Source organism: Eretmochelys imbricata, chromosome 14, assembly GCF_965152235.1.
Source record: "Eretmochelys imbricata isolate rEreImb1 chromosome 14, rEreImb1.hap1, whole genome shotgun sequence".
Classification (NCBI taxonomy): domain Eukaryota; kingdom Metazoa; phylum Chordata; order Testudines; family Cheloniidae; genus Eretmochelys; species Eretmochelys imbricata.
The window spans coordinates 1,801,280-1,932,500 of NC_135585.1; the positions used below are offsets into that span (position 1 = coordinate 1,801,280).

Genomic DNA, 131,221 nt, shown 5'->3' on the forward strand with positions numbered 1-131,221 from the left:
AATAGGGTGACCAGACAGCAAGTGTGAAAAATCGGGACAGGGTGGGGGGTAATAGGAGCCTACATAAGAAAAAGCCCCAAATTTCGGGAGTGTCCCTATAAAATCGGGACCCTAGTCATGGATCTCCTACCAGTAAGCTCATGGAAACTTTAGCGGTTCTGTTTCCAAATGGCAAAGGTGTTGTATCCAAGTGGCAAATAGCAAATTAAGGAAAAAATCCAAGGAGAAAATAAAAAGAAGCACACCTTGCTCAGGAACATTCCTGCTCACTCTTGTGCTGAAGGGGCTAGCGAGCCAGCAAACCTATTCCTTTCCTCCTGCCAGCTTGGTTTCAAGACTGGTTGTGGCTAGCAGCCTGCTAGCAGTTCCCCTGAGCAGGGAGTGGTGGTGGTGTTACATGTACCTAGCAGAGTAGCCTGCCAAGTGGCTTTATACCACAGCTGTAAGTAAAGTAAATACAGAAGTGCCCTTCTGCCCACAATGGCCACAGCTAGAGTGCTGCAAGGAAAACCCAGGCTGAAAGGCAGCTCTTGCTAACAGGGTCTCAGCATCCACATGGGTATTTTGGGGACAGGAGTAATGACTGAAGAGGAGTTTTTAAACCTACATCTTTAAACTTATTTGCTAATTCTCCCTCCTGACACCACACAGATGGTTCCGCATTGAGGGGAGGGGTCGGGAGGTATGCAACAAGGCAAAGAGGATCAATAGCTACAGGAAAAGAATAGGAACTAGCAGACTCCTGGCTTTGGCGGTGACTCCTTCTTTTGGTTTTGTTTTTTTATGATGGATAAAGAACGGATGGAAAAAAAGGCGGGGGGGGAGGGGAGGGGAGGGGAGGCCCTTCCCTCCCTTCTGATTGTTTTATGCATTAGAAATTTAGGTCCTGTCCAGCCTGGAAAACACTATGCTGCCTAGAGAGCTACTGAAATGGTGACATGCCAGGAGTCTAAAGCATGAGAGTTGAGTGTGGAAAGATTCATAGTCAGACAATTTAAAACTTTGTTTTTATTAAACCAAATTTAACTCCAGTGACCAATAAACGTCTCAGAGAAGGAAAATCTTTGTTACAGATTCAACCTCAGCCCCTTCAACTAGAGTGCAAGTGCCAAGAATACACCCCCCCCACACACACAAAAATCATCCTGCAAAGCCAATGGACACCACTTATGATACGCCTGCTATTTCAAAGGTACGAAACAAGGGGAAGAGGGAAGTGTAAAGGCTGGTAGCACTGGCCTGCCACATTACACCGTACTAGCATGTGGAGATCCAGTGGGAAAAGGCTCTGCTGACTCACTGAGGCAGATGGCTCATTACCCCACCCAGAGATAAGGGAGAGAGGCATTCCCTGGAGAAGCAAGGAACTAGAGTGTGGGCTGAGCAGTCCCCAGGGTGAAGAATCCAGAGCCAGCCAAGCCACAAAAGGAGGTCGGAGCCGATTAATATTCCCAAAACTCCAGGAAGGGGATGAGCTGGGTCACTGTGGACTGTGAATGAGTGTGGGAGGGCATAACAGCTCAGACTCTCTTAAAAGAAACAAAACACCCACACACCCTTCATGTTCTCTTTTATCCATCTCAAAGAAGCTCATGCCATTTTAAAAAAAATCCCCTGCAGGTCACCTTTAGCTGAGACACTGTCTCACCCTGAAACCTTAGGGAAGTCCCTAAGTTGCTAATACTTAGTTACCCCAGCTGAAAAAAGGGGTACCAACAAATCCAACCCCACAAGACCTCACTGAGACATGGACAAGACATCGGAGTGGGGCCTATGCTAGTATCTGGGAAAATTAAAGCATACGGAGAGGCATGCAGTGTGTACTTTTACGAGACAGGCTTCCCAACAGCAGCTATACCCCTTGAGTACATTGAAAAGAGTTGGGAATTGTAGCCAAGTAGAGATTCTTGCAAAATGTTCTGTTTCTGGTTCATAACCATATGTTCTTCCCTGAACTAGTGGAAAAACCAGGCTCTTCCTGAAGGTGAATGGACTTATTTGTGCCTTTTCACCAGCCTGTCTCCTCTCCACATCCTGGAGTTTTCTGTGGGTCAGAAGGGGTGGAGGCAAGGACACAGACCACAGCCATCTCCAGAAACGTTAGCAGGAAGGACAACGAGGCCTTGGCTGGAGTTCCTCCAGCTACAAGCTACGGGGAGAGTTGACCTCTATTGTTCTTCACACACACCCCACCTTTGTATGGTGCTTTGTGATACTCAGATGAAAGGTGCACAGTACAAAGTATCATCAACATAGTCATCTCCCAAACACCTAACATTACACTAGGATACTCATGGGCCCTCGAATCTCTACAGCCCCAAGCTCCTTTCGCCTACACTGTGCGTATGTCTCACCGCACCACCACTTTAGACAATAGGTGGGCATCTCCCTTTGTGTGACAACTTCAGACCTTGTCCATCATTTTCTTACTTGCTTTCCATGGTTATCTAAAGAGAAATTATTTGCTGTAAACTCACCTCATGACATGCTAAATAAAAAAACAAAACTAAAGAACTTCCTTCATGTTTTGTATTATCTCAAATAACCTTCAAAGGCATTTATCTGCCATCAGCTGACGCATCTGAGAAACTGTGATGACAAACTAATTTAGTAAATGCAAGCAAGTAAATGAATGAGTGAATATACCCCATACTGAATGAGGTACATCATGGTAAACGTCTTCAATGAGGACACTTATCCGTATGCTGCCAGATGCAGCAATCCAGCCCTGACCCCAAAATCCTCTCTGTGCAGGAGGACCCTGACACCCAAACGGAGTCCCATGGGTGGTGTGTCTGTGCAAATCCAATCAGGGGTTTAGTTCTCATGCGCCCATGCAACCACTAAGCTAGCAAACACCCTGGGCACCCACACCTAGCACACAATGGCAAACACATTAAACTGCTCCATCCAGAAACTTCATCTAACGAGGAAGACAAGAGACCTAATCGACAGGATGCGGAAGAAAAGCTATTACGAGACATATTGGAGGGAGAAAGCATAAATAAAAGAGGTGGTCATGATGGCAGCCTAGAGAGGATGTTTCAGAGAAGGAGCCAACGCTGTGTTTGTTCTGCCTGAATATCCTAAGAGCCTGTGATATAAATGTGATACTTGGGGCTCAGGTATCATGGTGAGGCTTGATCTACACTAGAAACTTATGTCGGTGCAATTACGTTGCTCAGAGGCATGGACAATCCACACTCCTGAGCGATGCCATTATACCGATCTAACCATTGGTATAAATAGCGGTACGTCAGCGAGATGACTTCTCCCATCAACACAGCTATTGCCTCTCAGGAAAGTGGAGTACGTACGCTGAAGGGAGAAGCCCTCCCATCGGTGTAGGCAGCATCTTCACTGCAGCCTTTTAAGTGCTGACAAGCCCTGTGAAGTACATGCAAAAGAGAGTGAGTTTTTTAAAAGGAAAAAGGGGGGGGGGGGGGAGTGGAGAACTGTGCCTAGTCGAAGAGCTAAGATGCAGACAGGCAGCATGTTTACAGAGCCAAGCTCCTTGTGAAGGAATAGGTCAAAGAGAGATCGAAGGAAACTGGGTTTCCAAGAGTGGGGACTTCATGGAAAACGCTTTCCCCTGCCCACCAGCCCTATTTCTAGAACTCACTTGCCAAATCCAGGACTCTGTCAGTTTCCTTCTTGTCTTTACGGTGGGGGGGGAACACAGCCTTGCAGCAGACCCCCAGGAAAGGTAGTCCCCATGAAGGGACAGGAGACCTTTTGTTTCAGCTACAATTGCTTTGCTCCAGTCTAACGGGGGAGGGGGGGATTTTCACCTCCAGCATGCGCCTATTATCTCCTCAAATCCCAACATTTTAGAAGGGAAGTTTTTGTTCCCTATCCTGCGGATCCTTAAATTAATACATACAAGCTGCAGCTCTGAGCCCCCCCCCCAGCCCAGGGTCATGGAAGGCTGTCCTGCCACTATCAGCCAACTTCTGAATGAGTTACTATCAGACTTTACCCACCTGCAGACTCATGAAACCTATTTCTGATGCTTTGAGATTAATGGCACTGCTGTTGGCCCACTGTGACCCCATCCCACAGCAAACCCCTGCAACCATCTATCCCTCGCCCTGCAAGGACCTGCTGGAACCCTGCAGCCAAGTCTTCCTGTGCCTTTTTCTACCAAGGTTTTCTGCTTCTACTTCTCAGAGAGGAGAGTTTATTTTAAACAAACTATGAATCATTTTATGCAGGGGAAAAATCAGCTCTGTATTTTCTCTGAATCGTATAAAAACAAAGCCCCTCTGATGCCCCATGCTCCTGGGAATGGGCTCCCAGCAATCAGCAGAACCTTCAGGCCTGCCAGCCAGCCCCACATGCTTTGCAAACAACTCCTAACCCTACAAAAATCATGAACCTCAGGCATTATCTGTATTTCTATTCTACACAACAATAGCCTCCATTTTTTGCTTTGTGTGGTTTAATCATGTCTCAACCATTTCATCCGAAAACCAGGAAGCTCTTTGGGGAAGGGACTGTCTTAATCGGTGTTTGAACAGCAGGCCTCCTGAGACCTCAGGACTGACTGGGACCTCTGGGAACAATTGTAATACAAATGATAATACACCTTCAATGTGATGTAAAATAAATCGCAAGCCCCGGGGCATCTGAGGAAATGCCATCCCGAATATACAGAGCGCAAAGAGAAAGAACAGGACATTCCTTAAGTGTTAGGAGCTTCCCAAAATATGTAGCCACCTACAAGTACTCGCTGGCTCTTCTGACCCCCACCCCGAGAGCCTTTTATCCCGCATTCCCCAGCCAGAGACCACAACCATATCAATGAGGGGGAGACAAAACGAAGCAGCAGGAAATCACTCCTGCCCAAGGCCAGGTTTTCACAGAGGCAGTAAGTGCGTTCCAAACCTTTATCAAAAGCAACTCAAAACAGTCAATGTCAGTAATGTCATGCTTACTGGAGCGAGAAGCAGAGAAATCCCTGCCCCCACCCCACACACACTAATGAAGTCTCTTCTGCTCTTCCCAAGGCAGGAGTTGTGCTACGCTAGCAAACCCTGGGTGCCCCAACATGGTAGGGGCTGGAGTGAGGGGCACTTCACCCCTTTCCCTTCCACTGGAACAGCTGCATTATTTTACGCACCCTCAGCTCCCAGCTGCCTCATGGTTTGGCAAGCATCTTCCATCATCAGCACAGAGCACCACAGGGAACAGGAGGGGTTCTCTTCTTTCTAATGCACTTCACCACTTAAAGCACATTTCTTCACATCAAATGCCTACATTAAAAGCTTTGGATGAAACATTCTCTATTTTGGTACTGTAAATATCGACCCACAGTCATACAAGCGGTTAAATACGTGCACCATATTTTTACATCTGCAGCATATATCAAGCAGGTGAATAAAAAGGCACTCTCTTTTTCCCAAAAGCAATGTTTCAGATTAACGCTGCAGCATGCCAAGCCTTGCTTAGAACGAAATTCCGACAGACAGGAGCATGCTTCCAGCAAAAAAGAAAAACCAAGGAAGCTGCACAAGCTTGGATTTATTTGCACCCCCATGCAAACTGTAGAAACTGTACATTTCTATTCCAAACCGTAGTATTCTGCCTTACCCGCTTCACCCAGTTATCAGAGGTACGCAGGTCAGAAGGGGGTCGGGGTTCTCAGGTACCCTCCCCACCCACTTTTCCCTCCTCTTTAATCAGTCTGCACTTCATGCAACTTTTTCTTTATAATTTACATTGACCTGGAGGGTCTGATTTTAATTAATGTAATATTCCTGTTAACAACAGTGCCTAATTAAGACATCCATTAAGAATCCATAATGTAAACTTAATGAGGAGTTCTTCTGGGATTTTTTTGTGAACAAATAAAATGCTGCATCTTTGAACTTTAAAAAACAATTATTAATAGGTATATTAAATGAATTAATTGACAGGGACTTAGGAAAAAGCCCACCTAGTATCATCACTCCCTGCCCCTGGTAGAACTTCTCAACAGCAACTCCACTGCTTGAAGAAATAATTGGGAATTATCCTCAAGAGTGCTATAGATTTTTATGAGATTTATTTGTGACATCGTCTACTTCTGGCGCCAACCCAAAGCTCCTCTCTCATGAGCTGCTAGACTACAGTTCATGGTAGGTTTAACTAGCACGCACTCTTCTGGTTCAGCTACCCAGGGCTTCTCCAACTAGGAGATTTTTAAACCATCTTCTTCAACCCGTTCTCCTCCATCCCACCCATGCAGAGATATTACATCTTACAAACCAGGAAGACAGCAAACACTACATATCAAATCTGGGAAGGAAAGAAAGAAAGAAAAAGACAAGATACAAATTCACACAGTACAGTAATCTTCCACCACAGCTAGTCTTTGGCTCTGCAGCTGGGCTTGCTAAAGTTATCACCTATTTCCCCTGAAGCTACTTTGCTCCAGACTGCCTTTAGGATGATTTCCAAGGGAAACACTCATTGTGTGCTTCCTGCAGAGGTGCAATAAAGTGTGTGATAACCGTGGGGGTCTGGTGCTAGAGGCACAACCCGGCTCCGAAGCAGTACACCCTGGGATAGTATTTCAGGGCCACCGCGGGAGCGTTGCTCTCTATTGTTATTCTGCACAGCAACCCAACTTCTCTGTGAAGGCTGCAGAAGAAACAATAAAAAGGGCTTTGCACTGCACTCCCCTATTACAGCCTGTAACCTCCCAATGTCAACGAAAAAAGAGGGGAAGGGAGGAGGGGATCCATTGAACACAGTAACTTCCATCCTACAAAAAGCTTCCTTAGTGAGCCTTTAGGAACAGAAAGTTCAGCCACTCATCAGCTTAGGAAGCAGAATCCCCTATGCCCCACTGCAGCTACTCTGACCCAGTCCCACCTGAACTCCACTGCCCAGGGTAGGCCTGACAGTTTCCTGGAGCAGGATTTTTAACAGGTATTTCACCTGAACACATTTCAGAAACTCGTGGACAGGACACCACTGGTACCTTAACTCCACATGCATCCCCAGCACTTTCAGAGCAATTCACACCTGGCACCTCTCTCCCCACCCCTGTGATTTACAACTGCATGCCAGGCATCACCCCTGGGAAGAGACTTCATGCTCTCCACTTGCCCAAGGCATCCATCATTCACCTCTGGAGCTGGACAGGCTGACCCTTCTTCTCCTGCCCCCTAGCTAACAAGCAGGCAGGGTACCCAGACGCAAACAGAGGTACAGTAACAAGGCAGAGGAAGCAAAACTTGCACCCTATATCCCACCTCAGCATCCCGGTCACCACCCACCTATGTACACTATTATTAGGGGGCACAGCAGAGTGGGGGGAGAGCCTGAGTATCTCTGTGCCTCCCCCCGCAGTGTCTCCAGTGAACCATTTCCAGCGCCTGTCTTCACAGTCTGCTCCCACTCATCTGAGGGTGACTGGCATCCCCCCCATCCCCATGCCCTGCCCAGCATCCCCTCCAATGACCCCCGCTGCCACTCCCTCCCACCCTGTCTAGCACCATCCCGGCATCCCCTCCTGCTCCCATACCCTGTCCCCCACCCACCACCCCCTCTCACCCCCATGTCCAGCACCCTCATACCCTGCCCCCATCCGGGCACCCCCTCCTACTCCCATACCCTGTCCCCCACCCAGCATCCCCTCTCACCCCCACGTCCGGCACCCCCATACCCTGCCCCATCCGGGCACCCCCTCCTACTCCCATACCCTGTCCCCCACCCGCCACCCCCTCTCACCCCCACGTCCGGCACCCCCATACCCTGCCCCCATCCCGGCACCCCCTCCTACTCCCATACCCTGTCCCCCACCCGCCACCCCCTCTCACCCCCATGTCTGGCACCCCCATCCCGGCACCCCCTCCTGCTCCCATACCCTGTCCCCCACCCGCCACTCCCTCTCACCCCCACACCCTGCCCCCATCCCGGCACCCCCTCCTGCTCCCATACCCTGTCCCCCACCCACCACTCCCTCTCACCCCCACACCCTGCCCCCATCCCGGCACCCCCTCCTGCTCCCATACCCTGTCCCCCACCCACCACTCCCTCTCACCCCCACGTCCGGCACCCCCATACCCTGCCCCCATCCCGGCACCCCCTCCTATCCCTATGCCCGGCTCCCAGGCCCCCCAATGCCCTATCCCCATCCCGGCACCCCCTCCCCACGCCCTGCCCCCCAGGCCCCGCTGCTCCCTGCCCCGAGCGCGGCGGCGGCGGCGCCCCAAGAGCCCCCGGCCCGGGTCACTCACCTGCTCACGGGTCCCTGCGGCGGGGGCCGGAGCGCAGCCGAGCCCCGGGTGCCGAGCGGCATCTCCCGGGCAGCACCGGGCGGCGGCGGCGGGTCGGTGCCTGGCGAGGGAGGCGGCGGCGGCTCCGCGCTGCTCTGCGCCCACCCGGCTGCGCTGGGTCCCGGCGCACGCGGCTGCGCCCGAGCCGCCCGCCCCCGGCCGCCGGGGAGGGGAGCGCAGCGCAGCGCAGGGGGCGGCGCAGGCCACACGTGCCGCGGCACCTGCTCCCGCCCCCGGCCCCGGCGCGGGCAGGGAGCGGAGCCGGCGGCGCCCGGAGCCTCGGACCCCGCCTGGGCCGGGGGAGGGGGGGAGAGAGAGAGACCCCCCCGGCGCCTCGCCGCGCCCCCCCTGCCCCGGGCCCCCCCCCGGCGCCTCGCCGCGCCCCCCTGCCCCGGGCCCCCCCCCCGGCGCCGCGCCGCGCCCCCCTGCCCCGGGCCCCCCCCGCGGCGCCGCTCCCCGCTTACCGCGCACCCCTCTTTCCCCGGTCCCCCGCTTACCGCGCACCCCGCCGGCCCCGCTCCCCGCCCACGGGCTCCTTCCCGGCAGGGCTCCGGGCTGAGCTGGGGGGCAGGCGGCTCGGGCTCTGACACGCCCTGAACTTCGGGGCTGCCGGGGGCTTCCTCCCCCCAGCGCCCCAGCCGCGGGCAGCCGGCCGGGGAGCGCGGGCGCTTGCAGCCCAGAGCCTTGGGCCTCCTTTCTCCTGGGCAGGGGTCGCCCTGGCCTGTGGCTGCACGTGTGGGCCATCCCCCCCCCCGAAGAAGGAAGCAGGAAAAGACCATTTCCTATCGTGCTGACTAAGATGTACTCCTTGTAGTCCCGCCTGTCACCATCTGTCTCTTGTCTTCTGCTCCGATTGTAACCTGTGTGGGGCAGGGACTGGCTGTGCTCTGCAGCACCTGGTATAATGGGTCCCTGCCCATGCCAAGGGCTCCTAGGCACTCTGGCACTACAAGAATAGTAAGAAAAGGACTTTCCCAGAACCAAGGCAATGATTTGAATGTTTCTGACAGACAGGACAGCAGTCTCTGCCTTCTCCGCCTATCCCATTTCATTCCTCACACTGCTCCAATCTGAGATCTTGCTGTTGCTCTTCGTGGACTGATTTCCTCAGAGATCCCATCCATAACCCAGGGGGAGAGTTATGCTTGTCAGAGATGCCATGCTGTGCTATGCTCATCAAGCTCCAGGTATAGGAACTAGAGGCTAAGGTGTTCTCAACTGGATGTCCCTAAGCTATAGGACACCAGACCACAATAACCAGCTTGAGCCCAAAGACCATACAACAAGAGAGGGGACACAGTACCTCAGTTTTCTTGAGAAGAAGATTCTAGGCACAAACACACAATCCCAGCACTGATTTTTAATTGAGAGCCAGATTTGTTCCTCGTGTTTCTTCATTGAAGGTGATGGGGTTACATCTAACACACAGTGCTACTAAACACACTCCTGTGGACTATAATACACACCTTACACCTCCCCAATGCACATTTTACACAAGCAACATGTATATTTAATGTACATCCTGGAGTCAGTGCTGGGTGATAGCAACATTTCCCTCCTGAGTGAAGAAAGGAAGCAGAAGATTTGTTCATTCTTATGACACTTCTCACAAATGCAGCTAAATGATGGAAGAGCTCAGCCAACATGAATTCTTGGTCTGTCCCACATGGCTTGTTCTCCCTCTGCTCCCTCGGACTGAAGCTGCTTTAGGCAGCAGGCGTGGAGAACTGAGAAAGCTGGGAGCCTGGGGAAGGGTCTGAAAATGGCTCAGCTTGTAGTAGCCTGCGGGGTGGGTCCCCACTGAAATCTATGCATGTGATTGCAAAATAATATCCACCCCGCAGAAGAAACCTTACCAATCAGACGGTGCATGTGCAGGAGCTGAAGAAGCTAGCAGCTGCTGCAGCGATATGGTGTGGGATTGCTAGGCAACCCCTGCTTAAATGTGGGAAAGAGGCCTGTGCTGAGCTGGTGCCATGGAACCGGGGCTTGTGTCCTGCAGGACATGCACATCTGGGCTTCAGAGAAGGAGAATTACAGATGCAGAGGAAATTTTTAAAAATATCTGTGGATTTCAAGGAGCACAAGCCAGGGGAACTAGAAGTGGGAGAGAAAAGAGAGGAAGAGATTAGCAGAGAGCGAGACAGCTGGATAAGGGGAAGCAGCTAGAAAAACATGAACTAACTAAAACATGCTTTATGCAACATTAAAATTGTGATACAGACCAGCATCTGGAAAAACATTTGTTTTTCTTAGTTTGTGTCACAGCCTGTCTGTCACTTTAGAGGGTCCCCCCTCCAATCCCAGGAGGGGTTTTTATAGGTTTTACATTATTTAAAACAAACATAAAAGAGTGATATGCTTACTTTGGAAAGGAATTCCTCTTAGCAAGTGGGGGGTGCAGAAATCAAAGGGTAATAAACAACCATGGCTCCAAAATCCATCAAGGGCTCTTCCCCCTGTGCAGATGCTGTAGTAAATTGCCTCATCTTCCCTAGCTGTGCATGTGTTCACCCATTTAGCTACTGTGAGTGGGAGCACTGCACATACAGGGAAGACTAACTCCCCCATTGAGCAAGGTGCTCTGCACAGGCAGACCCCTGCACCTTCAGAGCTCATGCAGAATCAGGACCCAAGTTTGTGCATTAGATTTATCCTCATCTAGACCCCTGTGAACAGAGCTGCAGGATACAGTTTCTGGGACTATTTGTTCCTATTTTTAAATTAATTCATCCATCATATGCTGCTTGTTGATTTAGTTGCATCCAATGAAGTGAGCTGTAGCTCACGAAAGCTTATGCTCAAATAAATTTGTTAGTCTCTAAGGTGCCACAAGTCCTCCTTTTCTTTTTGCGAATACAGACTAACACGGCTGTTACTCTGAAACCTGATTTAGGACTGTGAACTGTACTTGGAAAGCACCTTGCACATTGTGGGAACTACTGGAATATAAATGAATAATCATCATAGAGATGTTTCCTCCTGGAGTTCCTGCTGGGGCATGGCAGCCAGATATGCATTGTACGCAACACAGGACAGTGCCTTACAACACAGTCCAGTCCTGAATCTTTACCGTGGGAGGTAACTATCCACAGTGTACAGATGGGAAAACCAAGGCACAGAGAGGTGAAGTGACCTGCCAAAAGCAAAAGTGTCCACAGTTGGACTAGACCTCCGAAGTTCCTGGGGCTTATAGTTCTACATTCAGGGACCAACTCACCCCTCTCCCTGTCTTAGCCCGATCTTTCAGACAGAGAAAGTTTCCTATGTCAGGAGGTAGCGTGCCAAATGATATGCAAAGAAAGGGTCCTTTTGGCTGAAAAGTGAATGTATACCAACATTAGAAGCCAAATTTAGCTCTGACATAAGTTGATGCAACTTCCCTTTGACTTCAACAAGAGCTGCACCCAGTCATATCTGCACTAGATGTTAGTCCGGTCCATTTCATAAGTGTTTCAGACAGTGCGGGGCCTCTTCTCTGTACCAGCACTAGAAGCATCTCACCATAATAATATCCAAAGGAACACTCCCTGTGCCCTCAGAGTCCTCTGCCAACATGGACAACGTGGCATGATGTGTCAGGGGCAAGGATCCTTGGACGGGGTGGGAGAGGTCCTAGACACATTCAGCTTTGGGTTTGTAGGAACACCATCAAACAAGCCATCCCTTGTCTTGAGTAAGTCCAGCCTGCAAAGCACTGGAGAGGCAAAAGCAGAGTCATACTAATGTGCTTTGAAATAATGCTTTTTAAAGTATAATTTATGATGGATTATGTCGTTAAGTTATGCAACATAATGAGCAAATCTAAAATGTAATTGTCGCTGCACATTAACAACAAAATCCTGAACCTCTATTATACTAACAAACTTATTAAATCAGTGAACACTGCATTGCATCAGTCAATTACTAAAACAATGCCAAGATCACTAGCACAATCTGATACCCATTAGAGGGAAAGAGAGAGAGACCAAGCTACCAGAGCTGCCCACAATGGCTGCTACACGTATTAAAACATTAAATGCATTTGCATTTTTGATACAATGCAAAATTTGGTGGATATTTTGCTGCTGTTCAGCATGCTTCAGTCCAAGTGAAGGAACGTCAAGTGCACAAAGTGTGTGTTCTCAAAACTTCTGGGATGGAGGGGGCAAAATAATCACATATGGGCATGGGCAACCTTAATTCTGGCATTTCTGTATTAAATGCACTCAAACGTTAGGAAAACATTCTTTTAATATAGAAAATTATATTAAAAATACTATTTTTTTAAAAAAAGAAAATGGAAAAAAAAATTCCATCACATGGAACCATATTGATCTGCTACATAGGTCACCAGCAGGGTTGGGACCTTTAGGTCCACACCACAGACCTCTAGCACTCTAACTAATGGAGTAACTGATAGCTGTATGTGGACCAGCCACTGGAGGGGAAGAGACAGACACTTTGCCAGTGGGTTTAATAGCTTTTTGCTGACAGCAAAGGAACGTTGTGTCTGAAGAATCCTGAGTTCAATTGCAGATTCCAGAGACACGTGCTCAAGTGGTTATAAACCTTTCTGCCTCTGTCCCCCACATCCCGTCTCATAGATTCATACATTTTAAGGGCTAGAAGGGACCATTGGGCTCATCTAGTCTGACCTCCTGTCTAGCACAGGCCCTAGAACTTCCCCAGAATAATCCCTAGAAAAGACCTTTTAGGAAACATACAATCTTGATTTAAAAATTGTCGATGGAGAATCCACCCTAACCAGCTGCCATGGTACAGCCGTGCTGGAGGAGCTGTGGGCGTAGGGCCACCCAGCGGACCCACGTTCTGCTCCTTTCGCCGCTCCAGTTCTGAAGTCTCCGGTGCAGCAGGAGGAGGACAGAGCCCTCTCCTCCCCAGGTAAGGGGGGTGAATCATGGGGAGGGGACAGGGAGAGTGTGGGGGCTGGGGGCAAGTCGGGGAGGAGTCACGTGGAGGGGTACATGAGGAGGTCACGTGCCCCGCCGTACCAGTAAAAAATGAATTCCACTTGCACCACTGATTGTGGGCTGTATTTTCAGCTCTCTCTGTGTTATGTGGGCCATATCCACCCTATATACGTACCACCTGTATGGCCCTGAGGATGCCACATGAACCGCAGCCTTGTGCTGATTGGGCCGCAAGCAGCCCATGGGATGCGGGTTGAGAACCACTGGTATAAGGCATGTTTTCTAATCCTTTCATCATTCTCGTGGTTCTTCTCTGAACTCCCTGCAATTTAGCCACATCCTTCTTGAATTGTGGGCACCAGAACTGGACACAGTATCAGCAGCAGTCACACCAGTGCCCAATACAGAGGTAAAGTGTCTTCTCTACTCCTACTCGAGATTCTGCTGCATTAGCTCTTTTGGCCACAGTGTCACATGGAGGGCTCATGTTTAGCTGATTATCCATCAGGACCCCCACATTTTTTCAGTTACACTTCCCAAGATAGAGTCCCCCCATCATGTACTTATGGTGTACATTCATTGTCCCCCCAGTCCCATCCCTCCAAATCCAGGTTCCTGTCTGCCTCTTGCCTCCTTTCACCTGCCACAGCCCTCAACTCGGACTGTTTCTCCTTTCTCCACACTGCCTGGTGCCTGCTCTCATCTCAGATGCCTGGTGCCCCCAAGGAGGAACAACCTTTTGTAGTGATAATCAAGGTGGGCTATTTCCAGCAGTTGACAAGAACGTGTGAGGAACAGTGTGGGAGGGGGGAATAAACATGGGAACACAAATCAGACGCCAAGAATTATAACATTCAAAAACCAGTTGGAGAACACTTCAATCTCTCTGGTCACTTGATTACAGACCTAAAAGTCGCAATTCTTCACACAAAAAAAAAAACCCACACACTTCAAAAAACAGACTCCAAAGAGAGACTGCTGAATTGGAATTAATTTGCAAACTGGACGCCATTAAATTAGGCTTGAATAGAGACTGGGAGTTGATGGGTCATTACACAAAGTAAAACTATTTCCCCATGTTTATCCCCTCCCCCTCCCCCCCCACTGTTCCTCACACGTTCTTGTCAACTGCTGGAAATAGCCATCTTGATTATCACTACAAAAGGTGTTTTTTGTTTTTTTCCCCCTCTCTCTCTCTCCTGCTGGTAATAGCTCACCTTACCTGATCACTCTCCTTACAGTGTGTACAGTAACACCCGTTGTTTCATGTTCTCTGTGTATAAAAAAAATCTCCCTCCTGTATCTCCCCACTGTATTTTCCACTGCATGCATCCGATGAAGTGAGCTGTAGCTCACGAAACCTTATGCTCAAATAAATTTGTTAGTCTCTAAGGTGCCACAAGTCCTCCTTTTCTTTCTGCAGATACAGACTAACACGGCTGCTACTCTGAAACCTGCCAAATTTCAGGTACCTGTCCCAAAACAAGGAGACACGAAAGCTTCTCAAGGAAACAGTTCTAAGAAAAAAAAATACATTTTTCATTAGCCTTGTTCTTGGAAATGGCAGAACCATTTTAGTTGCAACTTTCCAAAAATAGCCAGCCTGAGGCAGACACCCAGCATGGAAAATTTCAGTCTGAATAATTAACCAAAGTTTACCAAAGTTTTAAGCAACTGAAAACAGGGTCTTATAATAGAAAGTGTTAGTCATCCTTAACTATAGACATCACCATCAGCAATGTTCTCAGATGAAGCCCTCTGAGAGCATGTTAAAGGCAAAAGATTTACCCTTGATTGTCCACTACTCATGAACTTTCCCAAACAAGTCCTAAAGTGTGGGCAAGGAGACATCCAGATTTACCATGCAGGGGACCCTGATTTGATGTTTTCACACTGGGAAGAGTCTGAAGGGTGGTCTAAGGGCCCAGAAATCAGTGCTCTCCACTGCCTTGCAGGAGACCTAGATTTGAAGCCCAAGCCTTAGTGTGCTTTTTGTTATTGTATGGTTGCTCATGAATACTGAATGACTGGCACTGACTTTAAGTGAAAAAAGTATTTGTTTTGATAACAAAACTGCACCCATCTACAGAACAACATGGATTTTACTGCTATCAGACTCTAAACCTCTCAACCTTGACAAAGTCCCTTCAAATCTCCCATTCGGACACAGCTGAATGCAGGCACCATTAATGCGACATTCTTGCAGAATTATTAAAAACCAGTAAACAAGGAGGGTGAGAATTCCAGAGATCCTGCAAACACAACCACACAAACATTCAAAGCAAAGTGTGTTCAACACAGGACTAATTATGCAAATTAATCATTGGTAAATCAGGTAGCTTTTTATTTATTTAATTTTTTGTTTTGCACAGCAACCCAGCAGAATACGTGTTGTGTAAGGAAAGCTGTGAATTTGCTCTATTTATTCTGATAAGAAATGTTTAGTAACACGTTGCATGATCCAACCTCCCCTCATTCTCTTTCAGATTAAATTTTAAATTGATTTGCTGGTATCATACCGTTCATAGCTCTCAGTGTGTCATTGCAGCTAATGAACCATGCCAGCGACACATTTATAACCCTCTATTCGCCTTTTCCATCAGGAAAGGAATTTTTTTCTCCTTTGCATTGAAGTTCTAAAACTTAAAGAGAGAGAGCGTGAGCAAGCAGTTCTATCTACTGAAAGCTGTGGTTTAATCCCTACCATGGGGATGGGCTAGGGTAGAGGTGGCAGGGGGGAGAGAGAGAGAGAGAGCGTGCGCACGCCCTGTATGCTTTCCCTGAGTCTGAGTGGTTTCTTTGGCCTCACTGACACTGTCCTCACAGCAGGGCTTCAGCTAACCTGGCTTCCAACACACTCTGGGCTGACTCAGGTGGATGGAACCAAGCCGTGGCTTGAGCTAAGCTCCTACCCAACACCCGTTATAAAACATGCCTTTAATGGGGTTTGCCAGCCAAACCCTGTAGGGAACTGTGTCTAAAGACTGCTGCAAAGCCAACATAGGGAGAGGTCTTTTACCCAGTTTCACACCACCAGTGTTCTGTTGCTCCCTCTGCAACGAGTGCAGGATTCCAACGTGGCAGGGATGCTCAAAGTGGGCTCAAGGCAGCTACCAGACACAGTCTAGGATGCAGAGACCATTACTCCGCAGGAGTTTGTTTCAGATGACAGGGGCAAGCAGGTAGACATAGCCACTGTTTGGTTGGGCTGGGGGTACTATTGGCCAGCTAGGAGGGCATGCAGCGGGAACCACTGCTGGTGAGCACATCTTCTATTGTTGGAAGCCCAGCTGTTATCCCCACCCTTCAGGGACTCTGGTTTTGAAAGCCTTCATCACCACCTCTTCCATGTGTCACATTAGCAGGGCCCTACCAAATTCATGGCCATGAAAAACGCATCATGGGCCCTGAAATCTGGTCTCTTGTGTGCTTTAAGCCTACACTACACAGACTTCATGGGGCAACCAGCATTTCTGCAATTGGGGGTCCTGACCCAAAAGGGAGTTGGCGGGGGGGGGTCACAAGATTATTTTAGGAGGGTCATGGTATTGCCACCCTTACTTCTGCGCTGCAGCCTTCAGAGCGGGGCGGACGGAGCGTGGCGGCTGCCGCCTGAGGGCCCAGCTCTGCAGACAGCACCAGACCAGGCCACCCTTACTTCTGCAGTGCTGCTGCTGCTGGCGGGGGCTCTGCCGTCAGAGCTGGGCTCCCGGCCAGCAGCTGCTGCGCTCCACCTGCCCAGCTCTGAGGCAACGCCGCCCCCAGCAGCAGCGCAGAAGTGAGGGTGGCCGTACCGCAACCCCCCTACAATAACCTTGCGAACCCCCCACAACTCCTTCCTGGGTCAGGACCCCGACAATTACGACATCCTGACATTTCAGGTTCCAATAGCTGAAATCAGGACATTTACCATTTTAAAAATTCTATGACCATGATTTTTACCCAAATGGGCTGTGAATTTAGGAGGGCCCTGCCTATTCGGTGTGCACTTTGCATAAAGCATAATCCAGCAGCAAAAGGGCTACATGTGTCAAACTATTGCACACAACCTGGGCAAACTGGAGGACCAGGTGTCTGCTGTATTCCTATTGACTAGAAGGGGCTGGGAACAGACAAGAGAGGTTACATTGTAGCACATACAGTTCTAATTTCCATCTCTGTTTAATTAACTAATTTAAGCGTGGGGCTGGGAACAGCATGCCACTTTGACAGCAGTTCCACAGTTGTGCTCCTCTCTGGAATTTATTTGTGTGTGTAACAAATATGAAGCACTTTGTTAAGGGGATCCACATGGCTGCTTCAGGATTCTTCAGGCTCCGCAAATCACTGGACTTGTCAAGTCCACCAGCAGCACCTCTAGCAGTCCTGTACTCCAGAGGGCCAAATATCCTACCCAAGATTCCTATTCACTCCAGCCTCAGAGACCAGGGGCCTCTCCATCCTCATTGCAATTCCCCAGTGGTCCTGGATTCAGAAAGTTAGCCACCGTCCCCAGCCTGGAATAAATGAGTCCAACATCCACACAGCCCCTCCCACCCCCAGCATGCCCTGGATTCCTCAAGTCGTTGCTCTCAAACACAGAAAGCAAACTCCTCCCTCATCTTGGGTTTGGTCTCTGGCTGGTACTGTCCTGTGGCCTCCATGCAGAATCCGCTGCCTGTTCTGGGAGAGTTTCCTAGTAGGCAGTGGGCGTGGTATAAACTGTCACCTCCAAAAAACAAGAGTTTGGAAGCATAAATCTCTCCTGTTTCAGAATCCGGTGATTCCCAGCAGCTAATGGCCTGGGCTGGAGATGGTGGTGGGATGGAGATGAGCAGTGAAGGTGGCAATCCCTCTGTACACATTGCAGGAAGACTGCACTTAGCTGATGAGCTGAGGGCCCCTTCATTCTGAATGCAGTCTTTCAGGAATGGAGAGACAACTCTATTGGGGGAACAAGAGCTAATTAAATTTACTGGGATCACTGAAGAGGAAATTATTTAATATTCTGTATGGAATTTAATATCTGAAAGCATGAATGGCCTTGTTTCATCACAGATCTGTTCCTTCCTAACAGCTGGATTTACATTTCATATCTAGACCTCTTGCTGAGGGCCAGGAAGCAGGGTTGCTGTCTGAAAGGACCAGTGCTGTCAGAATCACAGAAAGATACAGAGGAGAACAGGGAAAGGCAGAGCTCCAATGCCACCAAGCTTCTTGCAAGCACCTGGGATTGACTGTGTGGGATGCCCCAGCTACTCCTAATGGATCATCCCAGCTTAATGATCTAGAAGGGGAGCAGTTCTTATGGTCTCTGCCAATTCTCCTAGGGAAAAATTCCTTCCCAGTCCTAATTCAGATCACTACTTTCACACTGAGCATTGCTCGAGAATCACTGTGAACCAGATTGTGACCCCCTTACTCCCATTGGAGAGCACCTATTCACATTAGTATAATCATTATGGTCAATGGGATTACTCAGAAGAGTAAATACTCACCAGTGCAGCTAAGAGGTTCCCAATCTGGCCTTATATAATTAAAGCATCTGACCCTAGATACAGGTGATGTTCAGTTCAATTGTCCACTTTTTTTGCATTGAATCAGAAGTGGATTCTGGGATTAAAGAATACCAAACCTCAGACAACAAAAGCCCTTACATACATTTAGTCTGCTCATTGGGTACTGAATTTCCAGGAGTGTCCCTGTTGCTGCTAGTTACCCAGATCTAGGTACCATTTGCACAACAATTAGATGTCCCACAGCCACCTCTTCTCCAAATGCCATAGGATTTCAGGTCTTCACTTAGTCATCCTAGCAGAGACCCTCTACCCTATCCCTGGGACTGATTTTGTCGCTCTTCTCTGGATCTTCTCCAGCAGCCTCACGGGGCTAAGGTGTCCAGAACTGGGGCCAGCCTCATGGCCTGTGCAATGAGGTTGTCACCTCTCATCTCATTTATAATAATCCTTTTGATACAGCTGAACAATATATCCCCATCCCGATGTCATCGTTCATTTGAATCCTTGTGCGCCTTTCATTAGCAGCACGTTCCAATTCTGTGCACAGGACAGATTGTGCTTCTCAACATCATTCGGCAGCCTTTGTATCACTTGATATTTGCTGTTGAATTTTAGCGATTTCCTAGATTGCTCCCCTAAATATTGGTTATTCCCCAACCTCGACAGTACAGCCAAAATACCACCATGCTCTGCCAGGCGGCACCTCCCAGCTTGAACCTACACGCCACAAGGACAAACTTCAGGGCACTTCTGCCTCAGTAACTAATGGGTTTTATGAGGCAGCCTAGATGGGGATCCTCAGCTTTTACCTCTTCACCCTGAGTTCAGTCACCTTGCCTCCCTACCCCCACCCACGAGTTACTTGCATTTCTTGCCACCTTCTCCCAAGGCCAAGAGCTGCTTCCACTGCCAGTCACTAGGAGCTGCGTGGGCTGAAAGCACTGAACAGCACACCTACGCCCCCAGAGACCACCTGGAATGCTCTGAGCTCCTCACGCTGCCACTGACTTGCAGGAGCAATTTACTGTTCACCATTTTAGCGCAAAATACCCACTTCAGCTCCTCTCTGCAGAAACACAGAGCAGTTTCTGGTGCTATAAGGCATCTGCCGTGACCTGTCTTGCAGCCTCTCTCAGAAGTGCAGTAAGGTGATAACATTTACTATAGAAAAAGTCATTATTCCATGCTCCCTGGGGGCCTCCCAGGTGGGTTAACTCTCTTTGCAGCCCTGACACAGCCAGGTGGATTCTCTCCTGCTTCGTGCACCGTTGGCAGAACCATCAGCTGACTGGTCCGTACAGGGCCTGTATTACTGGTGAGGGCGTTAGTGGCAGAAAACCCCCAGCTGCAGGTTCAGGCTGCATTTGGAGTCTGCAGGACTGGGAAGGCGACAAGATGGGGTTTTTTTCTGGTTCTTCGCTTGTGCTGTTAAAAACAAAGTCACTCTCCTGCCCACCCGGATGCTGACCAGGAGAACTTCCACCCCGACTATAGAGCCGATCCGCGATAACGTAGCGAACTTTCTGAAAGATACACGCTAGCCCAACGGAGCTTTGGGGGAGGTACCCACAGGCAAGGGCCACGCACGGAGCCCTCTGCTCCCCTGCCAGAGGCTGCAGGGACGTGGTGTCGGCCACTTCTGGGAGTGGCACGGGGCCCGCAGTGCCACGGGGGTGGCAATCCCACGGCCTGGATTCAAAGCCCTGAGGGGCCGGATCCGGCCCGCAGTTTGCCCACCCCTGAACTAGTCTAATGATACATGAATTACTGCGCGGAACCCAATGGCCTGTGTTACGCTTCTGGCCTTATGAATCTATGCCACCTTGCACGGACAGCACATTTCATCTGGGGGCCTCCAGGTGCTTTGCCTCACAGTCTCCCCTAGGAGACAAGACATATTATCATCCCCATTTTATAGGTGGGAAAACTGAAGCATGACACAGTGGAGTGACTTGCCCAGATCGCACCGTCTGTGGGAAAGCTAGGGACAGAACCCACATTCCCTGACTCCAAGTCCCTTGAGCCCAGCACAATATTACATGCGCATGGAGCCATGGTCTCAAACTTTTGTACTGCTGACCCCTTTCACACAGTTAGCCTCTGAGTACAACCCCCCCATACATTAAAAACACTTTTTTACATTTAGCGCTATTAGGAATGCTGGAGGCAAAGTGGGGTTTGGGGTGGAGGCTGACAGCTCATGACCCCCCGAGGGGTCACGACCCCCAGTTTGAGAACCCCCGGCATAGAGCGTCCACCCTATAACACTGCAGGCATGTGCACTGACCATGCACAGAACAGAAGCATACGCAGTATACTGCATATCTGGGAACGCTCCCATAGCCTCAGGAGCTGCAAACTACCCCAAGAGAAAACCTGCAAAAAGCACAGATCTTACAATGGTGATCTTGGGCTTTTTGCCTTTATGGCTACCTGCTTCTCTCTCCCCCTTTTGCCCTGATACTGTCTCTTTGTCTCTCCTACATGAGGACAATGATGAATACAGAAGCAAAATTACTGCTACTTATGTCACCAATACCTTCAGCTAATTCCTGTAGCTGCCAGCGAGGAAGCAGTAATACCTCTGCAAAAGACAAAGTAATTATTTCTAAACATAGTTCCTGTTCCCCACCCTGTCACTGTCTAATGTGGTGAAACCCTGGTCTATTGTCAAGGTCCCTCTCTAACTAGCAGGGAAGGAGAGCAAGAACTGCTGAAAACTAATTTGATGGCATCAAGCAAACAAAAAAAAAAAAAGATACCCCAGTCTTATCAGAAGCCCAATTTCAGAGGCAACTCTAGAGCCCTGTTCGCCAGGCTTCTGGAGTTTGAATACATCACAAAACTGCTCAGTGGGGATGCAGACCAAGTAGTGTTTCACTTACAGGTAATGGGGGCAAACCTATGGCCTGGAGAGAAGGACTTAGATTAGCAGCTGCCTGTTAGCAAGGGATAAAAGAGAAAGAGAAGAAGAAAGCCGAGACCTCCCTTCCCACTCTCTGGATAGACTTGACATGGAAGCTAAGCAGTAGCAAGAGAAAGTCCAAGTCACATGGGTCCTATGCTTCGGTTAGTCCATTCCTGAAACAGGCCTTCTTTAAGCAGGTTCCACACAGTAGCACAGTGGGAAGAAATCCTTGGGCTTTGGAGTTTGTTTTCAAATACAGACAGCAGGTGAGGGCCATTTGGGATAAGTACTCCTTTTCTTTTTGTCCTCTAGCATGTTACCATCTCCTCTGCCTAGGAAGAGCCATTCCTTTGTGACCAGCAGGATACATTCCTGTTATGCAACAGAAAGACATCTTAAAGAGAGCACCTTCTCCGCATGCATGTAGGAAAGGAAGAGTGCTCCAAAGGCTGAACAGGGCACTGCATTGCTTGGTGTGATCAGGACAGTACCAAATGCTGGCTTCCTCATGAGCCTGGGGAATGATCAGCTGCACCAAATTAAGCTTTAGCCCTTCGTTCTGGGCTCCATTTGTTGTCCAAGTGACAAACTCACAAAAGTAAAGCAAACCTTGTATCTGGGGCTTTCTACCCCGTCACAGCAGCCATGGTTCACAACCTGGAGTCTCCCTCCTGCTGGGACCACTGCAGGACCTGTCCCTTTCTGGAGCTTCTCCCTGCAGTTCCCTTCACCAGGGTCACTTGCTGGCTTTAATAATTGCTTACTCCCTTCCTAGCTGGGTCTGATAATTGTCCAGGGCTGGCTGGTCCCAGGCCTCTGGCTCTTAAAGGGGCAGGCCACCCACTTACAATAGGCCTGCTGAAGGTGAAGATAATGGCCAAAGAGTAATGTCTAAGCCAGATGGAAAGGGCAGCTCCACTAGAGACAAGGGGTGGCTATACTGGGTTGGCAGCAGCCTGAATGGATGCAGGGGCTAGACAGAGTGGCGGTGGGGGGCACATGTTTCAGACTTCATGGGAACAACCAGACAAGGTTCCTGATCTTTTCCATATTTCTCCAGAAGGACGCGGAGGGTGGGGTGGAAGACAAAGTCCCTGTCAGTGTGAGATCTGGGCTGAGGAGGATGTTGTACACCTGGCAATGGCTTAATGGAACCCACATTTGTACCATGTGCTGCTTGGAGCCATTTTCAGCCTCTTGCTTTATGCATAAATGATTCCTGCTTCAGGTGAATAATGAACTTGGTCAGCAGCAGGATGAGAATTCTGTGGGCTCTTAGCCATGTGACCAGGAGAGAGAGGATGGTTGGGTCCAATTATTGCACGACCCATCTGGTTCATGTTTACTGTAATATCAGAGAGACAAGCACAGCGTCAGTGAACACTGAAGGGAGAGATGGGCCTCTGCAGCACTTCCATCCAAAGGTCTTCATAACTCTCCCTTCATCGCTTGTGACATCCCAACAACAAACTCAACAACAACCAAGTGTGATGTCACAAAACAAAGGATGAGGGGCTTAGATAGGAAATCAGCAGCTGCTGGTGAGCTTGTAAAAAACAAAAGATCCTGCATTCACAAAACCTGAACGAAGGCAGAGGCAAGAGAAATACAGAAAATATAGGCAGGAATCTGAGCTCTCCCTAAACCGCGCACTTTCAGAGCTGGCCACAATGTGTCAGCTGCTCTTTAATTTCTGGGCTCATCTGCTTCAGCAAAAAAATGCTCTAGCACTCTATCCAGATGATTATAACATGGCACTTTCTTACCATTTCATCCACAAACATTGTACGTTCATTCCCAAGTGGATACACAGGGTGTCCTGTGCAGTCTCTAGAGCACTAGACATTATTATACTGTGGTGCACTTTAAAGGAACTAAAATAGCAATAAAATGGCAAGGAAAATGGAATATGGAACATAAAGAGCAGAAAGAATGTAAATCAAGTAATTAGCAAACTGTGACTCCCATGTACTTGCAAAGTGGCTGATCACCACTTTCTCAGCAACACAGTCCCTAGGGCAAAGGGGCTCTTCTGGCAGCAGAAGCATGCTCTGCTATGCAAATCCCCCCTGGGTGTGGTGTCACCCCGCTTTCCAAGCTACCAGTTTGTGCCCACTTTATGGAGGAGCAGAGGGGTTGAAAACACTTCGTGCTCTTAGGAAAGTGACAGATGAAACCTTGTGCTGACGGCAATGTGGGCTACATTCTGCTGGGTTTGTAAACAAACGGAGACTTGAGTGTTCATAAAACAAAGAGAATGAGCACTGCCTGAAGCCAGACGTAGTGTGGGCAAGGGCTTTCCTAGCTTCCCCCGGACACCCCTCTCTGCTAGGGTACCTCAGTCCTGACCTGTTCCATGCCTGGTCTCTCCACCACAGTTTCTCCAATTCACCAGTCCTGGCCACTGCACACATACATCTTCACATACACCTCGATTTTGCCCTGCAGCTCCTGCTATTATTCCAGTGCTGGGCTCTCTGCACACAGCTGATCAGGTATACCTTGATCCTGCCTTGGGTTCTGGGTTTGCCCAAGGCTAATTGTAACAGCTTTGTGGTGCCGGTAAATGTCCACTGCAAAGTCAGTTACAGGTCAAATCTGATCCGTTTGCAGTGTAACCTCTAGGCCTCCAGGGGTTAAGGTGAGTAACATCTTAGGGCCTGATCCCGCAAGTTGTGGAGCATGCTGGCTCCAGTCCAGTAGCACTTACGAATGTGCTTCATTCTAAGCATGTGAGACAGCAAGTGCTCAGCACCTTGCACAATTGAATCCTTAATCCCCTTAGTCATTAGCATGCCCTGTGATTTCTACTCCCTCCCGACGAACTACTCCCATGGTGAGATTCTTTCCCCCCCCAGTCACCGTGCAGACTCCTGTCAAACTTCCAGCAGCCCATTTCTCGCAGCCATGAGCATCACACGCCTCCCACCAGCTCTGGGACATGAAAGGCAAAGTCACATGAACCCTGTGTTTTGGGAAAGAGGCTCACCCTCAGGTGTCATTCCCAGGACAGAGCCGAGAGACTTGGCTTTTTCGGTGAACAAGGAAACGTCTAGGGAACTGGGGCAAATAGTACTAGGGGAACCCCCCCAAACTCTACTGCCCCAGGGCTAGAGGAGTCAGGTGTTGCCAAAAATGGCAACCCCTTAACGTTCACAAACATGAGAGAGAAGGAAGCGGGTGAAAGGTCAGGGGGAGGGACTCGCTTAGCAGGTTTTAGTGAATTGTTAGTGCACCGATTGGGTATTTTCTCTTTCTTGGAGGGTTCTGCACTCACGCCCATCACCATCACATCAGAACGTCTGATACTGACGTGTCCCAGCCCTGTCTTCTGGAGCCCCAAAGGGAGCAAAGCGATCACGCCCCTGCCCACTTACCCTGAACTCAAAATAACACTAGGATGGGAGCGGGGTAGGGTGTGAAGCAGCCACAGAATTAAGCAGAGTGAAAGCAGGACCCCAGCAATGGTCAGAATGAGCAGATACCTGGAGGGAGCTGCACAGCTGCGTGACCTACAAATCCACCATTGATGGGATAGTTAACAATTGTGTTACTATAGGTTATATACTGAAACCCTCTTGGCTTTCATGCAGAATGGACGGTGCAGAGCGACCCTCACGCTCTGGAGGAAAGCCCGACTTGCTGGCCTCAGATTTCAGAGAACCTCCCATGACCTGACTAAAACTCCATGTGAAGAGAAAGAATGAACAGTCGTACTGAGCACATCCTTTCAGGCAGGGTGCTCCCAAAGCCCTGTCCCTGCAGGCTCTGGGCTGGGATCACTGGGTAGAGGAGATTTCCTGCTTCGGTTGTTCCACGTCTTGGGTCAGAATCTGGAGGGACCTTCCCAGCATCTTACACTGCTGACTGCCCAAGTTACCTAGACACTTTCTTCCTAATTTTCCCTTTCTAATCCCAACTGCCAGGGTCCTTTGTGAAAGCGACCATCCCACCACACCCCTCTCCTTCCTGAGATACAATCCCAGACTGAAGAGCAGGCACCAAACAATAACATTGGGGGAATACTGGGGGTACCCCAAATTGGGATGAAGTGACTTGACCGCCCAAGTCTGAATGACAGGTGTGCTGCAGCTCAGGCCTGAGACGCGTTGGTTGAGCCATGGCTGGAGACCCTGGGATTGCACGAGCTGGAGGTGCGAGAGGGCAAGAATGAAACGCAATCACTCTCTTGCAGAAAACAGACTGAGGAGACGAGACAGACCTCACTGTCAGAATGAAGGAAAAGGTCCCAGTTTCTCACCTAATAGGGCCACTCTCACTAGTGAAAGGACACTGACCAATTAATGCCCCTCCCCTCAGGCCCAAGGCAAGGAACATATTCAGCTAAAACTCCTTTATCTCCAAGATAGAAACTGTCCTTTAAACATGCACTTAAATAATATTTTATATCCAAATTACAGTAGCACTTCCTGTAATTAACAGCAACGTTTTAATTAAACATTGATTAGCCACTAATTAGTCTAACGATTAGTCACCTGGAGGAGGCAAAGCAAAATACTGGGGCTGCCAAGTTAGGGGAGGGTGAAGGCAAATAATGAAAGATTAGAGGCAGATCTAAATTCCATTTCCACCTCCCTCTGGGCCAAACGGTTCTGATTATTTTGATCCATTATAAATGATGCCCTCAATGTGAGTTTTTCTAATCATGGTGAGTCTGATGGAGTCTCAGGTGAGTGATGCAGGGAAGATGAGTTTATTCACTGTTCCATCAGATTTCACCTTGTTAATTCAACTAAAGAACCTTTCTATACTTGCAGAAGAATTAGTCTCTGCCTCCATAATGAAGTCATCTGGGGGGAGTTTAGTGTGCACACACACATCAAATACAATGGGAATATCTCGGAGTGCACAGACGGGAGGCAATATTTGACTGCCTGGGAGGAGAGGGTTCCTGCAGCCTGAACCTCCCCAGCAGGGGGACACAGACTTTACCGTTGGCTTCACTCCCATAGGGCTCTGGCTGCTGTCCCACACCATGGGCAAATCATCCCGCTGGGGGGAGCCCAATATGAATGGTGAGGTGGGGAGAGAGGCGGGGGAGCTCCTGTGACTAGCTGCCGGCTGGGGAGGGGCACCCCAACAGTTCCAATTGCTGTTTTGCTGGCAGTTTCTCAGTGGCTGGTGCCCAGTGCCCCATGCTCCACACCCCTGGCAGCTGGTGCCCTGCCCAGATGGTGGTGCCCTATCCCAGAAGCTGGCACACAAGCTCCTGCCACTTCCCTGGACCTGGTGCTTTTGACCAGCCCTGCCGTGGCTGGAGGGCAGGACTGGGTGGGGCTGGGGAATCACATGAGTGGCCCCCTCCCCCAGCCTGCTGGGGGCATACACTGAGACACCCCTGTGCAGCCCCTGCATGCTAGCCCCACTTTGGGTGGCCACTCAAGCCGGCTGAGTGAAAGGAGGTGGGAAAAGGAGAGCTCCTCTGGCCTGCTCCCCACCCCTTGGCCTGATCTTTGTGATGTAGCAGCCGCTCCAGCCCCTGCTCCCACCTCTGCCCTCTCCTGGCATGTGCGGGGGTGGTAGAAACATAGTCAGGTCCCTCTTTTACCTCCCCCAGGTATTGGGGGGGTGTGTGGAAACACACATCCCCCCCCAGTGCCATCCAATATGTCAATTGTGGGGGCCCTAGCCCCCCATCCCTGCAGTTCTGCCACCCCTGTTCCCTACTGCTCCCAGAGTGCTCTGCCTCAGTGCTGGAGCTGGGAGACCGTGGGTCTGACCCGGGGGCTGGAGACACATGCGCTGTTCCAGGGCCCCAAATGCTGCGAAGACTGAGCGTGCTGTTGGGGATACAGTGGCATGGGTCCGGCAACTCTTGGGCAGACACACTGCTCTTCAGAAAGAAAATCACCTGAGCCAAGCTTGTGTGGATTTCTCCCTCCGGGATGGCAGGTAAAGCTGGCAGACACTCACTGAAGGTAACCAGACACTGCTCGGCTGCTGCACACCCTTCTCCCTCCGTTCTAGCGAGTAACATCACTTTGGGAACTTTGAATGGAAACCTGCTTCCTTAGGTTTTCTGCCAACACAAGCTCATGCCCTGGTGCATGAACCTAGGGCTGGTCACGAGAGCTGAGCCAAACACTCTGGTGTGTTACTGTAGGGCTCGTTAAAACTAATTCACCTACTTGTCACCTTTTCTACCACCAGGCAGAACCCTAGTCCAAGTCTCCCCTTGCCTTTGTATTGACAAGAAATGCAAGCTCAGGGGCCTGGAATGATCCCCCATATGCTAAAGGGCAGAAGTAGCTTTCCTACATGCTGGATTCCAAGCCTAGCTCACCCTGGGCAGGCTGTATGAACGATGCCTTCCTAGGGTGGTTACTGGGTGAGTATCTAACCTCTCTGCTGACTCTGCAAAAGCCGGGAGGCTGACTGTCCCTAGTTCGTGTCATTTAGTAGGGCATCACCATTACGGGGACGTTTATTATCCTGTCGTTCCCTTTTGTGCACTAATCCTATTTACCTGTGTTACTTATGCCTCAGGAAAGCTGGAAGTGAAGGTTATTAAAGTGCTTATGGCAGAACACTCCTCCATAGCAGCCGCAGCCTGGTGCGCTCACTCGCATCTGCCCGCTGGGAACCCCTCCTGCAACGCTGCTGCCATGCCCAATGGGGGGTGGTAGAGCAAAGGGGCTCAGGTCCCCAGAAAACTATAGGGCTGGTCTTATGTCATTTCCCTTGTGAGGGAGGTATGGGTGCCGTGGGCTGCTGCTGACACATTCCCCTAGTGTGTGCCAGGCAGTGAGTGAAATCCTCATGGGCATTCCCTGCCCGCCATCTGCTGCTGTTTCTTGGTCACCCTCTCAGGCAGGCCCTGGCAGCGGCTCCACCGACACCTTCTGTTCTTGTTAATGGTCTTTCTCCCCCACCCCCTTTTAGGGGCAGGCTTTGGAGGGGGTCAGGAATAAGGCCGATAACCAGAATGGGGCTGCAAGTTTCACTATGAAAGGTGGGTGGCCGCTCTATAATTCCCAGTGTGGTGTGTATACAAACCTGAACAAAGCCTGTAGCTGGCCAGGAGCCTGCTGCCCCTTCTCTCGGAGCCTGACTTCACGGCACACAGAACCTTGCTAGCAGCAGTACTTAGCTCTGAAATTGCAGCTCTGCCGAACGCGCTCAGATGGGCCAGGCCCATTGTGCTGGGTGCTGTACAAACAGTGCTGCGGGGAGGGCAGAGCCTCGGCGTTAGGGGTTGGGTGCAGTGGCTGGCCTGCATTCCGGAGAAAAGTACATAAATGATTGAAACAACATCAGCAGCCTCCAGCCCAGACACAAGAAAAAGCTTGAGTGGATGCTGAAGCATGTGGGCCAAGGGCTTTCAAATGCAAGGGCTAGAGCCTAGATTGGTGGGACTGGTTGTGTCTCCCTGGCTAGGGGTGTGCGAGACAGAAAACCAGAAGAGGCCAGGAAGCCAAGCAGGCAGGAATGGAGAAGCTGCAGGTGCAGCCTGGAACGGTGTGTGGCCTTGGAAGAAACCTCGAGAAAGGCTTTGGCGGGGTGCCAGCAACAAGAGGCTTGGAACTGTGAACAAGTTCACTGCCTCCTGTCTGGTTCCTCTTGTGTTCAGGGAAACAGGACTTTGTCCAGTCTTCATAAACAAAGAACATTGCATCAAAGAAATACCTGACTCCATCATCAGTTTCTCCTCCTAACTGGAGCAAGCTACTAGACACTGAATTTTTGGCTAGCTGGTTGGGTCAAAATGGGGGAAAAACAAACAGTCCCCCAACTCTTACCATCTGAAAGACCAGATGTAGCTGGTAGATGGAGTTGTGATGAATCTGGGAATTTTCATATTTTAGTGATGCCAGTGCATGCCTCAGTTTCCCTCTGTACTTTGTACTGCTATGCACTGATTGTAGAGACCAGGAAATGTGAGATGTTTTGTCACATAACCACCCATTCATATTGCCCCAGACAGCTAAGGGCTGACTGGGACCAGCCCATATCAATGGAAACAGAAACAGGAACCCAAAGGACTGGACACTTGGTACCTGTCAACAGTAGGCTCCCAGGTTGGCTGGATGGAGCACTGTGAACTCAGCAGCGTTCTGCAGCAGGAGGACAATAGGCAGAAGTGACAGGTGGTGATGGGGAAAGTGGGACGCACAGAGATGCAGAGTCTTATGGGACTGAGAAAAAGGGACAGAGAGAAGAAAACCAGGATGGTTCCCACAGCAGCACGAATCACAGGATTCCTGGCATGGCCAGCATGGATCATGTCTTAACCTTTGCTTCTCTGGGCTAACCTAAGGACTTCCCAATGCTCTGTGCTAGCTGACTGATAAACCCCACTCTGTTTGGAAAAGGCTGCCTGGGGCCACTGCCAATTCTTGGTAAGATGCACCAATTTCTGAGGGGGGTAAAAAGTCTCCTCCCAGGAGTCTAGCTCCGCTGGCCTCACGGAGCAGAATTCAGGGGAGAAACAGGAGTGCTGGAGCCCAGAGGCTCAACCTCCGAGGTGCGGAGGGGTGTGGAACCCCTCTGGGGTCTGGCTCACTGACAGGGCACCTCCAAGAGACCGTCTAGAAGCTGGAGCATAGCGAGGGTTGCCACCACTGTAGTTCAAGGGACCGTTTTCTTAGCACCCCTCCTCCCGATATCGTTAGTACGAAGCAGCACCCCCCTCCATCCACCAGCCATATCTCCTGCAGCACTCAGCAGCTCCCGACCGTGTCGTTCAGAGGTGAAGAAATGAGGGACTGTTGGTGACTGTAGGCGTAGCACCGAACCTGTGGGTCTGTGACAGGGCACCCAAGTGGGATGGGATAGGGCAGGACAGGAGAGGGAACAAACATACTACGACATGCGCAATTCTGAAGCGGTCAATAGCAGCGGCCACAACTCACCACCTGTCCATCCACTATCAGGCTAGACACGTCTCCCAGGCACAAGGCGCAGCCAGATCAATGGAACCTAAATAAAACGCAGGAGGAGAATAACCCTTGCATTCCTTAAGATAGCTTGGGACATAAGTAGAGGAGCACGAAGGGTTAATACTGTATCTCCAGCCATCAGCCTCCTCCTACCCACATTCACTTGCAGAACTGCAGGTATATTGATTGTTTTACACATCTCAGACTCGGATCCTACAAATCAATGGGGTTAGGTCAGCAACTGAGCGTGTGCTATCCACCTTCTCTGTCTGGGAATGGGATCTATTGCAAAGCCTCGGCAATCCCCCCAAGCCCCCACGTGCACCCCCCCCACACACACACACAGAGCCTGGTTTGCATGGCAAAGATAAAGCAGCAGACCTCCCCCTTTGAGAAGAGACCCCTCGGGATTCTTCATCTTTCAGCAGGAAAGAGCCACGCACAAACTATCAGCCGTGAGCGGAGATTTAACACCTCCAAGAAGTGGCACCACCTCCTTCTGGGGTGCAGGTCACAGCTGGGCCGCGTCATCCCCAGCTATTCGCTTTCTAATGTCTCCAAGCATTTCTGCCAATTGAAAATCCCCGGGAGCCGCAGATCAGCGACGCCAGGGAGTGGGGAGCAGCTCTGCCCTGACTGCCCACAAACGCACACTGGTCTCTTAGTCACAGTTGCACATGCGCTCACCAAACCCACACACCCGCCCCCCAAGAGATGTTCCCAGACGTGGCAGAGACTCAACACCTCCCCCAGAAAGGCCCATTATCCAGCTGAACCGAGTGAGATTTGTGAGCAGCAGGCAAAGACAGGAGCTCTGTCTGTCACTGTTCCAAGCTCTCCTACAAAGCAATCTGCTGCTGGAACTGCTGCGTTCCTCCCCCTTGAGCAGTCGCACAAAATGCGGTGAGCAAGCTCCCCTGGATGCTCATTTATTTGAGGAGCTGGGGAAGGTTTACAGCAGCTTTAGTCAGAGAAAAAGGAGCAGCACTGGCTGAAACTCTCCCTCTTTCCCTGGGACTGTCCTTCTCCAGGCACAGAGCCACCAGCTCGTGTCCCATTGTGTGGAGCAGGGAGTCAGTGCAGCCCACAAGGCAGCCGGCCAGGCTGCGTGCCTCTCAGCCCCCAGGGCTCTACCTGGAGACCTGTGGGGCTCTGCCCAAGCCAGTCAGGGTTGAGCTCAGCTGGCTGTGGCCAGGGAGGTGGGGATGAGCTGGGGAGAAATCCAGCAGGATAGAGACGACTAGGCAGAGGAATTTTAAAAACCTGACTCCAGGATTGTAGGAATCTCCACCCTAAATAACTAGCCCCTGGGAGCTCCTAGGTGCTCAGACACAACAGTTGTAGGCAGCATAAGAACTCGATTTGAACAGAAGATGAGCCGTGCTTTCTTCATCAGCCCAGTGACCGGTGTGCCGGGAGCCCTGGGAACTGGGCAGCAAGCCCCCAGCTGCGAAAGGCGGTGGGGGTTGGGAACTGCCATGCTGTCACTGCAGCCTAGCCGAGAGCATCAGCGACTGAGCCTGCTCCGGTGGTGCTGGGGGCAGGCATCGAACGGGATCACAGTGGTAGGGTGCAGGGCCAAACGGTTGGCATGGGAGAATGCAAACATGGGGGGGGAGGGGCAGACAGCAAAGGGACGAATTGGCTCCTAGCCTGGGAGGTTTGGGGAAGGCAGGGTTTGGAGCTAGACGGCAGGGAGCCTCTCCACCTGCCCCCGTCCCACTACCACTAACTCCGCACCGCCCCTTTGGGGCTATTGCAGAGGAATCTCCTCGGGTCATGGTCAGCAGGGCCAAATTTTAACTCCCACTGGTGTGAGCCAAGAATGACGCCAGTGAAGTCAATGGCATTACCACAGCGTAACGCTGGTGTGAGAGGGGAGCCAGGCCCGCCAGCCGTCCACAGGTGTTGTGATGCCAGCTCAGCCTGAACGCATCTGCACCAGCTCTCCTTGCCAGCACAGCTCCTTGTGCCAGGGCAGCGCAGCCAGAGCCCCAGTCATGGCCAGCCGGCCCCTCTCCTCCTGACACATGGGGCGGGGGTGGGGAGAGCGGGGTATGGCCCTGCCTGGCCTGCTGGCTGTTTTTGCCCAGCAAGCCCCTGGAACAGACCAGAACTGCACAAAGGCTCTGGGGGAAGCATTCACTTCCTGGCTGCCAGCTCTACCACGTCACGAGAATGCCCCAGGCCAGGAGGTGCCAAGCAAGGTATGCAGCCCTGGGCATGGCATAAATGCCCATCTGCTACAGCACAAGGTCAGCACTTAGACGGAGGCAGATTCAGTCCTGTCCATGCACCAGGTAGATCCACCTCCCTCCAGTAAGGGTGCGGTGCTCCCAAGGGTGATGCAAGAGCAGGAGGACCAACCTCAGGACAAACTGTTAATAACCGGGGCCCAAACCCCACATTGGCTGTGAGTTCTAGACTTGGATTTTACCAACTCCTCAGGCATAATAACAGCCTTAGCGTGCAGTCACAGACTGCCCCGCTGGGCGCTCCAGTCTGCCTCACCACCCACGTGAGCCTACCTGTGTGATTCATGGTCGCTTACAGCAAGGATCACAGCAGTATTCAGGTTCCTCCCATTCCCAAAGGGGCAGTCACTTACTCCAGGTCAATTGCACCTCAGATCACACACCAAAGACAAGCTTGTAGCCAATCCTAGAATACACACTATACAGATTTAAACAGGAAAAGGAAACAAGAAAGTTATTTACGATGTTAAAGCGAGCAAACAGACACACAGATGGGTTACAATCTTAATTCCAAAACATAATATAAGCTTTTGTAATAAGCAAGCTTTATATTTGTCCTTTAGGGCTAACCCAGGCTAAGCAGCTGGAGATAAGGACACAGGGAAATTCCAGTTGCCATGTCCTACAATAGTCTGTCTAGTATGGATGGACCTTTCCTGTTGGGAAGGGCGTGACACCTTCTGCTGGAGAAAGAAAAGGAGTACTTGTGGCACCTTAGAGACTAACCAATTTATTTGAGCATGAGCTTTCGTGAGCTACAGCTCACTTCTGCTGGAGATTAGCCCTTCCCACTAACGAGGAGCAGACGAAAGGCAGACTCCACTAAGGTCCAGTTTTAAAGGAGCTCCATCAGCATCACCCCCAGCCATGCGGGCTTCTTGCGGGAATGACAGCTGTGTTTACAGAGCACATCCTTCTATTCTGTACCCGCCCCCCTCCTTCATCAAACCCCTGTCCCTCCATTATCTGTCCCGCCCTCTGTACATTGGACACTCTCAAACTTGTAAACTTCCCTGTCACTTTGTCATATGATGAAAGCGTTAGGGGTTCTCAGACTGGGGGTTGGAACCACTCAGGGGGTCCCGAGGTTATTACCGGGGGGGGCGTTGCGAGTGATCAGCCTCCACCCTAAACCCTGCTTTGCCTCCAGCATTTCTAATGGTGTTCATACAGATTTAAAAAGTGTTTTTAATGTACAAGGGGGGGTTGCACTCAGAGGCTTGCTGTGTGAAAGGGGTCACCAGTACAAAAGTCTGAGAACCACTGCGCTGGAGGGAGCTTACTGTAGGAGAATCTCCCAGCTCCCTCTAGTCCTCTCCCCTCCCATGCACAGCCAAGGTAGAGTGGAGACCAAACAAATGAGGGAGTAGGGGGAGAAGGGGAGCAGGGTTTGGAGTAACCAAGTCCCCTTTCTCCATGCCCCCTGATCTCTCTGCATCCTCTCTCCACCTCCCTCTACTACGAGGACATTCAGGGAACACAAACTGAATCCAATTACAGCCCCTCACAGCCAGCTGGCTCTTCTTTCGTGGGGACTTTCAGCAATTATAGGTTTAGTGGTGCAAAACCTAGTTTAATAGCAGCCAAGGCTGGCGGGATTGATTTCTTGTTTTGTTTTAAGCACAGTTAATCTAATAGTTAATTTATTTAAATTGATAGGGCACAGAGAAATTACATTTCTATCTTCTCTCCATAGATTTTGCCCTGTCTGGTCACTCAGGCCTACTAAAGGGCTGGGTTAAAGGCCCTAACGTGCCCCTGAAATATCTGTTTTTATCAGATTGCAATTCTTTCAATTCATTATTGCCATTTTAGCAAACAGCTAGTATAGATTTTATGTTACAACAGCTCTTAATTTGTTAGCTATGCATATACGGGTATGTGCCTTAACCACTTACAGGAAATCTTTCCCTACAGAAAACTAACCCACCCAAACCATTCCAGAAAAAGTTATTTTACAGCCTTCAACCAGCATCAGACAGATACCCTGCAATCCCCAGCAGCTGGGAGCTTGTTGGGTACTGCAGAGCCAGGGGGGGCCTTGGCCTCCTTGCCTGAGCATTGTTGGAGCAGTTGCCTTGTCGTGCTGCAGAAAACTTGTTTCTGGGTAAGGGGCTTCAATTAAAAGTGCTGATGGGGATTTGTGCTGTTTACAGTTGAAACCTGCTAGGAAGTTTGGTTGATTTATGGCGATTTGCAATGGACCCTGTTTTAGGGAGGGAGGCATTTTGGGGCTCTGCAGCTTTTGCTCTTGGGCATTGTCTTTCTCAAAAATGTCACAGTCCAGCTTGAGCTGTGATTTATGGGTCTGAAGAGACACATGCCAGTGAAAACAGGAGCAGTTTCCCTTTGGGAGGGAGAAACACTAAGAACGATTACTGGAGAACTTGTCCCATCACCTCACGATCCTGTGGTTGCAGCATCTGAGCTGGGAGACATTCCTGCAGAGGGTCGGTTTATCCGGTTTGGAATGGAGGTGCTGTACAATGGAGTGCGCAGGGTCTCGCACCGCCCTGGCCTGAGGGTTATTGCTCTGGAAATCTCACTGGTCCAGGATTTTTGTCTTGATTTCACTCCTCCTTCAAAGGCAGGATCTTCTCAGACTCTTGCCTGCCACTTTCATCCCCAGATTTCTCAATACCTCAGCTGTCAGTTTTCACTGTCCTACTGCAGGGAGTGGGAGAGTGTTATTGTCCTCCACTTACACAGGTGGCAACGGAGACACTTATAGGTGGAACAATGTGCTCAAGGTCAGAAAAGCCCGTGGCAGAGCCAGGACTAGAACCCAGCTGTCCTGGGTCCCATTTCCCTCCCGCCCCCAACACACGCTGTGATGGGGTCCACTCACTGCTAGTCTAGCACCTCCTCCTGGCTGCTCTGGGGATTAGCTCATTAGGTTGTTCTGTCTCTCTCTGATCTGCAGCACCTTTCTCAATCCAGAAAGTGCAGTGTCCTCTTCAGGACTCAACCCTCCAGCCAGGTCACTCAGCATTCCCCCCTTCTGGGGTATATCAAAGTCTTCCTGTTCGCTGCCTCTGGGGCCACTCCTTCAGTGGCTGGTAGGGGAACCGGGCCCACTCTCTACTCCAGCTTCCAGTCCAAAGACCATCAACCCAGCAGTTCTGGGCTTTACTCTCCCAGGCCTCACTGCTCCTTCCCACCACACCTGGTTCATTCTCCTCTCTCCAGGAGTACCAGCACCAAACCCTCTTCCCAGGAAGTGGCAGCCCCTGTTGCCAGCTTCCTGGCTTTATAGACCCCACTTCTTACTGCACAGCTGAACCTGCTTGCAATCAATTCCTGGGTCTTCCTCCAGATGCAGCCTGTGGCATTAACAGGCCTACCTGGCCACTTTAACCCCTTCCAGTCCTGTGTGGGGTAGATACCCCATCACTCACTCACTTTAATGAAGCTTTAACCTCTAGGCAACACCACCTCTCCAAATTTAAAGAGGGAAACTGTCCAGTGGACACAGGGAGTGAATGAGGTTCTTTTTGCCACATATGGGGCTCTGACTCTGAAGACCCTGCTTTGTGCCTAGATGTGCCTTTCGATTCCTGTGGCCCAGGACATCCCAGCTGTGCTATTGGGAATGGTCACATTTCTCCATCTGGGCTGCTAGGCAGCTGGCATCCTCTAAGACAGGAGTTCTCTTTTCTTTTGGTGGCCAGGGTGGGGAAGGCACTGTATGCACATGAAGATTCCTCTCTTGCATGATTACTCCCAGCTCCCCAGAGCCTGGATCTTTCCCTAATATCCCTGCTGTGATGAGTCCATTAAAGGAGGCTTCAGGCATGGAAGAAAGTGTATTGTCCTTCCTTGCCCCTGGGCTCCTTCTTCCTTGTAAGAACTAGAGGACCCCAGGGCTGGCAGTCTGGCTGAGAAAGGGGACAGCCCTAGTTTCTCAGCAGGACTTTCAGGGTCCCCTAGTTTAAAGTTCCTACTCACAAAAAAGGTGAGTCTGGGCAAAAATCTGTAGCCAAATGGCTGCAGGCAGCCGGGTAGGAGCTTGCACCTGTTATAGGCAGGCGCAAAGAGCCATCCTGCCTGCCACTGCTTTGGGGAGCAGCATGACTGGCTCTTCTGGAAAGCAGCCAGTGTGATACTTGAGGCACAATTAACCTGCCAGAGACAAGCAGGAAGTGCGTTTTCTGGGACTTGTTCAGGTGGTCACTAGCTTGAAATTAAGAGAAAAAACTGGACTTCGGGGCCTGCCAGGGTGCAGCGGGCACTGTGGGAAAGTGACAAGTTGCAGCATCAATCCCAGTAGAGGGCCTGGGCCAGCTCTATGGAAGGGAAGAATTTCCAGGGGGATTTGCAAGCAATTCCTACTCAAACGCACAGGGTCGAACTGCTCACTACTCTGGATCTTGGAAGGAATTTTTCCCTTGAACCACTTTAATGTGAACAAAGGTGAAACTTACAAACTTGGACTATCCAGCAGGGCAAGAGGAACATGGATGGTTGCTGGTGTGCCCCAGTCCTCCTCTTTTTCTGTTTCGGTGCTTCCATGTTTCCAAGATCTGTATAGACTGGAGGGCACTATCTGCTACAGCGTAAGTGCAGGGGAGAGAGAATCCAAGTGCTGAGCTTGAATGCTTTTATTTATGAGATGTCACTCTGTAGGACTTTTTTTGTCTGTTTGTTTGATTCCCCTCCAGTCATCAGCAAGATTTCACAGGTGTCCTGGCTTTAGGTGGCCTAGATTCCTTGTTAAATTAAATATTTTGTTTGTCTGGTACCTTCTTAGTCAACAACACAGCTGTGACTGTGAGTCACCATGCTGAAGGCTAACAAGGAAATTCCAGAACACTTCAAAGAGGGACTAGCCAGCACAGGGCAGGTAGCACAAGCATGGAATGGTAATTAACCATACATTTCTAGGCCATACTCTTGTAGAGGGGAGGTATGTGTGGGAGGGAGATTTGCTTTGGGGGGCAGAGCAAATGACTTTGCTGGAACAGGGCAGACAGAGCTGTCCATCAGGATGTTAGCAGCACTAGCCCATTTCCCCTGCTGGTGCCCGACACTGCGATGCACACAGATGTGCAGGAGGCAAAGGGGTAGCAGGCACACAGAATAAGATTATCGCTGCTTGCCGGAGTGCTTTATGATCTCTCTGTGGTTTTCCAGCCAGGCCATAAAAAAAAAAAAAAAGAATGGTTACCACGTGAGATTAGAATCAAGGGCAGGAATAGCAATAGCAAGCAGGACCCAGTTCTGGGTACAGCAGCCTGCTCCAGGGGCACCTCTATGAAATCTAAAGGAAGGCAGCTTTGCTGTGGGCCAAGGCAGAGTGATGGGGGAGAAGTGGTACAAGATCTGAAGGAGGGGGAGTGAAGAGGATACATAGGCTCATGCGGGACAGGCAGTGTGAAACACAGGTTCTCCAAGATGCTGGACATTAATGAGGAACACTATTAATCCACCTCTTCCTAGAAACTTCCCTTGGTAACCTTGTTACCATGTAACAAAGCAAGAATTGGTATCTCCCATCTGACTGACATAGCCTGGAGCAATAACTCCAGCATGGGGGGGTTGCCCTCTGGGCACTAAACCTCACGGCCTTTCTGATGCTGGAGGCTTAGGCCAACTCTAGGCCCATGTATCAACTGAGAATCTGCCAGGCTTAACGCTAGGGGGACAGTATTGAAAATAAGTTATTGAAATCACAGTAAATTATGTAGTGTGGGGACTTTCCTAAATGCTGGTGAAGGGAGGACTGCAATACTCATGTGCGAATCTCTGTATTTCTCATGTTAAGCGTAATCTCTGTACATGTGTGTTACATCACTCTCACTCAGCTGGGGCACAGCCCAGGGTAACGACCCATTAACCATTCTGAGTTTTGCCCATAGAAACGGCTACACCCCAGGGGGTGAGGGTGGTCAACTGACACCCATTAAAAAGCAACACGTCCAGAGGAAACACCTCGATTCTCACTACAGTAGGTAGAAACCAGTTTACAGCTCCCTCCCCTGCCCCCCCAGCACCTTTTTCATCTGTGAGCCCTGCAGTCGGAACAGGGTTTTCTGATAAAAGCTGCCGAGTGGAAGGAAATAAGGTTATTTTTACCAGGCCGGATCCTAAGAGGCAAAGACATTGTCAGGTAAAGGGCCCCTAGCTGCGCCAGCAGGGATAAGCCTCTGAAGCTGAACCCATCGGACTTTGGGACTTTGGACAGAAGTTTTGTAAGATAATAAGCTCGGTTTGGCTTTGTCTGTCTGTGTCTTTGGTATTCCCATCATTGTGCAAATACCTCTTGCTTCATTTTCATTTAATTACCAAAACCTCAATACATTTACGAGAGGATTGGACTGAATACTTCCTCACTGGGTAAAAGGGGAAGATCTAAGGAGGACCTGTGGTATGTGTCTGGTCCTTTGGGAACAGAGGGACTTGGATTTTCTGTGACATTTCAGTGAAAGGAGCCTAATATCACAGGGGTCCGCTCGCTTGGTGTCAACGGGGACTGGAGTTTCCCAGGGACTGTTCTAAATTCTGCATTAAGGCTGGCAAAACCCTAGGGAGTTAATAAGCAATGCTGTTAGCTGGTGTGTCTAAGGAGTTCAAGTCACTGCTGGGCTAACTACCTCGTGATTGAGCAGCCTGCCCTGAAGTAGGCCCCCGAGTGTTGAGACACCAAGGGGTATGACAGCCATCTCTGCCACACGGGTTCCCCAGGAGCCAGCTTCCAGAGTAACCCTGCCTATGCTGCGTCCCAGCCAGAAGAGGAGAAGCTGCCCTGCAATGAGTGATCTCCCAGGGTGAGCAGAGGGCTTGGTAACCTTGTGGCTTTCAGGACAGAAGATATTCAGCAAGCACCTTGGCTTCCAGTTAGCTCTGCAGGGGAGGTGGTGCCAAGCCAGAGAAGAGTGGTGGGTTTTTAAACTTGGAACTTCCTTGTTCCACTGGGATATGTTGGCTTATTTCTTTTGTCATCTGGAGACCTTATCCAAAAGCTTCCTTCCCCAATGCCACCAGCTGTTGTCAGGCAACACCTCTCTAACTTGCACAGCACCCTCCCCACACACCCTACTTTCCATAGCACAACACACCGACACACACACGCACCAACTGCAAGCTACAGCCCTTCCTTCAGGGTTTTCTAATACACCCTCACAAGTGTTCGTTTCTGTACCAGGCAGCTCCCTGCCTCGCAAGCACTTTGCCTAGGATCCATCCAACGGGGTAACCAGGCCCTCATGCAGTTCCTCATGAGTTGCCCCTCCATGGCCAGTCGGAGGCTGTGGGGTCCAGCCCACTGGGGCCAGAGCTATGCAATTACTGCTGACATGATGTAACCAAGGCTGCTCGATTCCCCCCAGTATTGGCCAATGCCCCTGAGCACCCAGCACCTCTAGGGTGCAAGTCTGTTGCTTTGCCTTTCCCCTCTGTTCCAGCTCCACAGAGGAACCAGTTTAATCACATTTCCCTCTCGCACCATCTCTGCCCCCTCCCCAGGATTACTTTAATAAGAAGTAAATCCCTATTGTCCTGTTCCCAGAGGTAAGAGCTCATGTTCCAAACCAGTCTGATGAGGACCTTTTCTGTACCCTCCAAGTCACTCCTTGCGCGTTACCAGGAGCGAAGGAGTGTGTCCCTCAGCCACAGTGCAAGGGACGGTTGGAGCCAAGCAAGGAAAGGCCAGTCTCAGCACGTGTGTGCTGGTGGGAGGGCCGGGCCTGGCCCAGGGTGGCAGAGGGGAGTGGACTCCATGGGAACGCAGTGCCAATGCACAGCATCCAACTTCTGCAACAGCATTTCTGGATGACGTACGACATGAAGCCGCATTAGGTGGGGTCAGTACAAGCGAACATGTGAGTTTAAACCAATCTAGTGACACCAGTATAACCCCCGGGGTCACGTGCCGATTCCAGGATAAGAGTGGTCTTCGTTTGGCTTAGTTTATATCAACTGGGAAGGGGTTCAGGCTAAACTGAAAAAAGCCACTCCTACTGGAATCAGAGAGTCCACACCAGGGTTACATCGGTGTAACTAACATTTCCCTGTGTAGACAAGGCTTAAGGTTCCCAGGCTCCAGTGCTGTCTGATGGGAGTGAGTACAGCTCTCACAAGCCAACGGCTGAGCCTTGTGTCTACACTAGGGAGAGAGCTATAGCCAGGAGGTGGGGAAGCAGAGAAAACGCTGCCAGCTGCTCTTGTCTAACACCAGCCCCAGGGATCGGTGGACAAGGGAGACCGTGTCAAGTGCAACAGGGTCTCGGACCATAGAAAGTTAACTTGGGAAAGGGTGCTGCCCAGAATAATAACTTTCCTGCTGCTAGGGGGCTGAGCCCAGAGTCCATGCCAAAATCCAGTCCAGGTCCTTCTCCTTTGTATGCTGCATGAATGGAGAGACCAAGAAGTGTTGCTCGTGTGCAGCTGTCACCCCTAATGCAAGGGGGGGCGTTGATCACTACCCCTCCAACTTGGCTATGCTTCATCCTCCAGCACAAGGTCAGGGGTGTTGTGCTTCTCCCTTTCTTACAGTGGGACTGGTGAAGGAGGGAGAGTGGTGGGCAGTGCATCACACACGTGCTTGACAGAAACTTTCCTCAGAGACGCCTGTTTGCAGAATTAGAAGGGGGGACTGCACCTGGTCCCAGTCGCGTCTCGTACCCACAGGTGCTCCCTGCTCGCGGCACCCTGCTCTGCGGGCTGTTCAGTGGAAGTTCTTCTGCTCCTGGTTGACAGCCCATCCCGCTCTGCAGTCCCTTGCCTGGCCTGCCCATGGGTTTCCCGTAACTGCCAGCCTCATGCCAGACTGATGGGGGATGCAGCTCATTATTTAACGACTGCTACGAACAATCCCATGGCGGCTGCTGTAGCTGCTTGCGAAAGCATTCTGTAGATTTGATTATGTGATAAGGGGCATTAGAAAGGCAACTTGTTGCCTATTTCCCAGGGTAATTAATTTCATCTGTATTGAACAGATGCAATAATTCGAGGATTTTTGGGTTATGGATTAAGTAAAGACCAGATGAGCGTGTCCCCATTGGCTTGGAGATTGATTAATTCTATTGGGGGAAGCAGGTGCTCTCCTCCTCAGGATGGCTCTGCCTGTACACTTTTATTCTACCCACCTTGCACTCCAGCTGACTCCAGAAGACAGCCGGCTTCCTCACTTCCACGTGACTTGGGAGGTAGCATCATCTATTGATCACAGCACGTGGAACTCAGAGCCAGAACTCCTGGTCCCTGCCCAGCTCTGCCATTGCCTTGGCTCCTCCATATCTACAATGGGGGTGAGACAACACCACCTTTGAAAAGTGCTCAGAGACCTCTGATGAAAGGCACAAGGGTTCTTAGCTCCTGTTTCTCATTGGTGGCTTCAATCCACATTAGAAACTGCCACAGTGCGCCCTCCTCCCTGACTTACTCCATGGGCTGCTTGGCTTGGTTTCCCCTTCCGATTGTCTTGCTTGTAAGGGCTAGAGACTCAGGAGAGGCAAAGCAATACTGGATACAGGAAGATTTCTCACCCTTTAAGTAGGCTCCTTTCCACAATGGATGGTTCAACCAGAAACAAGCTTTTAACAGCTTGAGAAGCAGCCCTGGGAATTCATTCCTTTGGGGGAGGGGCTGGATAGGAATTTGCAGTTCTGGATTTTTCTGAGCCCTGGAGGCCGTCCCGTGGGAAAGTGGCTTTCTTAGGAGAGAGCAAAGAACAGTGCCAGCCCCATGGACTCTCTCTACCAGCCCAGCTGACCCCTGCAAACACTGTGACAAAATGCCAAGCGTCCTCACCTCCTCCTGTACATCACACGGATTTCAGTGGCATCATTCATTCCTCTACCTGAGTGGGGATGGCAGAATTAGTATCTTAGCCTTTTGGGGGGTTAATACCAAAGATTTTACCTTTGGAGACAGTGGTGCAGATCTGTCTGGGTCCAGTCCCGTACCTAAGGCGATGCTCCCCAAACTCTGCTCTGGGGGGGGAGGGGGCAGTCTAGAAATCCAGCATTGGCATTCCCTGGTTGCCTTACCCCCCCGCTCTGATACAATGAAAACCGGGCTACAGGTCATGAGCTCAGTGATCTCCGCTTGGTCCCCAGGGAGAGCGAACCACCAACGCTCTCCTAAATCTGCTTCTATCTGCCAGATACTCTGGAGTGGGCTGGCAGGAGGGGCAGCATCTAAGGACTAACAGTTTGGGCCCCCAAGCTAGAATAGCAAGGCTGGTGCAGGCGAGATTCAAGGTGCACTGGCAAAGCTATGTGGGGAGGAATTTGCCTATAACACAGCAGATCAGGTGCCCCTTGTCTTTACTTGGCAGTGCTAAAGAATGTGGTTACTGGTCTCTTTCCAAGAGACCTCATTCACAGAGCATCCCCGCAGAAAGCCCAGCCCACACTGACTGGGGCTTAGTCAAGAACAGTTCAGACTAAGGAAAGTGAGACCATCAGAAGCTGGCTAGTCTGCCAGTCTCTCAGTTCTATTTTCATGTCAACATCCCTGGGATAAGCCCCCGGCCCTTGCAGGACGTGATCAGAGAACCATGGCCAAGGCCGCCAGAGAGATCCTGGTTTGCTGGATGGAGACTGCTCAGCTGCTTGCCACATGTAGATTGCAGGTTTCAGGGGATCCAGGCAGGGCCCCTCAGCTCTATGGGCAACAGGGCAGACGATTCCCAGTCCAGTTCCCTCTTCTAAAAATGCCTTGGAAACTGGCCACGTGTGAGCTATTGCGAGAAACCGATTCATATGGTCACTGTGAAACACAAACACCTGTACGCAGCACAGCAACAGCGACAAGTCCGTGGAAGAGGGGCTCTGTCCCGGGGTGGATCCCCAGGATGGACGCTCAGGGTTTAAGATTCCTTACTCTCCCATGTGTGCACCCCTCCCTCAGGCTTTGCTCACCCGGCTAACGTTTACTCCGAGGCAGCTCCCTGTTGCAGGTGTCAGAGAGATTCTGCCGGCTAGAGTTCACCCCCTGGCTAAACACTTAGCATAGGTGCAGTGGGACACATGTTACTCCTCGGTGGGTGGGGGGAGGAGCGGGGGGGCTAGCAGAGTGGTGACAGAAAGGAGGGGAGGCAAAGCTGGCAGAGTAGGAATGTGTATAGGGAGGGAATAACCGGGGTCTGGTTTAGAAGAGACAAAATCTCCTGTCCCCCATCCAAGTCCCCATTCTCTGCCTAAATGTGTCAGTCCCAGACTAGCCATTCTGGGCTGGCTCTGCCCAGCACTGCTTCATGCACCAGGACCTGCTGTCCCTGCCAGCCTGAGATGCACCAAGGAAGGGTTCCCTTTCCTTTCCCTCCCAGGGGTTGGCCAGGCCAATAGGGGATCTCAGGGGAGTTTAGTAGGAGACATTAAAGCAGAGCAGGGTGCATCTAGCACCCTCTTGTATTCCTTTCCCCACACAGCTCTTCCAGCCACTGCTGTGCTGCCCTGGGGCCCCCTACGCTGCTCCGCCCAAGGACCTTCATGCATATTGTAGCAAAGCAAAGGGGATACGTTTGGGGTAGGGATTCCCAACCCCCGCCCCAAGATTCATTTTGAATTGCCTGCGTGGAGCTGAAAAATAAAGGTTCGGAGCAGCATTTATTCATGAGCCAGGCGTTTTATTTAACGTGCCTTGCAATGGAGGATCAAAGATACAGAGCAGCACCTAATTACTTATTTTTCTCTTCTATATCATCCCCAAGCTGATCATCGAGTCCCCGAATCTCAAAGCTTCTCTTTCAATGACTCTGCATAATGAGATGGATTTGGACTCCAGCAAACGTGCTCGGTTTTATGGAGTATTCCATGGAAATGCAACGAAGTTCTGGCTGTTATCACACTGTGGTGATCAGAGTGCTTTTATGTACGGGACTGAGACTAAAAGCTGGGAAAAGTGAATACTGGCTGCAATAATGTGGTGAATGGGGAGTGGGAGGAGCTGCCCAATGAGGGTGACATGGTGGCAGGTTAGACTCGGGGAAATAATGAGAGAAACAAGAAAGGGATGCAGATAAAGAGAGCGATGCGAGTGAAGAGTCCTAGAAATGGGCCTCCAGGTTTGAATGGCAGCAGGAGAGAATGATTCTTTGCTGCCTGGCCCCTGGCAAAGCGGGAGTGAGGACGCCACCTGGTGTGAGTGAGCAGAGCACCCCGATTTGCTCAGGTGACAGGCATTAGGCCTCACGCCTTCGGGTGTGTCAAGCCCCCACAGGGAAGCTAACACCCTCCGAGCTGGGGTGTCACTGTCTCCCGGATCTCACTCCAGCAGGAGCCATTGCAGCCTATTTGCTCCCCTCTTGCTACAGGCCTGTAAATGGCTCAGCTCTGAGGGGAAGAGATGCTCAGGACCAGCCTGGAGGCTAACTGGAGGCTCCAACTGGCCAAAGAAGGAGCCAAGGCTCAGAACTCCCAACCCCCAGCAAGGGGCAGGACAGGACACATTCTGGATACCAGCTTCCCCCCACAGCTCTCTCCCTCCAAGCCTCCAGAGATACCAGGCCCATGGACCCAATGGCCAGTCAGAAGATGGAGCTAAGGCAAGGGACTTGCTAGGCCATCGGGGCTCCCTGGGAGACTTGCCCCACTGGAGTTGGCTAATCCAGACCAGGACTGAGGAGGGTGGGGGTGGGGGACACCGTGTATGCGAGGACTGCCAGGCACCTGGATGCTAGGCAAAAGATTTGAGCTCCAGCATGGGCCCTTTAACCAGCGTCAAACCCACACCACCAAGAGGACGTACAGATCAAAGCAAGAGCTGTCGTCACATTGTTGACAGTAGTAGATGTCTCCCAACCCTAACAGTAAAACCCAAGTGTTTATAACTTAGGATGGAAGAACCCAATGCACAGCTACAGACTAGGGACCGAATGGCTAGGCAGCAGTTCTGCGGAAAACGACCTAGGGGTGACAGTGGACGAGAAGCTGGATATGAGTCAGCAGTGTGCCCTTGTTGCCAAGAAGGCCAATGGCATTTGGGATGTATAAGTAGGGGCATAGCGAGCAGATCGAGGGACGTGATCGTCCCCCTCTATTCGACATTGGTGAGGCCTCATCTGGAGTACTGTGTCCAGTTTTGGGCCCCACACTACAAGAAGGATGTGGATAAATTGGAGAGAGTCCAGCGAAGGGCAACAAAAATGATTAGGGGTCTGGAACACATGACTTATGAGGAGAGGCTGAGGGAACTGGGATTGTTTAGTCTGCAGAAAAGAAGAATGAGGGGGGATTTGATAGCTGCTTTCAACTACCTCAGAGGTAGTTCCAGAGAGGATGGTTCTAGACTATTCTCAGTGGTGGAAGAGGACAGGACAAGGAGTAACGGTCTCAAGTTGCAGTGGGGGAGGTTTAGGTTGGATATCAGGAAAAACTTTTTCACTAGGAGGGTGGTGAAACACTGGAATGCGTTGCCTAGGGAGGTGGTGGAATCTCCTTCCTTAGACGTTTTTAAGGTCAGGCTTGACAAAGCCCTGGCTGGGATGATTTAATTGGGTATGGGTCCTGCTTTTGAGCAGGGGGTTGGACTAGATGACCTCCTGAGGTCCCTTCCAACCCTGATATTCTATGATTCTATGAACTTCCCCTCCACCGGGGATTCCTGGAGCTGCAGTCTAGTGGCACTCTCTGCCTGTCCCCAGAGGGCAGCTAGGCTCATGGCCTCTTGTGCACTAGTAGCTGAAACTCCGGGATCCAACATAATGGTGGCTGTGGGGCTGTGGGGCAGGCAGAGGAGACCTCGGAAACATTTTTCCCCCCACAAGCTCTAGGTCTGTGGCTCTACTCAAGCCCCCTCTTGTCTCAAGCCCCCTCTTGTCTCGTCAGCCAGCCCGAGCCCAGAGCTCTGCAGTTGATCTTCGCTCTCGGCCTGGAAGCCGTAATGGGGCATGTGTTGGAAACATCAGTCTCATCACTGTGGTAAGATGTGACGTCACAAGGTCTGTGTGGTCGCGTGGTCTCGGGAGCAGATATATACAAATCTCCAACAATTCATGCCAGAGAGAAATTGACAAAGGTGAAAGGGGTGGCCTCCCTTCGTCTCCAGGCCCCAGCAGGGGAGTGAGGCTGGAACCTCACCTGTATCACCACTGCTCCTGTCACTGCAATGCCCCCAGCCCCCAGGCATTAGGGCAAAGCAAGGACAGACTAAGGGGTTGGAATCAGTGACCAGATCCTGGGAGGGCTCCTGACCAGACTGCCCTCTCACCAGCAGATTTGACACTGGCCTTTAGCTTCCTGCAGCTCCTTAGCTCAGTGGCTTTAATTAAGCAAAGAAAAGGCTTCCAAGGAAGGTCAGCAGCCCCACCAGCTCCCAAGATGCTAGGGGGATTACAGCTGACAACTCTGACCTTTGACCCCCCCCCCACAAACAGCTAGCCCTGAGGAATAAAGCTTAGCTAGCCTGCAGTGCCTGGGTAAGGCACAGAGCTAGTCATAGCCATTTGCAAGGCTAAGACCTCAGCTGTCTTCACAGCCTCCCAATCGAAGTCAGCACCGAGCCCCCCAGCACTGCCCCACGAACGCCGCTCAGCCCAGAGGGAGACGAGACACCAGTAAGTACAGCCTGTCAATGCACAGCCTTCAGCCAGGCCTAAATCCTGCTCTGAGCTACTCCTTGGTGAGTCCAGGCTCTCCTGTTGGGTGCAGAGCTGTCCATGAGTGCAGGGTTTGGCTGTCTGTGGAGAATGCCTTTCGCCAAGTGCATTGCTCCTCCTCACCCGTGGACCGGGATCACAATCTGTACATCCCACAGGGCAGTCGCAGGTGAAACACTCTCGTGGATGAGAGACAAGGATTCCAGGCAGTCAGCAAGATGGAGACTCTTGGGGCCCTGTGCACTATGGAAATTGGGGCACCCCACCTTTACTCAGGTTTGGCCTGGCCACCCCCACATCAGGACAGAGGGGTGGCTGGGCCCCATCTGAGCAGCAGCATGACCCCGTGCACCAGATCACAATGGTACCCCCCCAAATCCAGTGGTCAGGGCCTCCCTGAGATGAGGCCCTGTGCAGTGCACCAAAAACGTGGGTTAATCGCGGCCTGGTGGAGCCCCTCCTCCTGGAGCAGGGCTCTCGCCAAAGGCATCATGTTAGAAAGCACAGGGGCTAGTCCCACCTCAGCCACAAGCAAGAGGAAATGCTTGACTAGCCGGTTGCAGTAGCAGATGCGGGGGTGGGGATGTGTGTGTGGGGTGGGGGGTTCCCTCATTCAGTCCTCCTTGTTGTGAACAGGTCTCATGCACACCAGGGGCACGTTCAGCACAACATGCTTTACCGACAACACTCTTTGCAAGTGTTTGTTCCCCACAGGAGAAGATTCCCCCCCCCCCGCCCCCCCGGGCCCTTACCTGCTACCTGGGCACAGGACAGGAATGGGTGAGAACTCTCACCTCTCCGGACTGATGTGCTGGGTTTCCTTGTTGATTGGTTAATCACCTGGGCCAAAATCAGTTCTCTCACCCCTTTGGCTCACCTGGGGAGTACACAGAGCAGTGAGTCAGCTTGGCTACTTACAGCCTGAGCTCCCTCCCACGCCCCAGGGCAGTGTGTTTGAACAGGGCAATGTGGATGCTCCCATCACCTCCTCTGTGCTGCTGGAACCAGAGATAGAACGATCTCCCAACGCTTCATCCAGCGCCTCCTCTGGCCTCTTCCCCTGTCCCAGAGCCCTCCAGCTGCTCCTCTCTGATCCTTTCACTCTTCCCCCCCCACCCTTTCTCCCGTTCGTCCTCTTGCTCCCTCTTCTTACCCGTCTCTCTTGCCCTCCCTTCTCCCCGAAACGATGTATTTTTCCCCCTGGCAATTTTATGACCCATTTCCTTGCTTGACAGCAATTAAGCAAATGCTTCAGCTCCAATCCCATGCCCCATAAACATCACAAAAGGGAAAACGCTATAAAGAAGAAAACCACGAAATAGCTATTATTGGGGGATGGACCAAGTGAGGAGGACTCTGTGTTCTGGGTCCTTCCCCCTAGGGTTGGAAGCAGGGGACTCGTCCTCACACTCGCCCCTGCTCAATCTCCAATCCCTAAAAAAGAAGCAAAAAAGAAAGCAAAGGAGTGTGATGTGTAGACAACGCATGAAAAGCACCAAGCTGCATCCATCAATCACAGCGGCTCATTATCAGGCCCCAAGCTCCCCAGTGCACAGCACTGGGCTTCCTGTGCTCATGGCCCACTGCCGCTCAGCCTCCCACAGCCCAGGTACTTGCACAGAAATAAAATGGCCAAATAAAACAAGAGAAATAAAAAGCCCTCCCCTGCTGGGAGGCAGGTGATTTTTTGGTGCCTGACAGGCCCAGGGTCTCTGGGGAGTTGCACTGATTAATCGCACCTTTCAGTTTGCTGTGAACATCTTCACCTTCTCCGGCTTAAAGAAGCCTGACATGGTCAATTGTGGCTCTCAGGCCCCGGTGCCAGCCTGTCGGGGGGAAGTGGCGGCTGCCCACAGAGATTCCCAGCCCTCTAATGAGAGCAGTTCCTGCATTAGCACTGTGAGAGGCTCTCTGATGTACACACTGCTGGGAACAGGGAGCCCTGTGCCGAGGAAACTCAAACAGACACACTTTCGAATTTCCATGACAACTGTACTAGGGCATTTGCTGGGTTGGTGAGAGCCCATGTGTCCAGGAATGCGATCATTAAGCACCAAACAAGCCTGGGGGCTGCTATCCTACCTTGTGTGGGTCTGTGTGAAGGGGGTGGGGAGTGAGTGTCTGGTGCTTGTGCACAACTGGAACCAGGGCTGCTGCTGCGCTCCCATTCCTTGTTTGTGCAAGTGTCTTTGCACTCCCACTGCTTCCACTCATGTGAAACTCCACTCACTTCCCTGCAGTCACTACTCATTTTCACAGGTGTAAGCAAGGCCAGGGCTGTGTCTCCTGTGTGTGTTTGATGTAGGATTCTGCTTGTGATTAGGGGATGTGGGCATGTCTACGCAGCGTGTGCTTTGTGTTTTCATCCCCAAAGAGGCAAGGGTGGCTATTTCCCGTGGCCAGTAAACAAACCGGTCCGGCACGCCAGGGGCTTTCCCTGAACAAGCAGCGGACCGGCTTTGAGAACCACTGATCTAGACCATCCCTGACGGGTGTTTGACTAACTTGTTTTTAAAAACCTCCAATGACAGAGAATCCACCTTAGGCAATTTATTCCAGTGCTTAATTATTCTGACAGTTAGGAAGTTTTTTCTAATGTCCAACCTAAATCTCCCTTGCTGCAATTTAAGACCATTGCTTCTTGTCCTGTCCTCAGTGGATCAGGAGAACATTTGATCTCCCTCCTCTTTATAACAACCCTTTACATACTTGAAGACTGTTATCATGTCCCCTCTTAGTCCTCTCTTCTCCAAACTAAACAAACCCAGTTTTTTCAATCTTCCCGCATAGCTCATGTTTTCTAGACCTTTCATCGTTTTTGTTGCTCTGCCCTGGACTTTCTCCAATTTGTCCACATCTTTCCCGAAGTGTGGTGCCCAGAACTGGGGACAATACTCCAGCTGAGGCTTTATCAATGCTGTGTGGAATGGAAGAATTTTTTACTTCTTGTGTCTTGCTGACAACACTCCCGCTAATACATCCCAGAATGATATTCGCTTTTTTGCAACAGTGTTACATTGTTGACTCATATTTAGTTTGTGGTCCACTATGACTCCCTGGTTCTTTTCTGCAGTACCCCTTTCTAGGCAGTCATATTCATTCTGTATTTGTGCAGTTGATTATTCCTTCCTCAGTGGAGTACTTTGCATTTGTCCTTATTGAATTTCATCCTATTTATTTCAGATCATTTCTCAAGTTTGTCAAGATCATTTTGAACTCTAATCTTGTCCTCCAAAGTGTTTGCAACCCCTCCCAGCTTGGTGTTATCTACAAACTTTATAAGTGTGCTGTCTATGCCATTATCCAAATCATGTATGGAGATATTGAATAGAACCAGACCCAGATCCCACGTGCTATGCCCTTCCAGCTGGATTGTGACTCACTCATAGCTACTCTTTCTGAGTATGGTTTTCCAAGCAGTTGTGCAGTATATTTCCCTAGTTTGCTTATGAAAAGACATGTCTCATGTGAGACAGTATCAGAAGCCAAGATATATCACACCTGCTGCTCCTGCCAACCACAAGTCTTGTTACCCTCTCGAAGAAGGATATTTGAATGCAGTTGTGTGAGTAGCCATCCCTAAGCCATGGGGTAGGAAGGGACCAAGCAGTGATGGGCCACGTCAGCATTACAGACAGTTCAAAGAGAGCTGAGCCCACTAAGCTGTTGAGCAGGCAGCAGAGCACTGGGCCAGCCTGCCGGGGAAGGATGCAGTTCCTGATAAAGCTCCGATGTGAACCCAGCCCTAAGTGCAGCAACAACTCTCCTTGGGAGGCCAGGGCAGCGGGCGCTTCAGGAGCTAATCCACATTGCTTTCCTTCTCGTCTCTTCTTTCGGGAGGGATCTCTTAAAACAACTGATGCATAACAAGAAGAAAAAGTTACCACCCACAAAAAAAAAAAATCCAGCAAAACAAACCACTTCTTGAGCATGCTGTCATCAAGAAAAATGATACTGGCAAGAGAGAAATCCACTGAGGTTGATAGCAATTTACCAAGCTCCAGCACCCAATGAGTGTTTATCAATAATTTCAGTATCTGCCTGTCACAGTCACTGACTCGCTGCTCAGGAGCAGAGATCTCTGGACAGCCAGCTGTCAGCACCCCCCTGGGGAGAATGAGACCAGTGAAAAGGGAAATCAATTAGCCATTCATAAGGAATGAGAATTTACTTCTGTTACAAGGACCGGTCTCTTCCCTTTGTACTCAGTGAAATGTGGGCACAGCCCCTCCTGGACACCAGAGCCCGCTCTGAAACCCAGAGCAGGAATGGGAACAGGACAGGGAAAAACAGCACAAATAGTCACAATCCTGGGAAGGGGAGAGGATCCTAAACAAGGATGGAGGAAATAGACAATGATCCCCATTTCTCTGCTCAATGCAGGAAGGGGGGGAAGGGAAGGCAGAGGTGGCTTTATGTATTGTTTTGCTTGATTCTTGACCCAGCCCGGCCTGTAAATCAGAGCAATCTCAAGGCTTTACATGGCCCAAGGGAATTGCCTCTTTTCTCCAACAATTCCCAGATGCCTGAACAGCTCCTTCGGGGCCACATGCAGACTCTGTTTCTGCAGCCACATCCCCTACACATTTGGTTTACAGGAGGGAGTGCAGGGGGAGCCATGCCACCAGTTCTGTGCCAGGTGAATCCCCAAGGTGGCTGGGTGTGCTGGCTTTACAGCCCTGCTACACAAATGGGGTGTGACACAGTGCTGAACTGGCCCCAGTACATATCCACGGGCTCCTCTTCAGGGCTGTGTGTCAGAGCAACCTGCTACTCAGCTCCCCTCCTCAGCCATGAGGACAGTCCGTACACCCCAGCCATAGGCAGCTGAGGGGCACATTATCCATCTGAGACTTTGCAGTGCGGGCAGTAGAGACTCTTCATACTCTTTGTGCAACATATAAATAAGCTCTCACTTATTTATTAAGCTCTCACTGGCTCTCACTGCTACAAGATATTATCGAGGCAAGTGGCATCCGAGTTACACTAGCTCAGACAAAGGCTAGCAAACCTCATGCTTCTTAGGGTGCAAGCAGCCTAAGTGATCACCAGAAAGGACTGAGAAGAAACCTGTCCTCACTATAACAATACCCCCCGAGGTGCTTAGATAGATAGATAGATGGATAGATTAGATAGAGGAGGGAGGGTCTTTTACCTTCCCTCTATAGTTTTCAGCATTGACCATTGCAAGAGCTATGATAGTACACTAGACAGACCACTCATCTGGCCTGTTTGACAACTCTTGAGTTTGCCTGGACCTCCTCAAGCAGAAAGGAGCCTAAATGGGCCTCATTTGAATGAAACTAGTTTATAAATAGAAGCAATGGGTTTTCCTTATGATTGCTTTCCAAGCTGTTCTTCTTCCTAGACAACCCTGTCGCAGAGTGACATTGTTTGTTACCAAGGGGATATTTCTGTAGATACTTAATATATTAGATTTACAGTCCTGTGGGCCAAGTCCCATCAAGGCAGGAGTGACTCCAGCTGCTGTTGCCCATTCGTGGTTTCCATTTCAGATCACATCCTCCTACAAGGAAGATGACCCTGGCTCCTGAGATCACATCAGGATTAGTAGGGGAACATGGCATCATTTTTAACTGCAGAGGTTTTCTATTTGCATTTCTTTTTGGTGCAGTTTGCAGCTCTCTCGCTCTCTCGCTCTCTGAGCAGATCTGACTCCCTTCCAGAGACTCCAGGAAGGGAGAAAAGTCCAGGCGTCCTGCAGAAAGTTTGAACAGAACTGCAGAGAGGAGCAATCCTTTCCAAACATGAATGTCCCCCTGTGGCCTATGGAAAGGCTGCTCCCTCTGCCCTCCACTGGCCTGCCTCCCCCTTCCACAGTGGGGATTATCATGGATTATGACTCTGGGCACACATTGATAGAGATGGACAAATCGATAGCAAGTGACAGCACATGCCATTCAAACACATTTAGACTTTATCGAAGGGTCTGACTCACCGAGGAGAAATCGCACAAGGGGAAGGAGCTCGTCTGCATTCTAAAGGTCGTGGATGCATCACTGGGACCCTGCAGTCTGCACTGCACAGGTTCTCTTTTAGGTTCATCAAGTCTGTGGTCATTTAGAGAGGGGTATGATTTTGGGGGGACCACAGGGCATGGTTGCCAACTTTCACACGGTAAATAAACACCCCAACTTTCACAATAAGCCAAAAATCAAGCTAATCCCATTTCAAAACAAGGCCCAAACAAGCCAGTCCCTAAGAACCCCAACACTCTGTGGGACTAGATTCCCCCCTGGTGTGCAATCTGGGACTGTGGTGGGCCCGCTGTGCACCCCTGACTCTCTCTCCCCTTGCCCCTGCTTGCCCTCCCTTGCCTGTGCTTGCCCCCCCTTGCCCCTGCTTACCGGGAGCTGATCAAAAAAAGAAGCAACAAGCTACACCAAGCAACAAGCGACAAGACAAAAACTAGCCAACAAGCAACTCACAAGCCAATAAAGCCAAAACCAAGCCCAATGTCTGTATTTTTTCCACAGGTTTGGCATGTCTGCGGCAGGGCTGTGAGGCTGGCAGGGATGGGGTTACCTCCAGCCACTTCAGCACCATGGACAGAGCAGCCCCTGCAAAGAGAGAGGAGAGATTGAAAGCCTGTGTGCTCCACACTTACATCCCAGTGCTCTTGACAAAGTTTTGTCGGTATTTCTCTGTTTCTCCAAAGGTCATGCAGGGGCTGGGGGGGATGACGACGCTGCTGGGAAATACTGCATGGGAGGGCAGCCAGTCATGAAAAGAGTGCTGGGAAAGGAGGGGTCAAGAGAGTGTGCAGACAAACACCACATCTGAAGCGGGAGAGAAGAGCTCTCAGCCCAAGACAATCCACGTGGGGAACAGTATCGCTTCAAAGGGAAATGTGCAGGGCGGATACTGGCCGCATGCACAGCCCCAGTGAGATGAACCACGAAGTCAGAAACAGACACACACAGCCTGTGTGGGAAGAACCACGCCTGCAAGTCAGCACTGGGAAGGATGATGCATAATGCACAAGCGCACTCACACAAGTTAGGGCCCACGTTTTTCAAAACTGGCCTCTAATTTCTGATGCCGTTTGGGTGCCCAGAGACACACCTTGGGCCTGTTTTCAGGAGGGGTTGAGCACATGCCCATCCGTTGAGGCCAGCTGGAGCGGTGCTTGCTCAGCATCCCTGAGCGTATGGCCCTCGGTGTCTCCAGTTGGGCTCCCAAACAATGTGTGAGGCACCTAAAGCTACATGCCACCTAGGAGAATTTTCACCTGAGCAGCTGGGCCCGAGCCCCATGCAGTCAGGACTGGAGCTCCCAGCCCTGCACTCCCTCCACTAGGCTGTTGCTGCCTCTTTAGGAAGGAAAAAAATTAATAACTAGAAAGATAAACTCGCTTGTTATTTCTAGCACGCCCTCATGTGTTTACACAACAGTCCCATTTCTGATCGCCTTAAACAATGGAGCCATTCAGGCATGTCTAGGGGTCCTTCCTGTCCCTTTCAGAATTGCCAGGTGGCTGACTACCAGCCTGGACTAGTGTTAATGGCCACTCACGCCGCAGTGGCTCTAGTGTAGCTGTAATGGGTTGGTGACACCATTATATTTATGAGTATGTCAGGAGAAGGGGAATGGCTACTGGGTGTTCGTATGTTTCCCGTTGTATTATTTAAGAGAAGCCATTTGAGATCACAGGCAGAGCAGTGTCTGCTCCCAACAGAAGGGAAAAGACTGGAGGGGAATATTTGCAAAAAGCACAGTTCAGTAAATATTTTATGCCCAATAATGTTATGGCTTTTGAATGATGCATGCCGGGGAGTTGAAGGGAGATGAGTGAGGCACATGGAAGGTGGCGTGCATGGTGTCAAGCGTGAAAGGGTTCGTGTGCAAGAGGGGAAAGGGAAGCTGCTGGCCTCATGAACAGTGTACTGTGCAGTGGCTGTTTGGGGTGGTGGGGAGTCACAACACGTATTGGGCTGACAAACCCCCCAGTGACACTGCAGAGCTGCCTTTGCACTGGCCTTGGAGGGGCTTGATCTGGTTGGTTTTGTCTGGAAAGGATGAAACTTGCTGACATACTCACCCACCTCCTCCCCCCATTTGGCTTCAGCCCCCCATTCCTCCAGGGCAAGGAAAAGTGCCCCATTTGCACCCAATCCAGGAAAACTTCAGTGAGCAGGGGCGACTCCCCAGGGACTCTGCAGAGTCTGCAGGCAACATTCAGAGGAAGTTTTACACAGAGAACCTCACTTCCAGTCAGACAAGATGCTCCAGAACAAACCCAGAAGCGGAGCTGTAGGAAGGGCTGGGGTGCCCAGACCAGACGGGGGATCTGCAGCCTGGCTCCTGCAGAGCTGTGGAGCCCTGGGAGGGGCAGGCGGTGAGTGAGGCACCATCCGAATGGAGAGGAGCTCAGGACCTATGAGGGTGAAGCCGTGCAATCCTCCCTATGTTGTGCAAATGTGGGGGAGACATGGGCCCAGGCTCAGTGAGCTGAGCATCCATCCTTAGCATGCAGGGGACACTGGATGCTTTGCTGGGGTTTGATTGTCCTTCCAGAGTGGACGGCAGACAGCAGAGCTCTGAGATAGGGAGGGGAGCGCGTGGGTCAGGGGGCGAAGGGGGGAGAGCACCTCAGAATGTGAGCTAGAGGGGAGAGGGACGATGCTGGGGTGGGAGGGGAAAGAGGCAGGGGAGGGGAGCAAGGAGGAGGAGAAGGGAGACAGGTACAGGTGTCGGAAGGGTAGAAGGAAAGGGCCAGATGAGGGGAGAGAGGGACTTTTTCTGACCCAGTTACCCTGCTCCTACGGGCAGCCATGCTCATGAAGCCGTGCCAGGAGCTGCATCCACCACCAAGTCCTCTTGGCTGTAGCAGAATGTGCAGCAACGGACCGTCCCTTTGGGTGGGGATGGTCTCCCACCTCCCGAAATGGCCGTGCCCTCCCCCAACACGCACTGGGGCTCAGGTGCATCCCCCCATACACTGCTCACCAGAGACATTGACTTGCCTCCAGCCCACGCCGTGTTGCCCTGGGGAGTTGTTCCCAGTGTGTTACAACTTCCGTCCTCTTTCCTGTTCCCGTGCTGGCCCTGGGTTAAGTCAGACCAGCAGGTCTCACTAGCAGAACAGCCCAGCCGCTCCACCCAGGCCTCACACATGCACCCCGCTACTTCCACACATAGATTACATGCCTGCCCTCCAAGTCTTTCCCAGGTCAGAGCCAGCCAATGTTAATGCCCCGGGGAGGCGGAGGAGGCTGCAGATTGGAAATCAACCACCTCATGGATGATTTCTCAAGCAGCCACATGGGGAAGAAAAAAGGCCCTGTGAAAAGGAAAGGTCCTGAAAACATTTGTCACTAGCGAACCCGGCTAAAATACCAGTCCTGTAGCACAGGCTGCTGGCGAAATCTGGGGCTGGAGGAGCTGGGTGCTCCTGCCTGACTCCATACAGCACCTCCTGCTGGCAGAGGCTGGGGCTGGAGTAGCCAGGATGTCCACACAGCCAAGGTGGCTGCTGCATCCTCCTGTTGGACTTGTCATGTCGCCTTTGCCAACACTTCTGCACCTGCAGCACCCCAAGGGCCTGGGATCTCCCCAGAGCAAGTCCTTTTGCTTCACTTTCTCTGGATGATTCCAGCCTGGGCTGGGCTTCAGTGGGGCCATGGAACAGGCACCCCCCCGAAGGGCGAACCATGCTCAGACTGGCGTGCCCCCCACTAGCCACCGTGGAGTCAGAGTGCTCTCCGGAGGAAAGGTGGCTGCCTGCCTGATCTGTAGCTGAACAGTGTCATCTGGTGGGGAGGCTGGGGCACAGCGACAGCATCCTGTTGGGCTCAGTTCTCCCTTGCTCTGCACCTCATCTGATCATTCACCCCAGTGCAAAGTGAGGGGGGTGTGGCCCTGGGGCACGCCTGCTTTGCACAGGTGTCAACGACGCTGCAAGATTGCAAGTCAATGGCGAATCGGGCCCCTAGGTTTGTTTTTGTGCACTCTCTGTCCTTAGCCGTTTGTGCCTCACTTTGGGTGGGTTTGTGGGGCAAACCTACCCAGTCCAAACCTTTCACAAGTGCCCATTTTCTTGCCCATGTCAGGGTTCCCCACTCCTTGGCCTGGTCTCTAGATGGGACGAGGAGCAGGAGCTGGCAAACAGGCTCAGTGCTTGCAATGAAAGCAACTTTGCTCACCCTGGGACTCTCAAAGCGGCTGCAGCTCTGCAAATGCCCAAGACACATTTTGTGGGGGGTCAGACACAACCCCCTGCCTTCCAGGATGAGCTTCAGCCACTGAGAGGCAGCATCCGTGCCTGCACTCTGTCCTGCAGGTGCTAGCAGTCGAGTCCGTGGCTCCCGTGGCTGACTGGGAAGAAGCTGAACAAAGGCTCTCTGAAATGCTTCCTGTTCCTCTCATGGCATTTCTGCTGGGCTTAGTGGAGCTCTTGGTCCCTGTGTATTTCAGACAGGGACTCCTGTGCAGAAAGGCCTCCAAGCCCTGCCTCTTCAGGGATTTTCCTTCCTCTCCAAACCTCCCCAAGGCTGCTTGGCTTGCTCTCTCCCCCATCAAGTCTCAGGGTACAGCCCGGGTCTGGGGCTGCTCCTGCTTTTTCATTACATGCACTGTCTCTGCTCTGCTGTAGACTTTGAGGTCATCATCTGCAGTTACTTTAATTGCATCCCAATTCCTTGGCCTCCCCTGGGAAGACAAGCAGCTTGAACATCCACAGAGCAGTAATAAAGGTCCCTGGGCAGCAGTGGCTGTGAACAGAATGGGGCGTGTGTTTCACCTGAGAACAGCCTCTTCTAATAAGAGATTCCTCCAGCCAGCCTCAGCACACACTGTGGGTTCAAGTTCACCTCTGCCTCCCAGACAAGCAACAAGTGGCAGGATTTGCTGCTCTCATCCTTGAGCTTCCTGTCCTCCCTGCATTCTGCCAGACCACAAGCCCCTGGGCTCCTGGGGCAGGAGAGTCTGTTCGGCCTTGTTATTTGAGTTTCAAAACTTAAATTCTGTACAATCTTCATGCACAAGTTTGATGTCAAAGGGCAACTTCCAGACAGCCCATTTGACCAGCTCCCACTGGCTCCGCCCAGCTTCCACCAGCTCCACCCAATTCACAGTAGCTCTGCCCAGCTCCTATCAGCTGTGCCCAACTCCCCACCCTCCACCAGGAGGAGGAATCCCAGCACTCAGCACTGGCCATGCCAGCACCAACCCAAAGCAGCCCAGTGGGAGGTGCTGCTGGGCAGGGGAGGGTTCTTAGCTGTCTTAGCTAGATAAAGCAGGTTTAGGGCTTGAATCTGTGTGTTCCAGGGCTGGAGATATTTAAATTTCACTCACATTCACAAACTTATCCAAACCCGTGGTACTCTGGGGCTTAATGACGTGGCAGGAGCCGAGAGGAGCACTGCGGATGTTTGCCCGCCACGTCCAAGCTGTAGCTGGTTGATGAAAGAGATGGGATTCAGGCAAATGCATTTGGGAGCAGACCGGGACATCTCTCCCTCTCTGTTTCCTTTGGTCCTGCTCACTCTGCCTCCCTCCTTCATTTCATTCTCCTTTTCCCTCTCCCAGTCACCTTCTCTTCCCCCAATTCCCCGACACCTCTCCCCCGCTCTCTGCTGAGCTGGGCAGCTCCACCTCTTTGTCTGTTAGGACACACTCCATGGAATCGAGGGATTCTGGATGATAAAGTGGGGGGAACTGGAAGGGAACAACCAGTTAGTTCCCTTTAGAACCACCCTCGTGAGAGTGTCTGGTGCCAGCATGTCTGGCCTGGAGGGTTCTGCAAAGCCCAGGGTGGCACGGTATGGTTATTCTGCCTCGGTGTTATTACTCCATGGTGAAGCCAAGGGAGGGGAGGAGATTTCTTAGGGTAGCCCGAGGGAGACATGGCAAATAGGTAAATAATCCCTAATGCTGAGATTTGTCCAACTGTGGAACCCTCTCCCAAGAGAAGCAGTGGAAGCCCCATTGCTAGAGTCCTTTCATGGAGGGGTACTAGGCCCTGGAGACACAGGACCACAGGGAGCCATCCTGAACTCACCTAGGGACAGATTTGCGTTTATTAATAAACCTTTGCGTTTATTGTCCCCTTGTCAGGCAAAACCATTTGCTATTAGCCATTGCTCTTGGCCCAACTACTTCTCAGCTGCATTCAGTTTTATCTTCCTAAAGGCAAAGAATGAGATACATTAATCATAGAATCGTAGGGCTGGAAGGGACCTCGGGAGGTCCTCTATTCCCGTCGCCTGCACTTGTGGCAGGGCTAAGTATTAAAGCAGCATTAGGGCCATGAAAACTATGGGGCAGGGCACACGCAGCCTGTTTCTGTCCTCTAACAAAGCATGGAGGTTTCACAGCAGCCACTAACCCCACATTGGAACAAATGGGGCAAGTCTATCGGGGTTCCACAGTGGGAGGAATGAAAGGGCCGTTCAGCACATGTATTTCATGGGCCGTCAGTCAGAGCAAAGACTGGGAAATAAGGGCCCGCGAGACACAATTTCGAGTTTCCCATCTTTCAAGTACTTAAAATAGCACCATCACGTTGCATCTCTATATTTGTCTACATTTAATGTCCTTTTTCACTAAAAGAAACGTGCCCCCAAACTGTATCTGACTGAGAGCACATTGGAATAAATGGGCTTCCTCTGACACCCCCATTCCTCAGCAAGCCCGGGGTAAGTGCTGAGCTTAGTCCAGCAGGGGTTTCTCTGCCCCTTGGAAATGCTGGTACCTTGTGAGGGAAGACAGCAGCCTTACCATGCCCAGCACAGTGCTCGGCTCCACTCGCTCAGAAGCAACCCCGGGGTTTAACTCCTGGCTATCGCACAGGCTGACATAAAAACCAAAAGGTAACCTATGGGCTGAGAACAAGTCAAGCACATTCCTGCCCCAAGAGTTACTGAACTATCTCTGAGACTAACCAATTTATTTGAGCATAAGCTTTCGTGAGCTACAATTCACTTCATCGGCTTACGCTCAAATAAATTTGTTAGTCTCTAAGGTGCCACAAGTCCTCCTTTTCTTTTTGCAAATACAGACTAACACGGCTGTTACTCTGAAACCTGAACTATCTCTAAGTGCCTGGAAACAGGGGCTTGGCCTGAGAGCGAGTGCAAAGGCACCTTTCGGACAAGGGGGGTTCTGAGAGGCCCCTGGCTTGCCCATCATTATTGTTATGATTCATTTGACAGTAGTAGCTCACCCGGGTCCCGTAGTTCTGAGTGGTGTACAAATGCAGGTCCAGAGACAGGCCTCGCCCTGAAGGGCTTGCCATCACAATAGACAAAGCGGGGAGGGAAAACAAAGGCACAGGTTGGGAAGCGATTTGTCCAGGGTCACTCAGCAAGTCAGTGAAAGCATTTGGACGAGGACCCAGGTCACCTGGTGCCCAGCCCCCCTTCAATCATGCTGCCTTCCCACTGTACTGGATTACTTCAATGGCCCATCTATTCTGCTGTCCTGCAGCTGATGCCCGATGTTTCCGAGGCATATGATCACTCCCAGAGGTCTTCGCTTCCGTCCACATTGACTCCTTCTCTGATTACTTTAGAACTAAATATTGGCCATGGCTGGGACGGGGAAGGGAGTTGGTGCACAGATGCTCCCTCCCCCACCCCTTTCAGGCAGCTGACAGCCAGGATGGTGCTAGCAGGGAGCAGAACCTGCTATCCACAGTGGGACTGGAGTGTGCAAGGTCAGAGTGGGGGGAGGATGGGCCCCGAGGTCTCCATAAACCTAATACACCCACAATCTGGGCCTGAAAGCTTTAAGATTAGCCAAGATAAATTGGAGTTAATTCTGCCCCTCAGCCTTATCAATCAGACTTTCCCCATTTAGAGTGGGCCAAAGGTAGCATTCCTTATCTGCCCCTGAAGCTCCCCAGATATTGAATCTCTGAATAAGCTTTTGAGAAACACCATTATCACATGCTCCCTAGCCCACCAAGGCCGAGGTCCCAGGTCACTCCTTCCCTGATGCTGTAATCCCCAAGATAAGGGATTAGAATTCCCCCAGGTGACAGCTGTCAGCTGCCCATTGGCTCAGTCACGCAATAGCGCTGCAAATATTTTGGCTTCTTTCTCAGGCTGATAAGCGATATTGCCCTGTAGCGTGTGAGTCCCAGTAAGCTGTTAGTACCACCCAGGCTCCTGCTTGCTCATAGGCAAGAACAGCGTGAAATCTCTGATGGCTGAGGGTGGAAGCCCAGGAACAGGAAAGCGTCATTAAAACGACTTACAAACTGTCGGAGGGCACGTCTACAGCACAGCGCAAGCCCAGGATTTGGGGGGCTTGAGTCTGTGCACCCTGGGTTTGAAAGCATCTGCACTCATCAGTGTCCCTAAGTTAAGAATTTTTGAGCCCAGGCCCCATCCTGGTGCTCCAGTGTCCACGCTGCAGTGTGCAGACCATGTCCAACTAACCGTATTCCAGACTACCCAACACCGTCCTGAAATGGGGCTTCTCTGGGCCTTTGGTCCAGGTACAGTGTGGGGAAAGTGACTGTCCACCCCCCGCAACACAGGAAGTTTTCGCAGCCGCCAACATTTCTTGCCAAGCCATCATTTTGGTCGGCATGCGCCCAGCAACTGGAGCCAGCAGCAGGAAGGAGTTACCTTTGAAGAACGTCTCTGCTTGGGCTTTGCTCCTCTTTCAGGAAATGGGCAGAACTTCCATGAGATGCCGGTGGACATTGCAGCCGTGTTTTCTGACCCACCCAAGGCACCTGGTGGAGCTAATGCCAGAACACGAGGACGATACAGACATGGAAGTTTCACACAGACTGATGCTACGCGTGAGTCTCAGTATAGCCAGGCATTTCTGAAGCAGGGCCACAAGCACAGGCCGCTGGGATCACAGTATCATGCAGAGCTGGGCTGACCAAGAGGGGGTCTACAACTTCTGCATGCCTGAGGCTCTGTACGCAGCTTTCCATGCCCCTGCAGTGCCACAATACACACAGACGGTAGCCACGCTAGTCCAGAAGCGAGTTGCTATAATGGTCTGGATGCTGGCTACCCCAGCCTGTTACAGCTCCATTGCCAATTCATTTGGTGTTGGAAAGCCACCTGTGGATGAAATGGTGGGGGTGGTTTCTAAGGCAATCAGGCATGTGGTTTACCCCAAGGTTATGCAGGCCCTTGTGGACCACAGAGGCTGAGTTATGGATGCCAACGTGGGCTGTACTGGCTAAGTACACTATGCCAGGGTTTTCCACTGGAGGGGAGGCTACAGTCATGGAAAGGCTAGGAAAATACTCAGACCAAATGACATTGTCATACTGCAGTTACAATCCCCACTGTTATTCTGGAAGGCTCCTCACTTATGAAAACCTATCCTGATGGCAAAGGACCTGGCAAAAGGTTTAATTGCACTCTCAGCAGAATGGTGAGTGAATGTGCATTTGGCAGACTGAAATCCCAGGGGCGCTGTTTACAACATCAATGGTGTCTGCATTATTGTGGCTTGCTGCGCTCTTCACAAGCTTTGTGAAACCAGAGGTGAGCCGTTTGCTTGTGCATTGACCTACATGACAGTAATGGCCTGCTGAACCCGTCCGTGGGTTCATATCGGAACGTGCACCAATCACAGCCGGAGCAGGATGCACCAGGCAACAGAACTCAGGGATGCTGCATGTTCCCACATTATGGGCTTGCAGGGACCCACAGCAGAGGGAGAGCTATGAATGGTGTAGAGCCCCACTGCCAGTCAATGAGGTACGGTCACACCATGCCAGGAACTGGGGGGCAGGGTATTTTGGATGCCACGGCAGTGGAATGGAGTGGGAACTGGGCATTTCCATTGCTGACTGATGTACAGAGATGAGAAGCTGTTTGGACACACCTTGCCCTTTGTGCTTTCCGTTGTGTTTGTCTTTGTTATTCAAAGCACACACTGTAAAAGGTGTGCCACAGTGACAGCAATAAACTTTCTTAACAAAAAGCAAACCCTTTATTTGTCTTCCAAAACCAGCCCCCTGCTCTGGCAGTGGCCACACGCCCTCAGGCTGTTGGTGGCAGGACCCTTCTCCCCAGCATCGGCGCCCCATCAGGGTCACGTTCCCCCTGCTCCAAGTGCCGCCTTCCAGGCCCTCTTGTCTGGCGCCATCTCCCTATGCCGGGCCCTCTGCCCAGAGCTTCCTCGCTCTCCCAGTCACTCGCAGCTCCAGTACTATGTGTGGCATGGCTGGCATCTGCTACCCCAGCTCTGGGCCCGCAGCTCCCCTGCAGCTCAGCCCTGGCTCCTTGTTGGTGCAGCTGGTCTGTGCTGCTCTGGCTCCAGCTCCAACTCCTCTGGCTCAGTGCAGCTGCTTTGGTTCTAGCCCAGCTCTGCCTTGTGGACTGCTTCTGCAGCCCCTCTGACTCTGGATGCTGCTCTCCCCTTAGCTCTGCCCCAGGCTCCTGGCTCCCTCATCCACTTGCCTGCCCTGTCAATCGGGCTGACCTGGAGCGATGGCCTCTCCCCATTGGCCCTGGGACCTGTCCATCTCAAGATCCTGATTTCTGTGTGCTCTTCCTCTTTCTTTTGGTACTGGGAGATGGCCAACCTAAAAAAACCCCGCAAAGTGTCAGTGAGGGGCCAGCAACCCCCCGCCGCATGTATATGTTCAGAGCCAGTTGGTTTCGCTTCCATATGTTAAGTAGTGAGGTGCTCCGATAGTAGGGTGATGGGTGGCCATATCAAACCCTGCGGTAGATAGCATATGGTCACCTATTGTCCTGACACGGAGTTCTTTTGGGATACAAGGGATGTATCCATATTAGGGTGTGAAGAGAGACCAGGCAGCTGCAGACTAGATGGTGTCTGCAAAACAAGAGAATGAGATCACTGTGGGCTAGAAAGGACAGATCATGGCTGTGAAGGTCTCAGAGGCATCACTCCATCAGTACAGGCGGCAACTGAGGAAACGTAAGGGGAAGGGAGGGAGGCATCATAAACTCATGGGTTAATGGAAGCCCCTGGGTTTGAGTCATGTTTCATGCTGGTACATTAGTTATACAATACCTACCACACATGATCTCATAGGATACTTGGTGTCAGCAAGGGGGCTAGGAGCCATAGATCTGAACCTCGCTGGTATGGAAAAGAGACAACCCACTGAGAGCGGATAACTCACCAACAGGGGAGAAAACCAAAGGGAAGAACCCAGTACCCAGAATCTACCATGGAATCAGAGAGCCATGACAAATTGCTTTTAGCCTGCAACTGAAAAGCCAGACTCAGCAGCCCAGAAGTGAAGCAATCAGGAGGAACCTGAACCCAATGAATGAGGAGGGATGGGGTAAACACACAAAGGTCGATAACTCCCCAGGGACACTGCATGATGTTAAACCCACTTTATGTAATCCCGTTAAAACATTAATCCCTGGTTTGCTGCAAAGTGAGTCAGCAACAACAATAATCCTCCAAAGCAGTAATAAAATGCAATGCAATTGACCAAGTGGAGGTTTGATATCATAAAGCTCAGTAGTGCTGAAGGTTGCAGTCAGGGATTAGCAGATACCAGATGGATGATCCTCTTGATGGCTATCAGCGGTGGAACGGGGAGGAGGCTCAGAGACTGTGCTGTTTGATACATTCCCATGATGATGATAAAGACAATGGAAGCCATGCTGTGGTGTTGCCAGTGGGGCAGTGAGAAACAGAAGCGATGCTCACACCACCATGGTTCCATCATTTCCCCCAACAGTGGGGAGCAGCACAGGCTCCCAGGGCTCTGTCATAGTTTAGTTCTCAGGTCAGGATTTCCCACTTTGGTGCAAAGCCAATCTGTCCACATCAGTCTCTCCCAGGGTCCATTCTCAGGCATGCTGCAGCTCTGCTGGGTTTGGTGCATGGACAGCCAGCAGGCCTTTCCTGAACCAGGTCGTGCAATCCCATGTGACATCGAGCAGTGTGTTTCAGACACACTGCATGTCTCCAGGATGTTTTGCAAGTGAAACAAATAGTGGAGGGAGAGAAAGCTGAAGGAGGTGCAGGAGAGAGAACGACACTCTCAACTGGGATGTAAAGTTAGGTGGCTGGTTAGCAGCAGGTTGCCCCAGATGCCAGAACCTGCTGCAGAGAAAGCTCTTGCACCTGCAGTGAGGACTGTGTGGAGAGACGGAGAAGCAGCCAGTGCAAGATGAACAGAGGAAGCAGAGAGGAGAAGCGGCTTGGGCAAGGCCATGGATGGTTCAAAAACAAGGGGACAGTGTTGAACTAGATCCTGAAATGAAGTGGGGGGACCAGGGGAGTTTGAAGATCATAGGAATAAGAGATGGAAAAGACCCCTGAGGCCATCCAGCCCCACTCCTCTCCTCAGGGTGGAAGCGGGATTGCTGCCCGCAGCACATTGGCCATTCCTATATGCAGTCTAGTTTTAAGGGTCCCATGAGACATGTGCCCTGGGAGATGATTCCTCATCATATTAGAGCAGGGCTCAGTGTGTGTTTCCTGCTCCAAGGCACGGGTATTTCAAGACAGGATGACGTGGTCCCTCTCTGCAAATGGGATAGGAAGCTATTGAACTGTGCACATGGGGAGCTGGGACAAGGGGCCAAGAGCTGGGCTCTTCAGCACCAAGACACTGGACAAGAGGGAAAGTTTGTCTTTAGAAGCGGGATATGGATACAATTAAGTTCATCCTGGGTGTGATATTTAGAGCCCACGTAAGGGGCCCATGGCACTGCAGGGTCCCTGGGCTGAAAGACCTTCTTTTCACCAGTGTATCACTCCAAGGGGAAGTATTAAGGAGTCTGTCGGAATACAAACTCTGCCTCTTCTGGTGTTTGTGAGTCATTGATCACCCCGTGTGGTGAGGGTGGATGGACAGCCCACAAAAAGAGAGAAAAAGTGCCTTTAAAAGCCATGTGGCACCCCGGCCTCTGGGTCAAGTGTGGGAGAGCTCATGGGGTGGCAGACTGTTCAGGTCTGAACAGCTTCCTCTTCCCTGTTGGTTTATCTCAGCTCCAGCCTGGTGAACCCCTTCCAGCCACACTTTACTGTCCCCAGGTATAGTGCAGACACTCACAGCCAGGCCCTCCTGGCCATGCAGGAACTTGGTACCCCCAGAGCAACAGGGACTGCAATGCACCAAGTCTGACTCCTTCGCTCAGGACCTGTCTGTCTCAGACCCTAGCGTGACACTACACCCCATATTCATCCTAGTAATAGTATTAGGATATGAATATGGCATAATTATGATGCATTTTGTATAAGATGAGTCATGTGAGGTGTCATTGGAAAAGTTATGATTTGCTGAATATGATTATCCTATCTGTATGCATGTATCATTAAAATTGACTGTGGATCTGTATTTCAGATGGGCTTACTCTGGAAAACACCCCCAGCCGGCTGTTCAGAAGCCAGACAGTGCTAATGGCTCATCAACAAAGACAATGGGCTGTGAAGTAGCTTAGGCTTCCTGTGGACCTTTCGGCCTGCCTGTCAGTAATGGCTGCTATGACTCTCCAAGGGCATGGGGCTAGGACTCTGGACTCCATTTTGGGTACCTGTATTTTTCCGCAAACTGGGCTGGGAACTGTAACAAAGGGTTCCCGCTATATGTGAACACTATATAAGGCCAGGAATGACCTCATCTGTGGTGCTTCACTCCTCCACAGCTCAACACCTGAGCGAAGATCTGAAAGAAAGAGACTTGAAATGGGGGAGGGGCTTAGCAAAAATTAAGCTGTGAGCCAGAGGCAGGCCCTGCTCACAGACGTTGGCAAGAAGGCGGCTGCTAATTGCACCTGTACACATCTCCAAAGGGTATCAAGAACTAAGAGGATGTGCATGTGCTAGGATGGCACCAAAACAGAAACTATTACTGTGCTTCGTTTGACAATAAACCTAGCCGGGTGCCTTCGTGCCCTACCAGAGTCTGTGGTCATTGGGGGTTCTCTGGGGGTCTGCTGTGTCCCCCATCTGCGCAGAGCCAGGGCAGCATGCAGAGGGAACACACACACGCAGCCAACTGTTATCAACGTTGAAGAGAGCAGAGCACCACGCTGGTGACATCTGACACCAGGAACGCAGCCCAACAATTGCAGGATAAGATAGGGCCATGAACTTAGCACCCTGCTTCTCCTTATTAGCACTGGTTCCGTGCAATTTGTTTTAGTCTCTCTGCGCAGGGGCAGGAAGATGTTTACTTCCTTGGGGCTGGTGCTTGCTGTCCTCTCGCTAGGAGCCTGTGCCCCTCTGCAGGACAGAGGAAACCGCAACAAACTCCTGCTGGTCTCCTTCGATGGCTTTCGCTGGAACTACGACCAGGATGTGGAGACACCCAATCTGGATGCCATGGCAAGAGATGGGGTGAAGGCACGTTACATGACTCCTGCCTTCATCACCTTGACCAGCCCATGCCACTTCACCCTGGTGACTGGTAAGCTCCTTTAAATCCCCTTAGGCAGAGATGGGGAGCCAGCTAGGGGAGGGGCATGATCAAAACCCCCAGCACAGAAGGATTCCTTTGTTTTGTCCTTCTCATGCACTGAGGACACATCCAACTTGCACCAATGACACCCCTGCTGTGACCTCTGCCCCCACTTCACAGCATCCCCAAGGCTGCTCCTGCCTATTTGTTCAGCCTTCAGCAAATGGCCTAACTGCACTCACCCGACGTTTCTTTGCTGGCCTCTTGGGTGGACACGGAAGATGGATTTTACTGCACTTAAAGGCAAGGTAGCTGCTCAGCTCCTACTGCAGTGGCCCTGGTGTCCCAGCCGCGCCAGTTCTGTGGCCATGTCAGTGCGCTGGGTGGCATCTGATTGCAGAAACCCCCAAAGGCCCCATGGGGATGGAGACTGTACAAAACACAGCGGGAGACCTGACCCGTGCCGTCAAGGCCTTCCAGTCCAAGGCCAAGCCCGCTGAAGGAAAAGGAAGGGAGCAAGCAAAGGGACCTGCATGCTGGAGGCATGGGGCTTGTTTTTCCCATCTCCCATAGGCTCAGAGCTGAGGTGAGGGAGAGGAAGGGATTATCACAGCAGGAGAGCAGAGTGGTAAAGAGAGAGGGAAGGGGGACGCAGGGCAGCCAAGAGGAGCAGTGGCAGGGGGTAGGTGAAGGGGATTAAACCCAACAGCAGTACAGCAAATGCCAAACAAGCTGCGGGGTTGAGAGTGGTGGTGCAGGAAGCTCCGAAGGCTCCACCCGCTGCTACTGTTTGCTCTGTAGTGGGTGGGGAGGGCACTGGGCCCAGTGCCCTGGGCTAGTCCTTCTGCGTCTGGGGCAGGGCAGAGGGGTCTGGGAGGCATTCCCTGTGAGAAGCTCCCTCTGCATATCTCTGCCTACCCTCTGCTCCTGGTGAGGTTTGCTTTCAGGTTGGTGAATTGCTAGGCTTAGGGGTGGGAGGACAGAGAGAGCGAGACAGAAGGGGGTGGGGTATCAGCCTGGCATTGACCAGTTGCTCATCTGTAGCCTCCTACATGAACCGGCCTCCCACCTGTGCCAGATGTGGCAATTTCCTGCAATATTCCTGAAAACCCTTATTGAGCTAAGTATCAGTATCTCTGGGGGTCCATTACATTAAAAGCAACATGTAAGTATAATTGTGGGCTGGGATTATATGGAACCGCTCAGGGTGGAGAGATGTGACGGGAGGCATGGCAGTTCCAAAGACTCTATTAAAAATGGGCGGGATCAGACAGGACTTTGGGGGCAATACAGGTAAGTCAGAAGGGGGGGAAGACCTAGGGGGAGATCACTACAAATTCCCCACCGCTGGTTGTGCAAAACCCTGCCTTTTGGCGCTCCGCCCTGAGGAGAAGGCTGTGTCAGCTAATTACCTGTTCCCAGAGATCAAAGCACTGAGTGGTATCAAGAAATGGATGAACTGCCCAGGTGGCGGTTATGGTTCTGAGTCTGAAACAGAGATAAATTTGTGACCGGGGGAAAAGCCAGCTGTGCGTTTTGAAGGACTGACACCTACCAGAGCCAGGGTTGGACTTGAGGTGACCTCTGGTAAGCTTTTTAGCATGCACGTAGGTTCTTTTTGGGGTTTAATGTGTTCTCTGTAATGCTTTCGCCTTGGGAATAAATGTGCTTGCTTAGAACCGTGGGTAACTCGCAGCTGCTGGTAAGACGCTTCGCAGCCTTTGGAGAGGCAGCAAAGGGAAGGCGCTGGCCGCTAGGCAGTCTGGCTTGCTGGGAGTTGCAGGGTGAGGCAGGAGATTGCACAGCCTTAAAAACCCCAATCCGGAGGGAAAGAGATTCAGGTCTCCACCCAAGAGAGGCGGCAGCTGGGCGATGGAAACCTTTAAGTGGGTGTCCCTGGTGGAGGCGAATACAGGTGCAATTACCCTGCACCTGCCTCCACCCCTTCCTCTCTCTGTCTCTCTCCTGGCAGGGAGGTACACAGAGAATCACGGCGTGATTCACAACATGTGGTACAACACCAGCACCGGCCAGAAGTTACCCTTTCACAGTACACAGGGGGTCTCCAAGTGGTGGGACAACGGCAGCCTGCCCATCTGGATCACAGCACAGAGACAGGTAGGTGGCTGCAGCCTCCTTCTCAGGCTCACGCTCCTCCCTGGCATTCCTGAGAATAACCAGCAGCACTTTGTCCTCCCCTTGCACCTTCCCTGCACGGGGCTCAGAGGCACTCCTCAGACAGCCCCCCGCACAGGGAGGGAAGCAGTATCCCCAGGCTACAGACTGGGAACAGGGGCACACAGTGAATTAGTGACAGAGCCAGGACTAGAACCCAGGACTCCAGACTCAGAGTCCTGTGCACCATCCATCAGACCATCCACACACACACTCACACTGTTACTGACCCACAAGGGAGTGGGAGACTCCAAACAGTTACTTAGAACCTTTGAGAACTTCACAGCTCCTGAATGTTAGTGGCCACCTTTTGAAAAGGCCTCCAGAAATGCACCCAGCATGTGTGCCAACATGCCTGCTTGCACGCTCAGAAATCTGTGCGCTTACCACCAGGGCAAAATGTGCCTAACTGTCCAGTTCCACCCAATTTGCACGCACACACGCACAGGTCTGAGGGATACAGACAGGTATATCTGCCATCTTGCAAGCACAGTTCAGCAGCCCTTTGGAAATGTGGCCCTAGAAGTTTGAGTTTCATCACCAGTCCAGATGAGTGAAATCATTATTCCAGTTTTGTGCTGCTTGCATTGCCACAACGTGTATAATATTCCACTGGACTGTAACATTTTCATTCACTCCAGTGAACCCTCTGCTGCCCCGTTTTCAGAAGATGGTTATTCTTGGTGCTATGCCCAGCAACAACATCCAAAGAGAGAACCTCAGTTTTTCACTTGGGATTTCACAGGGTCTAGTTCAGTCACATTTCAGGAAGGGAAGGCAGAATCCTTGATGTTACTCACCAAGCTTTTAGCCCCACTTAACAATGGATGTTGTATTTTTTAAACACATTGCAAATATCCTACAGTAAATGTGAGTTTAAAATGCCAGAATGTTGAAAGCAGAGGGAAATCCATCTAATTAGACAACAAGGGGGACATCTGAATTATCCAAGTAACTCACCTAAACAAAGCTTTTCCAAACTTTACTAACATCACCGGGTGCCTTTGCAGCTTAAGTGAAGCATGCTCATACGGCTTGGGTGAAATTCACCATTGGCAGAGAGACAGCACAAAAAGTCTATGCACCACTTAAAACCACAAGGCCCATGCACCATTTCAGTCCCGCTTGAGTCCCTAGAAAGCCACTTAAATCCCGTTTGAGGGCTCAAGTGGGACTTAAGTCGTCTGGAATTGGTGCATAGACATTGTGGTGGCCCACAGCATTTCACCCTCAGGGCCCCCTCTAGTTATTGCATAACAGGTAAACTCACAATTTAGTGTGATTTTAAAAATATCCAAACAACATAAAAACCCAAGACATGACTTGACATTTCCTGGCTGCAATTGTGTGTGGCAGGCAAAGAGCAATCTGTGACCCATCACAGCCACAGCCACGTTAGCACCTCTCACTGCCATTGCCAGGCCAGTTAGACCACACACGTCCCGCCCCAACAAAGTGGCTGCAACAATTGTGATCTTTCTGTTACAAATAGCAGAAAAGTCAATCACTTTAAGAGGTAAATTTCTGTCCCATTAATGCAGCTCTCCAGGTTATCCACATCTTATATAAGAAGCTGCAGCTGGATTATGAAAATTGGAAACTATACCTTAAGCCTGCAATATAGTGTTTAAAGGCCAGGCCTCATTTCCTCAGAGCCCTGTCCAGCCACTTTTGGGTGGCAGCATTAGGATGTGATCTTGTATCCATGGAAAAATTCCCACTGACTTCAGTGGACTTTGGATCAAGACCTAAGGCAGGGCTCAAATATTCTACTTCAGAAGAACCCTTTTAGACTCCTACAATCATACCGGGCTAGAAGGGACCACAAGGAGTCATCTAGTCCATCCCCCACTCCGCCCCGACATGTACAACCATGTATACCTTGTCCAGCTCCAGCCATGTGGCTCAGTGGTTATGCACGTGCTGAAGTGCTTTACTGGAGAGGGGCCAGAGAACCCAGGGGGTACACAAATACACCACTAATTATCAAGTTTCAGCATAGTATTACTAACATCCGTGGGGAAAAGCTCAGAGCAGAGGAATGTTGGGATGGGAGTGTTTCAGACTAATCACTCTTCTAAAGGGCAAATAAGGAAAACCTTACTAGAGACACAGGGAGAGGCATAAGGGGAGGTGGGTGGTTGGGGGGAAGGAAGGGATACACGGGTGGTTGGACAGACTGAAGTGAGTAACTGGGGGTAGTTTCTGGCCTGAAATGTCATTCTGGCTAACAGGGCTTAAAGACGGGCTCCCTCTTCTTCCCTGGGGGGAGAGCAACCTACCAAGGTGAGCAGGTGAATGTGAAGAAAGTGGAGTCCCTTTTCCACAATTACAGCAATGAAACTGAGTGGATGCAGAACATTGACACTGTCATGAACTGGTTCGTAGAAGACAATCTAGACTTAGTCACTCTCTACTTTGGGGAGCCAGACTCCACGGGACACAGGTATGGCCCTGAATCCCAAGAGAGGAAAAACATGGTCAGGCAGGTGGATCGAGCTGTCGGCTACCTAAGGAAATGCATCAAGGATAATGGCTTGGAGTCGACACTCAATCTGATCATCACATCTGACCACGGGATGGACACGGTCATAAAGAAGAATGAAATTTACCTCCGCACAGTGCAGAACTTCTCCTTCCAGGACATCCGGTTTGAACTCTTGGATTACGGACCAAATGGGCTACTGGTGCCAAAAGAAGGTAAACTAGACCAGGTGTACCAGGTCCTGAAAAACGCCCACCCGAAGCTCCATGTCTACAAAAAGGAAGAGTTCCCCAAGAGATTCCACTATGCAAACAACACCAGGATCACTCCCCTGATGATGTACAGTGACCCAGGATATGTGATCCATGGGGTAAGCTGCAGACTCATTCTATTGTCTAAACTTGGACTTGCCTTTCTTACCCTCTTTCCTTATTGTGCAGCTGCATCGATCTCCTGTTTGTGGCTCCAGATCTGCTCCCCTCCCTGAAAACAGAAAGAGGAACACAGATGTACAATCCAGCTTCCAGTGAAATTAACTTGCCCGCTGTGTTAGAAAGCAGAGTCTTCTCTCCCTGTCTTCTCCCCTGTCCCTCTCCCTGAGTAAAAATTAAGGGGCTTGAAGGTTTGGGTCCTCACTGACACTTCTCTTCCCTGCAGAGACTCAAGGTCCAGTTTAACAAGGGGGAGCATGGCTTTGACAATGAAGATATGAACATGAAAACCATCTTCCGGGCTGTGGGACCAGCCTTCAAGAAGGGGTTGGAGGTGGAGCCATTTGAGAGCGTGAATATCTATGCCCTCCTCTGCAACCTGCTGGGGATCACACCTGAGCCACATGACGGGTCCCTGAGCATCATGCAGCCCATGCTGTCTGGTTAGTGCAATCCTGGGGCAGGTGACCAACTCCTCTCGCATTCAGCACGGTGCTCGGGGAGCTTGGGGCTCATAGGCGCTGGAATTAGAGGTGCAGGGATGCTGCAGCACCCCCTGGTTTTACGTGGGTCCTGGCTGCTGGCCCCGCACCCACCCCCAGCTGCAGCCCCAGACTCAGCCCCCTTACCCCTGTCCGGATCCCCCCTCCCAGAGACACAGTCCTGCTTCCAGCCCCAGCTCAGGGGTAAGGGGCGAACAGGTGTAAGGGGGCTGGCTTTCAGCATCCCCACTATTACAGTGTTCCAGTGCTCTCCAGGGTAACCAGAGGGTGCCCCTGTCTCTGTGGGGGGACTCACTTGCATCTCTGTCTCTTGGGTTTAGGGGCAGGCACTGTGTAAGATTAAGCCATTCAAAAGGCACATTATCCAGCTGCTTTCCAAGGCACCTCCTGGTTTGTGGGCTGGAGAAACCAGCTACTGATGGATTCTTGTTGGAACATTGACACCTAGTGGCAAAACACCTTCATTGCCATTTCTTATTCCTTCTCTCATTCCCCACCCGCATCTCTCCTCCCGCAGGCAAGAAGTGTCTCTCTGAGAAATCTGCCCTGGGCACTCCTTTCATTAGCAGAAAGGACTTACCAGAATTCCTTCCTCTGGGAACTGAGCACGCTCCCCCCATTTGTGTGAATGATGGGTAAACAGGCAGCAGGCTGAAAACCTGGCATCTTGCAGTGCTGTGCATGCATTCCTCTGCGCGTGCCAGGCGAACAGGCCTTGATTACACTAAAGACATTCACCATTTTTTGGGCAGAGGTGCTCTGAGCAGGGTTAGACATGACACAGTGGTTAAACACACCCACATGTGGAGTCTACTCTAGGGAAGTGGTGGATTCTCCATCTCTTGGAGATTTCAGATCCAAACTGGATGCCTTCTGGAAGATGCTTTTGCCAAATACAAGTTATTGAGCTCAACTCTGGGGTAACAGGGTGCAATGTAATGGCCTGTGATATACAGGAGGTCAGACTAGATGAGCTAGGAATCCCTTCTGGCCTTAGACTTTATGAAACTCGTATTTCCACTGCCGATCTCCCCAGCACAGCTGCACGGGTACAGAAACACTCTGGAATTTTCCCCAACTAGAAACACTCATTAAAATCGGACCTATGAAGAGCTCAATGATACCTACATAACAAGCGTAACAGAGCCATAGTGAACATTGCCAGGCTTATGTAGACCCTCTAATTGTGCAACTGAGTTAGCTTCATAGTTAACCACTGCAGCCTCTGAACTGTACCTAAGGACGGCTGTACTGAGGGCTGCAAGCAACTGGGTAGCACATGGGCTGCTGATTAGTAGTTCAAATATATACCTGAGAGGGAAGAGAATTTCTCATATACACGTCTACATCACTCTATAAAGATAGCCTGGACCATTCTGACAATCAAATTAGTGCAGGAAGTGAACCACCAGGACAGAAATGTGTGTACCACATTGTACTACAGGTGCCCAAAACCCTATGATATTTAATCATGTTATTTGAGATAGCATATGGACCTCCGTAATTAAATACTCTGCCATACTCAAGGCGCAGAGTGATCCCACTGAGCGGGCTGGGCAGTTCAGACCCCTCAGTGCTATTGTACCTGGCTCGCTGCAGACCTAGGGAGAGGTTACTGCACTAGTTGTCTCAAAATTTCTGTTGTTAACCCCTATGTTAAGCAAAAAAATTGAAAGCTGAGATTCTGGAGCTCAATTCTGCAGAAAAGGGCAAGGTCTGTAGATTATACCCTGATGTCTGTGCACAAGGGAGCACAGCTGAGGTAGTACAAGTAACTCGGTCTATGGGATTTCCTGACTTTTGAGTGCCTGACAAAACAGCTTTAGAGATCTAATTACACAGTTAATGGCATTTGCTACGTTTTTTAAAGGAAAAAGATCCATCATGTGGATTTACACGGTTACACACCAGTTGGACACACTGTCCCTTGCACTGCACACGATCAACAAGAGGGAACCTTTCCCTTGGGTAACTTCAGAACTCTGAAGCTCTCACTTCCCAAGATGTGAAGCGAAAGATGGACGGTCCTAGCGGAGCCCTTTCCCATTCACATTCCCACCTTCACTAAAGTTTTCCCTACTGTCCACCTAAGTTAGCCACCTGTGCATGCTTCAACAGCTTAGCAAGAAACCGTGGTGAAACAGACTGTGCAGCTGGAGAGGGAGCTATCCCATGGCTTGTACCTTGATCAAAACAAACTGAATTTTCAGCAGAGCTGGCCAGGCACTTTTATATCCCACACCAAATTTTCGGGCTAGTTTCATGCCAAATTTCCACATTCTACCCCCAGCTATTTTGATGCCGCATACATGGAATCTATTGTTGCATGTGTGTTTTCAGAATGTGGAAAGTATGTGCAGGCATGTGTTTGCAAACTAAAATATTCTGCTCCAAAAGCAAAATCTTCAGGAAATGAGAAGTGACTAAAAACAGAAGGCATGAATAGAAATGCTACAGCAACCTGAACTAGAGAGGATCCACCCCGCAGAGTGCAAGAGTCCAGCTCCATAGCCCCGAGGTCTGCTTATGGTCTTGCTCTCCTCGCTGGTTCTAAGCTGCTCACATGCCTACACCCCTGGTCCCTAGCTGCCTGGCACGACAGCCCTGCTCCGCACAGGCAGAAGCCACTCAAACTAAGCTAAAAGAAAAGGAGTACTTGTGGCACCTTAGAGACTAACCAATTTATTTGAGCATGAGCTTTCGTGAGCTACAGCTCACTCCATCGGATGCATACTGTGGAAAATACGGAAGATGTTTTTATACACACAGACCATGAAAAAATGGGTGTTTATCACTACAAAAGGTTTTCTCTCCCCCCACCCCACTCTCCTGCTGCTAATCGCTTATCTAAAGTGATCACTCTCCTTACACTGTGTATGATAACCAAGGTGGGCCATTTCCAGCACAAATCGAGGGTTTAACAAAAATGTCTGAGGAACAGTGGCGGGGGGGGAAGGAATAAACAAGGGGAAATAGGTTACTTTTTATAATGAATCAACCATTCCCAGTCTCTATTCAAGCCTAAGTTAATTGTATCCAATTTGCAAATTAATTCCAATTCAGCGGTCTCTTGTTGGAGTCTGTTTTCGAAGTTTTTTTGTTGAAGGATAGTCACTTTGAGATCAGAAATCGAGTGACCAGAGAGATTGAAGTGTTCTCCGACTGGTTTATGAATGTTATAATTCTTGACATCTGATTTGTGTCCATTTATTCTTTTACGTAGAGACTGTCCAGTTTGACCAATGTACATGGCAGAGGGGCATTGGTGGCACATGATGGCATATATCACATTGGTGGATGTGCAGGTGAACGAGCCTCTGATAGTGTGGCTGATGTGATTAGGCCCTGTGATGGTGTCCCCTGAATAGATATGTGGACACAGTTGGCAATGGGCTTTGTTGCAAGGATAGGTTCCTGGGTTAGTGGTTCTGTTCTGTGGTGTGTGGTTGCTGGTGAGTATTCGCTTCAGGTTGGGGGGCTGTCTGTAGGCAAGGACTGGCCTGTCTCCCAAGATTTGTGAGAGTGTTGGGTCGTCCTTCAGGATAGGTTGTAGATCCTTGATAATGCGTTGGAGAGGTTTTAGTTGGGGGCTGAAGGTGACGGCTAGTGGCGTTCTATTATTTTCTTTGTTGGGCCTGTCCTGTAGTAGGTGACTTCTGGGAACTATTCTGGCTCTATCAATCTGTTTCTTCACTTCCGCAGGTGGGGATTGTAGTTGTAAGAAAGCTTGATAGAGATCTTGTAGGTGTTTGTCTCTGTCTGAGGGGTTGGAGCAAATGCGGTTGTATCGCAGAGCTTGGCTGTAGATGATGGATCGTGTGGTGTGGTCAGGGTGAAAGCTGGAGGCATGTAGGTAGGAATAGCGATCAGTAGGTTTCCGGTATAGGGTGGTGTTTATGTGACCATCGTTTATTAGCACTGTAGTATCCAGGAAGTGGATCTCTTGTGTGGACTGGACCAGGCTGAGGTTGATGGTGGGATGGAAATTGTTGAAATCATGGTGCACGTTGGCAGAAGCACTCTATGTAGAAGTCCAGTCTGCTGTCTCGAGCTTCAGGAGGAGTCCACCTAGAATCCTTCTTTTTGTAGTGTTGGTAGGGAGGTCTCTGTGGATTAGTATGTTGTTCAGAGGTGTGTTGGAAATATTCCTTGAGTTGGAGATGTCGAAAATAGGATTCTAGGTCACCACAGAACTGTATCATGTTCATGGGGGTGGAGGGGCAGAAGGAGAGGCCCTGAGATAGGACAGTTGCTTCTGCTGGGCTGAGAGTATAGTTGGATAGGTTAACAATATTGCTGGGTGGGCTGAGGGAACCATTGCTGTGGCCTCTTGTAGCATGTAGTAATTTAGAAAGTTTAGTGTCCTTTTTCTTTTGTAGAGAAGCAAAGTGTGTGTTGTAAATGGCTTGTCTAGTTTTAGTAAAGTCCAGCCACGAGGAAGTTTGTGTGGAAGGCTGTTTTTTTATGAGAGTATCCATTTTTGAGAGCTCATTCTTTATCTTGCCCTGTTTGTTGTAGAGGATGTTGATCAGGTGGCTCAGCAGTTTCTAGGATCTGGTGCTCTCTCCACTTGCCCCAAGAAGCTGCAGCTGGTGGTGGGAATTGCCATGGTGCTGGGACTCTGGCTCGGGATATACTAATGCCCTGCTATGCAGAGGTGAGTAGCTCGTTCTAACGATGCCAAGAAAAGCGGTGGAACAGCTGGCTGGCCAGCCCCCTGGGTGCCCTGCTCTTTCACTCCCTTTTGCCATAGACCAGCTGGTTCTAACAGGGACAACTCCCCAGTCCTCTCCTCCCTCCGCAAAGCTCTGGCTATGCCATCGCCGGTTGCTGCACTCGGTGGAGTCGCCCTGTAGGTTGTTACTTTCTGCCACGGTTGTTTACTGCCCTGCTCAGCGTTGCACCATCCCAAGATTCTTGCCTGGCTCATTCACTCTTTAGGAGCTAGGGCTGAACCTGCCCCCAGATAGACTCCCTTGCCAGACCTGACCAGAGCCAGGGTGTGTGTAAGTGGGGCTGGGAGGAAATGTGTGTGTTGTAGGTCACGTTAACAGAAGGGTGATTTTCTATCTCACACTCTTTGAGCCCAGATATTCCCAACTCCAGAGCTGCATGCCACAGTCTCTGCATGGCATGCAATAAGTAAAAGTGCTGTTGTATTTTCATCTTTTGGCAGTTACAGTGAGTCCCCCATGGCCCTGGAAGAAAAGCCCTGTGCATAGAGCTGGGGAAGAACATCTTGAGAAGACAGCCAATCCCGGTTTCACTGCAGGATGTCGAGCAAGTCAGAGACCTGCAGCGGGACTGGGATCGTGCAAGGCCTGCCGCAATAATAGGGGGCTGGGTAAAATGTACTTTATTGTGCGTGGGACTGGCTGGGCAAAAAAACCTCAGACTGAAGTAATTTGTGGGAAAACACTCAATGGTTTAAGCAAGATTTGTTTTATTCTTTTAGTGGTAAAATTACGTCTGAATTCCATTTGTATAACCCGCCGGTTTTGTTTTTTTGAGTAGCATGGGAAAAATCTGTCTCTCTTGTGGGCTCTAAGGTTTTTACAGCTGGGAGCAGGATAAAAATGCAAGAAACAATGTAGGAGTGGGTGGGGTGGGTATTGCAGGTCGCGCTGGGAGTGGGATTTAAAAAATAGTCCCACGCAGGGCTCCAGAGCAGCCCTCTCTGACACAGCCCCGAGCGACAGAACTATCTGCCCGAGCTACAGTCATAACACAGAGAGCCACCCCTTTCCTAGCTCCTGGACTTTATTATTTATTGAACGGGCATCACGACAGGGACATGCTGTCTGGCTCTGGCCACGTCTCTCCAGCTCCCTGCCTCAGGCCTTCGGGGGGACACGCATCAGGCCCCACGCGGATGCGGGACAGTGAAGGAACATGAAGCAGTGTGGCCGCTAAACGGAAGTGCTGAACACCGAAAGCCCATGGATGCTTGCGGAGGAGCGTAACTGTGACCCTGAAAGGCTCAAAAGCCCGACAACAAATAAAAAGGCCCCAGAATGCATTTGTCAGGTAGTGTACTCATCATCCAGGGCACCCCTTACGTCGGAGTGCAATGCCACAAGAGGCCCTTGTCTCTGGCACCTCCCATAGGCCACCTGCCTCTCACCTGGCCTTCCTGGGCTCAGCCCTGTGACCCTGTCACATGAAGTTCAGTCCCCGTCTGGGGAATAACAGGGGCAACTGACAGCACAAGCTAAACCTCCAAATAATAATTCTTCCACCCTTCTCAGCAGCCCCTGAAATAGCCTTGGTAGCCCTCTCCGGAGTCTGACCCTGCAGGAGAAACCTACCTTCTCTGCAGTCCTTCCTTCTAGGCTGCACTCCCAGCTCTGGTTAAGGGCCCTTCCGATTCCCGGCAGCTGGGATGGCTAGTTATCACTGCCATATCACCATCAGCTGGGGCTTACTAGTAGGTCACAGGCAAGGCCGAGCGGACTTTCGCCTTACAGGGCCAGCCAGCCTGTGACGATTTTTTTTTTAAATCTCATGATGTTTGAGACACTCTCCTGACTCTGAGGCTCGATTCCCAGATACCTGAGGTTGACGCTACTGTAGTCACCATATTTACACTGCAGCTACATTTCCGGCACCTTTCCTTCTCGGTGCCCAGGCAAATACCACCCCAAACCTCCCCCGTCGTGGTCGGAGTCCTTCCCTCCTAGAAATTGTTTTGGACTCTTGGACTCTTGCACCTGAGGCCATCTGCTGAGATGACAAGGAAGATAATGAAGGTAATTTTTGTGCCAGCACTGGAGGGGGTTCTTCCTTAACTCCTGGACTCAGCTTTGTTGTTTGGTGCATTGGCTCAGTCAGAAGCCAGATGAAGGAGCAATAAACACAAGCCCAGAGGCCTAATTTCTGCGTGACCTGCCTTTCAGGGAAGAGAAAGGAGTTTACTGAAGTGGGGGGAAATCTCCTGCCTTCCGCATTCCCAGTGGCCGGAGAACTGCCAAAGAGCTGAAGAATCTGCAGGAAGCAACAAAGTCCTGGGGCTGCAGATGGCCTGGGTGGTGCACCCCAAGATTCTTCTCTTTGGCAATGCAGACAGGTGTGTGTCCTTCCCCATCAGCCTCTGCCCCTGCACTCTCCACTGATTATCTTTTTCACAGCCTCAGATCTCTTCTTCTGTCTCTCCCTCAGAGCACATATCATGTTTTTGCCCCATTTTCCTCCCAGCACATGCTACAGGCCAGATTGGTTCCAGCAGGATTCTTCTACAGCCCTGTCATCGTTAAGGAAATTCAGACCATTATAACTGCATCAGCAAGGCTATTCTGGTGAAACCCCTTATGTAGATCACCAGGAAGCTTGTCAGCTGGTCTTTGCTTTCTGTCCTAAAATTGGGAGGGGTGTTGCTGATCAACAGTTGCTGTATTCCACCCAAGAAGTGACTGCATTTTGGGAGCAATCAAAGTGATTCCAGGATAATTTGCAGTATTGGCTTGGAAAGCTTGTAGGGAATCTGAGCTATGACTATATCCATTACCAGCCAGACCCCAGGCACGGCTCTATGGAGGGACAATTTGACAGATGGGAGGAAGTTTGCCCCTCACAGTCAGAAGCTGCAGAAATCCATGCAGGTTAGGGCAGCTCTTACAGCTCCCCTAAATCGCACTCCTGCTTTGGTGGCTCTTGTGGGGCTTTGCAGGAGTGGAGAATGGCCATGGCACATGTCTGCCCTGCCACAGTGTGCCCCATGCACCTAGGGCTGCTGGGGAAGTGGGGTAGCTCTGCACTGGAAGGTGGGGGCTCACTGCCCTGGGAGTGCTCATGGCAGAGGGAAGAGTGTCATATACTGGTCTTGGGACCCCTTTGCATCAGCCAAAGGGAGTCAGGCCCAGCGACTGTTCAGCAGAGGTGGAAGGGCCAGAAGGGTGCATACTGGGCCTGCCAAACCATGATGCCTTCTCATGGGCTCTGGCAGGAACCAATGGTCTGAGAGAAACAGGGATAGCCCAGAGAACTGGCAGACTTCCCTGCTCTTAACAAGAGAGGTTCCAGTGCACAGGGCCATGCTGGACACATGCCGGCTGGCGCTCGTGCTCCGTCACTCCTGCCAGCAGCAGCCGTCACAAACTTCTTAGTGTCACGCAGTTGAGGTACCTTCAGTACGAACAGCCCCTCTGGGAAACCACACTTCCTTGCGCCATCACCAGGGTCGCCGGGCTGGGGAGACAGGGAGCCGGACATCTCTGCTGCATTTTGAAAACCTCGCACCCTTTCCCTGCACCCCCAGCGGTGGCATTGCTGGCTGCATAGCAGCTGCACCAAGCCCCAGCCCAGACGCTAAACTGCCTCTCCCTAGCCCCTGCCTCAGTTCAGGGGCTTGATGAACATCTGTTGCCATAGCGACCGGCGGAGCTGCTTTCACTCTGTTGGTTTCACCCACGAACAGGGTGAAGCCAGCGACGCACACAACAGGAAGAAAGTGTGCTGGGGGCGGGCTTGCACTGCGGAATGGAAATAGCCCGTTATGCAAATGCCGCGGAGGTTCCTGCTGGGGGAGCAACGTGGGCCAGAGCCAAGAATACTACAAATATTAAAACCAAATAGTGATAACACAGTTTAGCAGCTTCTACAGTAATGTCACTCTCCCGCTTTGCACAGGACAGTATTATCAGCACCGTTTGACATATATAGGGAAACTGAGGCATGGAAAAGCGATTTGACGGACTCATGGTCACACACACAGTTAGTTAGTGGCAAAGCTAGGAATATAACCCAGGTGTCCTGAGCCTTGGTCTGCTGGGATTCCAGAGTGGAAGTGTTGCGTGGCAGTTGGGGGTGTGTGGGGGGGTGTGTGTGTAATGTAGTCCATGCTAGCTGGTCGCGGTGGTGTATATGGCTAATTTAGCTGTCTGGAGTGGGAAAGAGACGAGGAATGAGGGGAGCACAGAGTAGGGAATGTTAGTATGGGCCGTGGCCACATGGGTGTGCATGCCAAGCTTCCCATCTCCTCTGTAGGGCTGGGCCCTACCAAGTTCTCCCTTCACTTGCGTCAGTTTCACGGCCACAGGATCTTAACGTTCGTCAATTTCACATTTACATCTGAAATGTCAAGTGTTGTTACCATGGGGGTCCTGATCCAAAAGGGGATTGTGCGGGGAGGGGTGTCCCAAAGCTGTTGTAGGGGGGTTGCAGGATTTGCCGTACTCACTTCTGTGCTGCCTTCAGAGCCCACCAGAGGAAGCTCCTGGAGGTGCATCCGATCTCCCCAGTGCTGCCAGGAGCGCCCCAGCCAGGGGCTCCTAGCTGCAAGTCAGGGTCAGTGGTGGATTAACCCTTGGGCCTATGGGTGCCCCAGCCATAGCAGGAGCCACAGTGTGGAAGCCCTGAGCCCTGGCAGGAGCTGGGATGGGGGGGGCGGGAGGGGGCACAGAAGCCCCAAGGCTGGATGGCCCAGAGCCCAAGCAGGAGCCATCAGGGACAACAGGTGCCCCTGAGCCGGGCAGGAGCTACGAGGGCTAGAGGTGTGATGGGTGGCAGGGCCCTGAGCGTGAGCAGGAGCCACAGGGAGTGGAGGCCCTGAGTTCAGGCTGGAGCCCAGGGACTCCCAGCCATGGAATGAGCCATATGGGGAGGCAGCATCCCCAAGCTTGAGCACCCGGAGCCCAGGCAGAAGCCAAGAGGGGCTGGCAGTTGCAGCCCTGGAGCTCAGGCATCGGTATCCGGAGCCCTGGCAGGAGCCTGGGGAGGGGAGCCCAGAGCCGGGCAGGAGGCAGCTGCAGGACCTGGAGCAGTGGAGAGGTGGCAGCCCCCAGACCAGGTCCCTGAGCCCAGGCAGGAGCTGCAGGAGGTGGAAGCCCCAAGCCTTGGATGGACCCTAGGTGGCCCCCAGTCCCAGCGGGAACCACAGGAGGGGAGCAGCCCCCCCAGGCAGGAGCCCATGGGGAGAGGGAGCAGAAGCTCCAGAGCTCAAGCACCCCAAGCCCCGGCAGGAAGCCCCGGAACTAGGACCCACGCAGGAGCTGCGAGGTGGTGGTGGGGGAGGGGCAGCAGTCCAGAGCCCAGCTCTGGGGCTGTTGCAGCACAAAAGTGTGGGTTCACCACCCTCTCTTCTGCGCTGCCTATGGAGGTGGGTCTGATCTCTCCCCATAACAGCCACACAGGGGAAGGACAAGTCCTGTCCCTCCCAGCCCGGCTGATTTTGGGGAGATCAGATTTCAAAGGACAAGGCTTATTCCGGGGTCTGTGACATGTTTTTCACGGCCATGAAAACGGAAGGGCCCTGCTCATATGGGCAGCTTCTTATAGTGACCAACTTCCTGATTTTCTAAATACTTTTCAAACAAGTTTCCTTTTTGCCCATTCGAAGTGGGATTGGAAACTTAGACAAGGTGATAGGGACTTTGCAAGGGAACCCTCAAGTTTACCAGACAGACCCTGAAGGCAGAGACCCTTATGGTTGAAGAGTGAGTGGAACCCAGAGCCTCAGACATGAGATGTTTCTCTGTTGGCTTCCTCCCAGGGCCACCCTTACCCTGCTTCTCTCCTCCTCAACTTGCTTTCTCCCCGCCTTCTGGTTTCCCACAGATACATACAGCTGCATGCAAGTAAATAAATGCGCCATCACTTGCATTTGCAATGAGTTTCGAGGAAAACCCCTCGGGTTACATGGCTAAGTGTCTACCCAGGCCTTGCTATGCTGGTCCATGCTGTGGGCAATGGCTTGTATTGTTTAACTATCACTAAACGAAGGGGCATCTAACTGCTCCTCATTTAGCCTAAATGAAGTTGGTTAGTGCACCCATCAATTTGTCACCAGGTCTGTGATTGATGGCTGCCATTAATACCTTCCAGCAGAACAGATCCCTCTGGAAAGAGACTGGAAGAATAAAGGACAAGGAGTGCTTGTGGCACCTTAGAGACTAACAAATCTGAGCATAAGCTTTTGTGGGCTACAGCCCACTTCATCGGATGCAACTTGATAATAAATAAAGGGATAATAAATAAGAATACAGGGATTGGAGGGGAAAAGAAATGCATTAAGCTGCAGCAGCTTGGGGAAGGTGGGGGGGTGCTATAAGCAGGGCCAAACAAGGCCCAGCTGGGGAAACCCATGTGGGGTGCCAAGGATTTCTGCTGCATGGGGTTCCATGCTCAGAGACACGCTGGTGTGGGTTGCGCTGCAGCCCTTCAAATGTGCTGCAATACTGTTTGCAGACAGGCGATGGCTCCCAAGCTGTGCTGATGTCAACAACTGGGACAAGGTTTCAAACCCTGCAGGAAGCCGCTGCAGGGTCAGAAGGCAGGGGAGAAACTTATAATAAAACCACATCCAGGAACTTTTCCCTGAATGTTAAAACTTGTAGGTTTGGTTGCTATGGAACTCGGAGTTACCTTGGGTTCTTGGGTGATAATGCTGGGTTGTCGGTAATAAGCTGCTCTCGTGTTTGAGATTGAAAGGATGGATTTCCATTGGAAGGCATTCCCTGTGCTCCCAATGCTAGTCAGTAACAAATGAAATGCAGCAGCTTTAAACGGAGCTAAACCAGACAGGATCTGAAATCCTGCTACTCCTGACCTTTGAGGCTGTGTGGACGGAGACCCAGATTCAGACTGCCTGGCTTTGGCTGCACCAACACATGCAACAAACCTACAATGCCCTGGACATATTCACATCCAAGCTGAACTTCAGAGCTTGCGCGCAGCCCTCCTGAGGACATCCCAGGGCTGAGATGCTTGAGAAGCAGTGCACTGCGAACCTAGCATATTTCACAGTGCAGAGATGAAGACATGGGCAGACCCACAGCTGGTTCACATAGCTTCGAGAGTCCACTGATGTCAATGGCATTGTGACACTTTACACCAGAGGGGTGTTCTCAACTATTCTTTTCATGGCCTCAGAGAGTGGCCACCAACTCTTGCTGGTGGCCGCTCTGACAATTTTTCCTGAGATACTTAATTAACTTTAGGAAAAACAAATAAATGTGCACTCACACATGTCCAAATCGTCATCATTTATTTTATTCTTTTGGCAAACTCAACAACATACGGCTGTCTCTATTCTTTACTGGACCTAAACAGACTAGAAACAAAAAACGAGGTCCTTTGCATGTTCTTGTCTTGTGTTGTTTCTTTTGCTTTTTTTGGTTTGTTTTTTTTTTTAGACTTGCTAGCTAGTAAGTCTGCTGCTGTGAAAAGCGATATTTATGTTTGTGAAAAATGATCACCAGAATAAGACTTGCTAGCTAGCAAGGAGGCAGTGAAAAGTGATATTAACAAACATACAAGTATCACTTTTCACAGCAGATTTACTCAGCCCCGGCAAGCTGGGGGACAAATTAAGCCCTGGATGGGGAGGTAGATAAGGAAGCAGTGGGGGCCAGGGGCGATGGATGGGGGGCCAGACAAGGCAGCAGCAGCAGCCACGGGCAATGGGGACAGTTGTGAGCCCAGGGCTTCGGGACAGAACCTGCCACCGCACAGCTGGAGCATGAAGCCCCAAGGCTGGAGCCTTCTGTCCGCCACCCCAGGGCAGAAGCCTGATCCCCACCACCCTCAGGGAAGTGGGGAACTCACACCGACTGCTTGCTCCTTTGGCATTTCTGGGTCCAGAGGGGGACAGGACCCAACCCCTTCTGGCAGCCCCGGGAGAGGGTCCACTGCTCCTCCTCTCCAATCACTACCCAGGAGGCTGTGGCTGCAAGAAAAGCCTCTGGTGGCCACATTTGAGAAATGCGGCTTTCTCCAGAGCTGCTGTCAGCCTGGGCTGTGGCAACTCGCCTGGCCCCTCATTCCACGCTGGATCTCATGTAGTTTATGGTTTTGTTAAGTGACACTTCAGCTAAAGCATTTAACAGACAAGCACAAAAACCTGACTGGACATGCTGGAGAGCGTGAAACTCCATTGGGCTAATGTGCAGAGTCCTCAGCAGGCCTGGCTGTGTCAGCAGCCCAGTGGGCTCAGCTAAGATTCCTGATTCAACTGGGAATTTTGGAGAGTCTTGTTTTTCCACCAGCCTTCCTATCACAGAGTAATTTGTTCCCCATTTGCCCTTCCCTCTTCAAAGTGGGGGAGGCGGGGGGGGGGGCAAGAGTCACACAGCAGGGAGAGACCTGTTGGGTATTGCATCCCAGTTTGCTATGCATTTCCACTCCATTTGCTTTCTTTCTCTCTTGTGCTGAGAAGATGTTTGCTGCCCAGGGGTCTAAACCACTCCAAGACGGAAATGTAATAACAAAAATATCCATATTGCAGGGAAACTTCTGCTGTGCACAGAATAGCTGCCTGCTAGAGTGACCAGCCTGGGGACATGCTCCAAGTGCCCCTAGGGTGAGACATGGTCTCTGCCCGTCTGAGCTCAAGGCGCTGCATAGTTATAGACATGCCAGGGGCTCTGGCCATTGGAGCCATGGAAACTAAACTTTCACAATCACAGCTGCAGTGCGGGTTTCAGGGACAATGCAGTATGCAAATCCATGCATTCTGATTGGCTGGTTCCTTGAAAAGAGGCGTCACCTTATGCCCACAACAAACATGGCTGCCATGGCATCTCACCTCATGCAGAACGAGCACAGGGATTGATCCTGAGAGCAGCTGAGCACTTGCAGCTCCCTTTGAAGTGGAGGCTATTGCGGGTGCCCCGCGTCTCTTAGGATCCCATTGTTTTTAACCTGATGATTACTCAAAAATCCTGACTCATTCGACATACAGAAAGGATAGAATGGACTCTCCGCCATGGAGGCAGCTGTCAATGCTCCCCCCTTCCATGCCAGGCCAAAGCATCTTCACCGTGTGAGTGGGCATTCATTCCAAATGCCAGTTTGCCCCTCACCGTGTTATTGAAAACAAACGTCTGGGCAGAAGAGGAGACCAGGATCCATGGCAATAGCAACAAGTTCCTTGCACACATTTGCCGTGCTGAAGCGTGTGCTTTCTGTGCCACTCCACGCCCACCCGTTAACTCCCATGGGAACTAAATGCTTGCGGTGACAAGGAGGGGGGAAATCCTGGCACTAGCATAGTACGTGCTCTACCCTGTCCCCGCATGCTGCAGCGGTCCAGTCCGTGTAGCTGGAAAGGTGTTTGGGGCAGGGACCGGCCAGTACTCTAGCACAAGGGGGCCCTGTTCTTGGTTGATCCCTAGCCCCTACCATAACAGTAACAACAGTGATCAGAGGAGATGAGACGGGGGGCTGGAACAGTTTTTATAGTGGGGGGTGCGGATGATGGAAACCATGTATTTGGTGTTATTACTACTTCAATCCAGGGGTGTGGCAGTACCCCCAGCCCCCCAGCTTCCAGCACCACTGAGAGTAGATCTCAATGTGAAAACCAGGGGGAGGGCAGATGCCATAAGCTGAAGTCCACACTTGAATTTAGGAACAGAATCGAGGGAGGAGTTAAAAGATGCATCCTGTGGATTCCCTGTTCTTTCCATAAGATTACAAATAGAAGGACGTCCCCCAGACACCCTTGGGGTTCAAATAACCACGTTTACTAGTTGTATACAAACACACAAGGCCTAGCTATGTATGGACATTGCTGCTCTGTTACGTTCTGCAGTAAGAGACGGAAAGGTGGGAAGGGCCCACTGAAGGGCTGACACACTCTTTAAAGCAGAGGTGGGCAAATAATGGCCCGTGGGCCACATCCGGCCCGTGGGACCCTCCTGCCCAGCCCCTGAGCTCCCGGCCCAGGAGGCTCGCCCCTGGCCCCTCCCCTGCTGTTCCCCCTCCCCCACAGCCTCAGCTCACTGCACAGCAGGCGCAATGCCCTATGCAGCACGGGGGCTGGCAGCCTGACCCGGTGCCCCGTGCGGCATGGGGGCCAGCTGGCTCCAGCTGGGTGGCTTGGCTGTAGGGCCGTCAGCCACCGGTGCTCTGGGCAGCGCGGTAAGGGGGCAGGGGAGTTTGGGGTGGTGGTCAGGGGGTGTGGCTGCATCACCATCTGTGCTCCCCCCTTCCAGGGGGCAATACTGCAATCCAACTGTCCAGCCACTTCCCCAGTGATGAGTTGTGGGGAGGGGGAGGGGGAGACACACAGGCCCATCCAACAGCTCATTGCATTTCCCTAGGCCACTTCCCCATGGGCCCCAGCACCTTCTTCACCCTTTCCTCAGGGCCTCAGCCTGTCAGTCCTAACAGCCAGGAGCTCCCTCTCACTCCCCCAATCCCTGCCAGCAAATTCTCTGTCCACGGTGCCACAGGACCCTCAGCCTGCTAGAGACTCAGTCCTAGCTCCTTCAGCTCCCACAGAAACTGACTTCTGCTTTGCTCTGCAGCTCCTTTTATGGGAGCCTGCTGGGCCCTGATTGGCTGCTCCTTGCAGCCTCTCTCTGATAGGCTGTGCCTCACACAGCCTCTCTGAGGTCTCACCTCCTCTGCTCCCTGCTGAGGTTAACCCTTTCTATTCTTGTGTGGGGCCAACAACCTGTCACACTTGCCAACCTGACTTCTTTGTTGTACCACTTTCCCCTCTATCATGTCTGTCTGCATGCTGGGTTTTTCCAAAGTGTAAGCTCTCTAGGCAGGAACAGAGCCTTCTCTTGTTTCTGTATAGGGCCAAGCATATTTGGGGGGTGGGGGGGGGGCTGTCAGGAACAGATAGTACATCAACATAAAATCATGTATGTGCTGTAAGATTTCCTTCTCCCCCATCCTAGAGCGTTTATGACCTTACCTCAATCCCAGCGGTTGTCAGTGTGCAGGACCCTTTCCCCCATCTTACAGCTGTCTGTTCCCACAGGTTTTCCCCCCTTCCAAAAGCTGGTTATGTTGCAAACAAGTAAATTTGAGTTTCTTCCCTCCACTCATCAGCTAAAAAATATTTTGTCACCCTGATGAAGTAACAGGGTGCAAGGAGAGGAGAGTCTCCCACCTGTACTGGTGCTGAGAAATAAAGTAACAAATGAAATTAACTTATTAAACATTTAGTGCTGAAAATTTAATTGCAGCTTTAATTTGTGGGCACTACAATAGGATCCAGCATTGAGGCTGGAGATAGGATGAAGTAGGGCAAAATCCCACACTGTTTTACTGCTTCACAATGTTCCAATCCGATGAAGTGGGTTCTAGCCCATGAAAGCTTATACCCAACTAAATTTGCTAGTTTCTAAGATGCCACAAGGACTCCTCGTTGTTTTTACTGATACAGACTAACACGGCTACCCCCTGAAACCTGTCAGTGTTCCAATTGCCATTCCACTCAGGGTAAAGTTGTTCTGTGTAAAACATATCTTCCCAACAAAGCTGCCACTCAGACTATTTAATTAGTTTAAACAGGCCTTGCTTGTTAAGTCTACTCTGTATTCCTCTCTCTCCAGGAGAAGTGTCATTAATTCCACAAGGAAGGTTCTGATCTTCAGAGACATTGATTTCATCTGACACTAAATGCACGTTGGCCCAGCCATAAGATAATTGGCCTGCGTTACGGCCATGGAGCATGATACACAACATTCCAGGGATTGCTGACATACTTGGGAAGGGCTATAAAATTATGTTCCACTGGATTAGTCAAGGAGTCTGAATCTCATTTTTAAGATGCCAAAAGTTCTCTCAGTGACTGCTGAGTTTATTGGCTTTACTGTCACTTTGCTCTGCTGGAGCTGGGGAATGTGACAGGCCAGTCATTAACAACATTTTTCAAAGTTTCTCACAAATGTATAAAACAGCATTGAACTCCTAAGGAAACCACAGCTACAACCCATGTCCCAAGGCCTGCTGGGGAGTTCCAGAGTTTGGCAGCAAGGTGCTGAGCCTTTCTCCTGTAGGTCTCCGTTTCCGGGCCTGACAAGGGCAGAGGAGATGGAAAGGCATTAGTATTGGTGGCCTGTGTGACATGAGTTTGGTGATCTCTGTCCCATTCCTACAGCACAAAACCCACCACTACCACTGCAGTTGGACCCTTTGACTGTCTCGACAGGAAGGCCAACATTCAACTGTGCATGGACCTTAATTCTCTGCTGTGCTTCCTCTGTTCAGCTGGAAAAACATCCACATGCATTATGACTATATTTGATTCCGTCCTCCATGTATTTTCCCCAGATACCTGAGGGAGCTGGAGGTAACAGCCCAGTGGGAAAGATGTGGGGAAGGGTTCTCTCAGACAATTTCTGACTTTTCTCACGTTAAAAAGACTTGTTTTGAACCTCAAGTGGCTAATTTCCAAGGGGAAACCATTACAATGCTGAATGGAAACTCCAAGTGTCCAGAAAGGGCAGAGACTTATATTGCCAGCATGCAAGTTATACTGCCTCAAGCATTCCGAAACTGAGAGTCAGCCCCACTCCCAAAGCTGAGATTTTAAAATATAATAATAAATGTTGGATTCTTTTGATGAGCCTTTTGGGGCATGGGGCATCTTTTCAGGCTTTGCAATCATGAGGGCTAGAAACTTCTTGTTCTTTTTTCTGGAAGCTGAGATTCTTTTCTAATCATAGGACTCTAGGAGCTGGGGCTTTAAGAGAAAACACCAAATATCACAAACCTTATGATAAACTCATGAGAGTTATCGACACTGCGATTCTTTATGGCCTCCAGCTGGAAACACAGGGAAGGGCCCCCTGTCCTCTCCACAACCCTCTGGCCTCCATGCAATCTCTTGTATAGAAAGTAGATTGATAAAATAGCCACTGCCTTCAGCCATCACCATTTTGGCTTCCAGGCTGGGCAAACTGACCAGCAGTGTCACTGGGATGCACGGGTGGACACAATGGAGTGTAGCGTAATCACTGTGCAAATTAACATAGAAGAGATTTCTCAAGTCCCTAAAATAACTAGAACTATAATATACAGATGTCAGCCTGGCTGCAGGGAGTTTCGGACTCAGGGAATCTGGTCCCAACCCTTCTCAAGCCACAGAAGAACTCTTCAGTTCAGGAAAGAACACAGAGCAGCCCAGGAGCCAGCACTTCGCTCCAGAGATGGGTAAAATAATCCCCATGCCGAGACTGAGCAGAGTGCCAGATAAAACTGTAAAGCACTTTGGAGTGAAAGGCATTATAGAGATGTATGTTATTCCTGTAGTGATGGCATCGTTTTGGACATGAGGGATAAAGCTGAGATAGCGAACAAAAAGGTCTCGGTATCTGGATGTCAGCCCCCAAGCCCAGGGTGCTCTCCTTCGCTCCCAGAAAGAGATAAGATAAACCACAGATCTTCCACTCATGTTCAGAACTAAATGCAAAACTCATCTCTTTGAGTTAGCTTTGTCTCAATAAACACACTCGCAAACATAAGCAAACAAAACACCTGCATGCAAACATGCCTTTTCTCCGACAGGGGAAGGACAAAAGAAAAGATTGTTATTTCTACCTTAACATACTTGTGAAGTGCTCAGAAACTCCACTGGTGAGTGCAGTACAAATACAGAGACAGATAACTGAGATTAGAGGGAAAGAGTCCTTGCAAGGCGAAGAGTATGTGTGTAGTCCCAGGACTGGATTTTTCACATTGCCTGCCACCCAGGTGGAGGCTGTTATACTTCTATGCATTCCTCACTCTTGAGTATTCAGATTGGCTTTTCACTGGAGCTGATGTATAATATTCCAGTGTGAAGACTACACAGTGCCAGCACATAGCCCATGCATGCAGGGGTATGAGCTCTTTCCCTCTGCATATTGGTAAATACTAAGATGCATTGCCCATGCATCTTACTTTACTACTTTACGAAAGGAACAAAAAAGAAATGAATTCTATTAGATTTTGGACCCTCTCTGTTCATGCATCGTATGTTGGATACCAACATGCTTCTGGCTGCTCTTTTGAGCTGTCTTAACCTTAACAAATTAAATAATTTGTAAAAACCAAATACCAAAAAAATGTGATAACATTCAAAGCAGGAGAATTACATATTATTGTTATAAGAACAGAGAGCTTCAGAATCTGCCCACAAACCACAGCACATAAATAAAGATGATGGTTTTCCTTTTCCTGCTTTCAGGGATTCTCCAAGAATTCTGATCCTGATCATGTTAGATTCTAGTCTCAGAGCTAACTGCTCTATGCTCCAAAAAATGCCTTAAACGGAAAATAGCCTTATGGATATGGCATGTTCTGTGTTTGGGAGAAAACAGTACACATATGGTCAGTCTGATCTCATCTACACTGTTGTAAATCCAGAATAACTCCATCTGACTGTGACAGGTTTCAGACAGTTAGGGTAGCAGTGTTAGTCTGTATCAGAAAAAACAAGGAGGAGTCCTTGTGGCACCTTAGAGATTAACAAATTTATTTGGGCATAAGCTTTCGTGAGCTAAATTTGTTAGTCTCTAAGGTGCCACAAGGATTCCTCATTGTTTTTTTCATCTGCACTGGTGTAACTGAAATAAGAATCTGGTCCATAATCTATTAAATGCAGTGTTGTAGCCGGGTTGGTCCCAGACAATAGAGAGACAACCTGGGTAAGGTAATATCTTTTATTGGACCAACTTCTGTTGGTGAGAGAGATAAGTTTTCAACCTTACACAGAGCTGACCTGAAGAAGAGTTTTCTAATCATTTAGTCATTCTTGTAGCTCATCTCTGACTCCTCCAATTTATTAACATCCTTCTTGAATTGTGGGCACCAAATCTGGACATAGAATTCCAGCAATGGTCACACCAGTGCCAAACATAGAGGTAAAATAACCTCTCTACTCCTACTAGAGAGTCCCTTGTTTATACATCCCAGGATTGAATTATCTTTTTTGGCCACAGCATCACACTGGTAGCTCATGGTCAGCTGATTATCCACCATGACTCGCAAATCTTTTTCACAGTCACAGCTTCCCAGGATAGCATCCTTCATCATGTAAGTATGGCTGATGTTCTTTGTTCCTAGATGTACATATTTATATTTAGATGTATTAAAATGCTTATTGTTAGCTCGCACCCAGTTTAACAAGTGATCCAGATTGCTCTAATGCAGTGACCTGTTCTTTTCATTATTTACCACTCCCCCAGTTTTGTGTCATCTGCAAACTTTGTCAGTGATTAGATTATGTTTTCTTCCAGGTCACTGATAAAAATGTTAATAAGAGTACAGCTAAGAACCAGACTCTGTGGGACCCCACTAGAAACATGCCTGCTCATTGATGATTCCTCATTTAAAATTACATTTTGAGACCTATCAGAGAGTCAGTTTTGAACCCATTTATTGTTCTAGTTTTTTAATCAAAATGTCACAGGGTACCAAATCAAACACTTTACAGAAGTTACAACAACACTATTACCTCTATCAACCAAACATGTAATCTCATTAAAAAAAGATATCAAGTTAGTTTGACAGGCTCTATATTTCATAAATCCATGTGATTTGCATTAATTAAATTATTCTCCTTTAGTTCTTTATGAATTAAGTCCCATTTTCAGCTGCTCCATTAGCTTTCTCAGGATGAGAGTCAGGTTGACAGGCCTATAATTACCCAAGGCATCCCGTTTACCCTTTTTAAAAATTGGCACAGCATTAGCTTTCTTCCAGTACTGGGAACTTCCCCAGTGCCCGAAGACTTATTGTAAAATCAACATTAATGGTCCAGCGCGTTCCTCGGCCAGCTCTTTTAAAATTTTTGGAATGCAAGTTAACTGGACCTGCTGATTTTAAAATGTCTGACTTAAGTAGCTGCTGTTTAATATTCTCCTGGGATTCTTGTGGAATGGAAAGAAAGTTATCATCACTATATAATGAAACTATATCATCTGTTTTTCCCCAGGTACAGAACAGAAATAGTTATTGAACACTTCTGCCTTTTCTGCATTATTATTAATAATTCTACTGTGTCCATCCAGTAGTGGCTCAGTACCATTGTCAGAATGCTTTTTGTTCTTAAAATATTTTTTAAAACTCCTTGTTCTTAACTCTACTGGCCACAGATTTCTCCTTATGTACCTTTGCTTCTCTTAACATCTTTTCATAATTCCTGATTTATATTCATTACTATCAATTAATTTCCCCTTTCCTTGTTTGTTATATAATATTTTAATTTTTTAATAAACCATTGCTTATGGTTAGAGCTAGACAAACATTTTTGAACTAAAGGTCTTTTTATCAAAAAGTAGCCCAATATTATCTAGTGTTTTGGGTTTTTCATCATTTTTAATATTTTTTTTAAATCAAAATGATTATCAAAATTGGGTTTGATAAATGAAAAGTTTTGATAGCCATTTTGAAAACAATTTCAATTAAAGATATTGCAAAAAATAGAGAGAGATGAAGACTAGGCCCATTTCAAACCCTGAAAAACAAACACTACTTTAAAATGTCAAAAACGTTTGCGGAATTGATTTCTTTTGCATTTTCCAATCAGCTCGGCTGAGGGTATAACTCAGTTTATACCAGCTTCTCTCAAATGTGTCCACTGCAGCCATATGCAGCCACCAGGGGCTTTTCTTGAGGCCACAGCCTCCTGGGCGGTGATGGGGGAGCAAAGCAGCAGCCCCTCCCCATGGGCCACAACCAGTGTTGGACCCTGCCCTCCTCTGGAGACACACAAGCTGGAGGAGGCAGCCAGTGAGTTTCCCACCTTCCTGGGGGTGGTGGGGTTGGGCTTCAGCCCTGGGATGGCGGGTGGCAGGCTCTAGCGGAGGGGATTAGGGCTTCATCCCCAGGCCCTGTCCCCTGGCTATGTGGTGCCAGACTCTGGCCCTGAGCTCACCCTCCTTCACCCCTGGCCCCCTGCTGCCCCACTACCCCTGGTTCCCATTACCACCTCACCATCCAGGGCTCGGTAAGTCTGCTGTGAAAGAGAGATTTGTATGTTTGTTAATATCACTCTTCACAGCACACACTGTAGCTAGCATGTCTTTTTTAAAAAGCAAAAGAAACAACAAGAAAAACGACAAGAATGCTCAACGCCCCTTATTTGTGTTTCTATTCTGCTTAGGTCCAGTAAAGAAGAGAGACCACTGTACGTTATGGTTATTATTGAGTCTGCAGCAAAAAAGAAACAAAAGAAACTAGGCAGATAAATTACAAGGATTTGGACATGTGCCTGCGCATACTTATTTGTTTTCCCTAAAGTTAATTAGGTATTTTAGGAAAAATGATGGGAGCAGCCAGCAGCCACAGAGCACTCGCTGGGAGCGCCCCCGGCTTACGCTGCGCGTGAGGGTCCCAGCTGCAGGGGCTCTCGGAGCCGGAGCTTCACGTCTGCCCCTCCTCGCCGGCCCCGGCACACTCGGCTTCGCAGCCTCTGCGGGTGCGGCCTGAGGGTCCTTGGGGCCCTGCGGAAACCTACGGGCGCCTCACTTCTCATGCCTGGGATTGTGGCCAGGGCCAAAGGCCCCTCCGCGGGGTCCACGCGAGGGGCAGGGGGAGCGAATCCCCCCGGCTGGGCAGGAAGGGGAGGGGTCGCGCTGAGACAATCACTCTCCTTTCTGCAGCAGCCTGACCCCGTCCCCTTCCCCAGCTGCCGGTCTCCGCCCGCCCCGCCCCTCCCCTCCCCATTGGCTGCCTGGGAATTTGGGGAGCCTCTGAGCTGGGGGTGGGGGAGGAGCCGGGCGCGCGCGCGCCGCATTGTGTGCCCCGCCGCGGGAGCGCGCCGGGGGGGGATGCGGGTGCACGCGGCGGTCGGGGGCGCGCCTCAGGGCTCCGTCCGGCGAGTCCCCTTGTGTGTCGCTGGCTCGCTCGGGGCGGCGGGGCGGGGAGCGGAGCCGGCCGGCGCCATGGAGGAGCTGAGCAGCGTGGGCGAGCAGGTCTTCGCCGCCGAGTGCATCCTGAGCAAGCGGCTCCGCAAGGTGGGCGCCCGGCCCCGGGCATCCCCGGGCATCCCCGGCCCCTGCCCCCCCCAGCTCCCGGGCACCCTCCCCGCCAGGCCCGGCGCTAACCGCTTCTCTCTCCCCCCCGCAGGGCAAGCTGGAGTATCTGGTGAAGTGGCGAGGCTGGTCCTCCAAGTGAGTGCGGGGCGGTGCGGGGCGGCTGTGGGGCGGGGGGACGCGGGGCGGCAACTTGCTCCGGCCCCTTCCTCGCTGCTTTTGTTCGGGAGGCGCCGCGTCCCGGCCCCGGGTCCCTTTTGTTTACCCAGAAGTGTCCGCCCCCCCGGCCCCGGCGCACGCTTGGTGCTGCGGCCCCGGCCCCCGGGCTGGCGCAGGCGGCTCCGAGCGGCCCCCGCTCCGGCGGGGACGGGCCGGGGGAGCTGCCTGGGTGCCCATGCTTCGCCCGCTGAATGAAACCTGAGCTTCCCATTGATGCCTGTGGGGCTGCGCCGTGCCCCGAACGGGAGGGATTTGGCAGCCTGGCGGGGACCCTTTCTGTTCACTCCTCCCGCCGGCTGCTCCTGGGAGCCCAGGCTCCTCTCCGGGTTTTCGCTCCGCTTCGCCTTTCAGCCCCCTCCCCGCAGCGCACACATTGTTGTCCTTAATCCTTCGGCTCATCCAGGGTTTGCCCCCTGTCAGTCAATACGCTTCGCGTTTTCTAGACCGTCGCAGTTTTCTGACCCCAGGGCAAGGGAGGGGAGGCTATTTCCCCCCAAAATCCAGCACCCCCTTTCCAGAGTCACTTCTGCTCTCCAGAGCATCTTCTTCAGAGCACTCTCATGAGCATGGGGTTTGCATCCTACGTAGGGGCGTTGCCATTTCTGCAGCGTTTGCAGCAGAACCCCGACTTCCCCTGCGGGATTATTACTTCGGGGTTATTCAAAGATGGGGCTTTGGTTGGAGCCTGCGCACTGTTCTCAGCTTCACTGTTCTCAGGCTGTCGTGTGAGCTGCTTTTGGGCCGATGATATTCCATCTATTAATCCAAACTTTAAAAAAATGCTTTCATGTTGCTGGTCTCTATGGTGTGTTTACTCTTCTTTTCCAGACACAACAGCTGGGAACCTGAAGAGAATATTCTTGATCCAAGGCTGCTCCTTGCCTTCCAAAAGAAGTGAGCAAACTATAAATACTTCTGGTTGTTGTTGTTGGATGAACAATGTCTGATCCATCATTCGGTCTTTGGAAGTCCTGCAAACGGCATACTGAAGAGCTCATTAGGCTAAAATATGGTGATAATCTAAACTAACAGTTCAGGTTCATAGAGGCTACCAAGTGTTATAAATGTGGTTAATTTGGGGCCAGATCAGAGTGCATTTTACATAGACTGTGCAATGTGGCTGCCCTGGCACGCCATACCCACATGTAACTTGGAAAGGAGCACTGGGAGCTGAATGTACTTGACCTCTGATCTGAAGGTCTGGGCATTGGTTGTCCTTCCCTGTCGGCTGCATGCACAGACAGAGGCAGTTTCCAGAATTACAGAAACAAACTTATTTTAAAAATCCACTGAAAACATACTTGTCGGAGGAATGTGATACGTGTCCCCTGGCAGTGATTGGGCGGGCTGGCGGGGCTAGAGGCAAGGGGCTGTCTATAATGTTCAGTGCCTGTATCGGGAGTGCAGCTCTGCAATCGGATTGTATGATTAGCTAAGGGATCTAGAACTCCGTGTGCACTGGGGTGCAGACAGAGCCCTCTGGCTACGTTCGCCACAGTGCTGGCAAATCTTTTGCCTTTGCACTAATATAAAAACACTGAACTTTATGATTGGCCTTAATTAGAGCGGGTTTCTAAATCCCCTTTGTTTTTTAAAAAACTAGGTATTATTGTGGGTGGCACAGTGACCTGTTTAATAGGTTGCAGCAAAGTGAGCAAGGGACTCTGGTGTTCAGTCAGCCATCACTTTGCTCTGGAGACACTGTTCTTATAACCTCTTCTCCATCCCATAATTCCATTCCTATATGGCATCCTGCCTCACAGTCAGAGGGCCCTTTTGTGGTCTCTTATTGTCATAGGGAATCATCTAGCAGAGGACAGCGATGCCTCTTCGCCAGCACCACCTTGCTGTGATCCTGTTTCCAGGAGGTCTCTTTCCTTCATCACACTGGCAGTGCAGAGCTTGGCAACTGCTGCGATGCTGCCAGCTTGGCTGCTATAAGAACTTCACACACAGTCTACACTAGCAGACTTTCTATTCCAGTAACCAGCATCTGTTGCCATGGGGTAAATAGTCTACATATTGCTCTGCTGGGAGAGCTATTCTGTGACTCCCAGAGACCGCAGTAGAATTCCTTCCCCCCACTGCACTTACAAAATGACCTGGGTGCTTTCCCAAACCCACAACAAACAGCCTGGGCCAGTGTGAACTCTGTAGGCTTGGAGCTCTCCAGGAAAGGTTGCTGTGTGTTTGTCACAAGTATAATGCTCCCGAGTATCTGTTGCTGCTTGGATTAGAACTGAGTCGTGCAGCATTTCAAACAAACGGTCTCTGCTGATAAGAGAGGAAGTAGACTGGCTCCTGGGTGCAGCATTGTCCTCAATTGGTGTGTTTGCAGGGAACATGAGAAAGAGGTGCAGAATCGGAAGAGGGGCAAACGACCCAGAGGCAGGCCCAGGAAACATGTGGTAAGTAACAGTGGTGATGTGTGGAGTGGTGGGGTAATGGCCGTTCTTGGGACAGTCTTTGTCTGAAAGGTCCCTTACAACCTCTTGTGTCATAATGTGGAGTGTTCAATGTTGCTGAAATGGATCCTACGTCTTGGATTTCCACTGGAGAATGGGAGGGCACAGAGCTGCCAGGAGACGCTGTTCTGAGAGCAGAATGTACCCAGGAATTTGTCTCTGAGGTTGCATATAAGGGGCAGGGATAGGGGAAGCTTCTCTTTATCCAGATACTTTGGTAATTGCTCATCAGCAATGATGGGGACGGAAAAGTGGGAGTCACATGGAATTTGAGGGCAATATATTAGATCTGGCCTGTGTGCAGTGGGGGCTCTTTAACCCTTTGCAGAGTAGAGGCCTGCGCACAGTCAGGGACTGGTGCATGTAATGCAGTGATCCATGGGGGTCACCAGGAACAAATTCGTATCTTGCTGAAGAACGTAGCCACACTCAGTTCTGCCCGCTATCTTAATTCAAGCTAATGTTCTCCCTGCTCCCTCTTTATTTTTGTTTTAAAGGAACCAGAGGTGCCTCCAAAAATCAAGTCAAGTAGCTCCTCATCCTCTACCTCTTCATCTTCCTCCTCCTCTGATGAAGAGGATGAGAGTGACCTGGAGGCAAAGAGAGGTCCCCGGAGCAGAGAGACTCACCCAGTGCCACAGAAGAAAGCTCAGATTCTGGTTGCGAAGCCGGAAATAAAAGACCCTGTCAGGAAGAAGCGTGGGCGGAAACCTCTGCCTCCGGAGCAGAAGGCAGCCAGAAGGACCATGAATGTGGCCAAGGTGCTGAAAACCACCCGAAAGGAGACGGGGGGAGGTTCTAAACTAATGGGGAAATTACAGCCCCAACACAATGCTCAGAGCTCAGGTATTGCTGTGCTTAAATCTAATGTGAAAGAGCCCCAAAGTGCACTGAGTGGGCTTGGTCCAGGGGGCTTATCTGCTGAGAACCTGCCCAATATACTGAAGGGCTCCTCTGGGAGCCCAAACCACGGGATCAGCTGGCAGAGTTCTATTGTGCACTACATGAACAGGATGTCCCAAAACCAGAGCTCTGCAGAGGCTCCGCTCCCAGGGAGGCTGGCACTCAAGTCACAGGCAGCCACCAAGAGTAGCCTAGGACTGGACTTAAAAATGAGAAACCAGAAAGGACCTGGGGAGCCTGGGTTGAATGTGCCAGGATCCAAAACAGCCAAGGCACTCGGCAGTGGTGCTGGGGGGGATCAGAAATCCGGCTTCACTGCTGGGGCTCAGACCCTGCACAATGGCAGCAAGGCACCTGGGAATTCCCCTGCCCCAGGAAGCCAGCTGACGTCCCATCAGGAGCTGAACCTTCAAGCTTTAAACTTACAGAGTGTCAAAAATGGGCCGAATTCAGCCGCTGGCAGCAGCCTCCCTCGTCATGTCTGTGGGACTCTGGCCAAAAGTGCTGCTGCCGAGGCTGCGAATGTGGGGGCAGCCGCTGCCAAGGGCAGCAGGGTGGGCACAGGGCTGCTTGCCCAAAATGCTGGGCTGCCGCCAGGCGTGGATACCTGCAAAAACGAGAAACCCATGCAAAGAGCAGCTGCTGGGGAAAGAGAGGTGACAAAAAGTGGAGTCCCATGTGCGCCAGAGGGGCACCCCACAACGGAGAACCGCAAGCCGGCAGCCCTGTCTGAAATGAGCACCGGCGAAGAGGAGACCAGCTCTGATTCGGATCGGGATTCTGCCTCGTTTCCTGGTATGGGCCAGAACATGTCAGTCTCCATCCAGACCAGCCAGGACTGGAAACCCACCCGCAGCCTGATTGAACACGTCTTTGTCACAGACGTGACAGCCAACCTGATTACAGTGACCGTCAAGGAGTCTCCCACCAGTGTTGGGTTCTTCAATCTTAGACATTACTGAACCAGGAGGTGCGAGGTGGGGAGATGGGTTCCCATAGCCCCTTCTGATGCCTCTTCCCCATTGTTTCATTGGGTTTTTCTCCAAGTGAATGCCAGATGGCAATGAGATTTGGGGAGGCAAAAATCAGGTGTCCCTGCCCCTATAAGCAATTGGCTATTGAACAAGACCCCGGCCTCCCCCAACAAAGCGTTCTGCCATTGCCGGTCAGCATTGTTCTTGGAGGGTCGTTGTATCTCTGGAGGCCTCCTGGAGCCAGTCGAGATTCTTTTCTGAAGGCTGGGAGGAGTAGGATGCAGTGAAGCCTGTTAACAGCTACCAAAGGCCATTCTGTTTTTCTGACCACTATAGCAGGTGGTACAGAGTAAGGTTAATGCAGTGGTTCTCTGGTGGGGATTAAGACTGGCTAGCTGGCTGCTAAAAAGTGGTTAGCAAGTGACTGGTAAGCCAGGTTTCTCTGTGCTTGGGTTTCTTTGCTGTACCTCTTGAAATGTCAGAACACCACGTGTGCAAGTACCTGGACAGATGGGGAGAGGGCTATGGGGTCATGCAATGTAACAGGCTAAAGCTTTTCCTTAAGAAAAAGTGAGGGTTTTTTTTCCTTCTAGGCATTAGCACAAATCTGCCCGCTATCTCCTGGGACAGTCAGACTCAATCCAAATCAGACAGCCAACTTCCACAGGGTTCCGCATGCTGCGGGGCGGGGGGAGTTGCCTGTAGATGTGGGGGTTTTCAGGGGACATTAGTTTAAGCCCAGCTACCCTCCTGGGCTAGGTTGCTCCCAGTGATGAGCGTGAAGTGACTGCTCGTTCTCTTGTGATGTTTTGCAAATGAAATGGAAATATTGTTTACATTTTTATACAAAATCCTCCCTTGTTCAGAAGGGAGGTGGGGGGCAAGGGGCCTTCAGACTAAACCTGCTCCTGTCGCTGGCAAACCCAGACCCACTGTGGTGGGAATGGGCGTCACAGCCTGCATTCACACCACACGTGGCACGTTTGAGGTGCACAGCGTGAGCTGGTGGCTGATCAGCGGTTGGCCAGGGCTGCAAGCAGTATGAGCTGCTGCTGTGAATGTCTCTGTGTGCGTGAAAGAAGAGAAGTCAGGGTTGGGAACCAGTCTGGACAATTTAGTGCTGGGCAGCCCAGTGCTCTCCAAATCCAGGCCTTTTCTTTGTCCCAGTATCTTTAACACTTCACATGCTACGTGCAAATACTTGTGGCAGGATTTAACTTGCTGCGTGCACACACGTCCTTCAGGACTGTGTGTAGGTTTTGCAGCCCTGGGCCTAAAGCCACCTGCTACTTGGAGACCCACTATGAGGCTCAAGCACAATGGAGAAACCTTTTCTACTAGGTCTGAGGTTTGTAGATGCCATGAGGCAGGGGATAGCGGGCAGCTTGGGGCTCTGACTTGCCATTAGCCTTGTCTTGATGCTACCACTAGGAATGAGTGAGGCTTAAAACACAAAAAGAAAAGGAGGACTTGTGGCACCTTAGAGACTAACCAATTTATTTGAGCATAAGCTTTTGTGAGCTACAGCTCACTTCATCGGATGCATCACGAAAGCTTATGCTCAAATAAATTGGTTAGTCTCTAAGGTGCCACAAGTACTCCTGTTCTTTTTGCGAATACAGGCTAACACGGCTGCGGCTCTGGAACCGGTTAAAACACAGCGTTTGTGGGATCAGAATTCCTGCCGAGCTCCTGTTGCTAGCAGGCTTTATGAGCGTGGTGGAGGCAGTGCACGCAGGGCTCAAGCTGGGTGCTGCCAAGTGCCTTCAATTCACATTGATGTCAGTGGAAACTCCGGGTGCTCAAAGCCTCCTAGGGTGGGGCCCAATGTCGCTGGGGTGAGGAGAGCACACACCTCACTGCCTCTCAAGCAGCAGTTCCCCAGGGACAGCCTTTGGCAGGCTCTGGATGGAGCCTGCTTCAGGCAGACAAGGAGGCTCGTGCTGAACTCTGTTTGAATGCAGCCTTTGCGATTGTAGTGATCTGGAACTCTCCTGGGTGTGTGGCAGGGGCAGCCTGGTACCTTCATGTGCTATAAGAACATGCCTGCAAAAGGCAGCCCTTGAAAGATCCCTGCAGCAGGGTGGCCAACGACTGGGCTGTCGGGTCAGTGTGTTTAGGTGCTGCTTCAAAGTGGGTGGGTTCACCTGCTACATCCCTGCCCAGTGACGTGCATCTTCCTCGGCCACAGTATGGAGCACCTGCAGTGTCAGGAGCAGCTGGGCTACCAAAGGGATGCTGTCAACTCGTAAAGAGCCAAAGGCTGCAGGCCCCTTAGGTGAATATAGGCGCACGTATATTTCTTAGATTCTGTTTTACTGCTCTGATGTGGCCAGGCATTTAAAATGCAAGTTCCTTTGGGCCTGGACTGGCTGTTCTACTGTTCTCTCAGGTCAGGGAGGTTTATAATCTATTACTGTTGGTTCTGTGGTGTCTGGGTTGCCAGGGAAGGTTCCACTGGGTTTTGTATTTAATTCACAAACCTTAATGGATTTAGGTTTCGTTTTTAACAAACCTAAGATTGGGTCCGGTTTGAGTTGACAAGCCCTTAATCTTATGGAATGGTTCCTGCCTTGAACATTACCAGGTGGATTTGTGGGGTGGGGGTTTCCACCCCCTTGTAGTTAGTGACCTTTCTGCCAGCCAGACAGCCTTCGCTGTGGCTCCCTCCCAAAGTAATTGACGCTCTAACAGTCAACCTAGGGGCAAGGAGCTCACTTCAGATTTGCTGCAGCAGAGCTCCCGCACCCTCTGCCAGCCCAGGGATTGTCGGTGGTGTGGCTGGCTGCACTATCCAGCGTAAGAGCTGTCCTCCTCAAGTGCGTGGGACAAGGGGTCAGGTGGGTCAGACCAGTTTTGTCCGCGAGGAGGGTTTGCTTTGGAGCTCCCTGGTGCCAAAAAGTAACGTCTGTTATTCAGTTGACCTCATAATTCACATGCAGCCAAACTAACTACTGCGACTTTGAGAACGTCAAGAAAAAAATAGCTTGTGGGTTCAGAAGCCTTTACCCCTGCGGTGGCCTTTGCCACATGTGTTCTGAAGCCCCAGACATGGGGATGCTGGCAGATCCTTTCCTTCAGTAATGAACAAGAGGGGTCTGGACATCTCAAAGGCTGTGGCTGGCTGTCTTCCTCACACACCAAATATTTACTACTTGGCCTTTGCAAATCCAAACGAAAGTAACTTACAATGTGCCTTTTGGAATGTGCTGTCCCAGCCTTGCCCATGGGACAGGTCACTGACAGCTGTCTTGTGCTTATGCAAAGCTGGGTTAGTCCAGGGTCCTGTGAAAAGCAAGGACGTAGGTGAGGGGCAGGGGAGAGGACCCTCCTCAGCAGTGTGGCACCCAGCATTTATGTGGATCCCCAGGTACACCTGCTTTGGTGATGATAGCAGCTGGTGTGTGTCCAAAGGGAACTGCACCATACTTTCTGAGGTTGGCATCTGAACACAGAGAGGGAAGAAGCTGCTTCAACAGGGATGAACCCAGAAATCCTGAGAATAAGGCTGGTGATGGGTCTGTGTAAACAACCTGCTGGGGTGGCCATTGAAAAATGGCATTTGACGCTGGTCTGGAGAGGGGCCAGTTGATGAGACTGTATCAAGATGATAGAAACCTGCTTCTCCGTCCCTACTCGTGTAATGTCAGTGCCTGTGGTTTTACTCTGGGGTGTCAAGCGGGCTGCACTGGCGGAGGACAGGGCTTGGACGGGTGTGACTAATCATGGCGGGTACCGGTTTGCACTGATGCTGCATGCCTGCCTTCCTTTACAAACAGTGCAAACCACATCTGCGTACTTGCGGTGCAGAGTCCTCCAGCCTAGACGAGCTCTACGTAAGATGTCCCCATTCAGAATTCCAGTGCTAAATTAAATTGTATTCACATTTGATGGCTTGGTCCCACTCAAAGACCTTTCAGAATCTGGGTGATGTTTTCTTGGGATTCTTAATTTTTGCCCTGGAAACTTGTAATACAAATGGAAACTGGCTTTCTTTTAGCACCAGCCACTTATAAAACTGGGTTTTCCCCCCTCCTGTAGCAGTGGGAACCTGCTTTGCCAATGCTAACATTGTGCCTTTCTGTTAACCAGCTGTTTCAATCCCAAAGTTATAGACTGTGAAAGTGATAATCTGGAAACACCTTGCTTTCATCTCATTCTTCCTCCCCCCTTTAATCTGGCATTAAATGTGTTGACTCCCCTTAACAATGTGAGTGAGTGTGTGTGTGTGTGTGTGTGTGTCTGAGTGAAAGTTTAACTTTGAAGTCAGCCTCTCAAAGGCAAATTGTGCATTTTAATTTAATCTTTTGTGGACTGAAGTTTAAAAAGCTGGTGCTAATTGTGTTTACCAATAAAATTAGTCTTCAAAGTCTACCTTTTATAAAATTTGCTGCTATGAGTTTGTGTTTTAGTTGCATGTCAAAAAAACCAATTAGAGGTTTGTCACTATTTTTAGTCTTAAGGGGTTTCCCCGGGAATAGTACTGCAGTATTTGTATATTGAATCAGTATTTTATCCTGGCATAATCTGGTGAAGTAAAGGGGTTTTTCATTGGACTGGAAAAAGTGGACAATTCAGTCATCTTCGTTAGGAGTTTAGTATATTTTTATATATATATTGTACCAAAAAACTGGAGTTCTTGGGAGCTGATTCTTTTTGTTTTGGTTCTGAGGCTGACCTAGATGTGAAGGACTCTGGACCCAAAAAGAAAAGGTTCTACTAAAAGAAACTGAGGAGGTGTGTGTGAAAACAATTGTTCTTGTCACAGTGCCAATTACTGCCTGATTTGCATTTATTATTTTTTATTATTAAAAAAGCCAAATCATTCCTGTATGCCACTTCTGATTGCTTTAAACTACTACAGTGTGTTTGCTTTTTAGAGAACAAGCGTTGGATATGTTATAACCCGGGGAAAGCTTGAGTTCTTTGTTGGAAACAAGACCGCAGCCCAGCCCAGAGGTTAAATAAGGGCTGCCTACCTGAAGACAATGGCTGCCCATTGAGCTTGTAGTGTGTTCACGTCAGTGGTTGGGATTCCTTTGGTGACCCTAGAGTTGGCTTCCTTGCATTTTGTGATGTTTTCTAGTATTTTTGGACACTAATGCTAGTGTAGACTCCAGACCTCTAGGCTGCTTTTAATTTATTTTGCAGGAAAACACTAGAAGTTGGTATGTCAGACAACTTTGTATAATGTTTTTATTCATGTTAGTATATCAATAAATATTTTTTTAAACTTTTCAGACTGCTGTGCAGCATGGGGTGATGGGCTGTGTAACTGTACTTTCCAGGTGACTGTCTCACAACCTTTCCCGGACATTAGGCTTCATGGCACAGCCAAGAGACACCGTGTGACGTGGACCTTTCCCTGTCCCGGTGACAGACTGTGTCAGTCGCAGACCTAGGACTAGAACACGAGAATGGGAATTCAGTCACCTTGCTCCAACTTCTACCAGGCAAATCCCCCTGACTTAGCTGAGCATTATACCCTGTGCCTGTATTTAGTGGGGAACAAACCACCATGATTAGGATGCGGAGAAAGTGTGACAGCTCCCCAAGAGAAGGAGTTCTGCAATGAGAGGGAAGGGGGAAATCAGCTTTCCTGTAGCTTAGCTGCCAGTGAATCCCTGTTGGGTCACTGTGCACCAGAGGTGATATTATGAGGGGGAGGCGGGGAAAGGTGGAAGCAAGAAAAGCAAGTGACAAAGCACCTTCCACCACCCTCTTACTTACACTGCATCCTCCCTAGTGCAGCTGGGGCTAAAATCTGGACCTGGTCTAAGCTCGCACAGCCCTCTCTTGAGTTCAGCGCGAGGGGCCACAAAGGTTGGCTTGGCCCCTGCCCAATAGAAGGGATCAGCGACACGTGCTTCGTAAACCAAAGGAGGGGTGCAAGTCAGGCTCTCGCCACTTTCTGACCAATTTATAGCTTTACATCATTCTGTCAGCAATGTTTAGCCCCATGAGTATGGCCTTTGCCATGAATTCCCTTGGAACGCCCTGTCCACCCTCAGTTAGTCAAGGTACCTAATGCAGAAAAGGCCTCTTTGTCCATGATTTTGGCCCACCTTTGCCCTTCTCTTTTACCAGCCCTGCCTTGGGGCAGCTGCAGTGCTTTGGGGCGTCTTAGGAGAGCAAGGGAGACTCAGACCCCAAACTGGTGTGCTCCTCAAGGGGACCTGAAAAGAAAGGTGAGCGAGCAGGTGCAGGAAGGGGGCTGGAACTGGAAGCTTTGCTCCTGGAAGGTGTTTCCCTCTTCCAAGGATACTTACAAGTATCAAACCCTGTTTTTGCTGGAGCAGGGGAGAACTAATCTCACGGGGCCCAAACCTGCCAGGAGCAGGGGGTGCAGACAGCCTGCTTAAAGCTTCGCTAGGCTCTTCCTGCAGGATCTGTTAGCTCACCTGAGCGGGGAAGCTTTCTGGAGCAACAAGGCCCTTTGCCCTCGCCGTTCCCAGCAGTTCTGGGGCAGAGGCCTTCTTGATATTACTCCTCAGCTGTTAAAAAGCACAACGCCGCCCTGGGGGGTGGGGGCCGGGCCGCCCCGGCTCCTTTTCCAGCCGCGGCAAACGCGGCCGGTTCGCTCAACTGGCGGGGCCTGGGCTTAATCCCTCCTCTCGCCCCGCGGGAGGAAGGGGCTGGTCTCTGAGCCCCCCTCGCCTGGCCGCTCCTGCGCCTGGCCCCGCGTGCGCTGCGCTGGCGGCGCAAAGCGCTGGGCCCCGGGCCAGGCTCTGAGCGGCACTGGACAGTGCTCCGGGGCCGAGGGAGGGCGAGCAGCACCCCGCTGCCCAGCCCTGGGCCGCGCAGTACCGCGGGATTCCGCGGCTCCCCCAAGTGTCTTTCCCTCTCCGGGGCGTTGGGGGAGCCGGGCCTGCGCATCTCCCACCTGCGGAGCAGCCAGAGGAGCGCGCCCCGCATGCGCCTTCCTGCAGCCTGGGCACGGGCGGCTCAGCCCTACCTGCCCAGCCGGGGGCAGGCGGAGCTGGGCAATGGGGCAGGAGCCGGCTGCCCCCGGGGGCGGGCGGGCGCTTGGCTGCCCGGGGAGGGCGCGGCTGCCGGAGAAGAGACGCTAATGCAGCGCACAGGCGGAGAGAGCCCGCTGCGCCCCCGGAGTGGGGGTAACCCTGGTGGGAGCCGGGGGCTGCCCCGAGAGGCACCGGGCCCAGACTCGCCCTTCTCTTGCACGCGCTGCGCCAGAACACCTCTTAAAATACCCTGCCCGGGGCAGCGTGGACCTTGCACCGGGCGCAGCAGCCAAGCGAAAATGAAACCAGCCGGGAGCCCTCCAGAGCCGGGAGCCCGGGTCAGCAGCACCAAGAGCCTGGGGCCCGCGGCTGCTCCCTCTGGCCTGCGCAAAGAGACTGTCCGGGCGGGGGTGACAAGCCGGGGGGGTCTCTGCCCGAGGTGTGACCTCTCCTCCCCAGGGCAGGCAGCCTGGGCTCCCGTTCGCGGGCCGGTAGGGACGGAGTTCGCACCCCAAGGCGCTTCAGCTCCTCTTGCAGTGAGGGGCTAAGCGCAAGGCAGGGAGGCCTCCCCCTCCAGGCTGGCGGGGGCTCCGCGGGCAGCTCCGGGCCCGGGCTGTTTTGCTGGGAGGGTGTTCGGAGTCGCAGCGAGCTCCCACGCGGGAAGTGGGTTGGTAGGTCCAGTTTCTTGCTGTTCCTTTGACGTTTTCAGGGCCAGGATTTCACTCGGCCAGGCAGGAAGGAAACAGTCCCTGTCGCTCCAGTTTTTGGACTCTCTGGCCCGCAGCCTGAAGACTCCGGACGAGGAAAGTCCCGGGGCCCACCCGAGCTGGCTGAAGGCTTCGAGTCACGTTCCCTGCGTGGAACCCTTTGCAGTTCACCTTTGCACGTGAGCGCTCCGGCAGGACCACGGCCCCCTTCTCGGTTCTTTGCCGTCTCGCCCTCCTGTCCCCTCCCCGGGCGGTGCCCCTCTCTTCCCGTGCCCAGATCTAACCCCTCAGCGTCACTTGTCCCCAAGCGCCCTGCTTCCCAGCCCTTTCTGTGGAAGGCAAGTAAACGCGTGTGAAAGGCGAGTCTCCTGCTGGGACCTCCAGGAGAAAAGCCGCATTGTGCGGCCCTTTCTACCTCTCCGCCTCGCCACCAGTGTGCCGCGCACAGATGCGGACAGCTACACTCAGCGGGGCAGCAAAGGGAGGTTAATGAGGACACGGCTAAAAAGCCCAGCCCCTGCTTTTCTTCGGCTCTGCGGTAAAGGAAGGTTTGAATCCAAAGGACAGATTTCTGGGCGCCCTGCGGGGAGCTCGCGGGGCAGGTTTTCAGTCTTTCTGGTGCGTTCCGGGACCCAGACTTGGGACGTGCAAAGCCAGACACCACCCCCCGCGAAAGGCGCGGGCTGGGATACAAACCGGGTTTGAGCGAGCCCCAGGGTCTTTCACCAGGCTGCGTCCCGTGTCAGTGCCCTGGCAAACGGGGGCCGCTGATCCCCGCAAAGGCGCCCGGTGAGGCGTTCGTGGGCCTGCTGGCACTGTCCGCTTTCCGTGTGGAGGCCTCCGCCCTCCATGAGCCGTGTGCCGCGGGCTCCCAGCTCTTACTGAGGGGAAACCCCGCTGGTCTCCAGCCTCCTGACTCCGGCCTGCATTGCCTGCGAGGGGAGACCCGAAAGCCCCATGGGAAAGACGTTTCTTTGGGTTTGCCGGGCCCCCAGCCAGCCCCTTTGGCTGCCTTCCCCGGCGGGTTTACGGGGCACCCAGAGAGGCAGACAAATGCTCGCCAGGTGCCCAATGAGGTGATGGTTAGACGGGGGGGGGGGCACCGCTGGATCTTATTGGACTCCTGACCAAAAGTGCCACAGCGAGATTATGGAGCGACCCCCAGCTCGGGCAGCCTCCATCTCCCCTGCAAGGCCGCCGGGTGCAGAACTTGCTGCCGGAATTCAGAGGAGGAGCCTTAAAATACCGCTGAGGTGCAAGGTCCTGCTCTCAGGTCCCACGCCAGGCTTCCGCAACAGGGTCTTTGCAACGCCAGCCACGCACCATACCGAGGTGGTGGCAATTGGTGCGCAGTAATTAGGCAGCCCGGCAGCCCCACCCTGATAGCCCTTCTTTAAGGCGTGTGGGTAACACACACCAGAACGCAAACCTGCCCCAGAACAATAATGAACCGGCGCGCACTTCGCAGGCTCTGGCAAACGGAGCCGCTTCCCGTCCAAACAGAGCCCGAAACGTGGGGCTTGGTAAGACAAAGCAGCGCCCCAGCCCCTGGCAGTCCCCACCTGCAGGCGGAACCGGCTGGAGCATCGCCCCCGCCACGCCACGCCACGGGGGGAAGCTGGCCCGGGGCGGTTTGCACTGTTCACAGCCTTGTGATCAACACACGCGATGGTGTAAATCAGGCAACCCCAGAGGCTGCCCGTGCTCAGCCCTGGGAACAAGCAGCTGCTACATGGCCAGGACCGTGCGGCTGGGCTGGGCTGGCTCCGGTTCGGTAGCACAGGGTTGCGCTTGTAGGCAGTTACAGTGCGGTAAAACCAAGCAAACGCGCTCTCGGGATGGGTCGCAGCGCGCAGGGAGGAGATTCAGCAGCCGGGGAGCGCAGCACGGGGCCGCAGGCTCCCGCAGGGGGCCGCAGACACCGGCAGGGGGCAGCAAACCATCTCGGTTTAAATGCCCGCATTCATTCCCCAGCTCCACTCCCGCAGCCGAGAGAAGCCAGGGGCTGCTGGGGGCAGGGCAATGCAGGGCCCGGGGTGCAGCTTTGTTCCGGTTCTGAGTCCGGCCCGCTCCTAGCGTGTAAATGGCAACACGCAGCTCAGCCCCGCTCAGACGGTGCAGCGCCGGTTGCGCACCTCCCGCCCCCAGCACCCAAGGGGGCAGGATGTTCTGGGGAGGCCTGGGGCAGCCTGGACAAGATCCACCCCTTGCTTGCTCCTGGGGGCCGGGGTCGTGTCTGGCTGCTTTCATCCAGTCCCATCACACCGACCAAGCGAAGGCAAAACCAGCTGCCCCTCCGGAGTAAGTGTGAAACACCGACCAGCCGGGTGCTCTATTCAGTAGCGGGCAGGCCAAGTGGTGGGGGCGGAGTATCTATGGCTGGGCATTTGAATCACCTGTGGTGGGCTCCGCGTAACTAATCCAGCCACCCCCCTCCACCAGGAGCCGCCTAGGAATCTGGACATTAATTTCTTAAATCGATTCGTGCATTTTAATGCCTGGCAGCTAGATGATTTGCAGAGACTGTTCATGGAAGCGGCTGCAGGCTGGGTTTCCATCAAGCGCGGCTGGAGCAGGAGACCCAGGGGTCCCCGTGCGGAGGGAACCGGTTCCAGGGCCGGGCTGGAGCCGGCCCGTTCCAGCCAGAGCTGCGAGGTGCCGGGCTGGGTTTTGTCTTCTAGATGCGAAGCCGAGAAGCAGCCGCTGGCGTCAGGGGAGGGAAGCGGACCCTCCCCGCGGCGGGGGAGTCACGCTGTCCCCGGCCTCCAAGAGCTAGAGCTGTCCCGGTCCGGCGGGTGCAAGGGGCCTCCGGAGCCCTGGCAGACAAAGGGCGAGAGAGACGCGGGGCTCGTTCGGCCGCCAGCGCCTGGGATCGCGGCATCCAGGCAGCGGGGAGAAGGGTACGGAGCTCGGCTCCGCCCCGGGCACCTTCCCTGCAAAAGCGGGAGGCAGGACAGGGCAGGGCAGGGCAGGCTCCTCGTTGTTCAACAGCGCTTCCCATTAGGGCAAGTTCCTGTGTCTCCTCCCGCCCAGTACTGGGGGCTTCGGGCTGAGGGGAGGCGAGCCCACATGCAGGGGCGGCGAGCCCACATGCAGGGGCGAGCCCCTCACTCAGCGGCAGGCGGACGGGGCCGGGAATCACGCGGAGAGAGAGATGAGCCAGCTATAAACAAAGCAACGTGGAGATTGCAGGGGGGACATAAGAACCACACGTTTCTATTTACAAAGTATATATTTAAACTCACATAAAAAGCAGGAATTATGTAGACATTCACGGTTGGCAGAAGACACGTAGTTAAGCTTCACTTCTGAGACTGAGATTTAGCCAGATTTGTTTTTACAAGTCTTAGAATTAAATAACACACACACACACACACACATCCAATATATATGTAGATATGTACATACACACAGGTATGTCTAGCTTTATATATGTATATATGTGCGTATCTAGACACATATATATTTATACAGGTCTGGAGTGAAGAACGCCAAACTAAGATCACACCCTGACTCTTTAGAATGAGGAGGGAGCTGCATTGTGATCTGTTTAACAAGGGGAAGTATTTTCCAGGCTTCAGGTACATAGGTTGGAGGAGGGGTAGATAAATCCTCATTATCATACACATGGTAACAGACATGTCCCATGTAGGTCTGACCTGAAAATAGTATCCATATTGTTACATTTCTTGCTTCCATTCTTTGTACAAACTAAGTTTAAAATCTTGGTTTTACAAAATATTAAGTTAAAAAACACACAAGCAGCTCCCCATGTACAGCCTAAACAGAGTCCCCTTGTTTATTTTATGGGATGAAAGCGATAGTCCCAAGGATGGAAGGGAGAGGGGTCTAAAGAGGTAGGAGGTAAAATTATCCAGAATGGGCCTAAGAGTAGCAAAGGCTACTCCTTGTACTCCTTCCCCTTCCTCTTCCCATCAGGCCCCATGTGCTTTCATCTTATGTGCAGTCCCCACATTAAGAAGCATTTAAGACCTTCACTGAGCCAATCAGACAAGATGGGAAAGGCCAGGCTCCTCTGGCCCGGGTCCTTCAGGGCTGCTGGACAGTTTTGTGCTTTTGAACCAACAAAGGTGCTTAAACCAATATATGTTAGAAGAGGAGAGCTCCTGTTACACCTTGAAAAACAACCCCAATACCTACTCCCTTCTCTCATAACAGGCTCAAAAAATCAACCGCTCCCTCAGCTAGGTAAAGTTGGAGTATGGAGTTCAGAGCGAGAGAGAGAGAGAAAACACACTTCTAGAATCCCCACATGCTTTCTGCAAGGTAGCAAAAGATTTCTGGTCTACGCTAGTGGATGGAAGCCACTGCGTTTTGTTCAGTCATTAAATCCCACTAAGCCTGGAGCAAAACCAAACCAAAACATTCACATATGCCTTCCAAAGAGAAGGGTGTGAACAAATACTAACGGCCACCTGTGTCAGCAGCACCTACTTTGTGCCTAGTAGCAGATCTCCTCTCAGCCACTGTGAAACTGGCATAAGACAGGGAGAATATTTATTTTCTCTAACCCCAAAAAGTGACTCTGGAATTTGTTGGGGGGAGATGTAGATATTACAGAACACTGTATCTGGAGTCTCCAAGCAGTCCAAAGGGAACTGTGCCCTGGAGAAAAAGCAACACTTTCGATAATAGAATGAGCATCTAAATATGGGCAGTGACACTTTATCCTCCCAAACTTTTCTGGCATTTCAGGAATGTAAACAGATTTTTTTAAGTGGGTGGGGGAAAGAATCAAGCAAACAGACAAAATGAAAACAGCTTCTCAGCTCAGTTCTGTCTCCCATAACTGCTATGACAATTCTATTAAAGTGCATTTCAGTATCACTCCTTTTAGGAATCTTAAACATACAAGCCTCCTCTTCATTTGCAAGAAGAGTTCATTCAAGTTAATACTTCCCTAGAACAACTTTCAGCCTTTTTATGGACTTCTGCTTTTTTTTTGATTTTATACCAATTTTTTTTTTTTAATTGGAAACAAAACCCAACAATACTGTAAATTCAAGTGCTTATTTCAGCTGTCCAGACTGACAGGTCTGGATACAGCACACTTGATTGTACAAGCAACACCTTATATCACAATCAAGAAATCAGGACATTTTGCCCTGAAAGGGATACAACTTCCCCACTCATCATCCAGAGCATCTTATGAAAAAAACATAATTAATAAAATCCCAAAACATAATTAGCTACAAACATCATTCATTATATACACTGGCTCCTGCGACAGATACATGAACTCCTTAGTTCTCAGTTTTATTGTCCTTTCTAAGAGCAACTGAGCAGTCACTGTTCAGTCTCCATTTAAATAAAACAACTTAGAGTTGAAATATATATATATATAGATATATATATATAGGTATTTTTTCTTAAATAACATATTTACATCTAATAGAAAATATAACTCTAGAGATAATCTTTCCAATGAAACATAAAACTAGAGAGAAATAAAAGAATGCAAGCAGAAAGAATTAAGACAGTTTCTAGGTCCTGTCCTGGAAAAAAAATAACCACCAAGCTCTAACCAAGCCTTTATCTCTCTGGATCTATCCTGCAAACACTCATCGCTTTTCCTTAAAGAATCCTTGGTCCGTGCTGCTCTCTTTAATTGTGACGGTCAAAAAGTTAGATGTCACATCAGTCACCACCACTTTCTCCAGGTTGTTGAGAGATGGGCTCCAGGACTCCTCTTCCGGGTCCCCCAGAATCCTGGAGACAGGGATTCTGGCAATGAGGGAGGGCCTCCCAGACTGAGTCCCCACACTGTCTCGATACAAGCTTCCCACAGAGCCCTGGTTTATGGAGCTGTGCATGATCTTAGGGCCACCAGGGTCCAATCCATCTTGCCCCTTGGGGTCCAAAAAGTCTGACCTGTGCTTGGTGACCCTGGGTGGGTAAGTCTCTGAAGCTCCCAGCTTCATGCCAGCCTCTGCTCTATTGGGGCTGGACATGGCACCAGAGAGGTCAGGCTCCTGCCTCCTGGCCAGCTGGATCACACTGTGTCCTGAGCCAAACTTCGCCACCCCAGGAACGGCCTCCTCTATTTTCCTGGTTTTGAGGTAGTCCCCCATCTTGTCCCCTGGCTCACATAATTTCCTCTTGGAGACATCCAGAGCCTCTGGCAAGTCCTTGTAATGCTCTTTCCTAGGCTTTGGGCCTCTCTTTTTAGGGATCTCCCCAGGTTTATCTTCCATTCTCCCAACCCGGTCCCGGATGCTCTCACCCTTCAAGGTGCTGGGACTGCCCTGGGCGGGCAGAGCTATGTTTCTCAGTCCTTCCCTAGCCCGGGAAGTGGAGCCCAGCTCCTGGGGTGATCTACCAGGATATGGCACCCGGATCCCCCTGGCAGAGTCACTGCGGAATTCATACGTTTTGGCTTTTGCTTTTGCCTGTGCCTGCAAAGAAGATAAATCAACCGGTGACTTTGTTATCCTGCCATTCGGCTCCATAATTACAACTTCCCAGATAAGGACTGGCCTTTCCACAAGCATTCCCCATCAGTACTGGAGCGGGATCCTGCTATTAGCATGCTGGTTCGGATGCTCCCCATTGCAGCATGCAGCCCTCTCCACTCACCAACTAAACAATGTCAGTGCCTCCTTACCTTTAACAGGAAGGTTTTGGGTTTGGGGCCTCGCTTTTTGGGGCCGTATAGCTCCATTTCTCGTTCCCTAGAGGTATTAAAAAAAACAGTTTCAATTTAGCATTGCTACAAAACAGAGCAACGTGTTTATAAGAGTGATGTATATGACTGGCAAAGACCTTGTACCTTTCCTCAAAGGCTGCAAGCAGCCGGGCATCCAGAATGTTTTCCTCGGGTTCCCAGGTGCTGTACCTATTAGGACACGCATAGAGATTGAAAAACAGTGTCAGTTGTGAGGGGGGGGGGTGAGGGGGGAAGACAAGATATATAAAATTAAAAGAAAACAGGATCTGCCTTTCCTTTCTATTACAATGCAAAATAAATAAAACAGACAATAACCACCATCTTCTGAGTATTTGCTAGGCTGCATAATTGTACATATAACCTACTTACTTCTGAGACCAGCCCTTCCATTTCACGAGATATTCCATGCGCCCCTGCAGTTGCACAGAGAGAAAACAAATAAGCATGGGGGAATCGAGATAGATGCATACAATAAAGATATGCATGTAGCAATATGCATGCAACCAAATAAGCCTGCACCAATAGGCATGTGTCAAATATATGCAAACGGCCAAATGCATGGAACAAAAAATATGCGTGCAGCAAATCCATGCACCCAAACAGGGATGCAGCAAAATGCATCTGGCAAAAACATGCATGCAGCAAAACGCATGCAGCAAAGCATGCCTGCAGCATTTTTATAAAAATGGGCATGCAGGACAAAAAAAATAACCAGACGCAATGTGTGCAGTGCAAGTCCAGGGGAAGAGGCAGCTTTGAACTGCTGCTGCAAATAGGAGCAGCTGGGGGAGGGAGCAGGGCTGCTCTCCGAGGCGATCCCGGCCTCCCACAGGCCTGGGGGGCCGCATGCACGGGGGCTGGGGGGCCCGCGAGACACCTACTTTGCGGATGCGGCGCTTGAGCAGGGCCTCGGCCGCGAACACCCGCTCCCCGACGGCTGAAAGCTCCATGTTTACTCGGCCGCTGGCAGCAGAAAAGCAGCAGCCAGCGCAGCCCAGACCATAATACTCCGCCCGCTGACGTCAGCCCTTCCCGTGCGCCCCCCCCCCCCTCGCGTCCCTCCCCCCGCACTTGTTGCTGGCGGAGCCGGTGGAATATTCCGCCTGCACCGCATTGGCCAGGCCCCGGCCCCGGCCCCGCCTCCCCCCCCGCTGCCTCCGCCCCCTTCTCCCCTCCCCCAGCCGCCCCCCTCCCCTCCCCGCCTCCCTGCTACGTGACCCGCCTTCCAATAGCCAGGGGGCGGAGCCAGCGGAGCGGCGAGAGACCGGCAGGGGGCGGAGGGAGGGAGGCGGGGGCCATCGGAGCCGGGGGGCAGAGCGAGCCCCCAGGGGCCGGGGCCCCGCTGCCTGGCTGGGGGGGGAGGGGCGGCATACCTGTCCCTCCCCCCTCCCCCACGCGCGGCCTCTCCATCCAGCCCCATCTTTCTAAATCGCTGCCCCCCCCCACTCCCCCGTGCCAGGCACCCACCGCCAGCCCCTGCTCCAGCAACCTGCCAGCTGCAGCCCAGGCTCGGCCCCGGCCCGGAGCCACGGCCCCGCCCAGCTGGAGCGAAGGGGCAAGAAGCAAACCCCAGTTCGGACCAACTTCTGTGACATCGGGAGTCACTGTCACCCCCCGGCCCCAGCAGCGCGCGGGCGCCCCAGCCGGCCGCCCCCGGCTCCTTCCACCCCCGGCCCAGGGGATGCCGTGACCCCCAGGCCTGGGGGCTAGGGGAGACTCTAGGTCCCCCCAAGCCCAGCGGATGCTGCCCGCTGCAAATGAAGCGGGGACTGTGTTCTTGGGGGGTCGGTGGGTCTGTCAAACCCGGGGCCGGACCGCGCGTTCTTGCTCCGGTTTCTTTCCGTTCCCAGTGGGCAGATTTGCTCTCCGGGCTGGTGCAGGCCAGTGCGCGCTTTTCAACCCACTCGGCGGCCCATTTTCCCCGCGGGGGAGGCTCTGTGACAATCCCCAGCACGCCGGCTGTGCGCGCCGCGGCTGCGTTTCCTGAAAAGCTTCGGCAACGTTTGTGCAGAGAAAGGAAATTTAAAAGCACAAAGGGCTGAAGGAGCTGAATCAGCCGCAGAGTCTCGTCTCAGGTCTTCTGGCTGGCGGCTTGGCACTCGCGGCGTTGCGGGGACTGTTCTAGCCACACGGGCTGGCGCACCGGGTCCCAGCCCCCCCGGTGCCCTGGTGCGAGTTTAGCCGCGCGTCCAGGCTGCTGACAGCGGTGTCAAAGCGCGCACTTCTGAGCCCCCTGGGTCGGACAGCGCGTGTGGAGCGCTACGCAGGACGGCGATTTCATTGGATTTGGAATTACTACATGGCTCCGACTGGAGCAGAGGACATGGGATTTAACATGCTCTCGCCTGGCGGCTGATTAAAAGCAAACAAACAAACAAACAAAAAATCACGTTTTATTACAAATGCAGCAAAACTGCGAACTTTGACTTCGGCGTAGTGTCTGCACGAGGCGGCTTCACTTCCACGCCAGATGCAGACAGGACTGTCTTTGAAATAAGATGGAAAGGAATACGTGCAAAATTTGCCGATTGTAAAAAAAATAAAATAATGGCAAATGACCCTGTTACCTCTTCCTGGTCTTTATTACTGATCTGCTCCTTAGGTACTGGACTATCAAAGACTGTATGAAACAGATGGATTTGTTAGGTGCAGAGACGGAGGGTTGGGAAAAGAGGGAGAAAACTCTACTGTGGGTTAATATAACAAAGAGAAATTGTATCTTATTAACGAAGTACTTGAAGATTACGTAAAAATCACCTCATTAGACAATATCTGCCAAGAAAGCCGTTCGTTTGGAAGCCAGCAAAACAGCAAAGTTCATAATCATAAAAAGTCATTCACAGTAACAAATAGTTTGGTAGAATGGTGCCAGGAGTACAGCTGTTTCTGCTTAAGTTTAAATACTTTCCAACAGTTTGGGTAGTGAAAATAAAGTAGACTTCAACAGCCTATAATATGAGTTTCTGGTTTCCTTCCTCCAGGAACCTATGGGCTTGATTTCCCCAAGTTTGCTCAAGCAGGCGGGCGAAAGGGATGTGGGGTGGGGGATGGGGTGTCTCAGGACAGAGGTGAAGATGTGACTTGGGTTTCACTGGTTCCTGGAGCGCCAGATGAACTTCTTGTGGGTGCCGCCGTGGCAGGGTTATCAGTAAACAGAGCGGCAAGGTAATTATTGCATTGCTCATCACCGGGTGATTGCTGTTACCGAAATCTGCCGCAGAATTCTCCCTCTCTCCTGCCCCCAGCCCCTTAAATCACTAATGGCTGTTTAAGAGTTTTGTTATTTGTTTTAAGATAGTATTTCTCTGTATTTCATCCCTCAGTGACTTTACTGCCACTTACTCCCATAAGTATGTTTACTTTAGGTGCTTTTTAAAAAAAAGCCGGAACTGTCGACGCTGCTGAGCTGGGGAGATGCCGATAGGAAAGATTTTCTTTCTCAAGTCACTACCATGTGTCTGTTAAAGCGAAATTAAATCACAGCAGAAGAAACAGATTCGCTCCGATTTTATTTAGATATCAAGTTGTGAGTTTCTTTTATCTCCCTGCCTACGTCTGCGTAGGGCAAGAGAGAATTCAACAAGTTCTTGGGAAGCATGGAGGTGCAAAGGTGTCTGATCTCTTATGAACAAATGTGGGGTTTATTCCAGATGGAGCCGGGGGAGGGGGGGGAATAAATAAAACAACAAACCACTCAAACCTCCCCAGACACGGAATTTAAATTTCTCCCTCCTCTGGCGGGAGCGTCCCAACCTCTCGCCTAGGCTCAGCATCGCCTGGTCTGGGCGCCCGCTCTCACCGGCCCCCTGCCGGGGGCTATTCGGACCCGAGCGCCAGGCAGCAGCGGCAGACCCACACGGGAGCAGGGGCTGCGCCGCCATGTGCATGTGGGGAGAAGAGACGCGCCAGCACCCCCCAAACGCTGCCTCCGTTCCTGCACGTTCCGACGGGAGCGGATTCCGGCTTCCCGCTCCCCTGCCTCCACCCCGGCACAACTGGGGCGCTTTGGTGTCTCCCCTCGGTTGGATGGTCCCTCCCCTTCCAGCCATACAGTGGATGCTGGAGTGGAGAGCGGAACCGCAAAACGCCTGACCGACGTCACGCTTCAGCCGCTCTTCCAGCAACCACCGCCGGCGAAAGCCCCGGCGAAAGCCCCCGACGGAGGAAAGGTCCTGGGCGGATTCGTGTGCGTCTCCTCTTCAGTAAATAAGGTAACTGCTTCCTATTACCTAGGTTCCCATATGGCTGCAATTTGACTGTCTCCCAGAGTGGGGGGTGAAAGTGGAAATAAAACGGGCTCGTGCTGCAACTTTATGAAGAAAATGCCGGCAGGTCCACTTAGGGTTGTTGCCGGCGTGATACATGAGCTCTCTGGTGTGTGTATGGAATGAAATACGGGCGGTGGAACACCTGTTTCCGAAGCGGGGCGGGGCGGGGGCTTCTCTGGGTTTGGGGGATACACACATTCCCCTGCCGCCCCTTCAGGGGCATGGCCCAATACGACGCTGGCGGGCGGCAGCGCCTTTTGTTTTTGTTTTGTGCCGTCACATCACAAGTCGCATGTGGCTGCCTGTGACTGTGATGGGGAGAGCCGGGGAGGGGGTGCCTGCGTGGTCCCGGGGTGCCGAAGCCACGCGCGGGTGGGACCGGGGAGGGGGTGCCTGCGTGGTCCCGGGGTGCCGAAGCCACGCGCGGGTGGGACCGGGGAGGGGGTGCCTGCGTGGTCCCGGGGTGCCGAAGCCACGCGCGGGTGGGACCGGGGAGGGGGTGCCTGCGTGGTCCCGGGGTGCCCAAGTCACGCGCGGGTGGGACCGGGGAAGGGCCAGGCGGAGGTGGGGCAGGCGAGAGGCGATGCTTTATTTCCTCTGGGCTCGCCTGCTGCTGAGCATCCCCCGGGGAGGGGTCTGCGTGGCGGCTTGACTCCATCCTCCCTGTGAAACAGCCAATGTCCAGGGGCCCCGGGCAGCGACTAGCCCAGCCGGGGGGCGCCTCCCAGCAGGTAGCTCCCGGGAACTGGCCCTATGGCAGAGGGGGGGGGGTCAGCCTGGGGGCTGCCCTCTCGGGTAACTTGACCGAACGGCTCCTTGGCGGCTCTGGCTGCGTCCCGTGGGAGTGACACGCGGTGAGTGGGAGTGGGGCAGAGGGACAGGCTGGGGTGACCTCGGGCTGGCCCGTCCAGCCACACGGCTGAGAACCAACTCGGGACACGCTTTGCTCCTCTCCGGGCATAGCAAACTGCCCCGTGGGGATCGAAGGGCTGAGCGAGCCTGGGAAGAGCAACCTAGCTCCTGGGAGTGGACTTGCCGGGTCCATGCGTGGGGCCGTGCCCGCTGCCGAGGCCCTGGGCTGCCTCTCTCCCGCAGGAAACTCTCGCAGCTGGCTGTGCCCAAGGAGGGGAGCCAGCCGGGTGCTGATGTTCTGGTCCAGTGAACTGGTGAAACCGATCGACGTGCTCCAGCCAGTGCCGTGGGAAGGGGGGCGATAAAGCGCCCGGGTGGGGGGGGGCAGGGAGGAGGCAGGTGTAGGGAGGGATAAGGGGCCAAGCAACTCGGGGACGAGACCAGAAGCTGTTGCTTACGGGGCTCTGACAGTGGGGCGGGTGAGTCAGAGGTAGAACAGGGAATCCAGACTGCAGAGCGCATTGACCCGGGGACCTGCCAGCAGCCCCAGGGGCTTAGCACCTGTCTGCGCAGGGGTTTATATGGCCGCCTGTCACCACCACACCTGAGTACCTTCCACCTAAACTCAGGAACAGCCAAGTCCCCGGGGCCTCCGTGGAGCCTCTGGCTCTCCGTCATTTTGGGGGTGAAAACTATTGGGGGTAATTGTTTCCTTGTTCCAGTGCCCCAAAGTCCAGGCTGGTATTTGTAGGGTTTGGGTGATCAGAGCTAGCGCCAGGCTGTTTGCCAGCCTAGACGCACCCACGTTCAGTTTCTTTGCCCATTTGCCCCAAAGAGGAGACAATTAATTTGCATCAGTCTTCTCTGAACGTTCACCCTTTCTCTCCCGGCCCCCCATGCTCCTCATCTCCTCGGCAAGCTGCTTCAGAGGCGCCCTCAAATTTTATGAGGCAAAGGCTGAGGTTTCTGATGAAGGGAATTTAGACGTATATATTCCTTGGAAATGAATGCACTCGATTAGTGCCTGTGTGAAATCTGCTAGGCTGCTCGGGAAAGCTCATTTAAACGGGGGTGTGATTTGCACAGGAAACCTGGAACCCGCATGTCCCAAACAAATTGCATTAACACCCCAGCGCTGCGGAAAGCAGTAAATCGCGGAACATCTTGAATTTTCTGGACTCCTCTTTAAACATTTTTACAGGACACCTCGTTTTACCGGTGCCCGGGTTCCCTTCCCACCTCCAGAGGCAAACAACAAAAGCGGGAGGGACTTACCTCGCCCTGGCCCCAGGGGATGGGGCGATGGTGGGTTCTCTGGCAGGCAGCTAGTGGGGTTGCCAGGAAACCTTAAGTTCCAACGCTTCCCGATCCCTGTTCCGAATCACCTGCCCCCTGATAACACGAAGCGACAGATAGACTCGGGCGGGGGTTTTGTCGCCCCCCACCCCGGCTGGCGGGGAGTTCTGGCACAGACTTGCTCTCTGTAGAGGCATCCCTGTCCCCCCGCCGACCCTGATTCAAACCTTCCTGGGGGAGCGCGCTGGAGCCCGGATTGCGGGGGACTTAATCCGCTCTCCGGAATCGCACTGGGACGGGACGGGGACGGGTTTACAGCGTTTCGCAGCCCCGGTGCCGCCCCTCTGAGCAGCGCTGGGGTCGCCATCAGCCCACGCCATCGAGCGGCCCAGTTGGATTTCCCCTGCGGGGTGCGGTGTTTCGGCGGGTATAGGCAGGGGCCCAGGGCAAAGTGCGGGGACTAAGCCGGACCGGGGGGAACACACGGAACCGACGTGCTGGTCCCCAGGCGTTAACCACCAGGCCCTGGAGACTGTCTCCTGGGTAAATCCGCTCCGAGCACCTGGCCAGGGCCGCAGGAAGGACACGGAGCGTGGGAGGCAGCGCTGCCCACGCGTGTCCCGGGCTCGCAGGAGTGACGCGTTTGGTTCGAAGGTTGCAAATTCAGGCCCAACGGATCAGGCGAGCTCCCTGCGCGAGCCTGGCGGGGCCGGCGTGCGGGTCTGCAGGAAGGGCCGGGAATACTTCCCCCAGCCCCGGACCCCCCGGGTTCCGAGGAGGCAGGCCCCGCGCTAGGCAGCCGATAGACGGATCGATCGGGCAGGGCTGGGGCAGCGGAGTCCGCCTGAGAGCAGCAGCAGTCTCGCCCTCCCTGCGCCCCCCGGGAGAGGCCGCGTGGGGATGGAGGGCGCCGCGGGCAACTCCTCTGCCTCGCGAGGGGCTGGCGGGTCCGGGGGCCCAATACCCTGCGGAGGGGCTTGGCCAGGCGCTCTTGGAAGAAGCCCCCCCGCGCCGCCCCCTTTCTGGCACACTTCGGTTCCTAGGTACCAGCCCCCCGCCCCACCCCGTGAATTCAAGCTAAACAAAGCCCGGGCGCTCCCAGAGCCTCCCCTCGCGGGTGGGCCCTCGGGCACTTCCAGCCAGCAACAGTTTCCTACAGACAATTAAACCTCCCTCGGCCTCACGTGCCTCGGTCCTGGCTCCCGCCAGACCCGCCCCCTGGCCTCCCCTCGCTGGGCCAAGGCCATAGACAGTATCACCTGGCCACCGGCGGGGGGGGGGGGAAGCGATTCTCTTGATACAACTGGGGTTGCTGGTGAGTCAATCGGCCGGCTTTGGGCTGGGGCCTTAACCCAGCTGTGTCCCGGGTCCTCGCCGCGCACTGGCTCCCTCCCCGTGCCCCCAGGGGCTCAGGCGCGGTGACCCCGGAGTTTTCGTTTCTGAACACAGACTGCAGCCCCAGCTGGAGCTGGGCGCCCGGAGAGGGGCGGGGTCCCGGCGGGGATGCAGAGGGGACACCCCCACCGGTCCCTGTGGGTGAGGTGGGAAAGGGGCGGGATGCTGCCCCAAGCCAGGGTCCTTTCTACCGCAAAACTGACAGGCCGGCGCGCTGGACCTTTCAAGGGAATAAACAATTAGCTAACCCAAGCCCGTCCGGGCCCCCTCGCCGGGGCCTCTCCCACCAGCCAGGCTCCCACCCAGCAGCGAATAATTTGCTGACCGCCAGCGATTTACTCTCAGCAGCCCATGAGTCACTGCTCCGGCTCCGGGGTGCAGCTGAGGACCCGCCCCCCGCGGGAAGGTGCCCAACACCAGACACCTCCCATAGGCTGGCGGGGACCCTCTAAGGTGGGGCACAGGCTCCCCTCTGGTAGAAAAATCACAGAGAGCAAAATATCCACGTTTCACCTTGTCCCTGATCCAAAACCAACAGGGACTTTACCCCTGAGTGCGCCAGAAGCTGTTCCGCCCCGCATCCCACACCGGCTCTGGGCACCCACTGGGCTCCGCCCCGCATCCCACACCGGCTCTGGCCACGCTGGCGCTCGCTCGGCTCCGCCTCCTTTTCCCACCCCACACGGTGCTGGTGCTAACAATCAACCCGCCGTCACCTGCCATCGCAGCCAGCCGAGGTATGTTCGCTGGAGGCGAGGGTACCTAAGGCAGACCTCTGATGTGTGTAGCCCTAACAGAACCAGACTTGAGGTGTCCCACGAGAGAGAGCGATTCCCAGGGCTGGGGGGTGGCACTTTGAAATCACCGCTGTGCCATGATCCTGGCAAGGGGGAGGGCTGGGCTTTGCAGCTGAGACAAGAAGCGAAGTGGCAGCAGGAGTCAGTCCCTGAGCCGTGCAATGGGCGCTCGCTGTCAGCAGCCACGGCGCGCAGAACAGATACGGACAGATCAGCTTCCTCGGCGGCGACGTGTCAGAGAGGGACAGCCCGACCCCTCTGGGAATCCGTCGTAGGGAAAGGGGCTTTTCAGGCGAAATTCACACGGCAGCAGTTTGCCGGCTTCACAGCACCGCTGTCTAACAAGCCCAATCCGAATCGCCCAGACAGCAGCCAAAGGAAAATGACCAGGGAGCCGAACAGCCTTCACTTCCCCTGGTGCGCAGGGAATTTCTCACCGCAGGAAGGTTTGATTTCAACTTTATTTGGTTTTTAAAAAATCGAATTCAGGCTCTTTCAAGTTTTTCCTGGACCCTTCCCAAGCCCCGCGTGTGTCGGGGTCCGGAAGGGTTCCGCAGGGAACTCCCACCTTGCAGCCGATAGTCTATCGGAACCAAAGGAACCCACTCTCCTCTCCTGGAGCAGCGGAGCCGCTGCTCCTAGCCACGGCGAGCTGGCTCGGTCCCCAGTCGGTCTGGGGTGCGCACGAGCCTGGACTCTTGCTCTTTTCTGGTCGAACCCTGAGACAGTTCGGGCCCGGGACAGGGCACAACCTCTTTGGGCGGGTCAGAAGCCCAGATATTCACCCAGCTTGTTTTCTGGACGGCGCCTTTCGGAACTTCCGATGGATTTGTCTGAACTTTGATCTCTTACGGACTTTCATTTAGTTTTATTCAGGTACCCTCCTCCCATTTCCCTTCTTCTGAAGTTTAATCCCCCACAGCTAACCAGCCACAGTCCTGGAGTCTTGTTTTAGCTGCAAGGGAAAAGAGCCTGTTTCTCGGTGATCTGTACAAATCCTCCCTGCATTCCGACTAGGAGGATTGCGGGTATTATCCCGGCAACTCTTCTGGATGCGCGTTTCTGGAATTATTGGTCAAATATTTGTTTGCAGGGAGCTCGGAGAGCGGCACTGCCTTTCGAGCAGATCAGTGGAGGAGATGCCGAGACGTTCATTTGATTTCGCGCAAACTCCCTCCCCCTCCATTTTCTGTCGGAGCCGAGCGGCATTTTCCATTGGAGATGGAGACAAGGCGGCTTCCTTATCGCTCTGTCTCTCCACATCCCCTACTGCACCGTGCTAGGGACTGTGGAATATTCTCCTCGGAGCCGAACGGCTCCGGGTTGTCACTGACCCCGGCTGGGGCTCTCGCCAGACCCATTTGGTCTTAGTTTCAACACAAGCAGAAACTACAGCGTAGCAGGAACAGTGTAGCCAAGCGGACACTCTCCTTCCAACTGCTGCAGAAGAAGCATGGATGAGATCCCCCCTCCCCCCTTAAATATTCGGGCTGTTCAATCAAACCCAGGGAAGTGTGCAGCTTTTCCTTTTGGCTGTAGCTCGCTTTATGGGGGAAGGCAGCTCCCCGAAGTGCTGTAGCTTTGTCAGACACTGGTGTGCACAGGTCAGGGTCAGGGCTTCCGGAGCTCCTGGGGCTGCCCCGGTGGGTGCTGAGGGACAACAGATTTCAGCAGGGAACTCCGATTTCTAAATAGGAATTGCCGGGCACGATAGATAGATAGATAGATAGATAGATAGATAGATAGATAGATAGATAGATAGATAGGGTGTATGGGGATACATAGATAGATAGATAGATGATAGATGCGGTGTATGGGGATGGATAGATAGATGATAGATGCTAGATGGGGTGTGTGGGGATGGATAGATGATAGATGGGGTGTATGGGAATAGATAGATGATAGATGATATATGGGGTGTATGGGGATAGATAGATAGATAGATAGATGATAGATAGATAGATGATAGGGTGTATGGGGATAGATAGATAGGGAGACAGATGATAGATGCGATGTATGGGGATAGACAGAAAGATGATAGATGCCAGATGGGGTGTCTGGGGATAGATAGATAGATAGATAGATAGATAGATAGATAGATAGATAGATGCTAGATGGGGTGTATGGGGATAGATAGATAGATGCTAGATGCTAGATGGGGTGTATGGGGATAGATAGATAGATGATAGATGATAGATGGGGTGTATAGGGATAGATAGATAGATGATAGATGATAGATGGGGTGTAAGGGGATAGATAGATAGATGATAGATGATAGATGGGGTGTAAGGGGATAGATAGATAGATAGATAGATAGATAGATAGATAGAAGGGGTGTATGGAGATAGATAGATAGATAGATAGATAGATAGATAGATAGATAGGGTGTATGGGGATACATAGATAGATAGATAGATGATAGATGCGGTGTATGGGGATGGATAGATAGATGATAGATGCTAGATGGGGTGTGTGGGGATGGATAGATGATAGATGGGGTGTATGGGAATAGATAGATGATAGATGATATATGGGGTGTATGGGGATAGATAGATAGATAGATAGATAGATAGATAGATGATAGATAGATAGATGATAGGGTGTATGGGGATAGATAGATAGGGAGACAGATGATAGATGCGATGTATGGGGATAGACAGAAAGATGATAGATGCCAGATGGGGTGTCTGGGGATAGATAGATAGATAGATAGATAGATAGATAGATAGATGCTAGATGGGGTGTATGGGGATAGATAGATAGATGCTAGATGCTAGATGGGGTGTATGGGGATAGATAGATAGATGATAGATGATAGATGGGGTGTAAGGGGATAGATAGATAGATGATAGATGATAGATGGGGTGTAAGGGGATAGATAGATAGATGATAGATGATAGATGGGGTGTAAGGGGATAGATAGATAGATAGATAGATAGATAGAAGGGGTGTATGGAGATAGATAGATAGATAGATAGATAGATAGATAGATAGATAGGGTGTATGGGGATACATAGATAGATAGATAGACAGATGATAGATGCGGTGTATGGGGATACATAGATAGATGATAGATGCTAGATGGGGTGTATAGGGATAGATAGATAGATAGAAGGGGTGTATGGAGATAGATAGATAGGTAATAGATGATAGATGGGGAGTATGGGGATGGATAGATAGATGATAGATGATAGATGGGGTGTATGGGGATGGATAGATAGATGATAGATGGGGTGTATGGGGATAGATAGATAGATGATATATGGGGTGTATGGGGATACATAGATAGATAGATAGATAGATAGGGTGTATGGGGATAGATAGATAGATAGATAGACAGACGATAGATGCGGTGTATGGGGATAGACAGAAAGATGATAGATGCTAGATGGGGTGTATGGGGATAGATAGATAGATAGATAGATAGATAGATAGATAGATAGATAGATAGATAGATAGATGGGGTGTATGGGGATAGATAGATAGATGATAGATGGGGTGTATGGAGATAAATAGATAGATGATAGATGCTAGATGGGGTGTATGGGGATAGATAGATAGATGATAGATGATAGATGGGGTGCATAGGGATAGATAGATAGATAGATAGAAACGGTGTATGGGGATAGATAGATAGATAGATAGATAGATAGACAGATGATAGGGTGTATGGGGATAGATAGGTAGATGAGAGATGATAGAGGGGTGTATGGGGATAGATAGATAGATAGATAGATAGAAGGGGTGTATGGAGATAGATAGATAGGTAATAGATGATAGATGGGGAGTATGGGGATGGATAGATAGATGATAGATGATAGATGGGGTGTATGGGGATGGATAGATAGATGATAGATGGGGTGTATGGGAATAGATAGATGATAGATGATATATGGGGTGTATGGGGATAGATAGATAGATAGATGATATATGGGGTGTATGGGGATAGATAGATAGATAGATAGATAGGGTGTATGGGGATAGATAGATAGATAGATAGATAGACAGATGGGGTGTATGGGGATAAATAGAGAGATGATAGATGCTAGATGGGGTGTATGGGGATAGATAGATAGATGATAGATGGGGTGCATAGGGATGGATAGATAGATAGATAGATAGATAGAAAGAAACGGTGTATGGGGATAGATAGATAGATAGATAGATAGATAGATAGATAGATGATAGGGTGTATGGGGATAGATAGATAGATGAGAGATGATAGAGGGGTGTATGGGGATAGATAGATAGATGATAGATAGATAGAAGGGGTGTATGGGGATAGATAGATGATAGATGGGGTGTATGGGGATAGATAGATAGATGATAGATAGATAGATGGGGTGTATGGGGATAGATAGATGATAGATGGGGTGTATGGGGATAGATGGATAGATAGATAGATAGATAGATAGATAGATAGATGGGTTGTATGGGGATAGATAGATAGATGATAGATGGAGTGTATGGGGATGGATAGATGATAGATGATAGAAAGGGTGTAGGGGGATAGATAGATAGATAGATAGATAGATAGAGAGTATGGGGATAGATAGATAGATAGATGGGGTGTATGGGGATAGATAGACAGATGATAGATGGGGTGTATGGGGATAGATAGATGATAGATGATAGATGGAGTGTATGGGGATAGATAGATGATAGATGGGGTGTATGGGGATAGATAGATAGATAGATAGATAGATAGATAGATAGATAGATAGATAGATAGATAGATAGATTAGATAGATAGATGGGGTGTATGGGGATGGATAGACAGATGATAGATGGGGTGTATGGGGATAGATAGATGATAGATGATAGATGGAGTGTATGGGGATAGATAGATGATAGATGGGGTGTATGGGGATAGATAGATAGATAGATAGATAGATAGATAGATAGATGGGGTGTGTGGGGATAGATAGATAGATGACAGATGGGGTGTGTGGGGATAGATAGATAGATGATAGATGGGGTGTATGGGGATAGATAGATGATAGATGATAGATGGGGTGTATGGGGATAGATGGATAGATAGATAGATAGATAGATAGATAGATAGATAGATAGATAGATGGGGTGTATGGGGATAGATAGATAGATGATAGATGCTAGATGGGGTGTATGGGGATAAATAGATAGATGATAGATGCTAGATGGGGTGTATGGGGATAGATAGACAGATGACAGATGATGTGTATAGGGATAGATAGATAGATGATAGATGATAGATGGGGTGTATAGGGATAGATAGATAGAGGATAGATGATAGATGGGGTGTATGGGGATAGATAGATAGATAGATAGATAGATAGATAGATAGATAGATAGATGGGGTGTATGGGGATAGATAGATAGATGCTAGATGCTAGATGGGGTGTATGGGGATAGATAGATAGATGATAGATGATAGATGGGGTGCATAGGGATAGATAGATAGATATAGATGATAGGGTGTATGGGGATAGATAGGTAGATGAGAGATGATAGAGGGGTGTATGGGGATAGATAGATAGATGATAGATAGATAGAAGGGGTGTATGGGGATAGATAGATGATAGATGGGGTGTATGGGGATAGATAGATAGATAGATAGATAGATAGATAGATAGATAGAAGGGGTGTATGGAGATAGATAGATAGGTAATAGATGATAGATGGGGAGTATGGGGATGGATAGATAGATGATAGATGATAGATGGGGTGTATGGGGATGGATAGATAGATGATAGATGGGGTGTATGGGAATAGATAGATGATAGATGATATATGGGGTGTATGGGGATAGATAGATAGATAGATGATATATGGGGTGTATGGGGATAGATAGATAGATAGATAGATAGATAGATAGATGGGGTGTATGGGGATAGATAGATAGAGAGATAGATAGATAGATAGATAGATGGGGTGTATGGGGATAGATGGATAGAGAGATAGATAGATAGATAGATAGATGGGGTGTATGGGGATAGACAGAAAGATGATAGATGCTAGATGGGGTGTATGGGGATAGAGAGATAGATAGATAGATGATAGATGGGGTGCATAGGGATAGATAGATAGATAGATAGAAAGAAACGGTGTATGGGGATAGATAGATAGATAGATAGATAGATAGATAGATAGATGATAGGGTGTATGGGGATAGATAGATAGATGAGAGATGATAGAGGGGTGTATGGGGATAGATAGATAGATGATAGATAGATAGAAGGGGTGTATGGGGATAGATAGATGATAGATGGGGTGTATGGGGATAGATAGATAGATAGATAGATAGATAGATAGATAGGTTGTATGGGGATGGATAGACAGATGATAGATGGGGTGTATGGGGATAGATAGATAGATGATAGATGGAGTGTATGGGGATAGATAGATGATAGATGATAGAAAGGGTGTAGGGGGATAGATAGATAGATAGATAGATAGATAGATAGATAGATAGATAGATAGATAGATAGGGTGTATGGGGATAGATAGATAGATAGATAGATAGATAGGGTGTATGGGGATAGATAGATAGATAGATAGGGTGTATGGGGATAGATAGATAGATAGATAGATAGATAGATAGATAGAGTGTATGGGGATAGATAGATAGATAGATAGATAGATAGATAGATAGAGTGTATGGGGATAGATAGATAGATAGATAGATAGATAGATAGATGATAGGGTGTATGGGGATAGATAGGTAGATGAGAGATGATAGAGGGGTGTATGGGGATAGATAGATAGATGATAGATAGATAGAAGGGGTGTATGGGGATAGATAGATGATAGATGGGGTGTATGGGGATAGATAGATAGATAGATAGATAGATAGATAGATAGATAGAAGGGGTGTATGGAGATAGATAGATAGGTAATAGATGATAGATGGGGAGTATGGGGATGGATAGATAGATGATAGATGATAGATGGGGTGTATGGGGATGGATAGATAGATGATAGATGGGGTGTATGGGAATAGATAGATGATAGATGATATATGGGGTGTATGGGGATAGATAGATGATATATGGGGTGTATCGGGATAGATAGATAGATAGATAGATAGGGTGTATGGGGATGGATAGATAGATAGATTAGATAGATAGATGATAGATGCGGTGTATGGGGAGAGACAGAAAGATGCTAGATGCTAGATGGGGTGTATGGGGATAGATAGATAGATAGATAGATAGATGGGGTGTATGGGGATAAATAGATAGATGCTAGATGCTAGATGGGGTGTATGGGGATAGATAGATAGATGATAGATGATAGATGGGGTACATAGGGATAGATAGATAGATAGATAGATAGATAGATAGATAGAAAGAAACGGTGTATGGGGATAGATGGATAGATAGATAGATAGATGATAGGGTGTATGGGGATAGATAGATAGATGAGAGATGATAGAGGGGTGTATGGGGATAGATAGATAGATGATAGATAGATAGAAGGGGTGTATGGGGATAGAGAGATGATAGATGGGGTGTATGGGGATAGATAGATAGATGATAGATGGAGTGTATGGAGATAGATAGATGATAGATGATAGAAAGGGTGTAGGGGGATAGATAGATAGATAGATAGATAGATACATAGATAGATAGATAGATAGATAGGGTGTATGGGGATAGAGAGATAGATAGATAGATAGATAGATAGATAGAGAGTATGGGGATAGATAGATAGATAGATAGATAGATAGATAGATAGATAGATAGATAGATAGATAGATAGATGGGGTGTATGGGGATAGATAGAATGATAGATAGGATGT

The 131,221-nt window shown here is 51.1% G+C and overlaps 3 protein-coding genes across 3 annotated transcripts; 2 read left to right on the forward strand and 1 right to left on the reverse strand.

Moving 5' to 3' along the window:
- Nucleotides 1-26,252: 26,252 nt before the first annotated feature.
- Nucleotides 26,253-77,858, forward strand: ENPP7 (ectonucleotide pyrophosphatase/phosphodiesterase 7). The gene is made up of 10 exons (XM_077833994.1): nucleotides 26,253-26,276; nucleotides 28,490-28,559; nucleotides 61,922-62,059; nucleotides 63,651-63,792; nucleotides 66,239-66,258; nucleotides 67,436-67,633; nucleotides 69,597-69,742; nucleotides 72,034-72,654; nucleotides 72,942-73,158; nucleotides 77,737-77,858. The coding sequence occupies exons 1-10, from the start codon at nucleotides 26,253-26,255 to the stop codon at nucleotides 77,856-77,858; spliced, it is 1,698 nt and encodes a 565-aa protein (XP_077690120.1).
- Nucleotides 77,859-95,708: 17,850 nt separating this feature from the next.
- CBX2 (chromobox 2) lies at nucleotides 95,709-100,461 on the forward strand. The gene is made up of 5 exons (XM_077834312.1): nucleotides 95,709-95,894; nucleotides 96,007-96,050; nucleotides 96,960-97,025; nucleotides 98,470-98,539; nucleotides 99,094-100,461. The coding sequence occupies exons 1-5, from the start codon at nucleotides 95,709-95,711 to the stop codon at nucleotides 100,459-100,461; spliced, it is 1,734 nt and encodes a 577-aa protein (XP_077690438.1).
- Nucleotides 100,462-111,349: 10,888 nt separating this feature from the next.
- On the reverse strand, nucleotides 111,350-115,843 carry CBX8 (chromobox 8). The gene is made up of 5 exons (XM_077833179.1): nucleotides 115,712-115,843; nucleotides 115,200-115,243; nucleotides 114,933-114,998; nucleotides 114,768-114,834; nucleotides 111,350-114,558 (listed from the first exon to the last, which is right to left on the reverse strand). The coding sequence occupies exons 1-5, from the start codon at nucleotides 115,778-115,780 to the stop codon at nucleotides 113,725-113,727; spliced, it is 1,080 nt and encodes a 359-aa protein (XP_077689305.1). The 5' UTR covers nucleotides 115,781-115,843; the 3' UTR covers nucleotides 111,350-113,724.
- Between the last annotated feature and the right edge of the window lie 15,378 nt (nucleotides 115,844-131,221).

Bases quoted from the DNA above. Each gene is read 5' to 3' on its own strand.
- CBX8 (XM_077833179.1), bottom strand. From the start codon at position 115,780: ATGGAGCTTTCAGCCGTCGGGGAGCGGGTGTTCGCGGCCGAGGCCCTG. The intron at 115,244-115,711 runs GTAGGTGTCTCG...GTGCAACTGCAG, and splicing joins TCAAGCGCCGCATCCGCAAA to GGGCGCATGGAATATCTCGT. The intron at 114,835-114,932 runs GTACAAGGTCTT...TAATACCTCTAG, and splicing joins CTTGCAGCCTTTGAGGAAAG to GGAACGAGAAATGGAGCTAT.
- CBX2 (XM_077834312.1), top strand. From the start codon at position 95,709: ATGCGGGTGCACGCGGCGGTCGGGGGCGCGCCTCAGGGCTCCGTCCGG. The intron at 95,895-96,006 runs GTGGGCGCCCGG...TCCCCCCCGCAG, and splicing joins TGAGCAAGCGGCTCCGCAAG to GGCAAGCTGGAGTATCTGGT. The intron at 96,051-96,959 runs GTGAGTGCGGGG...CTTCTTTTCCAG, and splicing joins TGGCGAGGCTGGTCCTCCAA to ACACAACAGCTGGGAACCTG.
- ENPP7 (XM_077833994.1), top strand. From the start codon at position 26,253: ATGGTGAGTCTGATGGAGTCTCAG. The intron at 28,560-61,921 runs GTGGGTGGCCGC...CTCCTCTTTCAG, and splicing joins TGCAAGTTTCACTATGAAAG to GAAATGGGCAGAACTTCCAT. The intron at 72,655-72,941 runs GTAAGCTGCAGA...TCTTCCCTGCAG, and splicing joins CAGGATATGTGATCCATGGG to AGACTCAAGGTCCAGTTTAA.